We start from the raw sequence: 114,383 nt of genomic DNA, 5'->3' as shown, positions 1-114,383 counted from the left end.
ACTTCTCAATTAAATTTGCTATTTCCCAAATACGTGAAGAGTATTTACATTACAGATTAATTATACTTGGAGTGAAAACATTCTGAAAACTTTGTCACTAGGTAAGTATTCTCAGATAAATGTTGAAGTTAAATTTAAAACTCTTTTGTCCAGTTATACTTCATCATGTCCTACTGGGCAATGTTTTTCTGTTAAACATCTTTCTGAATTGGTTTTGCTCTGGTTCATTATTCTTAAACAATCTCTAGAGGCAGTTCATGGGATAACCATTTAGCATGTTTTTCCAAATAAAAATGCCTCCCTTAGAATCTGCTGTCGTAACAGTCAGGAGGCCTCCCAGCCCAGTTAGTGTCCAAGTAAGAAACAAAACATTGTACTTACAAGCTCATGAACTTAGAAAGTCATAAGCACAAATGAGATAAAGCTAATATGCTTATGCCATATATCTTAATTCAAATAGCTTCCCTAGAATAAATCTGCTCTTCCACAGGTCAGTGCAGAGATTTATGTGGCAAGCAGATGTTGAGATAAAGCACTTTTTTTCCTTGCTCTTCAGGTGAAGCAACTTGACCTCCTTTGCAGGACGCCACTTTCTACTCTTTGTGTAAAACAGGGAAGCCGCAAGTTTACTCTGAGTTTGCCATTTACAGAGGCTGGTTTGTAATGTAGCCTCATCTAAGCCCTCTGCACTCGAGGAATGAAAAGGTTGTAGCAACGGGGCATGATTTTTTCTCTTCAGTATGAAACAGTGTCTACTCAGCGAAAACGTTGTTTAACCCAAGCTACATTCATGATTTTTGTTTGTCCTGGAATCTGGACCCTTCAATCCATTGCAGATCTGTTTTTTTCAACATATAACGCCACTAATAGTGAGATACCTCTGTTCTCTGACCATGAGAACTTAATTATATGTACCATATAGCATCCTCCTTGCCTCAAAAATCTACGAGCTCTTCATCTCTATGTTAGCTTTCTTTGCATTATTGTCATTATAAAAATGGATATGTAGTTGAAAATGGGCCATGTAAAAAAAAAAACGACCTTCCAGAAATGCTGCCCCAAGACATAATCAGAACCCTTTATTATCTATATTTCACTGGGTTCAGTGGAGCTACAGCAATTTCAGTAATTCTTTTTATGGTAGTCAATGACCAGAAAATATTTCTGCATATCCAGTAATGCTTCATCACTCATTTTTTACAGACTATAACAGTTTATTTTTCAATTTATACTTCGGAGGTTGGTCTGAGGATGTTAGTGGTATTTCCACATATTCATATAAGCTCTTAGTTTCATATATGTATTGTCATGAATAATTGTCATCACCCGAGAGGGATGTAAAGCCTACCAAGTTCTTTTTTAAAAAATTGAAAAAACCTTATCTCACACCAGGGATTTCTTGGTTTTAAGCGTCTCCAATTAATTACTGTTGCCTAGTAGATTCATAAGCTATCCAATATTTCCTGGAGAGACAGAGAGGCAGAATTCTTTCAGACAAGCACATCCAGAAAATAACACTTGCTCACTACAGATAATGCTTCCCACTGATTGCGTTAACAGCTCATGTTTCTTACATCTTGAACAATTTCAGTCTTGCAAATATTTACAACTTGGTTTTATCCTCCCTTTTTTCCCCTCTCTCCCATGGTGTCATATGAGATCTGTGTATAATTGCATTTTTCAAATGTCCTGGATATAATTTGGAGCCAGGCTGTTTTCATGTGAAATTAATTTAATGGATTTTAAGTAAGAAGCTCTTACTCCATCTACTAAATGTGGTTTATGTTAGCTTCACCTTTCAAACTGCCTGAATGCATGAAGTCTCCTGAAAATTTACAATGTGTATACTATGATGTGACACTTAATATAGCTCATGCTATGCAAGTCTGATCCAGTTCCCATAGAAATAAATTAAAAACATGGTGTTGACTTCATGAAAATTTGATTTGACCCTAAAAGGGTAGGACTCTGCTTATACGAAGAGAAAGGAGAATATGGCATTTCTTCCCATGCTTAAAGTGAGAATGAAAATTCAAGAATGTCTTATTAAAGAGGAGAGAGATAAAGACATAATACCAGTGAAGTCAGCAGAGATAAACCGATAGCAAGGCTTTGAGATGAATCGGACCATTCTAACAAATGATGCGAAACCATAGTAGCTGTTACGGCCTCGGGTTAAAATCAAGACACAAAAATGTTTTGCATGCTGGAGACTCTACTGCATTTATGGATGTAAGAACATATATTCAGCTCAGCATTTTCATCTTTTTCATTTTATACTTGCATTTATGACCTCATCTAGGCTTCCTACCCTTGTTTTCTTAACAGTCATAAACCTGCTACACTCCTTGCTTAGGGACTTTGTGAGCTATTATGGACTCTGCTCGGAGAATATCTATTTCAATCCCTCTGAAGCACTGCAGCAGCACTATAAGCTGGCTTTTTGTTTAACTCATATGCTACAGCTTTTGCATTTTGCAAATTGAACTTCATGCAGGGATAAAGAGCTCCCTGAGAAAAACCTTGGGGACTTTTAGAAAGGTCTGGAGATATTGCTCTGCATACACTACATTGGAGAAAACAAGTGTTCCTGAAGTTCCTGGCACACTGTTCTTCCTCCCTTGGATCATCTAGATGGAAGCCAAGCAGCTGAAAAAAATTGAATTATTCTGTAATATTACGATTGTGTGGGACTGGGCATTTTGAGCTACCTGTAATTAGCCACAAAACCCTGATAGAAGCTGCTACCACTTGCTGAGCAGGAAATTATGTGGCACCTGTTTGTTTCATCCTTATCTACAACTGTCTGCAGCATTAATCTCTAATAGGATAATTACTGTCTATCTAGAGCCACCCTTTAACAAAGTTGGGCCTTGGATTGTGAATAATCATCAGCAATGAAATGCTGAAGCAGAAACTATTAAAGCTTCAAGTATTTTTATACCTACAAAAGACAGAGCAGTACACGTATCCAGAATCTCAATCTTTGAATATCATGCTCAAAGATAGTGAGCCACCATTAGAGAAAATGAAATTGTTGAGCCTACGGTCAGTTTATAGGCTTTTTCTAGTTAATTGATCTGGTTTTGCAAATGAAAAAGGGTATCAGACGTTAAGCCCAGCTACTTTTTACTGGGACAGCAGCATATTTTAAAAAGCAAAGTTAAGGTAACACAATGTTTTGTAATTAGGATCTGGAGTCAGATGCCACTTCCCACTGAATCCCCAGCACTAAACTGAGCCTTATTAATGTGAGATGTTTTGTGCTGGGGAGCATAATTGCCCTCAGGTCTGTCTGCCATCCACTGAAATAGTGTATTTACCATTTTTCTGCAGGTGAGAAAGCGAGAACCAAAATAACGATTCAAGCTCTCTACCAGGTTTTCCAGCTCTATATTGCCGGGAGGTTGTGGAGAGCAGCAGCGACCAGGAACAATTTGCTGCTGCCTGACCCTCAGCAGCCCAGTCTCAGCAAAACCCGAAGCAAAGGCAAATTGCTGCCAATTCTCCCACTTACACAAGGCCAGTGATGAATTTTGTGCCCACGGATGGGCCAGGATCCCCAGTAGTGCTTCCCAGCTGTGCTGTGTCTTTTTTCCTTCCAAGGGGAGAAGTTTGGCTGGCCTGATGCTGTTGACTCCACGCAGATCCCAGCATCTGCCACCCCTCTCTGGCAATGGACCGAAGACCTGAACCCCAAACGAACCGTGAAAGGATAGAGAGGGATAAGGTAAGTGTGAACATGAAACATTTGAAACCATATTCTCCTATCTGCAAATTCTCCATATATTTTGTTCAATGAAAAGGATTTCTCAATGGAAAGAGATAACAGTTGTTTATAAAAGTGGCAGTGATTGTTATCACTGTGAAAGAAGAGCAAATCTTGACATGAATAATGCCTTTCCACAAAACACTGCTCATAATAACCAATGTTTTCAGTCCCTGTTGTAATGCCTTGTTGTATGTTAAATACTACTGTCACATTAAAATACACATTTTGGATTTGAAATTTTACAGATACAGCTCCTCGCTACCTTGAGGAAAGATGTCAATGTCAAATAAAATTAACTCACCGGCAAAAAACATCTTGTCTTCTGTTATGGGTGGACTGCAAAGAAATCAGACATTTGTACAGAGGTAAACAGATTTGTAGTAGGGGTTATAATACCCTTCTGATGTGTTGCTATACATTATATTTCTGTCTGTGTTGTATTGTGCTCATCAGTTTTGTGCATCCAGTTTTGGTCACTGAACAGCTGAGGTTTATTAATAAGAAGTATTTTTAATATTTGCTGTGCTATGGCCAAATCAAATTTTGCATTTCAAATTGAATCAATGTATTTATTCCTTCATTAAACAACCTATTTTTCAGCTGGAGACACGTTTTGTATTTTGAAGTGTTAATATTTAAAACTAATATCTTCTTATGTTGAAGATACCAATTAAAACAAGGATCCATCTCAACTGGCCAAGTCGCTTCACATCCCTCTGAGATGTCAGCACTCATGACATGAGATCGACAACACTTGCCTCCTTCATGCAAGGTTTATTAGCTCTTTATAAAGTTTAAATGAACGCTATTGATCCTGCGATGTGAGGAAAATTGCGTTCTTCCTCCCAGCCAGCGTAAGATTCGTGTTTCGCAGTCAGAAGCTGGGGTGGTTGGGCTTGAGCCCATTGACCTACTGATTCCCTCAGACATTAAGGTGAAATAAGCAGCGTGTAGCTGAGCATTTAAACATCAAAACCTCTACTGTTCAGGGTAAATTGATGCCAGATTAAGTAGCTCCCATGAAATTTAGCTTTTGCACTGAACAGTGCACCCCATACGTGCGGCAGACCAGCTCTTCCTGAGTTTTGCTGTTGCAGATGACTTTCCTCAGTCTGTCACCACCCTGAAGGTGAAGGTTCTGCTACAGTGTGACGTTTTTAGGGCTTAACAGCTTTTTCTATTTTTATATTCATTCTCAGGAAGTATTTGCCTAAGACTTTACAAGCACGTTGTTCTCAGCGAAGCAGGTGTGTTTGTTTATTCTCAGATTGCTTTTGGACCTACAGACTTTTCTAGCATAACACTTACATCTGAATTACATTCCAGATTTCAAGCTTAAGCAGAACAAGCTAATTGCTAAGAGACTTCATGTACACAGAGCTATTAATTGCAATTAGAGTATAATACACAAGAAGGCTGGCAGATTAAATTTTATTATCTGGCCTCAATCAACACACATGGACTGGGGTTGTAACCTTTATTTCCCATCACATGACTTCTCTGTATATTCCTTGGTAGTCACGCTTGAAAGACACCAGTTATAATCTGCAAGCCCTATTAAATTTTCATAAATATTCAACTTTGGTGGCGATTTGCTGAGCGCCCTGTACTTCATGTTCTCTTTCACCTTGGAGGAATTTCCCTTGATAAACACTGATGAAAATGCAACCAAAGTTAATTGAGACAGTTTCCTTTTTTCATTCTGAGTGGAGCCACTCTCGGTTTCACTCCATTGGCACAAGCCAAGGATCAGTTGTCTCAGAGAAGGACTGCAAAGGTGCTTCCCACAAAACAGATATTTCTTACTCTATTTTAATAAGAAATAGTTAGGAGTACTTTTTTGAAAGCTACTTTTTAGAGGTTTAGTTTAAGAGCTGGGGTATCAGGAGCATCATCATGAAGTTTGGCAGCGTTTCATCTCTCCTAAACATAACTAACAGTGTTGATCTGTCTCTAGTCAAAGCCCACCCAATATTTAATGACAATACCAGCTTTGTTTGCTTAGAAATAACAGCACCACTTGCTGCATTCCTGAAGGTTTTTACCACATTGGATATTGACACTTCAAAACAGGAAGAAAACTGGAAAATATAAATGTATTCAGTAACGCTTAACTTTGTTAATGATGGCATTAAGTACACAGAATGTGTTCTGCAGACAGGCCTCCAGTTTATGTATTATTCCCTTGCTCGAAGCCATTCAAAGATTAGTGAGTATGTCAGCATCGGTTTATACAAAAGCAGCCTCCAGGGCCAAAATGTGACGTTTGTAACATTTGAAATTCTACAGTAAAAATGTCTTACACATATGAGTGTGTCACCTTATTCTTAGCGTAAGTTCAAAAGCCATATCACTATATTAAAAATTCCAAATGTTTTCTGTTCCCTCTGGTTTTACGGCAGATTTGTCATTGTGCTCCTAAAGATTCCTGGGCTTCAGCAATGTCAAAAATCTCGCTGCATAATTTTCCAGTTTTGTTCCCTTCCATTTGCCAGGTTGTATTCCTGTTCTCTTTTTTTTAGCTGTAGCTGCAGGAGCCAACCTGGCTGCCTTTAGGTTGCATGAGCAAGACCGTGCAGAGGTAATCAGACAAACGAACCTGCCGGGGAATGAAACAGGGTCACAAAGCATCGAGAAAATGTGTTCGTTCAGTTGTGTCCGATCTCATCTTTCAGCTCACTGGTCGCTGCAGGGCCAGCTCCACTGAGATCCACCTGCTACAATGTCCGGGCTCATCGTTTGTGGGTTACCTGCGATCAAACCAGAAGGAAAATCAGCACTGAGGCATTTCTGAGGGGAAAAAAAAAAAAAAGACAATTCCTTTTTTCTTTTTGTTACTGGAATTATATAACAAATGGATCCATTCCCTAGTGATTGCATTTTCAAAGGAAAGCCACAATTTTAGCACCCAAAGTTGTTTCTCTTGAACATTAAATCCTGAAAAGGAGGGGTTTGGAAGTATTTAAGCCTTGAAAGAAAGGAAAAGCTTCAAGTGTTTTTTAAAATATAAGCAGGCCTCTATATTTTTCACAGGCTAAACAGCAGCCTTTTTTTTGGAAAAGGTGCAGGGGTCTGTCTCTTTGCCCCAAAGGTCAGGAGATAAAGAAAATAGTGGGCCTTGCCAGTCTTGTTCATCATTTGGGGAGAATTCATGCTTCTCTAGACAGATATTATGCCACAATTAGGTGTATTGTGGTTAAATCACACAGAGATGCATACGGAGGCGCATGCAGCAATCAGTCCGTGGGGGTTTACTCTCCAGCCAGCCTGGGAAGTGAGATGTGAGCAGAACATTTATACCAATAAGCTTTTTTTTTATTTCCTGCAGGCTGTAAAGCTTCTACATTGCAAAGCAGACATGGCAAAGGAAGCAGAAACCATGTCTTGGGCAGCACATTTTCCCCGGTGAGCAGGTCTGCACCGGGGATTTTCTGCATCGGTGGCATGACACAAGAGTTGGGGGAGAATGGAAGTGGTAAAATCCTCATACTCAAGGGTGGGCATCGCGCTTCTGCGCCACGGCTGTGCCATTACTATTTGCTCTTGTCCTCGTTTCAGCTTGGATAATGCCCATTTTCCTCCTAGTAGCTGCATAGTGCTGTGTTTTGGATTTAAGAGGAGAAAATGTTGATAACACACTGCTGGTTTGGTTGCTGCCAAGCAATGTTTATACCAGGTCAAGGACTTTTCAGCCAGAAGGCTGAAGATGCGTAAGGAGCTGGGAGGGGGCACAGCCAGGACACCTGACCCAAACTGCCCAAAGGGACATTCCATACCATATATTTGGGAGGAAGTATATATTTGAGGGGAAGAAGAAGGAAGGGAGGATGTTTGGAGCGATGGTGTTTGTCTTCCCAAGTCACCAGTACACATGACAGACCCCTGTTCTCCTGGCAGTGGCTGAACACCCGCCTGCCATGGGGAGCAGTGAGTAAATTCTTTGTTTCCTTTGCTTTTATGCACAGCTTTTGCTTTACCTATTGAACTGTCTTTATCTCAGCCCACGAGCTGTATCACCTTTCCTCTTCCAAGTCTCTCCCCCATCCCACTGTGGGGGAATGAGCGAGCGGCTGCATGGTGTTTAGTTAAACCACGAGAACTGTTCAGATACACAAAACCGGCACAACATAACAATACAACTGGTACAATACAGTTGCTGAACTCAAAACCTCCTGAAGTCAGTGGAGTGACTCCCATAGATTTCAAGTGGATTTTGCTCAACCTCACAGGACCAGATTTTCCAAAGATATTGAGGTGCCTAATGGGATTTTCAAAAGTACCTTACCACATCAAGCATCTAGTCGCCCTGAGATTTAGGCACCTAATTTGCTTTTCATTAGATTTTCTTTTCAAAAATGTGATGTCTTGGCACCAACTGCATTTCTAGGAATATAAAAATCTCTGAAAATTGGACTTTTAGCAGAAGCACCAGCTCTGTAGTCGGGTGGATGTGGCTCTTTTGTGAGAGTCAGCCTCACGTGTTAATGACATGTCAATGCATGAGTCTGTCTGGCCAACATGTTTAAAAAGACCTGGCAATAACGATATCAAAAGTAACTCCTTGTCCTCTCCATCTCACTTTTTATGGAGGAAATAACACATATTAGTAATTATTAGTCATGATGGGGGGAAGGAAAATTTTAAATCCACTTTAAACTTTGGCCTTAGAAGTCTGAATTAAGCGATTTTCATCTCCTTTGGAGGTATTTTTTATTTTCCATAGTGGCTGAAAACTTCCTGTGCATCATATTTATTTCCTATTTATCTAATTTTTAAACACCTTCTTTAAAGCTCTATGTCCTATAGTCCCTCTTATTTTTCATGGAAATTTTTACCTTGCAAAAAAGAGGAGCAGACAGAGGTTGGGTAAAGGATACCACTTTATTTAACTTGGCCTCTGCATGGACCTATGGATTTGTTTGTGATTTGCAAGGTTTCTGCTTTCATGCAGGCAGAAAATGGTTGCTAAGCAGCAGCATTGCTTTTTAAAAGGCAGAGCATGTGGTTATTTGCAGGGTTATACCCAAGGAATGGAAAGGACGTAACCTAGACATACCTCCCACCTATCCATCTCTGTATAACTCATATAGGTGACCTGTGTGTGCAAATACATGGACATACAGAGATTAAAGAAATGGTCTTTTTCTTATATGTATTTCTGGGTGCAATTTGACTTAAAACCTAGTATCTGTCCTCTTAAATGAATTAATAATTCCCTAAACTGCGGTGGTGGTATGAACCTGGTCCACTGATTTTTTGACTTAAAAAAAGATCACTGTATTCTCTCTTCATAAAAACCTTGCATCAGGTTTGGGGTTTTTGGATTTCTCACCAGACATCAAACACAAAAGTGAAAAGTGTTGAAGCAAACCTGAGAGGTTCATAATATATACAAGAACTATGCAGTAATGTCCCAGCCTTTCTTCCACTGTCATGCCTCTGCCATTATTTTTACTAAAAATTATGCATTTGTTGAAATTTATGCGAGTGTGCGAGATGCACAAAACTGTGAAAGCATTTGGAGATTTCGCTCATTAATCCGTTGCTGGATTTTTACATTTGATCTTGAGCACAGCAATCAGGATGATGCACGCTGTCTTCTCAGCCCATAAAACAGACCAAAAGCCTCAGAGATGAGTGCGAATATGCAGGTTTCATATATTTATCAAATTAATATATGTGGATATCATCTAATTTTAAACATGCAAATGATGTGACTTCAGCAAACCCAGTCTAAACTGCTGTTAATCCATGGTTCCCACGTAGTACTAAGGACTGGTGTGCTTTTCATCTTCAGAGCGCTTTATACATTTTACCTAATTCTCAGTATTGTCCTTGAGAGGCAAGTTGAGTGCCTGGGTGCTGGTACAACACCTGCAAAGCCAGGCAAAGCACAGCAGTGGTGTTTTTAAACCTGTAAGGGCCAGTTAGATTGAGGTTTTCTAAATTCCTTGCTTCATGAGCCTTGCAGTAAAAAGGCAGGGCTGCAACCCATAAAACTAACTTGTAAAATTCGCCTGATCTGCCACAGATGACCAGGTGACTTGGGAGGAACCGCACGGTTTATCCACAGCTTGTTCTCTTTGTGTGTACGATGCCGTGGTCTGGCCGGGCTCTGTAGGCACCCAGGAGATATTAATCATAGAATCATAGGATTCTAAGAGCCTCATTTAAATTCCTCATAAACCTCCAGGGGTGGTGACTCCACCACTGCCCTGGGCAGCTGTTCCAATGCCCGACAGACCTTTCCGGGAACAATTTTTTCCTAATGTAATACTGTGATAACAAACGGGGTGACACACGTGTGCCATATCGCTCCATCTGGGGATCTCAGCAGGACTACACATGAGGACACGCTTTGATAACTGGCTTCAGACCACTGTACTCTCTTTTTCCTCCACCACTGCCTGCAACTTTGTGGCAAATCACACAGAATGAAACAACAGGAAGATGAATATTTTCAAGTGTAGCCACAAGAAATGGGGTAATTTTTCAAACAAGCTTCTGCCGTGCTGTCTTTCCCTGTTCTTTTTATAAAAACTAAGTGAACGGCCAAGAGAACTGCAGCTTCTTTGTGCCACCAGAGGAGTTTTGGGCATCAAACAAAGGCTGAGGCCACAGTCTTGTCCAAGTGTGATGCGATCCCAGACCCAGAAGAGGATGGAGGTGACATTGCTTCAGAAGAGCACATGGAGTTCCCTGGGGAGGTCCGTGCAGCTCAGGTCAGATCCCTGGCACAAAAGCTGGAGCAAAACAAAACAGTGTTCAAAAGCCAACGCTCTCACATTGGTGTGGCACAAAGACCAGGTTGTTATACCTCTGCAATATTGGAGCCAGAGGACAACGAAAAGCTGGTTTTAATCACCAGTGGTTGTCTTGTTAATCCAGACGGGATTAGACAAAATAATTCAATGGGAATTTCATTCTCACCCTGTACTCATGTTTATTATTTTTTCTGTATATCCACTTTAAAAGGTTTTGATACTTAACTATTTATGAACACACTCCTAGAAAAGCGGGAGCGTAGCCTAAACTTCTCATTTTTTCCTGCTGCTACTAACATTAATTTGCTTTTGCAAAGTGTTCCAGCAAAGAACATTTTAACCACTCTGATGCCTGACTTGGTCAGAGAAGGTCTGGACTGCCTGGTTGTCTAAAACAGCCCCAGCAGCTGTGTTTCACTATTGCTTAAATAAACAATTCTAATACCTCCAATCTGAATTTTAAATGTATGTAACCATACGTTACTTCTCCAATATTCTACAATATTGTGCAAATATCAGAGTTTAAAACAACTTTGCAACACAACCTTCGCAGCATATGACAACTTAATGTTTTGCCCAAACCTGCAGTTCTTGGGAGTAATTATTGCTGTTTCTCTTTGGTGTTGAAAAGCAAAACTGATATTAAAGTATATTTTTAAAAAGCCAGTGGGAAGTTAAAAAGAGAAGTCATGCACATGACTCATGGTCCTGGAAACAGCTGTGCTGCTTTTGGTGACAAAGGGCTGGTTTTATGCCTTATGTAACTTCGGGAAAATCAATATGCAGCAAATGTACTGAGCCAGAAAGGAATCTGACCCAAAGTTTTAAAAATAATACAAGCTGTCTCCTCTTTTGTCATTAAACAGGGTTTCTATGTTGCTCCAAATATCTTACTTTTTGTCATGTCCAGAGAAAAGGGTGAGCATCACCTGGGAACAGCAGAGATCAGAGCAGGTTCAAAGTTAATCACTGCTAAAATTAGAGTGTTAACAACATAAGGAGTATGTTGGTCAATTTAAAAAGTGCCAAAACTCCCAGTGGCACCCAGCCAAACCACAGGCATCTTCATGGGAGATAAAAATGCCCATATGGTACAAATGCATCTGTACAGCAGTTACGTTCCTCTGGATTTCAGTCACCAGAGATCTCTGTAAGAATTCTCAGACCCCTCATTTCCACACCTCCAAAGCACTAAGGAAACCAGAGCAGGAATGCTGGTTGTCTCTCTTGGGCACAAATTAAATTCAATAGCAAAAATGTTGGACCATGAGAGAGTAATCTCTTCCTTCAGCATGTATTTGAAAATGTTATTTTTGTGCCTGGCTGTGGTTTGTTTCTCAAGACCCCTGACAATGTTTTATCTTGTGTTCACTGTTACTCCATCGCTTCAGCGGACACTAATTCCAGAAGTTCAGCACACGCCGTTTAAAGAATTCACTTTCTTCAATCAAACTTTCAAATCTGCCTCTTATTTGTTTCAACATACGCACCCTGCTACTGGAAGATTTAGTGAATAACAATTCATCACACACCCACCGCCTTCATTGCTTTGTACTTATTTTGCCCCACTGATAATAAAAGAACTACAAGTAGCCACTTCATGGTATGGCACTGCTTGTCTTCCTAAATACCAAGCCAGTCATATCTAGGGATACAGGACTCAGAGTACTGCTGTCCTGACACCGTAGCCATTGCATGTTGGCTGCAGTAGCAAAAGTAGGTGTAAGAATTGCCAGCCAGCTTCCCATCCCCATGCAAACTCAATCTGTTGAATGATTCAGGTTGAAAAACAGAAAATAAAAGTTGTTTCTTAGCTTAGGTAATTTCATTCTCCCGTGCTACAGCATGTCCCAGCAAATAATTGCATCGGCGTGATAGGGAGTGATAAAAAAGCAATGGTGAACCCATAGGGCTTGCTCTTCCTAAACCTTTGTTTCTTCAGCTGGATTTGCAGAACTACAGCAACAGCGGTAACATGTAATGAAGTGAAACATGTTTGCCATATTTCTATTTTGTTAGAAAGAGATCTTCACAAGAAAACCCTCTCCTTTCTTCATTATGAATGGAATTACAGATGGTTGTAGAATACATCCCCTCTGCTCCTTTCTTTAACCCTAATTTGCAGAAGCCCATGACTCCACGTCTAACAGAGATTTGTGCTGCAGTGCTTGTCCTACCAAACCTCCCAAAGTTACTGCAGGTTTCGGATTCACTCCTGAAAAAAAAAACGTCATTCCAAGTTATCCAATGGGCTGTGCAATAATCTACATGATCTCCTCTGTTGTGCAGGAGAGTCTTTACGGCAGCAAGAAGGGAGAGGTGCGAGAGGTGATTTGCAGGCTAGAGCTGTGTCAGGGAATGTGAATAGAAACTGAAAATCCTGGTTGTGGATAATAAGGAGCTCAGTAATTCCTAAGGTAAGGAAGAGGAAAGACTGGCAAAGTCAAATGAATCAAGAGAGTTTGTGGGTGAAGATGTAATGAGTCTGAAGGTGGAAAAGGGTAAAGCAAAATCAGGTAAGCGATACAGCTGAAATGAAACCTGTCCCAAAGCATCAAATCTTATCTCCTACATTCTGGTTTTTGGTGTTTGTTTGTTTTTTATTCTGAAATTCAGAAGACCTGGAAAGTTTGAGAATGTTTCCTTCTTGTAATCCCTCCACCACACTTTTCACTCTGATCACGCCACTACCCATTCTTTCACCAAAAATACAGTTTCCCAGGCCTGACATTTCATTTTCCAAAGAGGGGACTAGGAAGCACAGGGAGATACTACAGCAATATCTATAGCTAGCCTGTTATTTTGGCCATCAGCCTTCTCTGATGACTTAATAAATCTTGAGTTTTGAATCTTAGCCAAATGATAATGCATGTTTCCAGATATTTCACACTGGCTTATTAATATTTATATGGTGGTTCTCTTCTAAATGGCTATATAGAAGAGAAAAAGAAGCATACATGCATGAGTCATGTATTATTCTTTGCATCACAACAGAACAATAGCTTTAGGGTGAAAGTGTTGACATAGGACTAGGGTGATCCAAACTGAACTCAAAATTTTCCTACATTCTTCCTTTGTAACTCAAACCAATGGCTTCACCTTTTTAAGCCTCAGTTTAAGAAACTGTGAAATGAGGTGTATAATGCGAGACTACAGCCATTAATCTCAGCGATGGGATCAGATATTCCAGTGGGGAAAGCTTTGAGTGACTATAGTAGAATCCCAAATAATGACAAGGCACAATCCTGATTCACTCATAAAAAGGGAATGAGTGCAAAACCAAACGGGATCCAGCTTTCACTTACAGATTTGAAACGTGTTTTCCTTCTTAACACTGTAGCAGTGACTCTATAAATAGATATGCCGGTTCCCCTTTCCTATCAAACACTTCAAATCACATTCATTTATAAGTGAAGGGAAAAGTTAGGGCATCCCATAAAAGTATCACAAGCAAAGCCACTGGTGATTGTTCGCTCTTGTGAAGAGTCTGTAATTTATCACCTTGGTTTTTGCCAAGTGACATAAAAGCAGACAATGAAAATTACTGACAAAAGGACATTCAAAAGACAGACAATAAATGAGCAAGAGAAAGCAAGAGAAATGAACAAGAGGCAAAAATTAAGAGATGAAGACAGATTATCAGTTAACTTCTTTTGGGGAAAAGCAAGATAATATTCTCCATTTCTTTTCAGAACCTCGAGTCTCAGCAACACAAAGTGAAAATGTTTTTTTGGACCAATATAAAATGCTCACCTGCTTTCTTCGCTCTAGTTACCACTAGAATTCACAAAACTTGAAACACACTATAGATTTCAGAGCAGCTGTCTGTTTTTTTTTGGTCTGTGTGTATTATCTGAACACTGCTTGTAGAAAACCACTCATACCTTTCCCTCTTTTTCCTAAATACAGATCATTCCTAGTGTTAGACACTTGCATGATAATTAAAAATATAAAGCCGTAAGTAAACTGTACTGTGATTACTTGAGTAATTTGGTTCACATCAACACACAGATCGGAGGAGTGAAGTAAATGTTACTAAGGTTCATTATTTCACACAGTTACCCAAGGGGCCACTTCTTGTTTCCCCAGAGTTCAAAGGTAAATATGGTTTTAATTACAATAGGAGTAGGAACTTGATGTTGATGGGTAGGGATGGCTGAAGAGCTTTGAAGCTGGAACAAAACACACACGGCTATGACACATTGGTAATTATCTTGGCACCATAACCATTTGTATATCAGCATGTAGCAAACTCCTCATCTTAGGTATGATAATAAAATAACTGAGTCCTTAATGTGAGGGGCAAAATACTGTATTCCATCTTAATAAAAACTAACTTCATTGTTTAAATTCCTTTCCTGAGTATCTTGCTATGTTAATATGCAACACATAAGCATAAACATATTTGTGTATATATATATATATATATTTAAAGAAATAAGCTGGTGGTATTCTGTCTAGATTCAAGAGTGGGGAAATTTACTCTTCTGTCAGTGTTGCTGGCTCTTGCACTTCTGTGATCTCAGGCAAATCAGACAGTCCTCTTCATGCAGTCCACTCACCTGTGAAAACAAGCAACAATGACATAGAACAAAGCATAAATATAAAATAGTTATCTCCTCCTATGCATTTCTACACTGCTGAATTCATTTACATATAGTTCTGAGGTCTTCAAACAGAAAGTGCTACAGAAATGCAAAGCATTGTGACTCATGAAATAAATCATTTCAACGCAAACCCTGCCGATGGTTCCAAGAGACATTTCCACCAACCCTACCGAAATTGTCCATAATCTGTGGCAGGCCAGTTGTAGCACTCACCAGTGTTTTTGGAAACCAGTCATACCAATAAAAGATAATTGGTTCCAGATGTTAAACAAATGAAAACAAAAAAAACACACCAAACCAAACCATGTTGAATGAACTCATAATATTGATGAAATCAAAATCAATGAGGATCTACGTGTAAGAGTCATTTTTTCAGACCCTGTCAAGCTGCACCATAATACAAAGCGAGAACTCAGTTATAATAAATTGCTGTGTTCTTTGGAATAAATTATGAGTTTTTAAGATTAATTCATTGTTCTACATAAAGAAACAATGTAGCTTGTCTTTGGCTTGTCCCTGTGCACATCTGAAAAACAACCTTAAAGGAGGTTTTCTCATTAACCTTCTGCCTTCCTGCTGGCATGGATACACAATGGGAAAAGTTTTCCTTTCACAGCACATAAAGGTTTTCCTACATTTTTCTTCTTCTTTTTTTTTTTTGACATTAAGTTAGTCATCCCATTATTGTGGCTAAAACATCAAGGTAGAGTCCAAGCAGTTTTAGAAATAATGCTACTCTTCTGCTTGTGCAGAGATTACAAATACACAGTCCAACTCTTAAACCAATTTCATTCTCTTTAGCTTTAGATGTTAGCATTAATTAAAAAACCAAATGAAACCAAACCAAAATAAAACAAAACTGACAGACACTGGGTTCTTCTGCAAAGGCTGAAAAGAAGAACTTTACTTGAAAAGCAACCACTGTAACAGGAGCTTTGGACCTACTGGTATGATTCTCATAATGGAAAAATTCTAAATTCTTTTTCTTTACATTCTGACTTTTCCTTAGGACCACGAGTGAAAGTTATGATGTAGGTTCAGCAGGCGAGAAAAAATAAAGAAGGAAAAGCAAATTGGAGCTACCAGACTGCAGCAGAGCCAACAAACATATTTTGTGAATGCATCACCAAGGACAAACAGTCCAAAGCTCAGAGCTCCATGCACGGCCAGGAGCTGGCAGAGAGCGTAAGGGTCATGAAGGCAAACAATTTAAGAGCAAACCGGTTTATAGCCTTTTATTGTAACACTCTGAACAGGGTGTTTCAGCCAAAGAAACAATGTCCTTATAGAAGCAATAAAGACATACAGGTGTATGGGAATAAGTCAGTGTTTTTATAGGGAACAAGTAGAATATATTTGTAAATATCACTGCCCAGCAACCATAAATTAATACAGCCAGAAAGCGTGGGAGAGCTCATTTAATTTTAACTGGGCTAAAGACGCAATAACAAAATTTCAAGTTCTACAGGAAAGCCACAAACTAGAGACTTTTTTTGAAGGCCGATTCCTGACCCAGTCCTTTGGAAGCTTTTGAGCATGTACAGTCCAAAGGACCAGCCTTGAAGCAAAGTCTCTGTAAGATGTCCCATCGCATTTGCTGGGGAACCAGATCTGAATATCGATTTTTGATTCGTTTGCTCGGGGAATGAAGACAGGACAGGTACTGCTTTGTGAACAGTTTAGATACACACATCCATACTTTCAAATTGGTGTTACATCTGAGTTAAATATCGGCACAACTGTCCCAGGCCAAGGAAAAATATCGTGTAAACACAGATAAAGGTAGTACCTCCATGCACAGAATGGGTCTGCTGATAGTTGCACCATGAGAATTGTCTTCAAAGAGCTATAATTTTTCAAAAACTGTGGCTATTTTCTCTATGCAAGGTACATTTGCAGCTGGGAGCTCTCATGATGCTTCATTCTCAAAGCTGCATTGTTGAGATGGCAGGACAGGTAGAAGAGGGTTTTTCAAGACATTAACTAGCAGCTCTGTCAGAAGCCATCACATGTTTCCTATGGACTTAATCCATTGGAATTAATTACATACACTTCTGTTTGCTTAATGGAACTGAGACAAGACCAGATTTATAACGTTGGTGTGGAAGACAGTCTCTGGTTTTCTGTCCAACACAAAGCGATTTGAAACCAGAGAAGGTCACTGTGGTGGAAGAATGGTGTCTCCTGAAACCAAGGAGGAAAGCTGTTTACATCACTTAAAGAAAACTGAACAGACACTCGATAGAGAGCCTGCCTTTAAAATGTAAGGCCACAGCTATTGAAATTAGGCCTTTTAATACTCTTATGTACTGCATCTAAATTGCCTACAATCTCTGCTCCTAAGAACAGGGCGAGAAAAGGAGAGGAACTGCCCTCCTCGGAACAGCTGCTACCAGCCAGCCAGATGGCAAACGACGCACCAGAATTTACAGGAAACAATCCAACACAGATCATTAATTCCAACGCAGCCTCTACACCCCAAACACCAATAAAACGTCACTGCTGAGGACTCTGAGAGCCAAGGCACCAACAAAACATGTTCTACACCAGGATTTCTGCAACTATAACAAACTACCAAAAATCCTTCCCAAACACAGCAACGAAAAGTTATGGAACAAGTAGACCGGTATATGTGATAATTATGGAGAATCTAAATCATATTTGGTTTCACAAAATGTCTTCTTTGTTCATAAAAACTATTTTCCTTTTAAAAGAAAACCACGGAGCAGATCACTGGCTGCTCGTGTACCTCGCGCAGGTGCTGCACTTTGCTGAGCTGTACTAATCTGTGTCCAAAGAGAAACGCTACGTGATGTTAGATTTAAAAATATATTGTAGGGTGGCTTATGCGCAAACACGTCTTATTCTTCTAGGAGTAACTTTTTTTTTTTTCTACAATTCCTCGATTTTTAATGCAGCAATCCAAGGCACATATTTTGCTCTCACCAAACGGAATATTTTCCCTTGTCAGGTGGTCTTCATGACTAAGCTTTGGTGGAAGTAGAGTTTAATATTATAACATTAGGCCCTTGTAATATCCAGAGATAACAAAAGCAGCCTTTCCTTTGGACATTGGATCTTTAGATTAGGCATTTGGAGGCACTTATAATAAGACAGGGACCAGCAGAAGAGCCACAGCACAGTCATGGACACCTACAAACCACATGATTTAGGAGTATCACCCCATTTTGAAGAAAAGCAAGAGGGCTTTCCATTCATTAATGAGGAAGACTCTGTCTTCCGTGGTGGGAGACAACAGGTGTGCAGAACATCCAGAGCCTCTAAAAGCATTACTTTTCTAATTTTTTAAAAAATTTTTAAATCCAGTGTTGTTAGAGAAGTGGTTTTGTTAAAGAAGTACTCTCTACATCTTAGGAACACTGTTACATGGAAGGATAGTTGTCAAACCATGAGATCAAAGACCCTAACAAACATCACCTCTGCTCTGATGGTTGCACTTGTGCTAACTAGTGATTCTGGCTCAGCTCCCAGTAACTCAGTCGTTCGCTATCAACTCAGTCACACTGTCATCTTTCAATTAAGTATTCTTCTTTAAAAATCCACTAAGATTTAGCAGAGGTCTCACTGGGAAGGACTGCAAAGTATCTAGCATATTGGACTACAGTTATTTGCATGCTGTAGAAGTCTTCTCCATCATCATAAGAAATACAGTCACATTTCAGCTGGAACAATGGTGTTTGAATCATAGAATGTCCTGAATTGGAAGGGACCCACAAGGATCATCGAGTCCAACTCCTGTCCCTGCATGTGACAACTTCACAGTTCACAGCATGTGTCTGAGGGCGCAAACTGATTTCATATTGATTACAAAGTGAGAAGCAAAAAAAAACAACAACAAGCAATTGTTTTCAGTGGGAGATGAGTTTGGGTGCTCAGAATGCAACTTGCCCAAAGCAGGTGTTGCCTGAGCTCCCAGCTAGCCACAGTATATTCACAAAATACCAAATGTGTTCCCCTGCCACAGCGACCTAAGCAAAAAGAACAGGGAAAACCCATCCGCTCACCCTGTGCTGTCGGGAGGATGCTCTGCATGCTCTTTGACGTCACCTGCTGTGGCTAATTATTAAAATTAATGGTGATTCACAAAGACATTTCCTTTCCAAAGAATACTGGAACAGCAGCTTGCATAATCCTGAGATCTACTTAATGAAGGAACATCCCCAGCACTATTTTATTTGATCATAGTTTCTATCGCTTGTCTTCACCTCCCCCTCCCTCCCGGCTTTACCACAAGTGCCTCTGATTAGCATGGCCTTAATAAGAAGCTTCATTCAAAAAGAAAGTAGGGAGGGAAGGCAGGCACTGAGGTGTGGCTGGTGACTTAAAAAAATGAAAGGAATATAAATGTGTCAGAGAGAGGCAAGAAGTTGTAAGGGTCCTGTTTGGCAAGAAGAGAAGCTGAAGAGAGGGCTCAGTGCTATCACATATATGATCTCCAGAGATGAAGGGATATGTATAGGTGAGGAATACACCTATGGCTTAACGCCTCCGCTCGCTTCTGCTGAGACCATTATTTTCAGTATTTTGAAGAGCTTTCTGCTTGAAACCTCAGAACTGTCCAACTCCAGTGTTTTGAAATATGCTTCTCCACCAAGATTCTGGAAGTGTCAGAGAAAAGGGTAAATGTTATCGTGCACCTCACATGCATTTGACAGCTGAGACGCTGAGGATGGATCTGTTAATAACATAATCTATAGGTTTCCTAGTTTCTTACCAAAGTGGCCTCCAAATCAGGAGAAAGAACAAGAGGAAGGAGTGTGGGGAAGCGTATTGCTGCCTTAGAATCACAGAGTCATTACAGTTGGAAGAGACCCTCAGGATCATTGAGTTGAACCATAACCAAACTCCAGCACTGCCCCATGTCCCTGAGAACCTCATCTAAGTGCCTTTTAAACCCCTGAAGGGATGGTGACCCCACCGCTGCCCCGGGCAGCCTGTTCCAATGCTCAACAGCCCTTGCAGGTGACTTTCCTGTTGTTTTGAACAGGGAAGGACCCTCAGGCTTCCTCCAGCTCCATGTTTTATTTTATTTTGCAGCAGCACTTGGGGCCCAGCCGTGAATTAGAAACCCTTTGCACTTTCTATCATGCAAACACATAACAAAGGCTCTAAACACCCCTCCTTTATCAGCTGGGATATTTTAAAACCACCTTGCCCAGCAAGATAGGATTGATTGTGGAAAGTGTGTGTGGAGGTGGTTTTAATCCAGATGGGAAAATACCTTTTCTGGAACAATCCAGGGGTTATGGCGCACAGGCTGCCAGGGAGCATTTGCAGCATTAAATATGATATTTTGTTGGTTAAGCAGTTAACGACACCTTGGACCACAGACCCGAGCGCTGAGAGGAAGTCATCGCTGAGGAGAAAAACCAACGCCACGTTGGAAAAAAATAAAACCATGGAACCAGGGAGGGCTTGTGGCCTAGAGCTACGTGTAAACGACCGCGGTAGCACTCACTTGTAGAATCGCGGCGGATCAGCCCCGGATTTCCCCGGCTCGGTCCCCCGAGCCCCGCCCGGGTTTCCCGTCCCCTCAGGCGGGCACCCCCGTTCGCAGCGCCCCCTGCCGGCCCGCCGCCTTCCCCCGCCCCGCTCTGTGGAGCGGAGGGAAGGCGCGGCCGGCACTCGTTTCTCGGCGGAGGGATGCCGCCCGCCCCCGCGGAGGCGGAGGGGTACGAGCCGAAGCGCCGCGCAGGAGGCGTGACGGGTTCTCCTCAGGCTGTTGGATTCAGTTCAGGCTGCTGTGGCGGATCTCTGAATTGTGTCCGCGCTTCCCTGCTCCCGCCGCGCCCTCCGCCGTTGCACCGCCTCGCCTGGCTCTCCCTGCGCTCTCCGCTCCGTCTTCCCGCCCGGCTGGGACTGCATCTCCGCGTCGGCTTCCCCCTCAGCCTGGAGGCTCCCAATATGAACAGCATCGTCTGCGCTGGGAGGCACCAGGTACGGCGGGGCCCAGTGGGATGTGGTGGCGGGGGGGCGGACAGCGGCCGGGGTTGCCGGGCCCTGCGCCTCCCCGGCCCCGCCGCTCTTTGTTCCCCGTTCGGCGCTGGGGCTGTGGCCGTGGCGCCCCGGCCTGCCCCCCGCTCTCCTGTCCCCTCGGCTGGAGGAACAGGATCCCGTGTGGCTCCGCGGCTCTTGGTTGCTCGTTTCTGCCAGATCTCCAAGTTGCCGGGCTCACCAAGGCGTAGTCGTGGCCATGGCCGGTTCCCTCTCGGTCGCCCGGGGATGTGGGGGCGCTGCCGGGAGTGTCCTCAGGCCCCGGCAATGAGGTGTTTCCCCCACGGGTGGGTGTTGTTCCAGGGGGACCTTTGCTAAAGCCTTTGTAGTTAAACGTGGGGAAAAGAGAAGCGCAAAAATCCCAGACTTTGTAGCCGCTTGGGGCTGAAAAAAGTGTTCTGACAGCTTCTTGCTGTCGTGACCCTCCCTGTCGTCTGTAGCAGCTCTAGAAAATAGGAGATAGATAATACAGCGAAACCAGGGGCTGTTGATGCTTCTGGAGAAAGGTGATGAGTGTGGATGACCAGGATAGGAGGTTTTTGGGGGGGTTTCCCCAATTTCCATCAGCCTCTTAGAATATTTCAGAGGTGCTTCAAGGTAGAAAATACCTTTTCCTCGACGTCTTCGCTGTTACTCCCAAGACTCCAAACTGAATTGGTTACAGTTTTATGTAGTGGAAGAACGTTGATGAAGTGAGAAGCAAGGCGTCCAGTTTATTTACAAAGAAGGACAGCAAGACTGAGCAGTGATAGACAAGTGGAAATTCAGCATCAAGCCACTCTCCATATTTGTTGTGGCTTATGAAGGGTTTTTGTTTTTAATTTTATTTCCAGTGATGGCTGTGTAGACATCACACGTACTCTCTTCCATTAGGGATCTACAGAATAAGGAACCAGGCAGGATGTGGCGCTTTGATGAGATTGGTTTAATTTTAGCAAGCGGATTTTGTAGCCTGACTCCTGGAGCACAGGACGCAACAGTGCGGGGATACTTTCCAGTTAGGAAACTGTAAATAGGTCTCATTTTGTTTTCCTCAGCTTGAGTTCTTAAGGAGCAGGAGATGGCAGGAAAGGGCAAAAACTGCCCAGGGTGGGGGTGGGAGACAACAACAACACACAAGCAAAAAACCCACCAGTTTGCTGGTTGTGGGACAAATGTTTGAAGAAGTGTGTTAGTAGAAAAAAGAAACGTGTGTGAAGGGGGGGAAAAAGGAAAAAACTTTCAAAGGTTAAAGATTTTAAGAGCACATGTGAGGCAGAAGAAGAAGCTGTAGATAAAGGCCATGACAACAACAAAAAAGGTATGACGTGGTGGAAAAGGAGAGGAAACACAGAATTGGTGTGGAAAGGGGATGTAAGGGCCAGTATGGCCTTGGAAGTGAGTAAATGGTGTGTTACAGCTGAGTTGTAGTTGCAAGAGCAGTAACATTCAAGCGTAAAAGCTGCTTCTCATAATTTTTTTAAGTCTACATACATAAATGTGTGTTTGAAAGAGCTCTCCAGGCTTGCTCTTGATAGAGGACAAACCAAGTAGTACATCTTCCTGGGCTGTGTGAAAAGGTTTTGGGAAGTGGTTCTTCCTTCCCCCATTGTGGGGGAAGCACAGCTGAGGTTGGTTTGCAGTGAAACAGAAAAACATTGTGTACAAGTCATATTTCTCAATAGACTAAATCTTTAGGGGAAGACAACTGAAAAGTAAATATGCAAAACAAAATTTATTTAAATTCTGTGACTCTTATTTTTAAATCACTGGTGGGTGTAAAGAAGTTAAAGGTGTTTAGTGGTGTAAAGTCTGTTAATACATGTCTTGGTCCATGATATTTTGCCCAAATGCAAACTCAGACATGAAAATGTCGTGTGTTTTTACCATAAATAAATGCTGCTGCATGAAAGAAGAATGTTGAGGGCGTCTGGTTTTATCCTCTGATAGAGGTAATGGACTCTGAGTAGTCATAGATGTGACCTACATTTCTGCTGAACTAGACTATGAACAGCCAGAAAGCACCAGCTGGTACTAAAGATGAGAGTTCTCAGGTGAGAGGAAAAATAAATACTACCTGTGTTGTTAGGTCACGGGCAAGGTGACTTCTTACCTGTCTTTTTGGTACCTGACCTGAGACCGCAGCTCGTGGCTCTGCAGCGGAGAGTCCCAGATCATGGGGTTTACATCTTGGAGAAATTCAACAGTGATCACTGTGCAGCAGGATTTTTCAATGCCGGAATCTTTTCTGCAGCGAACAACTGTTTAAAAAAAAGGGATGAACAGATCCTAAATTCTAAACACAATACACAATATAAAGTGTATTAATTATGACATTTATTTGATGTAGCTGTGCTAATCATATTCAATAGTATTTGCAAGATGCACGTAAGAGAATAGGGTAGTGAAGGATGAGAAGACTTGGTTTCATTATTATTTGGGTGAGTCTTCTGAAATGCATCTTTAAGTGTATGTACAGTGAAACAGATGAGTTTAAAAGGGGGAAATCTCTCTTGTGGAGTCAGTTATGTGCAGTGAATTCTTCTCTGAGTGTATTATCAGCCATGAATCTTTGGTGGTCCAGTGGTACACATAAGTAGCAATTCTAAAAGCCTGTGCATAACAGTAGGTGTTTAGGAAACACAATTATTAGAACACAGTTCTGTTTAAATCAAGCAACTGGGCAGACGTTTGAGTAGCGGCATTCCTCTGCATGGGAACGCACCACGTGAACATTCCGTGGCTTCTGGCCTCCCGTCATCCGCACCACCACACTTGCCGTGATCGACTCTGGACCGAGGGGGTGCCTCCAGGCTTTAATATTAAAACTGTGAACGCCATGCTTGGTTTTTAAAAAAAATCCTGGAAAATTGTACAAAAAGCTGCTGACAGTTCTTGGTGTGGTGAGCTAGAAGGGTGTATAAGCGGAGGGAGGGGGGAAGGTAATGAAAAGTTATTTAGATGCTTAAGAAAGGAATTTGTTTGCAGTACCTGTTTCCATGTAATATTTAAAACAGAAAATGCAACGTTCTTGGCTTTTCATAGAATTTTGGCTGATTTGGCTTTTGTTCTAGCAGTAGTATACCTAACCAAAAAATGCAGAATGTAATGAATATGCTTGTGCTATTTAATGCCACTTTGAGTAATATTATCCATGGTTCACACACAACGGTATTGAAACTTCGGGGCAGTAAAAAAGACATTCAAATTCCTAGGTATTCAGATTAGGCAATGCTATTAGATGCATAAAAGCAGAATGTGTGGTTTAGACCCCAAGCACAAAGGAAAGACAAAACCTGTGTGAGCGAGGTGGATAATCTGATGTGTGGTTTTCTACTCAGAATTGAGCGCGTTGGTGCAAGACTTTTCACCTGGCACTTTTAAAATCTGAAATGATGGCAGTCAGAATTCTCTGAGTGATAATTGCCTTGTACATTCATTTTGGAGAAGCGTAACTTCTGGTAGCTTCTTATAACTTCAGAGTTAATTAGTTGCAAAACTTGTGTTGAAATAATATCTCTGCATCTTTGAAAAACTGAATGTTTCAGATGAGGTGAATCTGTTTTTCAGAAGTGAAATGTTTTGTTTGCTTTAGAAACTGAAAGGGTTATACTAGTTGTACCAACAAGAGAAGTGTTGACTTCCAAATACTCAGTTAAATAATATTTGGTAAATAGAGCTTGGGATGCATTTCATAACTTGCCTGTGAGATTATAAAAAGACCGTATGTTTGATTTATGGAGTCAGCATAGGTGACTTTTTAATTTCTGACGAGCAGAAGCGAGCTGCACCTATTTTTAGGAAACCTGGTTGCCCATGTGGCATTTTATCTGTAGATACAAATATAGTTTTGGAACTGAAGTGATTGATGTTTTCCTGAGGTGGCATTAGGGTCATGGAAAGTTCCAGAACGGGTGTGTGTTTGCCTGTTCCCTCCCCACTGCTGTTCCTCCTCTTCTCCCCTCCCCAAAAAAGCCCGACATAAAGGCTCCCCTCACACACAGAGTCCCAGCAAAGCTGCCCCAGGGCTTGACCAGAACTTAACAGATTCTGTTCTCAGGGTAGCAAAGAGACTTTATTTTTTATCTAAGAAGGTTATCATCGAAATAGCCGTTTCTTGACTTCATCATTTTTGTGGAGGTACCGCAGACTGGAGAGATGCCCAGTCATTTCAGACGTGTCCTTAATCCATCTTCAGTCCCTTTCAGGCATTCAGTAGAAGAAGGATATAAGTAGATGAGTACAGGAAAAGCAAAAGGTAGGAGGCATGTGGATTGGTTTCTTTTTTTAGATTTAGTCATTTTTGTCGTGTTATGTGAGAGTTCTCCACTTGTGGAAGTGAGCAGTAATGATGAGGTACCGGAAGCACCAAAGGTTGGAGATGGTGAGGAATTGCCTAAAAATGGAATTCCGCTGTTCCACCTTTTTCTCTAGGCACTAATTCAGCCGCTTCCTTGTCTCTGGGGGTACAAAAATTGATGTGGTTGACCTCTCATTAGGCACGAGAATGTATTGGTGTCAGTATGGAATTTTTCAGGCTGTTTTATTTCTGTGAAGAAACACTTGTTTGATTGGGTCGGGAACTTTTAAGAGACTATTAAAGTTTGATCTGAAATACGGGGTAGCACTGTCTGGTGTCCTTACTTGAAATCTTCTCCTTTATTGCAGGTTATGATGCATGATTATCACAGAAGAAATTCATGTCTATAGCTCTTAAGGACTTTATTACATCATCTTCAAGCCTGATAGTTTTGGAATCCCTATTGCAGCTGCAAAGGCACGTCTGCTTTTGCATTTCAACAAACATCTTCCCTACCAGAAGATACTGAAACCCAAGTGCTCTGGTTTAACACAGTGATACCATTGGATTATTTTAAGATCTCCCAGTTCAAAATTGACAGGAATATATTTGGTAGGTAAGTTGATACTGTTAGCTACGTATACAAGTTGACAATTTTGATGAAATTCTGTGACTTTAAAACCTTGCTGTCCTTTTTTTTTTTTTTTAAATAAACTGCAGCAAGTGAAAGTCTATACAAATGGATAATAATCTCTGTAAGTAAGATTATTGTTGCCAGTTTAGGGTCAAATGCTTTCAGTAGTAAGGAAAATTAAAATAAACAGATTAACACTAGAATTATTTTGTGAGGGGCTTGCTGTTTGTATTACTGATTTTTGTTATCTGCTTTTTCTGTTTGGGGACTTCTCTCGTTCAGTCTGATCTTCAGAATTTTCTGAAACTTCAGACGGAAATATAAGTTGTTGCTGGTAATATTAGTAGCATCCCACATATTCTTTCTTCTCAAATTGATGAGGAAAGTAGACTTTTGCATATGTTAGCAGCTCAAACTCAGAAATTTGATATATATAGTTGTTTAATTATTATTTCAAATTCATTAGGTGACCTCAGGGTTGTATTTTATTATTCTTAATTAGCTTCCTATTTATAAAGTGAACTTTTCTTTAAAGTGCTTAGCTAAAAAAAGAATCAATTAAATTACCTATAAAAATAGTTTCCAAATTCAAATGTTGGTTTCCTCAATTTATTTTTCCAGTCTTGGTCCAGTGTACCTGGGATGGTCTGTTTGTATACGGGCAAGATCTTCAGGGGAAGCTCTTTTAGCTTCGTGGCAACTTAAAATAAATTGTCGTTGTTCAGAATGTATTTGATTCTGTTGATTTCTGGTGCTAATGTTCTTTCATGACTTCCAGCTACTCTAAAATATTGAATGAAGTCATTAATTTAGCCAGTTCAAAGGGTTTTTGTCCACATGTACTTACCAGCAGTAGTACTCTTCTAGGCTTTTTTTTTTGGGATGGATCTTTCTTTTTTTAATTCCCCATAAATGTTTGTTTGCAAACACTGTGTTGATAGACCTTCTGTACTGCAGCAAAATGTTGTCTCTCTCAACTTTACGCATTCTGTTTTCAGCCAGACCAACACCAAAATGATTCCTAATGGATATTTGATGTTTGAAGATGAAAACTTCATTGAGTCATCTGTTGCCAAACTAAATGCCTTACGTAAAAGTGGTCAGTTCTGCGATGTCCGTCTCCAGGTAACTGTTTTCTGTTGAGTATGATGGTTGAACATGCTGGGGCTTTTTGTTACACTGTGTAATGCCATGTGCCTCAGTGGTTGTGGGGCATGAGATTTTTAGAATCTGTTTTTTCTGAAAAATGCGTACATTTAAAAAGAAAAAAAGCCAGATATATTTTGGGAGAAGTGACGCTAACATTTTTTTTCAGCTGATGTAAATTGGAGACTATCGATTTGAAACATTGATTTGAACTGTGACATTCAGTTGGGTAGGCCTTTGTACTAGTGCAAATGTACTTCTAAAGAAGTCTTACCAGCATCTGGGTTTCTTACTTGTGTTTTAAATCAAGGTGTGCGGACACGAGATGCTGGCGCACCGAGCCGTGCTGGCGTGCTGCAGTCCCTACCTGTTCGAAATCTTCAACAGCGATAGCGATTCTCATGGAATTTCCCATGTTAAATTTGATGATCTCAACCCAGAAGCTGTGGAAGTTCTGCTGAATTACGCTTACACTGCTCAGTAAGTAGTCTGCATAGAAACTAGAGGGAGTAGATTTTAATTTAAAAAAAACAAATATTGATGACAAATTTCTGCCTTTACTAGGTTAAAAGCTGATAAGGAACTGGTGAAGGATGTGTACTCTGCAGCAAAGAAGCTGAAGATGGAGAGAGTTAAGCAGGTACAGTTCTGGGCTCTGCTTTCTCAGGTTGACAGTATTATGCTTTTTTTGTGTTAGTGAGACAAAAAAAATGAAGATTCTGTTGAAAAAGTGCTCAGCGGATAAGCTGCTTTTGATGTTCATTAGGACTGGATTGATTGGAGTGACAGCGGTATGTGTTGCTCCCAGTTGTGTTACCTTCGTGCTGGAGGGTTCTCTGAAGTTTAAGTTTTGTATTTGTGCACCTGTATCAGCAAAACAGCTTCTGAATCATCAGGTTTGTGGGAGCGGTGGTGTGTTTAGTCGCATTGGGAAACGTAATTAAACCTGTAAATCTGTGGCAGTTTGAAAAAAGAATAATCCGCATACTCCTGAACATAGATTTGGTAGAGCTTGACTTGAGAAGTATCTTCTCTTGCCACAAATGGGGATACCTTTGCCAGGGGAATTAGGATTCTTCACTTGGCTGTGGATCTGCAGTTTTGAACGGGCGTTAAATTGGAAAGCATGGGGTCAGTGTATTTGTGCATAGCTTTCAAATGTGTGTGGCTTTTAATACGCTCATATTCCAAGGGAAGGCAACATTTCATTTACAGCTCTGTCAGAGGGCTGACAACAGTCACTGTTCTGCAGTTAGAAAGCAGCTGCTGCTGTATGTTGAGGTGGATAATTGAAGCATAAAAATCTTGTCGACTTGTAAATTAAGACACAGCCTTTTTTCTTAAAAGGTTTGTGGTGATTATTTGCTCTCCAAGATGGACGTTCAGAGCTGCATCTCTTACCGGAACTTTGCAAGTTGTATGGGAGACTCGCGTTTGTTGAACAAGATTGATGGCTACATTCAGGAACATCTTTTACAGATTTCAGAACAGGAAGAATTTCTCAAACTCCCACGGTTAAAGGTTAGCTCAAGTTTGTGGCCTTTCTTCTGGTAGGTGGTAATGAAGGAGCAACTGTTAGGGGCTCCTTTTGGGGAGCAGGAAGATGCGGTGAAAATTCTGGATCTCTGTAATATTTATACTACTGTGGACCTTGACTGTAGAGAACACGTACTATAGTCCTTTCTAAGCGTCAAAAATAAGTTGTACTTAAAATGTGCTTCCTCGTTTCAGTGGCACAGGCTGAAAGGTCCTCCTAGGTGGTGTTTTCTAGCTCTGCGGTAGAGTGATGCTCATTGTGTAAAGTGCAGTATGCTACAAATACGAGGAGAGTAAATGATCTTTTCCTCTTCTAATTCAAGCTCGAAGTCATGCTGGAGGACAATGTTGGCCTACCCAGCAATGGCAAACTGTACACAAAGGTAATCAACTGGGTACAGCGCAGCATCTGGGAGAATGGAGACAGCCTGGAAGATCTCATGGAAGAGGTTAGTCTTTAAGAAAATGGGATTAAACATCTCCTTAAAAAAAATAAAAAGGTCGATGTGAAGGATGATCCCTTTTTCTTTTCTTTTTTATTTTTTTCACTTTTTTAACTATGACCCTAAAGAATTTAAATTTTACTGTAGGTACCCCTAAGCTGAGAAACAGGGGGGGTGTTCAGGTGAGCTGAATGAACTGTTCAGTCTGGTCTTGCGCTTTCCTTCTTCGCTCACTACGTGCTGTATAGTAACCTCAAAGTGGCGTGTACCTTGCTTTAGAATTGGGGAGGTGGTAACTGAAACTTGCCGTAGACTTCTTGATGTTTTCCTCTGCAGGTTTTGCTTGTAAATGCAAAGTAGGTAAAAGCTTCTAATGGTTGTTCCTCCCCGTTGGTTTATCTCCCCATAGGTTTATTAACAAAACTAGGATACCAAGGCTGAAGAACCAAGAAGAGCCCTCAAGTGTATTGACACGTACAGAAGCAGCAGTCCTGCCCCAGTTCTCCTAAGAAAATCCGCTGTGGGCAGAGAACGATGATGATGATTTAATGGTGTTTACTTACTCCTTTACAGGATACATTTTCTTTTAAGTTGTGTGTTATTAAATGGCTTTACTCATGAATACTAATACTTAGATGTAGCCTGGGCAGTTTTTAATGGCAAAATGAGCGGGGAATCTAAATTTTCAATTGGCTCGAGAAAATGGACTTTACAAAAACCCGTGAAACCTCAAAATTTTTCCAGTTTGTTACTACAAGCATGATACGTCTTCGGCAACACTTGTATAGGCAAAAGTCCGTGTTGATACTGTTGTGTATGCTCATTTCCTCCTGGGATAACTCATTTAAAGAGCTTTGATCATGTTGAAACCCAGATGCATTTCACTGAAACAGTTGCATCTGATGTGTAGTTGTGGACGGCAGTTTCCTCCAGAACTTAAATTTGTGTTGTCTGCCCTCGTTCCCGTACCTTTCTCTTAGAGCCCACTGTTGGCTTCTCTTTAACTTTTTTTGATGGAGATAAATATGTGTATTTTTCAAAGCAGAAAACTTGTTTGCGGGGCTAACGAAAATGCTTGCATGAGATTGTGAATTTGTGTAAATTCTGCAAATTAATGTGCCTCTCACTTGTCTAATGTTTCTGTGCTGGAAAAAAAAAAACAGCCGAAGTCCTTGGAAACCGAAGATTTCTCTCAAGCTGAGAAATAAGGAGCCTTCACCCAGTGTTCGAAGATTTGCCACCATGACATCTGCTTCCTTTTAGTTTTGTCGTTCCGCTAGATTGAGATGAGCTGACGAGAAGTATGCTGGCGACTGCCTTTTGTAATGTGCCTGTAGCTCGGGAGCAACGGAGCCGGTAGCCACCTGGGTGTTCTGTTGTTGTTTTTGCAGGTTCAAACGCTGTACTACTCAGCTGATCACAAGCTGCTTGATGGAAATCTGCTAGATGGACAGGCTGAGGTGTATGGCAGTGATGATGACCACATTCAGTTTGTGCAGGTACAACTTGCAGACAGTCTGAGGTAACCCCAGATAGACTGGAGCAGTTTACAGCACACCTGAACTCTCGGGTACTGGAGCAGAGAAAGCAGCTGTAGCTTTAATGGAGAAACACGTGGCGAGAAGGGATCCTTCTGGAGGTGACCATTTAGTCGCCACCTCTGGTTTTTTTTTTTTAGACTGAGCCTTTGCAAAGTGGAACGCTTTAGGTTTGACTTCAAAAGAACTCCTAGGCTGGTAGCAGAAGGAGGAGGTAGAAAAGCTGTAGCGAGTCAGCTGGGGCTTTGCAGAGATACTTGAGACACTAAGGAATCGCGGGCTGCCTGGCTTGCAGTGGAGAGTGGCGTCTGTTAAATTCTGGCACGGAAAAGGATTCCAGACATAAGTTCTAATCCTTCAGCTGCCAGCATCTGTTTTCTTTTGTTCAGCTGCACTGCTAATGTGCAAGAGAGATTTAAAAAGGCCGGAGTAGATCACTCCTGATCTAGACATAAGTGATGCTTTGACTGTGTGCAGATTGTGTGCTGTTTGAGATGACTTTTTAACATTTTCTTGCAGTTCTAGCCAGTTATATTTCTACTTGAAAATGCACAATGTAGCACAATGGAGGCTGCTGAAGAAGCAAAGAATAAAAAAGGGCTAATAGATGTAAATTATCAGTTGGCTTATAGAAATTAAGGGTGTTTAAATTCACCAAGTTAGAAGCAAAGATATTAAATATTTTAACTCCTAACAGTGGAATGTGCTGATACGGATGTATGTTTCTTGAAATGTTTATGTGAAACACTCTTCATCCCAAAGCATGGATTTTAGAGGGGAAAAGAGAGAAAAATGAAAAGCCAGCTAATTTTCCAGTTTCTTAATTATTTTTAGTAAGCCTTCACAGACTTCACCACCTTTGGATACCACTCCAGACCTGCACATTTTTAGAAACAAGGCCAGTAGTTGTGTGTAATTTCTGTGACTGTTGAGGCAATTTAAGGAAAGAGAATCTAAGCTCTTAATTGGATGAAGGTTCAGAAATTACAACAGTGCTATCCAGAAAGGAATTGGGTGTCGTGGGGAGCTGCGTACAGCAATCAGTTGTCCGTGTGAGGTTACTGATGAGTTAGACGATGTATTTCTGGAGATCAGACTCTGGGGAAATGTGCGAGCATCACAAACTTGGTACTGTGGTCCAGAACTTCTCTGTTAAACAGGATAGACAGAATGTTAACTTCTTGTGTTTGGTTCTTGAGATACAGAAAAAGCCTGAACAACTCAACTAACTGTGCAGTGTAGTCTGAAATGTGAAATTTGGGTTTTTTTCTTCATTGAGCAAAATAATGTAGGCTACAGGATAAATTTAATGGAAGAAGAAAAGCAAGCAGAAATGTCCTGTTAGGGGGAAGTATCAGGGGAGTAACATCCAAGAAACAGCTAATCAGAGCACAGGGGGGAACTGAGGCGAAATTAATTTGTCTTCAGGGAATGAAGAGAATAGTTAATTCACTTCCAAATAGCGTTATGTAATTAACTCCAGTGCCAGAAGCGGAGCTTGTGAGTGAGGTTTCTCTTTTGTGGATCAGTTCTCTCCCAAGGGATGCGGGTTTTTCGGAAATCCTGCTAGTAACGCGAGATCTCTTTGAGGGATGTGAAATCGTTTCTGGTCAGACAGCAGCAGGGTAAAGGTGCGGTCACAGGGTGAAGTGAGTTAACGAGGAGGTGCAGGGTGGGTTTTGGCCACTGTTGCTGAGTAGGCAGGATGTTCTCTGTCAAAAATGTAGCTGTGCTATAAATGACACTCTGCAGAGGTGGTAGAGAAGTGTTGAGTAGTTAGGTATGAGCTCAGAGAAGTGCATGTAGAAGGAGTGTAGTCTCTGGCTAGGTTTCTGTAGCTGCCTTTTGATTTTGCAGAAGAAGCCACCACGTGAGAATGATCACAAGCAGATCAGTAGCAGCTCCTCTGGAAGTCCTTCTCCAAATGCTACTGTTCAGAGTCCTAAGCATGAGTGGAAAATCATTGCTTCAGAGAGAACTTCGAGTGAGTAACCAGAGTGGGCTTTGTCTAAATGATGCGTCTGGTATCATGCACCTCCCACCTCTCCTGAGGGGTTTCCTTCAACATTTGTAAGAAATGCAGAAGTGCTTTTTCTTACTGATTATACAAATTGATTAATTTGATTGGCCCCAGTAATTTGTGGGATGTTTCTAATGTATCTGGGGCCAAAGCAGGATCACTTACATCTTGAGTCTGTATCAACAGGGCCATGCCAGATCCCACACTGTGTATAATCAAAGGGAATAGGCAGTCTGTAATTAATTAACAGAGCTATTTGCTGTGTGCGTTCGAGGAGACTATCCCCTAGTGTGTCTTTATATTGCTGTCTTAGGTCTTTTGAGCACTATATTAATCACAGAATCAAAGAGTGGTTGGGGTTGGAAGGACCTCTGGAGATCATCTAGTCCAACCATCATCTAAATGATCTAAAACTCCTATTTCTCAGTAACTAGGCTAACACTCGGAACCAATAACTAGAAAAAAAAATAATGAAGTTTTCACGCTGACAAGGGGAGCAGCAGAGTCAGGAGACCCTAGATGGCATTCACCTGAAATTTTATTCTCTTGGTGGTCTCTCCTGCCAACAGGTAACACCTACCTGTGTCTGGCCGTTCTGGACGGAGTGCTGTGCGTGATATTCCTGCATGGCCGCAACAGCCCTCAGAGCTCTCCCACCAGCACACCGCGGCTGCTCAAGAGCCTGAGCTTCGAGCCGCAGCCCAGCGACACCGTCGAGAAGCCCATGTCTCCCATGCAGTACGCGCGGTCCGGACTGGGCACCGCTGAACTTGACGGCAAGCTCATCGCCGCAGGTAAAAGAAATGATGATAATTCTTTGGCTTGCGCAGTTGGGGTGAGGGGGAAGGTGGTTTCAACTCTCTTCAATGTCAAAGCAGTCGGTGTTTGGAGATGTGACCTCCTCTAACCTTTGGCTTTCAGGTGGCTATAACAGAGAGGAGTGCTTGCGCACAGTGGAATGCTACGATCCGCAGAAGGACACCTGGACGTTCCTCGCGCCGATGAGAACGCCGAGAGCTCGGTTCCAGATGGCGGTTTTAATGGTGGGTGGTGGGGGTGGATGGGGTGGAATGTGAGGTTACGTCAATGCAGGTGGGACAAACATGTCAAACTTGACAAAATGGTAACAGGATTTGCTTAACCATTGTTAAGTGCTAATGGTTTGAGTTGTTGTGTACATAGATGTGAAGCAGGTACTTTATTTTTTCCATTTAGGGGCAGCTGTATGTTGTGGGTGGGTCGAACGGTCACTCGGATGACTTGAGCTGTGGAGAAATGTATGAGCCAGAAATAGATGACTGGACTCCGGTTCCGGAGCTGAGAACCAACCGCTGCAATGCAGGTAACATGTCTGCAGTTGATCACTGTTGTTTTAAAAATATATATATTAATTTATTAGCTTAGTTATTTTTCTTTTCTGTGTGAACAGGAGTATGTGCCCTGAATGGAAAACTGTACATTGTTGGTGGTTCAGATCCTTACGGCCAAAAGGGACTTAAGAACTGTGATGTGTTTGATCCCGTAACAAAATCTTGGACAAGCTGTGCTCCCCTTAATATCCGTAAGTGTGCTGTGTAGTTTGAGAGGGAGGGGGGGAAAGGGCAATGGCAAAACTGCAGGTTTAAAACCAAACCAAATTTTTAAAAAATGTAGATTTCGGTGTTTTGGTAGGGCTGTAACTGCTGGTGTTTGATTGTAGGGAGACACCAGTCAGCGGTGTGCGAGCTGGGGGGGTATTTATACATTATTGGAGGAGCTGAATCGTGGAACTGCCTGAACAGCGTGGAGCGTTACAATCCCGAGAACAACACGTGGACCCTGATAGCGCCCATGAACGTGGCTCGGCGGGGAGCTGGAGTGGCCGTTCGTGACGGTGGGTGCCTGCAGGCTTAAGCACTCACTTGTGCTCGCTGAACTGTTTGTGTTAAGCTACGCTGCAAGTGGAGTACAAAGCTGTGTTCCCGCTTGGGGAGGAGACAGCACAGTAAGAACATGGCTGTGCCTCCAATTTAATTAAAACTGTAACCAGCAAAACAAAAATGTCTTATTTTGGGGCACTGTGTATCTTCTAGAACTGCATCTATTTGAATTTGGACTTTGTGCTCACTGATTTAAGTTTTAGTCACCTCTAGCAATTGAGAGACCCAAAGCAGGTCAATTCTGTAAGTTTAGATCTTGACTAAGACAAAGATTTCTGGCAGAAAAACCCAAAGTTCCTTAGTTTTGCCATTGCAAATGGAGGCTGCGTTTGGCGACAGAGGCGAAACATTCCCTTTTGTTTGCATTTGACAGGAAAGCTCTTTGTTGGAGGAGGCTTCGATGGCTCCCACGCGGTGAGCTGCGTGGAGATGTACGACCCCGCCAAGAACGAGTGGAAGATGATGGCGAGTATGACCACTCCGAGGAGCAACGCCGGCATCACCACGGTGGCCAACACTATTTACGCAGTTGGGGGATTTGATGGCAACGAATTCTTGAACACGGTTGAAGTTTACAATCCCGAGTCAAACGAATGGAGCCCCTACACAAAAATTTCCAAGTTTTAAGTGAATTAAATTCCCCTTTTCAAACTAACAGGCTTAGTGATGTAATTGTGGTTGAGTAGAGGTACACATGTGAATAGGGGCGGGGAGGGTGTAGATGTTGCCAACAGCAACACAAAGCTTTTGCATATTGCATTATAACATGCTGTACATATTTGTTTTGGAAAGAATATTGAGATGAAGGGTTTTCTGTGTATTTTAGAAATTTGTTTTCAGTTTTGCTTTTTTGTTTTTTAAGATTTTGAAGATAATGCAAGAGAAACTAGACAGGGCATATCATTTCAGGAGCTTCCCCCGCTGTTTGTTTTGTCACTTTGCACATTAAATGACTTTTCCTGTAGGATGTTGTTCTTGGGGCAGGAAGCATCAAGTTTAGGGGGACGGTTATTTTTTTGATCAGGCCTTGTTTTCCTTCAGTAACTGGAACAATCTGTAACAAGAAGCCTTATTTAAATAGATATAATGGCTATTTTTTTTATTAAAAAAAGCTGACATGCCTGCCAGTACCTTATCTTTTATGATTGCCTTTTTATAACAGTTTTTATATACTCAGCAGAATATTTTATCTGTTGATGTGAAAATGGCAGATAAAATGGTGGTTGAAGCAAAGAACCAACCTTGGAGCTCATAGGGTCTAAGTGGGAGAACTGACTGAGCAGTGGCCGGGAGCGGCTGCTCCACTGTTACAACTCAGTGTGTAACACCTTTGTTAGCGCTGAATGGAGTTTGAACAAAAAAAAATTGGAAACGGGAATAATATTTTGGCTCCAACTATTTTGAGAAGGCAGCAGAGGGTGTTTTCTGTACAGCAGTTTTGTTAATCTAGGTGAGCAAATGTTTGTAAACCAATAACTTAAATGTGGGGGTTTTCTCCTGGTTTTTAAACGCTTGCCAGTTGGCAATGACAATGTATTCATCTGATTAGTAACTGTCTTCAGTTTATTTTTCTAATACTACAGCTGAACGTGTCATAGAACACAACTAACTTGATTTTGTATGTGTTCCTAGTACTATGTTTTAGTTCACTTTCTCTATTCTTACGGACAAAACGTTGGGTAGGACAACTCGGTGTCTAATGTGTAGTGCTTGCACATCTAACTCCTGGTGCCAAAACTCGCACTGACCGCTTGCTGCTGCTGCAAACACATTAAAGGTACCTTTGGGGAAATCCTTGCACCAACCGATGGCTCTGACGTGTCTTTTCTTTACCAAGACAGAAGTTTGCGATGTAAAAATAGACATTTCATACGCCTGTAGGTTTAAGACACAAAACTGAGTTTGTATGAGAAAATATGAAGTATTTGTGTGAGTCTGCCAAAAGTAGAGTGTGCTAAGCCAGACATTGTGCTTAAGTTGATCCAGCTTCCTTAGTTTATGAGTTGCCAACATAGGTGTAGTTGAGCATTATGGGATAACAGATGGAAAAATCCCTTTGGCTCCAACAGTAATTCTACCAACTCACCTGAGTTCCAAGCGTCTGGGGGCAAGAACTGCATTAAACTGTCATCCACAGTAATTAGGCAAAGTGAAAACCGAGCTACTCAGAGAAACAGCCACGTAGAATCAACTGCCATTTACTATAACAATGAATCTGACTTTAACAATAAAAGATTTTTTTACAAATAATACATCTAAAAGTCAATATCAAAATATAAACTGTTTAGAACTTTGCCTGTCGTCTCTCTGTACAAGTACATACACAGAAGAGGTAGCTGGAAAGGCCACAGCAGCACTGAAAATGGCTTCTACAAAGTTCCATGGAGTTAAAGTGGGTTGGGAAAGCAACAACTGGTACATTCAGCCAGAACCGAGGCACAGAGGGGAAACCGCTCCTGCCTCTGCAAGGGGAGGTGGCAAAGGGCAAGGAGGAGGAGTTTTCCCAAAGGAACTTTCTAGAGGCTCCTGCTGGATGAACCTCAAGTGGGTATTTTAACAAAAACATCCTTTTCTGCTGAGAAGAGGTACAGGACAAACACCCTGCATGGCAGTGGGGTCTTTTTTGCTTTGTGTGTTTAAAAATGAGCATCAATCCATTTCTTTCCCCATTCTATATCCTCTCTTCAGTATATAGTGCACTATGTAGGATCCATACATTGCACCTGCGCTTCAGTGCTTTGTGTCCATATCCCAGGCAGCTGATTCTGCAGCTGCTCTCCTCAGACCCCCAGTCTCACTTGGCACTTCTCAAGTCCCAGCAAAACAAACACCTTATGAGGATTTTCTTACACAAGCGTTAAAGGACGTAGCTCCTAACACAACATCTGGAATTCAGAACAGCAGCCCAGCACATCTGCTGGATACCCAACCAGCTGTATCACTCCAGAGCCCCTCGCTGGAGACCGACAACTCTATTACCTGCCCATTGGCAGAAATTCTCACATATAATGTACATATGGAACAACTAGTTCGGTTTTTCCTTCAACTCACGTATAAAACGGCACCATTGAGAAGAGAAAAGGCAGATGTTCGGTTTCTGGAGTGTGTCCCTCGCGCAGCCCCGAGGAGTCGGACGTCGTCTGGATGAGGACAAGGCAGGGGCGAGCTGGGCGGCTCCAAGGCTCGGTCCCGGTGTCACAGCCAGCCACGGCTCTTGGCCTCGGCATGTGCCGCCGTGTGACACTGCTCGACGGCACGTTCCAGCTGCGCCAGCTGGCAGCACCCGACCTCCAGCCGCTCCCTGCGGAGAGACGAGACGCAGGTTAGCGGGACACCACCAACCTACTTCACGGAACCTTCCCATATAGTCCCTTAAACCAAAACTCAAACGTATTCTAAGAGGCTTTAAAGCAGAAAATACTCAATATGTCTGAAAATTGAGATGTATTTGGATCTCCACAGCAAAATATCGGGTTTATGCCAGAGCTGGCCGAGCCTTACGTGTTCCCAGCTGCCTCCTGTGATGACATCTTGAAAAAGGGACAATCTAAGAGCCACACTGAACATCAGTCAACTCCAAATGGAGCCTTTGGATAGAAAACATTACTGTTTTTTTGTACTGAATGTGTCTAAGCTGCGTGTCAACTCCACGTTTCCTAAATATTTACCAAGTTCTATCCAGTTACAACATGGATGGAGACTTCTGGGATAATCCGAGCTCAACGTGCAGCTTGTCCTGTACCTCTCGCACTTGGCTTTAACAAACGCTGGCAAAAGGGCCAGATCCGGGATGTCATTCCCCACATCCACTTCCATCAAACTCATGTGTAGACACCAAACCACGGCTGGTCCTGCTGCACTTTTATTTGCTCGCACACTCTGACCACCTTCCCTGTGCAGTTTGCCTCTTTTCCAGCGGGAAAACTGTCAAAATACCCGCTCCTGTTTTTCTGTTTGAAGTTGGAATTCCATGGTAAAATTGGTTAAATGGTAAATAGTGAGGGGAAAAAAAAAAATCCTCATTTCTGTACTTAAGCTAGAGAATTTTCCCAACATATTTGCTATTGCTGTTGGGGAGGAAAAAAACAAGACAATAAAAATCAACCACAAGTGTATCAGCTGAATTCTACAAGTTTCAAAAACAACTTCATTCATATGTAAAAATCTATATTTTAAACAATTAGCACAGACTTTTATGATCTTGCTTGTACAAGCATGATGTGCAAGAGGTGCAAAGGTGATGTGTATAATCAAAAAGGCCATTTCCATAAAATCCAAAAAGCAGCAAAGGCTGGATTTTCCATGAACACCTTAAAGCAGCCAACCTGCAACTCAGCGAAAAGGCAGAGCTCCTTTTTACTTGTCATTGCATTATGCAGAGGCAGTTTTAATAAATAATCAGCATTGAAACGTCTCTTCTATCAGCTTTCTTGACAGAATGGGGATTTTTGAGTTCAAACCGTCTTTTATACATTTATTTACACGCAAAAAGCCCCTCTTGACTACAGCGGTTTATTATTTAGACTTTTGTTTCACCAGAGGAATTTAACCCTGATTACACAGCAAACACGCTGTAACTTGGCTTTTCCAAAAGATACTTGCCCAAAAGCCCATTTAAAGGTGCTCCTCAAAACAAGAGAACAAAAGCAAGAGAAGTCACACAAGTGCAGCCTTAAACATTAGCACAAAATCTCAGCTGAGATGCGAATATTTCAGGACTCTCCCCTTAATTAAAATTCTCCCTGTGTTATTCCAGTGGCCACTGAGTAACAGTTAAAGTGGTAACTAGGATGATACTACATGCGGACTTTTATACCCAAGAACAGTGCAACGGGTTAATTCAAATCTAATTACTGCAGTAACTAGAAATTATGTTCAACAGGTCAAGAGAGATCGTTTCTGCGCCCTCAAACCCACACTGCAGTGCAGATACAACCAGGTGCAAGAGCAAGAAGAGCAGCGTGAAAGTCCCACACAGCTTTCAAGTGATTTACTTCAACGCTCAGTGCTCCAATGTATTTTCTTAGTTCAGACAAGATCAGAGCCTTGCGAAACAAAGCCTGAGTAAGTCTTTCTACCACTTACCCCTTCCATCAAATTGTCATTTATTAAACGATATGAACTGTTCAAAACTTCATTCCAATTAAGATTCAGCAGGTGAGGATTTTGGGATTCTACACGGCGTCTCGGCATTTTTTTTAGGTAACTAATTGCCCTGACCTGGCAATTGGCACTTTCACATCATGGAACGTTTGAGAAATCACTATCAATCCAGGCAAAGCAAAGGTTTTTAGAATCATTTGCTTACTCAGATTAAAATAATCTTCAAGCCTTTTATGCAGCTGATGGAAGCAAGATTCATATCCTGGCACGTTCCAGCCATTTCATATCCATATAATGGGAACATCAAAGAAAATATTTACACTCATTTTCAGATTAATAGTTTCAAGGCCTTTAACTCAGCTGTGCAGCAGAACAACTGAACTATACAAAAGCTTCCTGGAGTGGAAATAGCCACTTTACCCACGTTTCTCACAGTAACGTGTTCCTTTCCAACAAGTACCTCATCACCAAAAGAGAATTTCAGCTCTAACCAAATTCATTGAAATGCAACCTCATGCTCTAACCCCCACTCACCTTCCTTCTGCCCCTCCTACAGTGACAATTTTTATTTCTCCAAAGGATTTCTCTGATGGTACTTTGGTTAGTATTGTCTCAAAATATTGTCTCAAAAGCCATCTGGTGTGGGCAGTAATTAGCTTACCGATAGATCTCTTGTGAAACGCACTCGTAAAGCTCCTCAGCAGTGAATTTGATACTGCTGTTGATCTGAAACAAAAGAACAAAGCGTTAATGTAGCAATTTACCAAGTATCGCGTTCCGATTAAAATTAGCCAGCTGGTATAACAGATCTGGTTAATATATTAGCAAATGGGCTCTTAAGTTGAGACAGTACATAAAAAATCATGCTATAGATTCAAATATTACAAATTAACAATCATTATTGTATATAATGGGAGTGATAGGTGTCACATTCAAGCTCCATTTTCTAATAATTTCTGTACAAATATAAAAGACCTTAATCCATTATTCCTGCCCTCCCAATTCACCCTACGGTTCTATAGCAAATGAAGTTCTGACTCGTGTTAATTCCATAAACAGAGTCTATATGTAGAGGCTCAAAACCCAAGTATTTTTTCATGTATAGAGAGGACTGCAATCTGAAATATGTCATATACTAAATGGAAAAATACCTCTATTCTCCTGCAAATATTCATTGCAGCACAAATGAGTTAAAACTTCATCAATAACTGGTAATTTCAATTTCTCTTGTTTTTTCCTGTGAACTGCAGCCAATATTCTCCACAGAACCACCTAATCCAATGTACTCGCTCGCTTCTTAAAATGATATTTGGGTGCCTTCGGCCTCAGGGTTTTTTACTCCCCACAGGGAATCATTCACAACATGAGCCCTCAGAAAACTCAAACACCGGTAGAGATTCAAATAACTTTGGGTAGACACCAACCAAAAAAATACATATTTTTATGTCCAACATCTAATGATAAAGAGCAATTCTTCAAAATTCCAGCTCAGTGGAAACACGGTGACGAGACAGTTAACTTCATAACTACTTTAAATAAGAAACAGTAACTGAAGCGTGTTTGACAAAACATTAAAGAAAACTTCATACCTCGTTGCTTATGAGGAAGTTATAGAGGGTCCAAATATCTTGGAAACTACTGGTTGGGGCCAAAATTCTGAAAGAGAAAAGTTTGGGGGTTTTTTGGTTTTAAACAAATATAAAAGGATTCTATGGATGAGTTACAATACTCAGAAGTGCTTCATTAAAACCAATATATATCTAATTCCTTTAACCAAAAAGAAAATTCTGATCTTTGAAGAATTTTCCCTTTCACCCCCCCTTTTCCACTCCTCTAAAAGAATTAAATGAGCTTATTCTTGCTGTACGGACTTTCTGCAAAGGTTTTTCCCTAATTAAAATTTCAACTGTCGTTTTTTTGAGCAATTTCTCTATATAGAGGAGGAGAAGAGCAGCAATAATTAAAAGCCATTTGTTTCCCATAAGCAGAGCCCGTTGGATGAACACGGAGCAGCAGCAGCGAAGCAACACACCAGCTAAAGCTTTAACTTGTTCCCTCCGCTGTTCGAATTTACAGTTCAAACGCTACAATTTCCACACCGTTTTTGCTACTTCTCCTAATAACCAATTCCCACCCAATACTGAGAAACGAAAACAGGGTTTGACAGCCGAAGGAAGGTATTTTATGATCCATTAGGGAAGCGATTATCTCAAAAATTAATTATCCTTATCTATTTAAGCAGGTATAATTTAGCTATTCCTCAGTGTAACCTAATCTGCATTCACTAGGAAAATACGGAACCCTCTGAAACGTTAGAAGATGTACATTAAATCTACATTAAAAACCCCGTAACACTTCACATATATTAACAAATACTCATAAAATTCTGCCTCACGTGAAGTTTTAAGTATGTAAATAATGATTAAGAAAATGACTAGATTTGGTAAAAAAGAAAATCTTCCTTTTGGGAAGGTCTATTTACTTTCCCATGGGAAAGCGCCCAAATCCTCCCCTCCTCCTCCATGCAAGCTGTAAGCCTTTATACATGAATTAATTACAAAGTGGAAAAGAAAACTGAGAGAATAAGTTTAAAAACCCCGTTAAATTAAGACACTGTATTTTAGACAAGGTGGAAGACTGCACCACACCACAGGATTTATCATCACCAGCGAGCCCGCTGCTTATTTTCATCATGATTGTCCATCGGAATGATCGCTGTAACAAAAACTAGCCACACATTCTTTCCTCCTTCGTAAGAAGACGCACGCAGAATCTTGGTTGCCTTAAAGCAAAGCGCTTAACCTGCCAACTGAAAAAAAACAAACAAAAAATAGGACCAATTGGCTCGTTTTTCCTAAAAATCCCTCCAAGCGAGAGAGCTGTCACCGGCTTTGACAGCGGCAATTTGGCAAACGCCCCTGGAAACGCCGGGAATTTTGGCAGCTCGGAGCCCATCGCAGCCGCGATTCCCACCGAAGATTTGGCTATTAACGTCACAATATTGCCACACAATATCTCGGGGCAAAATCATGGTATTTTTCTTGCTGTGCCAGGGATGTGTATGGAAGGATGTATAAGTAAGGCAGCTGCCGCGGGGAACCCAGCCAGGTATGCTTTCTATAGGAAGGACGGAGCAGGGGGAAAGGACCGCTGGTGAGAGAAGGAAGAGCTGGAATAATTATGGGCTTCTCGATTCCGTGGAAGAAAAACATATGTACAAGCTACATAAAGGTGAAGGAAGAGCCTGAGAGCAAAGTGGGAGGTGGGATCATTAAATCGGTGCTGTTGTTCCCTTTGACACAGAGATGAGGTTCTTAGGGATGCGGGTTAGTGCCAGGGTTGGGTTAATGGTTGGACTCAATGACCTTAAGGTCTTTTCCAATTTAAGTGATGCTGTGATTATAGACGGTGTCTCCGCACGGCTGCTGCTGTCCCCGGTTCCAGCTTCCAAGCCAAGAAGCGACTGGAAAAGTTCAACTTGCACTCCACTGTTCTCAGGAAGGCCACACTTAAAGAAAACCGGCTTGAAAGTCATTTTCAAAGCACTATTAGACTGTAATTCCCAGGTCATTTTTAGAGCCCCGGTTTTGCAAAGACCTTTATTTGTGCTGTGAGTGTGATTCAGCCAACGCACCACCCACATTCCCTTTCCTTTCACAAACCAAACGCCACAAAAGCACCAGCATCGCACATAGATTGTATTTGATCTTTTCTCATTGAAGAGAGCACTTTTCAATGATTACTAGAGAAAAGAAACAATTTATTAAAATCTCTGAGCCTTGACACTACTCAGGATGCCACAGACTTAAAAATAGTCCAGTGATGCTTCCCAGTCTATGCACTCAAACCCTCACCACTCATCACATTCATTTCTTCATATATCAAATTGAAAAATCATTTCCGTGCTGCTGACCCCAGTGTGCTAACAAACTGCTAACACCATCAGTTTAGCTCACTGTGCGTTACCAGACCTCAGGTGGATGGACAAACCGGCCATGCTTCCAGTTCTTTGGTAAAAAAAGAAACTAAAACGTAGGTAAATAAGCATATGAGCAACTTAACATTAAATCCTGTAACTTATTTTATGGAGTTTGCTTGGATTATTACAGCAATTGCTTCTGAGTTTATAAGGTGAAAGGAGAAGTCTGATATTTGGCTCAAAGCTTTACAGTATCGTCAAATAAAAGACATTTGTTGTTTTCAAGGAGGAACCATTGCTACTCATGGAGTACTGAAAAGAAGCTGGGGAGAGAAGAGCTTGTACAGTAACTTCCCCCACAAATTCTTACCAGGTCAGCATTCATAAAACATGTTTATTGCTGCTTTCAACTAACAAGGAATTGGAATACAGCTCCAATCTTGAAATAGATTTTTCTGTAGAAAATTCCAACACATTCCTGTCTGCAGGGCATTGATTTCACACCACCGCTACGGTCATTTGATGTTTCTTTCATGTCCTGTAGCCACCATTCTGTATTACGGGAAGTAGAGATTTTACAAGATGTACAGTGGGAACCCGAACACATTTGTGTGCACATTGACTCTGCGTCTTTTATTTTACTAAATCAAGTTGATCTCATTTTCATCAAAGCTTCTCAGTGACAAAAAGTCTGCCTCGGCTATAGAACTGTCTAGAGAACACCCTCTGAATTAATGATACATGAAGCAAATGGGCTCTTATGCAAAACTCATCTACCGAGAACCTGAACCTCAATATTGTGACCTCTGCAATATTAACCACTTTTTATTTGATCCCAACACGACATGAAACATATTCAAAAGCAGAGGGTGGAAATCCACTGAGTCACTTTGCCTTTCCGGCCATGCAAAACCAAACCACAAACAGCCCCAACATCACGTGCTTCAACTCTTAATTAATCCAAATGTCATGTTCTGAGCAATGTATTGATCAAGCTAAAAGCTACAGTAGCCTTGTGCGCAGTTTTCTGGAAATATTCGGTACGTGAGGAAAGTGTCAGACTAATGATTTATATCTTTTAAGCAATAGGGCTTCCCAAACTATGAACATTGCTTTAGGCTGACACTGCTCTGATGCCCAACGCATGCACAGGGTGGAAGATATAATAATCAAGAATGGAAGTGGACAGGAAAACAGCTCACGGTCTGGTTCCTCGCTTATGCATAGGGAAGACCTGGGAAATAATGAAAGCCTATTTGGAAAGGATTGGAAAATTAACTTCTCAAATAGAAGAAAAATTAACTAATGAACAAACAACCACCACCCCACAAAGCAATGTGGCAGTGAAAGCAGCTCGGTGCGCCAGCTGCTCACAAACATGGAAAAACTGAGCAATGACAAGTGAAGGATGTGGATAAATTCGTGCCCGACTCTGTGGTAATCGCTCTCAAATCTGGCCAAATTCCTGTAGCTCGGCGTTTGTCACACTGAGCCATTCCTCTTTACCAGCTCCATGTAACAGCTCATGGCGTCAGACCGATAAGACTGTCATACAGCGTTAATTCAATAAATCCGTGCGGTTCATCAAAAAGGCGTATGACTGAACTGCAAAAAAGTCAACGCGACCCATTAAAAGCCCCATTTAACCTCATTGCCAGAAGATCGGGGAAATAAAATAGATGACAAATGGAAAAACAAAGCTTCTAAGTGGCTTATTAACCACCGCTCATTACACAGCACTGCAATAAGGGGCTCAAACTGCTGTTACAATGATCTACACACGGCAGAGTTTTGTTCGACACCAACCTATTGAGAAATCAAGGGGATTATTCCCAAAATCAATTCAAGTTCATGCTAGGTTCCATTGCGGAAGCAGTTCGGATGCCAAATCCTAGGCCCGCTTTGTCCAGATGCCTGTTCTCCAGCTTTGCAAGGTCAGAAAGGCTTTTACAACATTAACTCCTTTATTCCCATTTTTCTGTTTTCTAGACTGCTCTAAAGGCAACGAGGCTTAAACAGCTGCCACAGCAACTTCTCCGCCCTGCGCCTTTTTAAGCAGTGGCCAGTTTCAGCGGTATTTAAGAGAGGCAGAGGTCTTGAAACTTAATTCCGTACAGTTCTCATTAAATTAGGCAGAAGGGTAAAGGACACACGTGGGCGCCGGCAGCAGAAAAAGCTGTAGGTAAATTCCAATGTAACAGGAGATGGCAAAGAATCCATGCAGGAAATGGTACAACTAGGAGAAAATGGTGCCAATCTGACTGCGTGTGGTCAAAACACTCCACTAAGTTAATCCAAAAACATTCAATTCAGTCATCAGTTCCAATACACAAACGCTTTGTTGCACTACTGAGAAGATCTTTAATGTTATACTTTTAATTTACAAATGTTTACAGAGTCCTCATCTAAATCAGTGCTTTCCAAACACTTCATCATTGCAAATTGGACAGAAATGCCGTTTAGGTAATATAAGTAGAATTCAGGCCACTTACTGCAGTAAGAGATAAATAAGAGATAAATATTTTTACAGCCAATATGATATTAGTATAAATATCTAAGGATTATATCTAAGAATATATGCTGTAAATTGTGAGTGATTTTGAAGTTGGCAGATGAACAACAAAATATTTCCCAGAGAACAGATGAAAAAAAAAATTAAACTAGAAATAATTATGTCAACTCAAAGATGAAACTTTTTCTTTTCTGTTAACTAGGATTTCTTATCTAAAAGTAACTTGGGTAGGAAACATGAGGCCAGGTAAAATTCCCTGAGGGTGCATAAGAACCCTATAATCAGAATTTCAATGGGTTAAAAGAGAAACATACAGAAAGCAGAGAGAAGTTATGATGTAACCAAAGTACAGAGTCAAATGTATCTCAATTATCTATAGCCCCCCCGGCGATACCCTGCAAGGCATTCTGCACTTCTTAGAGTTAACTATCTGTGCTAAGTACTGAAACCTCTCTCAAAGATGGACCCAAACATCTTCCAGCAGAATCGGTGGAAGAATTTCGACAAGCGATGAGAGATTTCGCACAACCTTGACTTGTAGAAATAGTTCTCTTGCCTCAAAGAGCTACTAAGAAACCAAGAAATTATTTGAAAGCTAATTATTTTAAAGATTTTATTTAAGAGATCTTAAATTAGGGCCCCTAATTAACTAGTTCCAAATAGTACCCAGCCCAAATAATACGACATAAATACAAACTGCCACTAAAACCAGTCAGAAATGTTATTCAATCCAAAAGTATTTAAAAACATGCCATGGTTTTAAAGTTTGACTTGAAATATATATATTTGTTCATGCCTAGTCAATGTGATATACATCAACATATATTATACCCATGGAATAGCTCTTTTTTCCCCTCCCTGTTTTAATATCTGTATTTGTCATAACCATGTTCTGCTCATCAAGTCTGAGCAGCTGTAGCAGTGCCAGCACTGTAGTATTTTCATTGTTATGAGGAAGCGTATCACTACACATATTCATCACAAGAAGTGTAATTGCGTTCTTCTAATTGTCTTGAACAATCTGAAAATCGGAACTTTTAATGCAATGGAACTTTTAGCGTAACTTATTTGTAAAACTTCAGAACTTCCACACGACAGTTGCTCTGTTCTTTGTTCTGGACAGCAAGGAACAGAAGGAACATAGAGAACACTTGTATTTTATCACTAAAAGCCGTATTACCTCCAAATATTCAAGCTAGGATTTTTTGCTACTTTTTCTCCAGGTGCCTTCTCTGCCATCACACCATTGAATTAAGTCTAAGCCACTGAAAGGAATTGTTTCCAAAAAATCAAGAAAAATTAATATACTCTGAGTTCAGGTTTCAAAAGGCTGAGCGACCTGGGCAAAACGAGCCTCTCTCTTGCTTTTGAAAACTTCAGAGACTTTTTGTTTTAATACACGGTAATATAGGTAAACATACAATGACGCATAAATACTGACCCTCTAGAAAACCTACTCAGAAGCCTGAAAGTAACTTCAATACCTACACTCAAGACTGAAACAGATGGTGACACGCTGGTCTCTCTGAATTCATTGCTCCATGATGCCTCCTACTGCATGACAAACTCAGGGCAGGCATTGGGAAACAACCCTGCAAGGAAATTACTCCTCTCCGAGCACCATCCCGGTTGCATAAATAAAGTTCAGCGGTAGAAAATTTTGAGGTATGAAAGGAATTTTTAAAGCCATTTCATAAATGTTATTGAGTGTCACGGTAAGCACGTGGAACAGAAAACAGCCTCTTCTTTTCAAACAAAATCAAATGACAGAATCCCGTTTACCTTTGCTTCAGATATTTTCATGGCTCTAATTAAGAAAGTACATCTTTTATAAAACAGATTTTTCTGATATATTGTTAGACCTTTGTATTTTTACAGAGCTCTCCCATAAGGGGAAATACAGTAGGTAAACAGCCTTCACTGAAAGACATTTTTAAAATGTCTGTTGTTACAGCCACACAAAGTGTTACCAAACACCTCTGCAACACAAATCACCTTGAATCACCCATATTCCCATTAAATGTCATCACCACATATATAAACTGACAACCACAGGACTTTTTGTAAGGACTTTGGGACCGCAATGAAAAGAACCAAGTTTAGCAGTAACCTGTTTTATTAAAGCAATTTCTTCAGAGAAAAACCTGACATTGCCGCTACTAAAGCCTAATCTCAATTGGGAATACTAAAGCAATCAGCAATGAAAATTAATCAATTACCACCAAGCTGCTCTAGCTCACATCTCTACCCATATTTTTCTGTTTCTGCTTTCATACTATTTAGACCATTTATCTTTGAAAGACAACAATTATTTGAATAGATTTGTCCCACTATTCGTGTGCTGGACAGAAAAAAAATCAGGCCTATAACTACTGTTGCAGGATGGTCTTTCATGCTCATGTGAACACACCACTTCACATGAGTGTACCTTGAAGCTTGTTTGGGACCTACAGAATAGATGTATTTCTGAAACACTTTAATTCAGGAATTATTCTTTTGACCATGATAAAAAAATAGGCAATGAAAACTTATTTGGGAGTGGCAACAAGTGAAGCAAATGTTTGCATGTTTTTACCGTAATTACTATATATATATATATATATGTAAAAATAAATACTCTAGCAGTTACAGGTGAAAATGAGCTCAAGTCCCAAGTGACAGATTTTTGAAGTGCTTTGACAGGTCAGACCTCACACTTCACAACCATACTCGGCAGGACCGTTGTGATAACTGTAGCATAACGACTGTGACCCATCAGAAGAGATTGTAATGAACCTCGATAAGGACTGATAATGCAAGTTTAAAAGCTCACTACTATGGTAAAATGATAAAAAAACCCCACTTCTCAGAAAAAAAGCATATGGTTATTAGATGATCTCTAACAAAGCTGTAAAAGCCTGTGGCAGAAATGGAATTTAACTCAACACTTACCTAAAAAATAGACTGTTAATGTACAGGGATGCATCTATTTCACAGTTTTCTAACCTATCTGCATTGTTACTATGCAAAAGGGAATAGAGTGACTATCAGCAAGTTTGCTGGTGACACCAAGCTGGGAGGAGTGGGTGACACTGGAAGCTGTGCTGCCATCCAGAGACCTGGACAGGCTGGAGAGCTGGGCAGAGAAAAATTTAATGCAATATAACAAGGGCAAGTGTAGAGTCTTGAATCTGGGCAGGAACAACCCCAGGTTCCAGTATAAGTTGGGGAATGACCTATTAGAGAACAGCATAGGGGAAAGGGACCTGGGGGTCCTGGGGACAGCAGGATGACCATGAGCCAGCACTGGGCCCTTGTGGCCAGGAAGCCAATGGTACCTGGGGTGGGTTAGAAGGGGGTGGTCAGTAGGTCAGAGAGGTTCTCCTGCCCCTCTGCTCTGCCCTGGGGAGACCACACCTGGAATCTTGTGTCCAGTTGTGGCCCCTCAGTTCCAGCAGGACAGGGAACTGCTGCAGAGAGTCCAGCGCAGCCACCAAGATGCTGAAGGGAGTGGAGCATCTCCCGTGTGAGGAAAGGCTGAGGGAGCTGGGGCTCTGGAGCTGGACAAGAGGACACTGAGGGGGGACTCATTCATGAGGATCAATATGGAAAGGGGGAGTGTCAGGAGGATGGAGCCAGGCTCTTCTCGGTGACAACCAGTGACAGGACAAGGGGCAATGGGTACAAACTGGAACACAAAAGGTTCCACTTCAATATGAGAAGAAACTTCTTTCCAGTGAGGGTGGCAGAGCCTGGCCCAGGCTGCCCAGGGAGGTTGTGGAGTCTCCTTCTCTGCAGACATTCCAACCCGCCTGGACACCTTCCTGTGTAACCTCATCTGGCTGTTCCTGCTCCATGGGGGGATTGCACTGGATGAGTTTTCCAGGTCCCTTCCAACCCCTGACATTCTGGAATTCTGTGAAAAGAAGGGTGCGAAGTGCTGTGTTTTCCCAAATCAAATTATTCTGGCCACTTGGAATCACAGCCTGTCACGCTTGAGGATGCTCACGACGCTTACTGGCACTTTAACCACAATTACAAACATGTTCCTAAAAACACTCGTTAAAGCAAATGGGAAACTGAGGAATGCCACAATCATGACCATTTAAAGTATTCTTCCTCTGGCTGTTGCTGTCAGTGAATAAACTTCATTGCTATAAAAAAAAAAGGACTAAGCTAACACTACACAGGAGATATCTTATTCTTTCCAAAGAATAATTTTTATTATTCTGTACTCTTTAAAAAAAGAAGGAACACAGAAGGAACATTATCTTTCCTAAACTCATGAGTCCAGCTGATTTATTGACACTGTTACTGCTTCAATATAGGTTTTGACTCATAAAGAACACTCTAGAATCAGTAACAGTGAAGTCCCAAAACTTTATGTCCTTCACTAAATCAGAAATTTGTCCCAGTTCTCGTGGGCCTCGCATTTGAAAAAACAAACGTTCTGAATTATTCAAAGCTCTTGCCATCGGAGCTAAGGTATTAGCTCATCATGTCATCACTGCAGTGACACTTAGAGTCCCAAGACATAAAAGAGAAAACCCACTGCGAGAGATATGTGTGTCTGCAAGCATTTCTAATGCTCTTCCTACCAGAAATGGTTCTAGGTAGCCTCAATACCAAGATTTTTACTAAAAATCATGTAACTAAGCAACACATAATAAATTGCAGTTTGGCATCAAGAGATTTCAGTGGGTTTTATGACTTCATGTGACTGTTACTATCACTATCTTAAATGCTTACCTACTAATTCCTTCACGGATATCATTCACAGCTGCCAAGAGTTTCTGCAGACCTAAAAAAGCTTCTTCAAACGAAGACTTTGCAGTCACAGTTATTGCGTTCGGGTCCAACTTCTGGAAAATTTCAATACTGATATTCAAAAGAAAAAGAGACATTGAAAAGCAATCAATAAAAATCCTCAAAATTCACAGAAACCCATTACCTACTGTACACATTATACTTCGACTATTAAACAAAAACCAACATACCACAACAACACAAGGTCAAATGTAAATCTGTACTAAAACCATGTTATTCAAAATAGTCTTAGAATAAACATCAGAAAGAGCATCCCCTACAATTATACTTATGTTTAAAATTTTCCTCGGTGACTGTATTCTTTAACAGTATTTATCATTAATCTTGAGAATGACAGAGTCTCTTCATGCACGGCCTGAGTAAGCCTCTCTTAGAAGAGCATTCTTAGCTTAAAGAAACAAAGCATTAGTTTTTATCATATGTTAGTTATAATATAGTGCTTTCCAGCAATTTTCCAAGCAGCTTCATTTTCCAGATTTACTGGAAGGAGCTCGACATTTTCCCTGCAATGGTTGCGCTTGGACCATGCACTGCAGTGCACCCATGAAGAATTAGCCCTAGTAGGATTTTCTTGACATGAACAAAAAGAATGTGAAGTGAGCTTTGATTCCAAGATTGTATCTTCTTTTCACAGCATGGGCCTTGGCAGGTAGTGAGAACCAACAGTCCAGCTGGATTTTCATTATAAAATGCTACATTTGAAAGAGCATCTCCTCAATGTCTCTATGAAATCTTCACAATCCCAGCAAGAAAACTTAAGATTGTTCTCTGGTTCAGATCCTCAGCTGACTTGAACACCACACCAAGTCAACTTGAAAACAGCTTCAATTCAGATTAATTTGCACTGGTGCAAACCAGAAGTTGCTGGTGCAGCTCTATAGTACATTCAAATGCCTGTGCAGAAGTCATATTGGCAGAGTTGTTATTACTGTTTATTAGGCCCTTTATTACCGTTTATTAAGTCCTTAACAGATCACCAAAAATAGAGTTCCTTTCTGCTTGACATAACTCAGAGTCTCTTTTTTCAAAAGATTTCAGGCCAAGACTACAAAAAGGAAACACAGTATCTATTCAGATTCTGTGATAGCATCCAAAAGTATGGCATCTCAGTCATCTTCCAGCAGACTTTTCAAAACTAATCAAAATAAAAACAATGGTAAAACAACCAGACAGAGGGAGGTTTAATTTCATACAATTTTGAGATGATATGAGAAAGGAAATTCATCACTAGATTCTACATGTGGATTTTACAGAGTGAAGGAGTTTGCATAACAAGAAAACTTGTATTTCAAATTGATTAAAAAGTAAACAATTTTGCATAGTATAGCTCCACAGGATTTGGAATGAAAATACCCACAAAAAAACTTAAAACTTGAGTGCCTCTTTTTTATAGATAAAGATGAGATCTGTGGCTCTTACAGTTTTCAACATAGTTCTCTAAGACAACTTATTTCAGCCACTGTCCAGAAAAAGAGAAGCAGACTGAAGAGATCACTGACTGCACCCATGTAACAATCTGCATGCTCCTAACTTCTCTGTGTGACAAGTTGCGTGGGTTTTTTGTCAACTTTGAGTAATTACTAACAGCTTCTTCTCTAAACTAGGAGGAAAAAATGGCATTTCTAAAGTGCATTTGGAAATTACATAAGGTTATGGAGAAGTTTGGAATTTCTTTAGCTTTCCATACCTGTACAAGTTCATTGTATTCCACACACCTTCAAGGACTGACCAGATTTCCTGGTGCCTGTTTTCTTGAGTCACATGAAAGCTCGGATGTAACTTTTTTTCTTCTTCACGATTTTGAAGGTTGGGTGTCACGGCTTCCATTTTTTCACATGCAGCATTTTCTGAAACGACCATGATGTCTTCTGACAAATCTTGCTCACAGCCTGACCTCACCTTATAAAACAGTTCAGCAAACAAATAATGAATGTGTTTGGTTCCCAACTTCAGAAAACTTGAACACTTCAACATCAAGGCAGATATTTGCTACATGAAAATAAAAGCTACATTTTGAAAATACCCTTAGCAACAACATCTCCTGCAATATTTTTTTTTAATTATGGGAATAATTGAGAAATCTAAGCGAGATTTGCGATATGAACATGGAGAAACTAAAGCTCCCTGTACCTCTGTAAGCATTTGGTGCAGCTTATTCACTTCAGCGTAAGCCTGGGGAAGAACTCCGTCATAGTCTGACCTTGAACTGAAAGCATGGAACAATTTTTTGGATTCCTGGAGCAAGAGAGCTGCTGTTGAGGAGTCAACTGTTTTACCTGATATTTAGAAATTAATACAGAAAATAGAAAAAAAAAAATGTTAGGCGTTATCAGTTGTAGGAGGCAAATTGAATACACAAATATATGGAATAATTGAAGCACATAAAAAGCCTTGGAAAAGGTTGAGAAGCATTAAATGAAACAGTCTCAAGAGAAACATGTGTGAGGTTAAGACTTCTCACTTAATCAAGTCTTCCAAATTTAGCCCAGGATCTGGCAAGAGGATCAGCTGGCGTATCTGAAATAATTCTGTAGAACAGCAATAGCCCAAAAGAGAGATATCTGTTAAACTCAAGTTCTTAAAAACATCTTTAAATAAATGAAAGGGCTGGGGATTTTTTTGTTGGCTTTTTTTTTTTTTTTGCAAACAAACCTCCCTGCCTTCCTCTATTACATTAATTTGTCTTAACTCCCCTGTAATTTATTTGGCAAATGCAGATCATTTTGCCACACATAACATAGCGGAAAAGGATGGAGAAAGATTATTTGTTTTTTAAAAACAACTCTGAGACTTTGGTGACCATGAATATATCTAATATTAATTTAAATGCTTTTCCCCTGATTTTTGCAGGTGCGTAGAGATGTGTGAAATAAAGTCTTACGTGCCTGATAGCAACCAGACATTTGCTTTTACTGTCTTTGTATTAAAAAATAGGGGGGAAAGAAAAGGCAGAATAATACTGAAGTTAAAAAAGAAAATAATTCAGAAATCATTTTTTGTGATTTTTTTCAGGTGATATTTAGAGCCCTCAGAACCAGAGCCTGGACAGACTTGATCGTGGCACAAGCTTTATTTGTTTTTTTTTTTTTTTAATGTAATTCATATATCATTGATTTCAGTTCAATTCTGGTTTTAAGGCTACAAAACCAGTGTTGGGATTTTGTCACCCATCTGGGCAATAAACTGTGGACCAATACAAAAGTAGATAAGACTGACCAAGGCTCCACTTAGATAACCTTAAGTGAACAAAAAAAGCAGAAGAGAACATGTCACTATTTGACCACACAGAGCACGCGCCTTTTCAAAGTATCTACTTCTCTAAGTACTAAAACCAGAAGAGTGTAGTTTCTTACAAGTTTATAGTTTACGTTCTCAGAGATTCTTACCTGTACAAAGGTGTTTATAGAGGCACTCAACGGTTGAAAGTAAATTCCTTGGCACAACATAACCAAAAACAGCCATCCAGTGTTTTTTGTAACACTTCAGCAAGTTTGCTAGTGTCCATGGTGGCTTCAGATACAGTATCTGAAAGATAATACACTATACATTCAAATATAGACATATATAGACATATTCCAACGCATTTCACAACTGCTCTGTTCTTCAAAAATGTTATGATTTATGCTTGCTGAAGTAGAATTTCAATCATTCCTCAGAAATAAGGTTATATACAGATCTAACAAGTTCATCTATAAATAAAACGTTTGATTCAACAGCATCATGGGTTAAGTAGAGATGCTCACATAGAATTGTTCAGTGTACAATAACAATCTTTCAATGTTTTTGTGATTTTTGGTTCCCTTTTTTCTCAAACACACCAAATACTCTCGAGCTATCTCTTAAAGTTATTTAATGTGTTACTTGTGCACAAATCCAGAACAACAGTAAATTCACCATTGATTCTCTAGTATTGTTAAAGTAAAAATAAACACATTTCTCCTAACTGTGAGGACATATACATGAAATAGCATATGCATTTTGTAATAAAATTTAAATTTATTACCACCAAGTGAAACCAGAGCTTGAAAATATGTTAACAGAAATTAATGAAGTTCGAAGTGCCTCAAAGCTTATCAGCTAATTGAAATTGTCTTGTGGAACAACAGTCATCTTGTGCAGATTTATTTTTTTAAAGCCACAGAAGCTTGTCTGCAATAAATTCAAACTTCTAACTGGCCCCTACCAGCTATGAAATGGAATTTAAACCAAAGCACAGATAACTTGAAAGTGCCTTGTACACGAGTATTTATTTTCTGTTAACAATACTTCTGAAAGAGTGAGTGTTTGGAGCTTCTCATTAACACCCTTGTAATTCTATATCTGCACTGTAACCAGCTGAGCTGTGAACAATTTTATCCACATGCTATCTAAAACCAGCTGCCCTGAAGGGGAAGAAGCGCCTGCAACAACAGTGCCTCAATATTATATCAAACGTGATGGAAACATTTCTGCAAGGACATATTTACAATGCAGTGATTTAACCATACTAGAGAAGCCGAAATAGAAAATTAATGCAACTAATACAAAGAGTTCCCAAAATTCACACTGAACAGCCGGCACTTCTGTTAACTTTTTATTAAAACACTAGTCCAATACTGCACAGTCATTACTGGTCAAATAGAATAATCTTGTTATAAAAAGAAATAGTCAATTTGAACACTGAACTGAACTGTTTCTGAACTGTTTCTGAACTGTTAGATTAGAGAATTAGGTGAGTTAGCTGTTTGGCTTAGCACAGGTACTAATACCATTAAAATACCAAGGACACTTAAACCTCTTAATACTTGAAATATCAAGCAAGATGACAAAAGAAATCACCTCCATCCATAGGTTTCCAAATGCGATTTTCATTTCAGTCTCCAAAATACAAGATAAAGCTTCTCCTAAGATCTTTTCAAGGTCTGGAAGCATATTTGGGAATCGCGCAGTAAGACTAGCGTCACCTCTTTCTGTTTTCTCCAATTCTGCATCTGTCAAACCAATGATAACAACAGGTACTTAGTGCAAATGTTTCTGTATCTAATTTATGTTGATAGCACACAAATAACTTGTTCCCATAAATAAAGACAGACGGCACTCACACTTTATGTTATGCTACATTTAATTACATTTCAAGTATTTCTAGTTATACTCACTTGTACTGTGGGTATTATTAATTATTAGTAATTAATCATTCATTTGTGATCTTACTCCACATTTCTTTTTTTCCTTAAATAACTTAGATTATGTACAGCCAGTGGGGTTATCAGCAAATATAAGAAGATCACTTCTTAATACTGTAAGCTATATTTATAGCTTTGGAAAAACGAACAGGCAACCCAAGGATCAAGTTCTACTCTTTGGGATGCAAGGAAAAGTATTAGCATAGTATGTATGGGTGCGATCGCAGCACACTGAATATTACAACTGCTAAAAACAGGACCCAAACTAAATCATCTGGAAAAAAATAGTTTCAGTCATAAGAAGTTAGATTATTATAAACATAGAATGCTCATGTTGTGGTTCTTCTATAAAAAAAAATAGTCATATTTTAATTTCCTAGAACTCTAAAAGACAGATGTTTTAATAAGGGTCTCAAACTGTCAGAAAGCCATCGATCTTTGAAAACAAAAAATCTGCCCCCCCCCCCCCCATTCCTAAGGATTAAAAGTATCTGAAAAATGAAGTTAGAGTAGAAACTATGTAGAAACCATACTCCCACTCCTCAGTTGTTACGTGTCTCAAAAGCCACCAAGTATCCGTGCACATTAAACAAACGTACCACACTTTGCCGGTTGCAGCTCAGCACAGTTCTGGTGCCTGTTCACGTTCAGATTGCGCAGAGCAGTAACCAAGTCAGCTTTGCAGAATGCCTTGACCTCACTCACAATGGCTTTATTACATAAATTTTTATCATCCCTAGGAGAAGAGAATTCATTGTTGACATAAAACCGACATTATTGCATAGCAAGTAATAAAACCAACGCAAGGAAAACCTTGTCTTCAGTAAGCTTATCTTGTGAGCTTCATTATATACGAAGCTTTCTTTCTCAAGAAATTAGAAACAGTTCAAAAAAATGAAGCACAAAATTAACTAAAGCAGCTATTCTGAAACAAATAGAAACATACTGAAAAATGCTTCAGGTTCCAGTTTTGCTTTAAGAAAAAATGGATATAAATACTACAGCAATGAAACCTAGCTGCTATGACCTTGGAACACAAACAAGGCAATGATCTAAGACAGTAATATCTGATCCGACTGTACAATTAATCCTTGTTTTCATTACCTGTTTTTAGTGTTTTACTGGCCAAATAATTGTCGAGTTATACATTGCTCTAGAAGAACTACTAGAAGGATGCAGTATAAAGTTGGACCTAGTACTTTCTCAAAATTTTCCATTGCTTACAATGATAAAGGATAAAGGGATTTTTGGATGAAAAGCACTTCTGAGGTCACTTCCTGTTCTTTCCTCAGAGAAGCCCCAAATCACTATTAGTAGTCCTACCAACAGCGTGACCAAAATAGTATTTTCACAGCAACCCAACCCACACACACCACCTTACACAAAACAACGGTATCTGGGCTCTTAACACCACGCTTCTTGCACCTACACGGGTTTCAGCGAAGACCAAAGCTGTTCGCAGTCCCTGTCGAGGAATATCGGCCCTTTAAAAACCAGCTTCGTGTGACTTGTGTCAAATCCAGAATCAATACATAAAACTCAGCTGTTATCCTCACAGAACAAGAGCATCGCCCATCACCCTTCCCAAACCAGAAGCAAGTTTATCTTTGCTCTTTTTAAGATCAATTTCTGACAATGTTTATCACTGTTCTCAATCAGGTGAGCAGATACAAAGCATCTAACTGAACCTCAATAATTAATACCACTTTTCTATTTTGTAACTCCAGTAATATTTTTATCAGAAATCAGAACAACATCTGAGAATGCTGTGCTTTGAAAAGTTTTAAAATTGAATATTGAGTAAATTTAATTCTACTTCAGGCCTCAAATACATTGTCCTGGTTTTGTTAAAAACAAGTTTCTCTTTCAGTGAATTTGCCTGTCAGCTAAAGCTTCATATTAGCTGCATGTTCCTGGAGAACCAGATCCATGTTTTGGTAAATATAGCAATGGAATGTGAAGTTATGATAACAAATGGATGCTCGAGAGGGGCAACAAGAAACAGGTGCCCAAGAAACTGACCAATTGTGTATAACATTCCATTCACATGAATACTTCATATCAAAGTGGGAGATCACAAGGATCTCGTCCCTTTTGCTTATGGCCGACATTAGGAGAGGACCTTGAGAGTCGTCCCTGCGAACTGAGGCCAGTGACAGACTGAATCCAGCTCCGGTTGGCTGCAGAGTCCAGTCCAGGACTTCGGGTGCCGGCTCTGCAGTTGCTGAGACTTTCAAGATTGGTTTTGTATATTTTGTATTATTTTCTCTATTCTTATTAGTAGCATTAGTAAAACATTTTTAATTTTTCCAACTCTGTTCCCCTTGTCCTTTCCCTCCCAATCACCTGTCCTTAGTGGGAAGGGGGGAGAGGGAGGGGCTGAAGGAAAAAGGGGGAGGAGAAGGGGTTAACAATACATCTGCCACAGTTTTATTGTCACCCTGCAATCAAAACCCTTGACATACATGAAGGTGATTTAAGTCCACAATCTTTGTGTTTTATTATATCCTTCCGCTCTAGCTTTTAAGAGGGTGATTGCTCTTCAAAAAGCTTACTTCAGAAACAGTAAGTTTCATTTGACGATCCAATTGGAAAACAGTGTATTTGGCATGAGACAATCTGAAGCCTCATAAGAGACCCAAAACCATGCAGGAACTCACGTGCAGAGTACGACGACAGCTTGAGGAAAGAGGTTCTGATACTGCAGACAACACTGTAAAACGCGATCATCATTGTTCTCGTCACTCAGGCCATCTGCAAATTGAGTGAAGAGAGCACTGACATCTTCAGAAAGAACTCAATGTAAGAAATACTTCAGTGTAGTCATGGTACTGTTTTTCAGTTTAACACTCCCCAAGCAAGGACACAAATTGTAACCTAAGCACAAATGTGAGCCTTGAATTCTTTGATACTACTCCACGGTTTTGCCAGAAAACGTCAAGTGAGCCACACAAATTTCACTATGTCAGATTTTGTGATGACCAAGTCAAAAGCAAAAGCACACAACATCTCCTTAGCTCATAAGCAAAAGTAGTAACTAGATAAATTTTCATTAAGTCCCTCACAGAGAAACAATTGACAAAACAGCAAGCAAAGCACTAATGTGAATAAAGTATTTGCACACTAAAGCCTGGAGGCTGCTGCAAGCTATTAGCTAATTTTAATTAGCAAACTGCAGAGTAAAGACTGTATTAAACTCAAACTTTAGTGCAAATGTTCACACTAAGTGTACTGCAAAGATTAAGTACCCAAAGCAAATTGATTGCACATGTATTACATATTTTTTGAGAAGCGAGCTGCATGGATTGCCCCCATAATTTTGCATCTTGGTTTTTGAGACACATGTAGATGAACTGGACTGCAGGGATAGCTTTGTCCCGCACATGCTGCAACATTTTCCCCTTCTTCAAGTTGTCCAACTCTTGTAGAACCACCCAGGGAATTATTAACGCAAGTCTGTTAACCCCTGCAAGGAAGAAAAAGAATTAAAAGTCATGCAAATTATTACATTTAACTTTAAAGTCAATATCATAATTACATAAGCTTCCATGTATCTTTTTTGCCAGTAGTTTTCATATTCCGTGCTCAAGAGTATCTGATATTAAAAAATAAACAACTGAAAAAGGCCAAGTTCCCTGTTTCTAATCTAATCTTAAACTGGCACTACACTGGTTATATGTAAAAGCGCCAAAATTAGACAAATAAAAGGAATAAACAATTTTAATCAATTGAATACTCAGACAGCAGTGTGTAGCAGTGTCGTAAAATATATTTGCAGCAATTAATGTCGTGTCGCACACTGAGTGTAAGATGTTAAAGCAAACGGTAACAGCAGCTGAAAGAACAGGCTGAAAATGCCTGAATGACCACAACGGTCACTGTACAAAACCAATTGTCAAAGAAAAGGGGTGATGAGTGGTGCTGATTGCCAACCAGAGTTCCTAAGCAAGGAACAGGAAGCATGAACATTGAACTATGGTTTTATTTGGATGTAGGTATGGTTTGAACTTTAAAACTATTATATATGATATACACAGCAAATCAGAAACTTAATGACTGTTCTGTACAGTCAATTTTGGAAAAAATACATTATGTCCACCTATTTTGTGATAAACAGATGCAGAATGAGCAATCTTCTGAACCTTTTGCATAACAGGCCTAGTGTAGGACCAGAAATTGACAGCTGCAATATTCTAAAAAAGGCATTTGAGACTGCAGCTCCCAGTATTACACAATGCAGCACAGTTCCTAACATGGGAAAGAGAGATACAGTCTGGCACACTCTTGAAAATTGCTCAGGCCCTTATTAAAGTTATTTTCTAGGTGGCCAGAATAAGTGGTCTCACTAGCTGAAAGAATCAAAGGACCCTAAATACTCCAATAGATTCCAAATGTCTACCAACAACTGACATGCATGATCCTAATCCTGCTAACATGAAATCACTAAAAGCCGCACAACAAACATCAAAGCCAAACATCAAAGCCAGGGTTTGCAAGTGGAATTCCTGATAAATTGCTCACACATCTCATGAATTCTGTGACTTTTACCAAGACATAAATAATGCACTGAGTGACTGCTTATCAGATTTTAAGTGTTTTTAGATTTCTAGGAAAAAAAATGCCAAAAAGAGTAGAAAACACCATTGCCACTAGTATCAAATTAAATGCTTAAAAGTAGGTTCTTAGAGTATGTAAGATTTATTTACCTCTAAGAACTCATACACATTCCTGGAATGTCGACCATGATGCTCTATAGGTACATAGGTATAAGAGGCAGGCTGTTTGCGTTCACAGAAGCAGCCTCGATATGAAACCTGCTGCCTTTTTAAGCCCAAGTTTGTTTTTCTTCAAGTAGCCTGGAGTTTTTACAACATCTGTTTTTTTCTTAAAATGTCTTATTGATCATCACATATTCACGTACCTGGTATGTCCTCAGATTTCAGGGATCTGACAAACTCAAGGTGACTAATCATTATATTTGTGTCAATCACCACTAATATGTTCAGGCCCGAAGTAGAAGCCTCTGGGGGAGAAAAAAAATCACAACAAAAAAACAGTTGTGAAAAAATCAGTTGTGTACTCTCTACTCAGAGCATTAATCAACTGTAATAACAAGGTGTGTGTAGATACCAAAGAACATCAAATCCTGACATACCAGCAGAAGTATTTAAATCCTGCTCTGGAAGATCTATCTCCATACTGGTAAGCTCTCCACAAGTCTGTACGACAGGCAGCGCCATCCTCTTTTGAACACGAGCAACATGCAAATCTTCAGCTATCTGCATCTACGACGAAAAAAAAATGCATTATATCAATTGTAAGCAATCCGTTATGAATTATTCCCAAAAAATATACTTTTATATTAATGCTGTTGTGTTAAAACAAACTAAAAATGAAACAAGAAACTTTTTAAGTTGGTGCAGAAAATGTAAAGCTGTAAGAACCTTCTGCACACCCTCCACTATAAGAAGTCCAGAAAAGTTGTCCAAAATACAGCCTAGAAGGAAGATTTGTTTTATGTCCTTTCTACCTGGTACCCAAAAACCTTGTTCTGTTTTTTGCTATGTGGACTGTCAGTTTCCTGACAGGTTTTTCTTTAAAAAAAAAAAAAGTCTCTTTTCCAACTTACAAGTTAGAGGGTGGAAAATGAGATATCTAGAGGATGTAGGCAGCTATGAAGGCTCCTACATTGAGGCAGGTAACAGAAACACAATATTTCCGTCTCAGAAAGATCCTGATTAGTGACACTTTAGCAAGTTTGTTCAGTATTTGAAAAATAAATGCTCCACATTTTTAGAAGTGTAGATCATAAGCCAACAAGGCAAAATACTAGGAAAAGTGACAATTGTCCAGCGACGCAAACTCAGTGCCATGAATTTTTAATACAACTTGGAAGTGCATGACTAACCTCTTGGTCTGCTTCTGGATTCTGACTGCCTTGAAGGGCTGGAAAGACTTCAAAGTTCTGTAGGAAGAATTTTAAAAATCATCCCAATACCACAAAATATCACGAAAGACTGAGGAACAAGTGACCCCATGTCAAGAGTTTTGGAATATAGCTCTTCAGTGTTAAACAAGTACATCACTAACCTTTTGGGTAGACTTCATGTCCTCATTGTCTTGGTAGGAGTCAGATGTGCACGGGACCTCAAAAGTCTAGAAACAAATAGGAATGGAAGCAGGACAGTTATCAGTCTTTTAGAGAACACTGAATGTTCGCAAGTAAAATGAATAGGTACCAAACATAATTCATCATGAATATAAAAAAAATATCTACAGTATCATTTCAAAAGGGCTTAGAAGGATGGCTTTCATTTAAAACAAACATAGTGGCTTACACAGTGAGCCTATTATTCCAGTCTCTTGTGGGTTTGTCATTATGTGATTCTTGCTTTGGGCTTCCCAGTACAAGATATATGTGAAGTTAATGGAGTGAGCTGAGCAAATGGTCACTAAGATGATTAAAGGAGTTGCGAGTTTGTCATACAAAAGGCTGAAAGAGCTGGGATAGTTTGGCCTGAAGAAGGGGGAATCTTATCAATATTTATAAATATCTGATGGAAGAATGTAAAGAAGATGGAACCAGACTCCAGAAAAAGTTGAGATGCAGAGCCAAACACAAGCCAGAACTTGGAAACAAACCCATCACAGCCAAACATGAAGTTCTGCAGGAAATGTAGAAACTTACTTCAACATCTGCAAGTTCTCCTGGCACCACTTTGTCAGCAATAAGCACCTGTTTGGCAGGCGCTATTTTCATTGGTTCCGGTTATTCATTCAGAAAATGATATGACAATATGAGTTCAAAAAAATTTCTGTTGATTTATACCTAAATTGAAGTATTGCGCACCCCCAGCAGCAAAGTAATACTATGAAAGCATTTGTGCAGACACAGTACTAACACGCAAGGCCTTTATTCTTCTAGTTTGTTTAACGATTTGGCAGAGAAACACTTTAACATGGTTTACACTGCGTTCAAGGAAAATCTATCAGGCTAACTAAGAAATCGTGTTATAACTTTGTAAGAAGACAGTCTGCTCACACAAAAACTGCCTGCCATTCAGAAAGTAGCCTGAAAGATCTACTAGCACAATGCAAAGAGTTCTCATTACCTGTTTAAAACATGACGCTGTGGCTTCAAAGTCCCCTTCTTCAGTTCCTGAAGCAGCAGCAGCTTTACCAGAACCATCATCCTGTTTTTTCCGTTTACTGAAGTCCCATCGTTCCAGTGTTTCAGTTGAAGCACGTGACGGTGTGCGTTTACTCACATGCCGTTTTTTCATAGAAAACTCCTTACGTTCTTCTTCATACTCTTCTTCCCAAGTTCTAGATAACATATTTGACTTCTTAGTGGAAGACCTATGGTCATCCACAGTCCTTGTAGAGGTGTCATATGGCTTTTTGGGAATTCTGACATCTTCACTCCGTTTTTTTGATCCATCTGCCTTTTTATGTGGTACATGTGAATCACACGCAGACAACTTAAATTTTTCCAACATCGTTTGTTCTGCTTTTAACTTTAGTTTGCAGAGTTCGGCTTTCTCTGTCTTTTTCTTCATCGCCTTCGCCCTCTGAAGTGCAAAGCTATGCCAGAGTCTTTTTCCTTCTGTTTCATCAAAACGACTTTTGTTATGACCTTCCCTACTAGAAGTCACTACATCAGGAGTGTGTGTACTTTTTCCATGTTTAATTTCTTTGGCTTTAAATTGTATCACTATTTTCTTTTGCTTTTCAGTTTGGATGAAAGAATTGTCTGTGGTTTTGCTTCTGTTTGGAGATTTTCTTTGGGATCTTCCATCAGTACTGTGAGAAATATTAGAACTTTGGTCTCGCTTCTTCTCTTGCACGTCTTTCTCTATTTTGAACCTATAGAAATATTACCAAAAAAAGTAATGTAATCTACTTCAGTTAATGTAATAGAAAAACAACAACAACAAACCAACAAAAACCCCAAAAAATAACCACAAAAAAAAGCCTGCACTTGATTTAGGCAGCTACAGCTAACTATGAGTACTAGTTTGCTATGTTCTTAAATATGAACTTGCAGCAACATCCATCCTTTAAAACAGTTTGATACAGTGGTTTTAGTATTTACATTTTTACCAGTTGCACAGCTATTTTAACTTACAAAACTGAGAAAAGCTTTTTCTGCATTCACTGTCAGTCTAGTTTCATCTTATTAGAGAGTATTTTTCCGGACCCTGTCTTCTCAACTATCTCAAACTGCTTGGCTTAGACAGCATCCACTCATTAATGCAACGCCAACACTTCATCAGTTAAAGTATTTTATTTGGTAACAAGTCAAACAAATTTCTTAAATTTAATTTAACACAATCACAAACTTTTTTTCTTCAGTATTTTACCTCTGAAACTCTGTATCGCCTTTCACAGTCCGGTTATAAGATTTCGTGTCTTCAGAGTTCTAAAAGAAGAAAAAAAAAATCTAAGTGATTTTTTCCTTATAGAGGAAACTGCAGTTAAAATCTTCATAGGATGGAACAAGCTATTATCTCATACTAGATTCACTATGATTTTAAGTTAATCTTGAAAAAAGCAGCCACACACCTTGCTATGACCTAATGTTTAGATTTTGTTACATTTAAGAACAACACACAGGAAAAAACAAAGTGGCACAGAGTCCTGGTTGTAAATATAGAAAGCTCAACTAATTAAGCACATTGAGGATTCATGTGTTTCATATACTCTACAAGTAAATTGGTGTGTAAAATACCTATTTTTGTATATTTGTAACAATTCTTAGGGAGAAGAAAGTTACCTGAAGACTGCTTCCAACTACCCCCTAGGTAAGGCCAAAGAAGAGGTTATTTCTATGGGAGGCTTTTGTGCAGAAGAGATGTGTTGTTAATTCTCATCAGGTTTACTGATTAGTAGAGTGTGAAACCACAGTTACATAGGCCTGCTTAAGAGTAAAGATAGTCCCCAAACAAAGAATTTGAACAGACCCTGTTTAGAAAGCAGCTATATCACTGCCTGGCATACCTATATTGCAATTTGTATTGTGTTAATGTTGCGGAATAACTAGAAGGTGACTTCAATCAGGTCAGAACGAAAAGCAGTTTAATATTGCAGCTATGGGAGAGAACACGGAGCAGCAAAATGAGACTCTGCTGATGCAAATTCTGCGCAACGAGGCAGGTAAATTTCTATATACCTTTGAGTTATGGGACTCAGTTTTCCCAAAACTACAGCAGGGTGTAGGAAATTACAACAGGGAATGGTAGCATATGGATTACTTCAGATAAGGAAGCTCTAGGCAGTACTGCCTTTTACAAATAAGTTACTCCTTCAGTAACTGGGTCATGCTGACTCTCTGAGGCCATTAGGTCACTGCCACAGAGATTTCCCTAATAAGAGAGGCCTGCAAAGGCCTAGGAGGCCTTAGCTATTCTACTTCCCCAATAGGGAAAAATAAAAGGGCTGCAGAAACCAGTGGAGTCCTAACGAATTAAGGAAATCTGGAGAACTTCTGCCTGTTGTTGGTTCTGGAGTTGTAAAAGCAGCAAACCCAATGAAATTATGACTTAGGAGGCAGTTAAAGGCTCCTGCCACTGAGAATCGTACCAGTGCAGCTTGGTGCGGGAAGAGCTGTTCGACTTGCATGATCATAATCTAATAGGAATCAAAGTGTTTTATTGGTTTATTAACAACTGAATTAACTGGCAAACAGTGAACTACACACTCAGGATCAATACTAGCAATAAAACAGGAAAACTATAATCATAGACTACTACAAAATGATATCTTAAGAGGTAATACTAAGGCATTATCAGTTTGGGGTAAATATCCTCTTGGAGCAGACCGCTTTAGGTGTTCTGTTCACAACTCCACAGCTATCATATCATCTGGCATTATCTGGGCAACATTATCAAGAAGCAGCAGTGCTTTTAGTCCCCCAGACAGCTCTGTTTAAACCTATTCTAATTCATACTGTGACAAATGTCCTTTTGCTTACAGAATTATATGCCAAAATATTAAAAGCCAGCAAGCATCGAGTTTTCTCTAACATGTGGCCATGCTTATACCACATAAAAAGCCCCAAAGCCCTGACACAATCTAAGTTACTTAGATGTCTTACTCTCACCTGTATGAGCTGAAGATACCTCTTTATCCATTCTGTGATCACACTGAAGAAACACTTGCTACTATTCAGAGATTTCCTTATCTTTTTGCTATTAATAGTTTGGGTTTTCACTGCTGCTTGCACTGGTCAACGTCTGCAATATTTAATTCTGTCCCACAGAGATGGAAATCACGCAACAGTTAAAACTCTATTATTTAAATAGGTATAGGCATTAGCAATACAGCTATAGTATGAGGGTTTAAGCCATGTTTTTACCTTTCGTATTGAAGAACTAAAAAAACCCCACCTTAGAACAAGTTAATGTTAAAAGACATATTGAATAATAATACGGAATTCAGGAGAAAAATAGTTACAAGTATTTGTCTTAGAACAATTTTTTCCTCATGAGCAAAAGGCTCCTCATGTGCATAATTCAGTTTCTGTTGCCAAGATATCATGCTCATTTATAAACACTTCCAAACTTTTTTTTTTAACACATTTATGACAAGACAGTTAAAAGCTCTCTTATTTCATATATGCCTTACAAAATCCAAGTGAAAAAATCTAGCAAACTTAAGTATGGATTTATTAAGCTACTGATTTATTAGATATGCATTATGCCACTGGTGGCAAATAACTTCCCAAAAAGTTATACAAACAATTAAAAAAAAAAAAATGGGAAGCTACATACAAGCATGACCAGAAAGATTATCATCCCTGTAGCAACTGCATTTTACAAGTGGTCCCATGAAAACTTAATCACTAAACACAAATACGTAGCAGAGTATACTAAGAATCTCCATCTGATTTTGGTCACTGACTTACACCTTAATGGTTAAGATGAAATACATGAGAGTTGCTTGCTCAAATAAGCACAATTTGTGATTAATCAGAAAATTAAGATCTGTGATCCAAGACACAGAATAATCCAGGAAAACAGTAGTCATTTTGATAGCAGTTTTAAGGTCAATGTCCTCTACCAGGAAGATATGTTAAAACAAAAAAGTCTCACATTTTCTGATACCCACACTACCCATAGCCTCTGGAGAAAAACCTAAGCTAGTTACTAGGCTAGAACTTGCAGTCATCTGAACAATTCAACCATCCCGCTGTTCTTAATGACACCATCTTCGAATTTGATTAATCCTTGTATCACAAGCCTGCTAGATAATCCATGCCTTTTTCTTGAATGTGGAGGTTTGAATTAAAGTAATAGTAATATTAATAATACAGCTGTTCCTACTTTGTCATCCCGGCCATCCAAACAGTCTTCCTTCCCAGTTAACTTCTTCAGTTTCTTTTTAGACATCTTGAAATCCTACGAAAAACAGTACTGCAATTATTATTTTTTTCAAGTTTTGTTTTCCAGCTGGTATAAAAATAATTTTAACTGGGTAGAGAAAATAAATAACTAAAAATCACTCCAATACTCCTTTTCAGATTACAGCACCACAGTGGATTTTAAATGTTATTTATGTTGTACCAGCAAACAAAGACTAAGAGGGACAAACATTTTTTAATGGCTACTCATACAAACGTCGAGTTTTAGGCTATAGAATTCATCACTTCCACTGAGGGAAGGTAATAAACACGGCGATATTTCCCAACAGCTACACCACCCCCCCACACAAACTGGCCCTTAGAGCTAAACAAACAAGAAGAGATTTCAGGGGGCTGTAAAAAACCTTCACCAGAAGCTCCCAGAGCTCCAGAGGTGAATGTCTGGAGTCCAGATCACCCGCCTGAGCAGGTGAGGCACAGCAACAGCTCGGCCATTCCACAGGAAAGGCGGAGTTGAGCAAACACACAGCTCTTCAAGCAGCCGGGGCGGAGTGACCGCGGGAACGGCTGTGACTGAGGGGGCAGGAGCCTCCTGCCCCAACCCCACGCGTGAGAAAACGTGGGCTGAGCCCCCAGGTCCTCCAGCGCAGCCCCCAGACTCCCCTCGACCCCGCCCAGCAGCTGCCAACACATCCCCTCCCTCCTTAACCCCCGGCAGCAGGACAACAAGGGCCCCACCTCACCGCCGCGCTGAAGCCGACGCGGGCAGCGGCTCCACGGCCCCACCGCGGACGCTCCTCAGGGGCACCCCGAGCGCGGCCCCGCTCCCGGGCCAGGGGCTTCCCAGTCAGGCGCTGCCCGCCCCGAAAACCGCCCGGGCCCCGGCTCCTCCCCGCTGTGGGGACACCCGGGAGCCTCACTGGGGACAGCCCTCAGCTCACCCGAGGCGCTCTGGGAAATGTAGGCGGCGCGGAACCGCCTCCCTCCCGCCCTACGTGCGGGGCCGCCGCCGCCTGGCCCCCCCACCGCGCCCGCCTCGCTCCCACATAAGAGGCGTGTGGGCCCCACGGCTTGTCTTTCTGTCCGCGTTTCCCGGCTGCCTGTAGAGAAGATGGCAGCGGAGGCGGCTGCGGAGGCCTCGCTAGTGCCGCTGTCCCCCGAGCAGAGGCAGCCGGGGCGGGAGGACGATGCTGAGGAGAAGCCCGAAGGCGGCGATGACGAGACCGCGGCGCTCAGTGAGGGCCGGGCGCGGGGAGGCCGCGGGCGGGTGGTGTGGAGGCACCGGGCGGTGTGGCGGGCACCGGCTCCTCCGGGGGGAGCGCCGAGCAGATGCGGCGGGCGGGGAGGTGGGGACAAGCGCCCTGAGGGAACCGGTGGCTTGAACTCGTACAGCCGGGCGGCCCGAGCAGCCTTGGCGCCTCTCCCGACCCGCGCTGTGAGACCGGCGGGGTGAGGTAGGCTCAGCTTGCCCCGTTTGTGTGGGGCCACACGTGTTCCCGAGGCTGAGCCTCTGCCGGCTTAGAAACAGCGAAGTGGGGCTTGTGTCTCCTCTTTTCTCCCTTTGCATCTAATAGGAGATTTTTGTGGTTGCTAAAGGTATTTTTTTAATCTCAAATCGCGGTCTCACAAGGTCCTGTTACACACCTGGGGGCGGTGGGAGCCATGCGGCCCCTGCCCCATGGATTTTCTCCTCATTTTTTTTCTCTCAAATGTGTTTAAATTGGCTGTTCTGCCGCCCCTGCCCCCTGAGTTTTCTCCTCGCCTTTTTTTTTTTTTTCTGCCAAATGTGTTTAAATGGGTTTTCCAGCCGCGCCAAATGTGGCACTGATGTTATTTGCTGCTGTAATCTTACGGTTGAAGCAAACTGACCCTTAAAAAGTATATTTTAGGCTCTTTGAAGCCTTATTATGTTTGTGCATGATCAGTGATTCCTCATGAGTATTTTAAAAATCCTGCAATCTTGCTTTGATAGCTTTTGATAATGATTTAATGTGAAAGTTTACCGTTCATCCTATATGTATACAAGCTCTATGTACATATATATGCATAATTTTTTTTCAACCATTTTAACCTGTAGACTTGTTGTGAAGATGCAGATAATCCAGCTCGGGTGGATTTTGGTCACCGCTGTGCTCTCACTATGCGTTTTTATAAGTGTTACCAGTTTTTCCTCACAGCACATAGAGTTATAATTAATCATTATTCTTCTTATGGATCTCATACTAAAAATCCTTTCACTTTTTAATTTTCTTTCTGCTGATAAAGTTTGTAGAAACTATGACCAGGCATCTTGCAACACTTTAATTGAGGAGTAGGTGGAAAATATTAATACAAATTTTCAGCTTAAATATGTGAGAAATACAGCAATGCTCTCTGAGTAGCAATGCTGGTGTTGATGTATTTTGAAGTAGGTAGAAAATTGTTAGAATTGTCTTTCCAAACAATTCCTCCAGCCCCCTGCCTTCAGGTATTACTTCAATTTCCTCTTTATTTCTTTATAACAGCAAAGATTTGTATCCAGCTGCAATATTTAAAAGAAAACAAACAAAAATACCCCAGGGGAATTGTAAGAATTGCTGTAGGATCCTTCCAGCCCTTGTTTTATCTGCAGTTAGTGGCCAGGAGTAGATGGCAGAACACGGCAACTATGTATTAATGCACCCTCCAGAAATGCCTTGACACACAAAAAAATGAATAGTTTGTCACCCCCTGTTTTCTTGAGCTTGGGTTTGTGTTTAAAATGCCATAGTGGATTTCTCTTCTGTAAAATTCTGACTTGGGCACTTGTAGACCTGCACCATCCTTGCATGGAGCTCTGCAGCTTTCTTGTGTAAACCAATGTTCTTCTGCTCTGACTTTCCAGCTCTGACATCTCTGGTTGGTGCATCCCAGTTTCTGTGCTGGAATAGACAGTGAGTGGTTGACTTCAGTGCTCTCTCTGCATCTTGTGGTTTTATAGACATCTGTTGGATCCAGGCTGAGAAGTCAGAGCCTGCTCTGTTGCTTCCCAATAGCTAAGAAGTGGTGCCATAGCTTTTTTTTTAAAAAAAACTTGCCTGGTTCTACCTTTATAGCTTGAGGGTTCAGGGGCAATACCGTTTGCTATATGTGGCTTTCCCAGTAGTGTTAATTGGTGGGGAGAATGACCCACTGCTTCTGAGGATTCACACCTCTTCCTTTCACCAAAACTGGATTTTAAGATGCTAAGGTGGTGGTCCTGACTGGTGATGCTCAGCTCAGAGTCCATCCATCCATTCATCTGTGAAATCAAGATGAGGGTGTTTTTCCAAGTCCACCACTTGACTATTTTTTGTCTTCTTAAGTACTTTTGGAATTCCTTCAGGTGGCCCATCTCTGCACTACCTCAGATAAGTCATTCATCTGGAATTCTTCAGGTGGCCTATCTCTGTACTACCTCAGATAAGCCATTCATTTGCAAAATACTCATGGCACCAGCACTTAACCCTCATCATGCCTCCTGAGGATAGCGGATTCCTTTCCTCTTTTTTTAAGATGTTCAATTACTCACAAATGGTTCTAAACTTTTAATTTACAATTTTCTTAGCTGTCAGTATGTTGTTATGAGTATTTGGACCCCCTCCTTGCCTGCTTTGTCTTGCTAGCACTGCATTTTGTCAGAAAATGAAGTGTAAATATTATTTTGTTAACTTCAGACATCTGATGATACAGATGGACAAATAGTTTTGTCTGTCCAGGATGGCATTACTTCACAGTGGTTTCCAAGGATGAGCAATAATTAATCTCATATTATTCTCAAACATACAATTTTTTTTCTCCTTTGCACTGGTAGTTATTTTAGCCTGTAAGAAACACCAAATTATTGGAAACAAATGAACATATTTGTATAATTCAGTTGTATCAACAACACTTTCACTGTTTTGTTTGATTTTTGTGAAGATGGTGTAGAGTTCTCTGGAGAAGTGAAAAGCAACAACCTGGATGTGAAAGTTAAGTCAGAACTGGAAGCGGAAGAAAAAGGAATGGAACAAGAATCCACGAGGGAATCTGATAGCACCATTTTGGATGTATCATCAGACTATCCCAGAGGTTGGTTAATAACGTCTAAGAATATTTATTGCATGCTCAAGGAAAGGAGGAGAAAAGGTAGAAATAGGGGGAAAGGTAAAGGGACATCTGGTTCTGATGCAAAGAGCACCACAGAGAGCAGAGGAAATCTCTTGCTAGAAACTGCTTTAAAACTCACCTCTCTATCCTGAGCCTGTGGATCAATGAGTATCATTGTTTCACATAAGAAAACCTGAAGACTCCTCTTGTAAAAACATTGTAGAGGTTTAAAATCGCTACAGACTCAGTATTGCTATAAACTGGAATGTTCTGTGTGCTGAAATCAATAAAAGTGACTTATTATATAAACTAATTCTCTTGCTTTTAGCAATTTCTCCACTGTTCCCATTGACTGATAAGTTGAAAAGTCAGGTGGTAAATTTAAAGATTTAACATTCTCTTAAGGGGGGGGAAAAGTTGGTAGAATGTGATGTATCCCAGCTGTACAGTGAATAATTGTTACTTACAATTGGCACACTTCTAGCTGATACTAGTTTTTTCAGAGAGTTCATAGGATGTTTTTAAACCGCTTTGTGCCTGATTCGCTCTAACTACCAATGCCAAGCAGTAAAATCAGGAGCAAATGTGACTTGCTCTTTTCAGCTTTTTTTCAGATGAAGTTCTTTCCAGTTTGAGGAATCTGCTGTCTGTCAGCAATAGATTTGAAATGACGGATAGAAAAATAGCAGTAAACTGATTTATTAACTAAGAATGTCTAACTTCTAAATATCTCTGCTTTTTAGAGAAACATATTTCAATTCAAAGACATCTTGCTGATCTAGAGAAATTAGCTGATCTGAAAGAAGGTGAGTTTACCGTGGCAGTATCCCAGAACACAGATCAGCACGTTACAGGTATTTACTTTTTCTTTCAGGTTTTATTTTTAAAACACCATATATATTTAATATGCTTGAAGACTAGGGGTTTGACAAATAAATACCTTTATGATTTGTTCCCCTTCTTGTTGTTGTGCTTCTTTCATTAAATTTAAGGCCTTAATGATTCCTTTTCATCTTTTTCTTCTCTATTGTAGCATTTCTAATGTTGGCAGCGTGCATGGATCAGCAAAATGTTAATTCTAGCTATCTATCAGCAGTTTAGTCTCATTTTTATTTTACTTTAAGTGCTGTGCTAACAGGGAAGCTAATTGTTAGTGTTTAAATTTGAAATAAATGTTTTCTGTAGAGAGTTTGTTCCATTTTTAATGAGAAGATAGATCATAGGTATCTCAGAATTCTGGTACTTTTAGCTGTTGCTGATTTAGATGTAAATCCATGGTAGTGGTAAGAAACTCATTGTTCCTTTGCTTGTTCTCAATAGTATTTTTCTTGTGCCATGGATGTAGCATTCCTCTGCCACATCTGTTACTGGACTGACTTGTATTTATTACCATCGCCTCGTGTATTTGATACTCGGTAAATCATAAGTCAATAAAAGAGGCTGGTCAGCATTAGAGATTTATCTGGGGAGCTGTAGGCTGCCTCTTCTGGCTTCAGTGACATGGGACTGCATGGATGTAGTAATCAACTCATTAAAAAAGTCATTAAAAAGGAATTTTGCTGCTGTGCACGCCTAAGATATGTCATTATTATTATAGATCCCCATGTTGTGTGGCTTGTTTAAAAATTCACTGTGTACTGTTCAAACACATCGAAGCTTTTCTGCTAAATTCTGCATGAAAGGTTATTTGCCATTCAGGAGTTTACGACCCAGCAGCAGATGTATGTGTGCTCTGATACATAATTCCTGTGTACAGCTCTACAGCATCTCACAATAGCTAGTTTTTATTTTATCTAAAAGATTCAGGATATGGAAAGACAGATTTCCTGTTCTAACCGATTCAGTTGGATTTTTTTTCTAAATGTTGCCAGTCTCAACATCTATAAAATTGTTACTCTGCAATACTCTTCAGAAGTTCCATTAGCCATATGTTGCTTGAGTAAAAAAAATACTAGAAAACAAAACCCGAGGTTGTAGAAGTTAATGATCTTTAAAGTTATAGTGGTTCTTGTCTGTATTTTATATTCTCTGTCTATATTCTGTGGAGTAGAAAGAGGCAATCCACAAATGTGATGTTTTTGTGCACCTGAAATAGAATATAACTTGGTGACTTCATCTCTAACTCCCATTGATAGCACCTTCATTCTTTTTTTCTCTTGATATGCATCTCTGTTAACATGAGTATTTGCTGCATTTCATATGTTTCTCATACTTTTTGTTTATTTGTATTTTCAGATGAAAAGAAGCCTTGTCCATTGTGTCCCGAGGAGAAATTAAAAGCTTGTTACGGTCCTAAGCTCCATCGTCACCTTCAGAATTTGCACTGGAAAGTTTCTGTTGAATTTGAAGGTAATTACAATCATATTTGAATAGTAAATACTAGAAGTATGTTGTAGGACATTATTCTTTGTGTCATCTTTTTAAATTTCTCTTGATTTAAGGATCTTGTTACCAGCTCTTAATTAGAACCACATTTTGACATAATGACTCTTGAACTGGGATGTAAAATGTAAACGTAAAATAGCTCTGTATTCTTTTAAAGGCCAAAATAGTTACAGTTGTGCATTTTCTAATTAAAAAAAAAAAAAACAATTGCTTGGCATGCCATGAAAATGACAATAAAAGTTAAAATATGTATATAATGAAAGTTACTTCAATAAAAGCTTGAGGTGTGTTATTAACAATCAGACACACAAGTATGGTCACTTATCTGGTTTTTAACAAACTCTGTGATCTGCTTGTAAGATGCATTAAAATCCCTATGGGAAGTTGAAGAAGGAAAAGACAGTGAGCAGCATGTGTTTTTGAAGAACCAGAAATAAGAGTTTGCAGGAAATAAAACAACTAATCAGAATATGGACAAGATGAAGGTTGATTTAAAAATGATCCAACTGGAGTTCTGGCTTTGTGTGTACTAGCAGATGTCCTTTGTGTTTGTGGTTTGTTTGGGGGGTGGTTTTGTTTTTCTGTAAACCATGAAACATATGGGTTCTTCACATGAGTCTTTTAGCCAGGTAACAATACTTTTGTGATATACTCAAAGTATTTTTGAACGTTATATACCATATAGCCTGAAGACTCACTGTAGCTTCTCACAGATTTATTAAAATGAATTGCCTGTATGTAATTTTTTCTGATTTTTAAAAATGTATAATGTATAATTAGCTGATTAATTTCTCTCTGCAGAAGGTGAGTTTGTGAAATAAGTGGTAACGTTTTCTTGTGGCAGTATCTGGGAATCTTCAATGAGACCATGTGATGAAAATGCAGAACACTTTGAATCAGAGTATGAGGTGTAGGACACATGCATTCTGTTGACTTACTGTGCCGTGATGTGACAATAATTTGTTTTCCAGGGTACAGAATGTGCATCTGCCACTTACCTTGCCATCCAGTAAAACCAAACCTTGTTGGAGAGCAGGTAAAAAATGCTGTTAGCCTGGGAAATGGGTATTTTGGGAGGAACTTCTGCGATCTACTTAATTTCAAAATACATCTTGCTATCCGGTGTAAGTTTATCAGTCCAGAATGTATTTGAGGTGCTGGATGTGTCTCTGCTCCTCCCCTGCATGTGGAGTACGTAGAGCATTGTCGAAGGGTGGCTCTGGGGGTATCATTTAACAGTCTCTGGCTGTAAAATCAAAGTATTTTGTATGCGCTAGTGGTAACAGATGACTTCTTCATCTGCCTATATTCAGCTGTTGCTCAGCTTTGATTGTGTTTATTCTGAAACTACACATGTTGTATTTTGCAGACACTTTCAAAGATGGGAGCCCATTACCACTGTATCATCTGCTCAGCAACTATCACGCGAAGAACTGACATGATAAGTCACATTAATCGTCATGTGAATAAAGGAGAAACTGAGTCAAGGTTTATTACAGGTGTGTTCTTCTGTAAAACGTTCACTCTTCTTATACTGTCTAGCATGTGGAGTAACTATAATAAATGAGTGAGAGAGATGAGAAAAATACTGGAACAGATTTAGCTTTACTATTGTAAAATCTGCCCTTAATATTTCAGAACAGTTTTTCCTCAAAGGTGTAGCGGCCTTGCGATATAACCTCTGCATTGACTAGCTATTCTTATTGATACATAATATTCCCTTCACAATTAGTTAAATGTTGCAAATGTAGGCTTCTCTCTCTCCAAAAGAATGGAGGACCTGGAAGCCACGTAACAAAAATCTGTGTAGAGAGTTTAATGCCTATGTATTTGGCTGTGTGTGTGTTTGTAAATCAGTCTTGAGGAAATCTCTGCAAAATAAAAATCCTTTGTCTTTTATCCAAACTGCATCAGTGTGGATACACCAAACAAGGTGGTGGGAAGCATTTTAAATAATTGGAATGCCAACTCTTTATTTTTGCGAATTGTCTGTTCTCTATAGCTGTCAAGTAAAAGGCACATTATTGATTAGCTGATATGCAAAACTTTTTTCCTTTTCCTGCACCTTAGACTATTGATGTTGAAAATTGATCTGATTTATTTTGTCTCTGTGTAGATATATGGATTTTTACCTATATATAATGTAATAAAGGTGAGACTGGGAGCTATGAGGGTCACACTTTCTGTTGCCCGTAAGCAGGTTGGGAGTGGTAGTTCAGTATCTTGGAGTCAGTTTACATGTCTAAGAACTGATAGTAGTACCCTCCATACCATAGACTATACTTTCAACTTCATTCCATAAATTTAATTTTTATTATTTATGTATTAATTCAATTACTTTTTATTATATGTATTAAAATAGTGAAATTAATTTAGTTTTTATTAATTTAATTTTGAACATTAATTTAATATGAACTTTCAATTCCATAACTTTAACCTTTAACAGAGGTTGTGAAATACGTGTATCTCTGTATGGTTCCCTTAAGAACTGTTAGTAAAGAATGGCCTATTTGACACTTTTTAAACAAAATGTTTGTGGCTACTTGTCCTCATGGGCAGAGGAGAAATTCAGAACATTTTTCACGCTTAATTGTTGAAATTGTCCCTCTGCTTGTGCTATCTATACACGTTTCATGAAGCTGTTTGATAATTTACAGAGATTAGATCAAGGATTTTGAGGGCTTTTTGCAGTTCACTGATACACGTTCAGGACTATGTCATTAGCGTTTAAATTAATTAGCAATGTATTATGTTAGAACATGCAAAGCAAACGTGCTCAGGCTCAGGGGCTCACTTTCTGAAATTTCTAAGTACGTAGGAGCCCAACTGAGAAACAAATCTGATGTTTTATGGGAGAAAATTATAGTAGAGCTTGATCCTTATCTGCTACTTGTAGGACTAGAAGATAAATCGTCTGCTTATTTACTCCCACATACTTGTTAACTGATCCGTGTGCTAGTTAGATTACAGCATTACCCAGACTTCTTGCTATATGGGAGCAAATTTTTAATTTAGTTTATCAAATGTGCTAATGCTATTTTCAGTTGTCAATAACTCTTTCCTTCCCCCACAACTGCTTTCTTTTAGTTCCTGCTCCCAAGTCTTCTGAAGTGCTGAAGGAGTTGGCCACAGATGTGCAGGTTCTTCCCAACTACTCCACACCTCAGAAAACAGATTCCTATTTTAATCCTAAAATGAAACTCAACCGGTAAGAGAACAGGGAGTGGGAAGATGCACCACAGCGCTGCTGAGTTTGTAGTGAAAAATACTTGTGTGTTTTGAAAAGCAAACCCTGAGAAACTTTAGTTCAGAGGGCAGGAGAAATAGTTTTCATTAGAAAATGTGTCTCTACCACATCTGAAAAGTGTGAGTGTTGACACCAAGGCATGGGACTGGGCTTCAGCCCCTGCTGACCCCTCCTGGTCTCAGTGCTGTTAATATTTGAGCTGAGTTTAAAGTTAGCTCAGATATACCTGTGACAGCTGAGATGCGACTCCGGGGGAGGCCATTGCAACCAAGGTCATGGCCATGTCTCAAAGAACAAGTGGAATTTCATTGCTCTACAGTAATTTATGATGTTTTTCAACATGGAGCCATTAGTAGCGTAGTGTTTTTCCATGTAAAACATAGTTTGGCTTAAATGTTCTAGTATTATGTTCAAGGGAAATAACTAAAGAAAAAGAAGGAAAAAATGTTTTCTCAACTTACCATGACCGTTCCTTTTTATTTTCAAGGCAATTGATATTCTGCGCACTAGCCGTTCTAGCTGAGGAACGTAAACCGATAGAATGTTTGGATGCTTTTGGTGCCACTGGTAAAGTCGATTACTTTACTCTTTTGGTTAATATCCAGTAGTATGAAGCTCCAAAAATGAGTAGGAACTGACATGATATATTCAAAAAAAGTGAGGTACACAATAATTTTCTTCCTTAGGTAGCCAGCCATTGGCTTCCATACAAAAAATGCCATAAAGAGCGCGGTATTAGGTGTTTTAAAGACTGTAAATAATGTTAAGTCAAAGTTTAGCGGTCTCCTTAAAATTATTTGCTTTAATGTCCATCATTTAATGGTATCTTCCTGAACTTGTGGCAAGGTCACAGATCTTGTGTGAGTCTGGTTGTGGAATTTGGCTGTAAAATCAGCCTGTGGTTTAAAAATGGTGATGAATCCAAGCGTCTTTAGCAGGACCATCTCTTAAATGATTACAAAATTCTGAATGTGAACTAAATGTAATTATATCAGTGTCTGTTTAGCCTTCTGGAACAAAAACCCAAAGAGATCTGGATTGCTGCCTCTTAATTGAGAACAGTAACTGCTCAGCTTTTTTGCATAAAAATTCTTGATTGTGAATTAATCCCCGTTCTGAATGAGGCCACATTCCACAAGCACATCCTGTCCTGCACTTCTGCTATGTCATCATGGGCTGCACAACAAAAGCTACATTTGGAGGCAGCCTAAAAATATTAATGTTTTAACTACTTAATTATTATCAAATAATACTTTGTTTTTGCCAGCTTTTGCAGTAGCTGTTCTAAGGTTACACTTCTGTCTTTCCATAGGTATCATGGGATTACAGTGGGCAAAGCATCTCAGGAGTGCTGTGAAAGTTACGATTAATGATTGTAATGAAAATTCCGTGATGATGATTCGGGAAAACTGCCACTTAAACAAAATGAAGGTGAAACTTGACTCTATGGAGGAAGACAATGGTGAAGCTATGGCAGATGGAGAAGAAAATACTGACACCATTGAAGTGACAAGAATGGATGCCAATGTTATAATGCATTTGAGAGCATTTGATTTTATGTAAGTTTTGAATGTTTCTGTTAATGTTTTCCTGGTTTGATAATGACACACCACACCCATCTCCCAGTGTATGGTTATTTAGGGAAAATATTAAGTCCTTCTGACATACAGAATGGTCTATAATAGTACATGAAAATTTTAAGCCAGATTCTTCCTATATTTTTTGAGAAAGAGAAGTGTCAAATTAGTCTTTTTTTAATTGGAACTTCTAATTTAAAATTCATACCTTTGCATGTCATTGTGCAGAACTTCATTGCACCTCCTGTTTTAATCCATTTTGCAGTGCGTTCATATTCAACTAGACTCATTCTTCCAAGTTGGGTTTATAGATGCATACTTTTCAAAACCTATACAGACATCAAAATAAGTGATTGGATTCTCTTTTTTTGATTGATTAATGTCTATATATAAGCTTGTAGGTATTCAGGCTGAAAATGAGTATTAATTTAGTACATAAACTGGAATGCATTCTTGGTTTGGGAATTGCCCTTTGTTTTAAGGCTGAAGGTGAGCCTCAGGCCAATATTCTTGTAGCTTAAACGAGTCACTGGGTCAGGACACAAAAAAAACCACTATCTGGCTTTGTGATGATGTGTATTTTCCAGCATAGTGCTTCCCTAGTTCTTTCAATTTGATACTTTAAAGTTCCAGAGTATTTAATGAGAGGTGTACTGTAAATATTAGTCCTGTTTTCTCTTTTTGTTTTAAATATGACCGTAAGTGAGGCTTATAAAATAGTGTTTTCTGCAGTTTAAGGCTAAACCGTTGAGCATCTATAGATATTCAGTGATGCTTCGTTTCCTTTCAGCCATTTGGACCCCTTTGGAACTTCTGTGAATTACCTGGATTCTGCCTTCAGAAATGTGAGAAACCTCGGGATTGTGTCACTGACGTCCACAGACACCAGTTCTCTGTACGCAAAGGCCCAGCACGTTGCCCTGCGTCATTATGGGTGTAATATTGTCCGAACAGAGTACTACAAGGAACTGGGAGCCAGAATGATAATTGCTGCTGTGACAAGGTACTGGGAAAACAAATTTGCTCAAATTCTGCTTCTAGCTGCTTCTGTAGGTTGTGCACGTTCGGTTTCCAGAATTCCTTAATTCTTGATACAAAATGAATGTTTCATATTTGTGTGCTGCTATGGGATAAGGTGATTTTTAAACTAAAAGACTGAGCGAGGAGAAAAGGCATAAATAGGGTGGGGAACTGGGACAGTGGGGAGGGCTTTTTGGTGATGGGGAGGGATGGTAATGTAAAAATACCCAGACTTGCCTATTTGCACACTGTTATTCCTCCATCAATTTTATGGTCATTTTAGTGCTGCGTAGGACTTTGTAAATATGATTTAAATTGCTTGAGTGGCTTCTAGCTGAGCATTGGAGTTAGATTTGCTTTGGTGGAAGCTGATGTTCACTTTAGATCCTCATGCTTGAGGTTAAATATACATGTGATTACTAATTTGTGAAATCAGTCATTTGCGTATCAATATTCTCAGTAAAAGGTAAAATAAGATATTCTCAGCCTTATAGGAAGCAGAGAAAACCAGCTATTTAAGAAATGAGGTTTTGTCCTGATCGCTTTCTCAGATCTTTAGAATCTCTAGAAAGTGGATGAGCTCAAGAATCTTTCAGCAGGTTCAGGTATCTGTGGCAGTTTGAGTCTGCCGAATTGAGTACAATTTGGTTTTGTTTTTCCTTCACAGAGCTGCAGCTCGCTGTAACAAAGCCATTGAAGTTTTACTCGCAGTGGCTCTAGAACATTTTGTTCTAGTAGTGGTCAGAGTTTTAAGGGGACCATCCACCGCGGATGATTCAGTAAAGAAAATAAGATACCTCATCCATTGCCAGTGGTGCGAAGAGAGAATTTTTCAGAAACAGGGTAGTATGGCAGAAGGTAAATGGCTTTTCATTTGCACTTTCTGGAAGGTCTGATTTCTGTATGTCTGGTTCGTGTTTGTTTAGGCCTTGCTTATATTGGCACTCCCTTAGTAAAGTAATAATTACCTAGATGAGGTGGAGAAGGTACCGTGTTTTATGGTAGTGGGTTAGATGAGTTGGCTGCATGAATTTTTTCTGTAAATATACTGGATTTGTTTCTCAACACCAACTAGCTGAAGCTGCTGGAATGCCTGGTAAATATGGGGCTGTATTTTGAGCAAAGGCGCAAAGAGTGGGACAGTCTTTGCTACCATTTGGTTCCACCACACAGTTACAGCTGGATAGATTTAAGTGTCAGATAAAATGCAGTGTACTAAACAGTATCACTTTCCCTCTGACAAGGATATATTCTCCCTGCCCTTGGGCAGAACTTGCACACGTCTGATGGAAATCTCTCAGCAGGTGTGGTAGGAAAGACACGCATAATTTTAACACTTAGTGGTAAATCAAGGCAGCCTCCAGGTTAAAAGCTGACTGTGGGCTGTCTCTCAACACAAGTTAGTAGAAAAAAAATAAGCTAAGAGGTAGCTACTAGCCAGGTGGTAGTTTGAATGAAGATAAAAGGAAAAAGCTTGTTTCAAAGTTACAGGTTCTTGGATATCTGACTATTAACTGGTGGTGTCTTTGACTGTCCTGCTCAAAGTCAGGTGCAGGAGTGTGCAATGGGCTTGTTATTTAAAAGATTATTAAAAAACCTTGGATAAAGTTTTAAGAACAGAAATGAGTAACTGGTAAGTATAGTGTTACAGCAGAGATTTTCATTAGTGTCACGGTTTAACCCCAGCTGGTAACTCTACCCCATGCAGCCACTTTTCACCCCGAGTGGGATGGGGGAGAGAATCGGAAGAGTAAAAGTGATACAGCTCGTGGGTTGAGATAAAGACAGTTCAATAGGTAAAGCAAAAGCTGTGCACAAAAGCAAAGGAAACAAGGAATTCATTCACCCCTTCCCATGGCAGGCAGGTGTTCAGATAGCTCCAGGAGAGCTGGGCTCCATCTAACCTCTTGGTGACTTGAGAAGACAAAACACCATGACTCCAAACATCCCCCTCTTCCTTCTTCCTCCAAAATATACACTGAGCATGATGGTGGATGGTATGGAATGTCTCTTTGGGCGGTCCATGTCAGCTGTCCTGGCACTGTGCGCCTGGCACTGCGTGAGAAGTTGGAAAAGTCCTTGACTACCTAACAACAACCAGACCATCAGCATCTTATCAACATTCTTCCCCTGCTAAATCCAAAACACAGCACTACACAGCTACTAGGAGGAAAATTAACTATTATCCCAGCTGAAACCAGTAAAATTAGTAAATGAATTGTTTACTTAATGCCTTTGTGTTGATGTCATCTCTCTTCAGTAGAGCAGGCTTTGCTGGCTATTTCAAAACAACTTCTAAATCCTGTTTTTCTGTTGTAGAAAACCCATATCAGCAGCTGCCTTGTGATTGTCACAGCAGTATGCCCGGGAAGACAGCGGTTGTTCTTGGTCCTCTCTGGTAAGTACAGAACACAACGTGGACCTCTGGAGGTCAGATGCTCAGTCGCATAATAAAAACGCAAGGCTGCTGGATATTCTACTGCTGCAAAAGGAGGTAGAGCAACTGGCAGGAGTTCAGAAAACGTTTGATCAATTTGAATTTAGTAGGGTATTCAGTTTTTGCTCTTGTTCATAGTGTTCAGTCTGGTCAATAAATGAAAAACTGCCTTTAAATTTCATATTTGCTGCAATTTAGGTAATACATCCTGCACAGGGGAGCCTGGCTGTGTGTTCCTCTAGTTGCCAAATGTTAAGCAACTCTCTATTATTCTATACTTGTGGAGAACTTATTTAATAAATCCTCACATGTGCTGATGGTAGTAAATGCTACACTGCTCAATAGTTAATACTTAGAATTTTCTCTTGTGAGAAAGACAAATAAATCTTTGTCTTTTAACCATGTCAAAGCAGCATGAAAATGGTTCACAAGTGACAGTGCTTTTCTTGTGGGGTCTAAATGACTTTCTCAACATAGTAGGGCAGAAATAAAATTACCATTCTTGAGATCTTGATATTCTTTTTTTTAACACCAGACAAGTGCTGCTGTCATTGCAAACCGATTTGCTAGTGCCAAGTTGTGAACAGAGTCAGCCTGATGCAGCGCTTCAGTGTAATGTAATTGCTGATCAGTTTGGGCAAGGGATTTACGGAGCAAATTTTTTTGCTTTTGTTAAGAAGTCTTAATGTTTCACTTGTGTTTTGTAGGTCAGGGTCCATCTTCAACAGCGGGTTCCTCAGAAGAATGCTGGTTGAGGCTGTGCAGCATGGTCTGGATGAAGCTCAGCCACTTCTGAAGACGTTAGTTTGCGAAGCAGAGTGTACAACTTCAAAACTTTCTACCCATAGCCCTTCTGATGAGAACAAACAAGGTAAGAACCACGGCAGACGTGTCACAAAAAGGACCGGCGGCTTGTGGGCGATTTAGGAAGATTCTGCTCTTTAAAAACTTAAGTGTGTCCATAAAACAGAATGCAGGGTGGGACAACAAACAAACATAATGCGGTAGGTGAAGTGCCATGAAATCCAGCGTGTTCCCTGAGCGAGCTGGAAATACGCAGTGGCTGCTGTTTCTTTGGTGTGTCCCAATCCTGACTCGAGAGGGTGTGCTGTAAGAAGAGAGGACTTCAGTTGTTGTGCTCTGCATATTCTGCAGGCACCGCAAATCAGTGGGCCCAGAAAAATGCCTTTCGGGATGGGAATGCTGTTCTGCTCATTAAATAAAATAGTATTTTTGAATATCGCCTCTGAATTCCAAGTTAGTATGTGAAAGTTTTCCTTCCTGCACTTCTTTAGGCCAGAATGTGGTTTTATTTCTTCCTGTTTTGCCATTTTCCTGTCTCACAGTACAATTAATTTTGACTCTTGTGTTCTAGAAGAATGTGGCGTATATATTAAAACAGCAAATACTTGTGCAGAATCCTACTTGATACATGGTAAGTCAATCATTTTGGTGCAGCTGAAGCAGTTTCAAATTAAACTGTAGTTTAAGTGATGGCTAAACCAACCTAGTAGTCACAGATTTGGGGTTTTTTTAATATCTAACAATCATAGCACGTTAAATAAATTCAGCCTGGATTTTAGCCCTGCAAAATTCTAGCTTATAAAATCCGACACAAAGGTGTAGCTGCTACGTGGCTGTTTGTGTGTACTGTCTTTTGCTTCACTGACATTTTTCGTGGTCTTGCTGAGTATTCACTGGTTTCACTGGCATTTTTTGTGGCTCAGGAAAAAGAAAAAGTGATGAAGTGTTTCGAAATGCAGCCAAGCGCCAAAAATCTGAGAACAGTGCTGAGCACCCTGCATTTTACTACAATATCCACAGACACAGTATTAGAGGAATGAACATGCCAAAGTAAGGTTTTTGTTTAAGCTCCAGTCTTATATTACTGTGACAACTGATGACTTGTATTGAATCAGCCTTATTAGCATTAATGCCTTTTTTTTTCCCAGGTTAAATAAGTTTTTAAACTATCTCTCTGAAGCGGGATACAGAGTCAGCAGAACCCACTTTGATCCCATGGGAGTTCGCACGAACGCGCCCTTGGCGCAGTTTAAGACCGTCCTGATGAAGTACAGCACCCCCACGTACACGGGGGGCCAGGCGGAGGGTCCCGGCCACCGACCGGGTGACATCCAGCAAGGAGAACAGGCTCACAGCAAGGCAGACGGCAAGGTGGACGATGCCGAGTTTCTGGAAGACGACAAATCTGCGGTCGCCGCTGCCTTGTTGACAAAAGACTGTCCCGCTCCCTGCGCGGCTGATTAACACAAACCGGCCTGTTTGCAGAGCGGGATGTTACGGACTGCGAGCGCACCCTGGTTCAGTAAGCCAGTACTTCTCACCAAACTGGATTTAGAAAACTTGAGCTGCCTGCTATTTTAATTTGAAAAAGACACTTTAGAATTGTTCAGTGTGTGTGGTCAAGGTACTGCTGCTGCGGGAAGGTCTCAGAGGGAGTTTCTTGTGTCCACTTTGGTGCTGAGGCTTGGTGGCTGCTCCCGAGCCCTTGGTAATGCCTTATGGCCAGCACAGAACCCAGCAGGGTGGATGGGGCTGAATGTCTTCAGCATTTCTCAACAGGAGGTTAATACAAAAAACAGTATTCCTGAAATGAATCATTCCTAACACCTGACTGGCTACAGTTCAGTTAAGATGATAAAATAAGACAGGATAAAATCCAGAAAACCCTTCCTTGGTGTGCTGCTTGCTCCAGATGGCACATGTAATTTGGCGTTCGGTTCTGTTTTCATAGTCCTACCTACAAGCAAGGACCTAACTCAAGTGAGAGCAGAAAGAAGTGGTTCCACGACTGTTCCTGAAACTCCAGTTTATCCAAACCTTAGTGAGTTGCGTTTGTCACCCTTGGTAGGCGTTTGTGTGGAGATGACATTTGGTTGGGTACCTAAAAAAGGAGCAGTGACAAGACACCCTAAGTTCCAGGTGACGTTTTGCTATGAATCTGTCATTAAAGTCTTAGTTGTTTAAAAGATCTCTTCTGTGAACGAGCAAAGAGGTGCTGCGGTGGGAGTTGGGTCTGGTTCCTTAAATACATGGCAGCATTCCAGTCAAATCAACTTGACTTTGTCCTTTCTTTTCCCCAAACCTTGTTCCAACAGCTCTGTATATATGACTTGAATTGGGAACAACTCTCACAAATGAAGGAGTTGCTGCAGTTTTTCAGAAGTTTGCTGTTCAGCCTGGCCCCAGGTGTTCAGTTTATCTATGAGCAGAACATGAGGGGTTATTATTGTGATTTATCTCTCTCTGAAACTTCATGGTAAGATTATTGCTTTTCATTGAGTGCTAACCAAGAGGAACGTGACCAGTACACTCCCGATCATGCACAACTTCCTAAGCTCCCCTTGGGCCAGAATTAAGTTATTGCCTCTTAGACCATCTTCAATTCAGGACTGAGGAGTTCCTTTCATTCTGTCCTCATTAAAAATTAAGAGGAGACCACTAAAGGTATAATATTTGCACTTCAGCAGTGATACAACATGAAACTAAGTTTCCTTTGAAAATTTAGTGCTTCTAGTTCTTTTCTAAAGGTAACTTGGTATCAAATTAGAAATTAAAATGAAGAAGGAAAAGTTAGTGTTCCTTAGTTGTTCTGAACAAAATTTTTAATAATTTTTTGATGCAGAGAGCCTGTTGGAAGGCTCTGCTGGCAGCTAACACAGCTCACTTTAGTTGTTACTGCAAGTGGGATAAAAATCACTCCAAGTTGGCTAATTGGAGCAAAAGAGAGCATTCCATTTAGAACAAAATAAGCTGAAAAGGAAGTTTAACTGAAGCCGGTTGGAGGAAGGATTGCCAATCGCTTTTACAGCTCCCCCCTCAGTAACAGAAGGTATTGTGCATATTTTCTAAGTCAAAGCAACTCTTCCTGTGTACAAGGAGGGGCTGAAAAATGGAGGTTGGGCTTGTCCATATAATTTGGGTTTTTTTTCCCATTATACAATCAGGGACAAGGAGTTTTGCCTGGTGTGAGTGACCAGAAGGGGGATTTGTAGCTCAGGCCTGTGAGAATTCTCATTCTGTTCAATAGTTGTCTTGGTTGTTCATTGGGTCACATCAGTCCTGCAATAATTAATTAACAGAACACTAGTGCTGGTTCAAGGCAGCTCTTTGGGGGCTTCTGCTTGTTATTTCCTGAGTCTGCTAGAAGGGTTACATCCTTCTGCTTAACAGTTGTAATATAATAACTGTAGAAATAAAGCAAAGAACAGGACTTCACTTTTTAATAACGTACCTCAACCCAAGTGAGTTGTTGGAGTTAACCTACGCTCCTTCCTGTTGAAGCTGCTTAATGTACAATTAAATGCAACTGGAGTTGCTGGGTTTAACCCAAATGCTGTGAAAATTTTTTCATCCTGTTCCTCAGGCTCCAGGATCTGAGAGCAGCACCTGTGGCAGCTGATGTCTTCTGTCTGCCTCTGGCTTTCCAAAACTGGCCACAGGGTTTCTTTTCTGGATTAGCAGAGGAAGCAGCACTGGAATTCCCAACAGCTTGTTAAAACACTTTTGCTTTTATTGTCAATTCAAGAGTTTCAGTGTCACTTCAGTTGGATACTAGAGCTATTAGGCTTACCCGTACCTAACACGTTATGTACTTAAAAAATAACATGGCTTTAAAAGGCGGAAGAGTAAAGTCATTTTGAAAACAAAATAGTTTATAGCACTAGAGAGTCACAGTGCAATCGATGGTTTAATCAAACAACTACATTATATATATATATAATAATATTTAAAGAACATAAATATTCAGTAAATTCACTACAACATGAAAATAAAAGCTTCACATTCTCCCACACTTCTTAAAGAACTTGGGGACAAAGTGACAGACAGACTCCTAGACAGACCGCTCGGCGTCACAAACACCTCTCGAAGGGACTGGACGTCCCCTGGGCAATCACACCGGGAAGGGATGCTGCGACTAAGCTAGAAGGTTTCCCCATCAATTTTAAAGCATTTATAATCACCACTCCCCCACCCCCCAGATTATATTTAGTGGACATGCACTACTAGTCTATACAATGCACCATTTCACCAGAAAGTCATGAATTGCCTTAAAAACTGCCCCCACTGCATTCTGGGGCCTGAAAACTGCAGTTTCATGTCACAGAAAAACCCAAGTCTTTCCAGTAAGAGAAAATAACTAAATTACTCAAAGAAAACAGCGGAGTTTTCACATCAGGATCAAGCTGATCTTCAACAGCAACCGGAGTGGATACGTTTATTTACAAGTGCCAGGCTGGAAAGATGGACGTGACAGAAGGACGATTCCTTCCTAAGAGCATCCCCGAGCATCTGAACACTTCTGTACCAAAACCAGTCTAACTACGGGCAAGACAAAGCAGCAGCAACACCATCTGCTGGAAAGTGTATTGTAATATTTCTCACCTATCATAGCAACTTCTTTTGCTTCAGGTGCCGACAGCAGCTGCGGGACCGGACAAAACCACCTGCTGCCAAGTCCGTCAAACTTGAACCTAAAGTTAAGACACTAAATGGTAAACTTCGTCAAGTACTAAAATTGTCTTCCAAAGTGCTAAGCCACGTTTGTTAAAGCTATGGCAAAAAAATAAAAAAGGAAAGAAACTAAATCTATGAGCAGCTTCTGGTTGGAGTCCTCCCTCCTCAAACTGGAACCCGGATAAGCTCCCAGCTGGGCTGGCACAAATTCCATCAAGCAAAGCGTTTGGACGTTGCATTATGTCCATGCGCTGGAATTTTGGGGGATTTGCTTTTAAAGAAGTTTTTTGGGGGGTTCTTTACAGAACATTGCAATACATTCACAATAAAAATCTGTTATTATAGGAAATAGAGCAGGGATATAAAATGTCCAGAACGATGAAGGTTGCGAGGACAGGATATGAGCGCAGCCGGGAAGCTGCAGCGCGCAGCAAGGCTGGCGTGTTCTACACAGGGTTATGGGTTTGGGATGTTAAAAGGTTTCCGAGTGAAATATTTGTTGAAAAGCAAACCAGTCTCACGAATCACCTTGCGCTGAAGCATTCAGCCCAGTAAACAGGAAGGTTTTAAAGTGTCCGTTTTCTCACTACGGCTCTATTTGTTCACAAGAAAATGACTCATAAATCTTCTCTAGGGAATCAACCTCAAGCTGCAAGACTCGGAAATCAATCCTCCACCAGTTTTTAATACGGATAACCATCGGCAAACGACAACACTGAACACAGCCCTTGGCATGTGTGACTACTGAACAGACCGACTTGGCCACCCAATGCTCAGTACTTCCCAGAGGCCACTGTGACTGTGTCGTATGGACGAGAAATCCAGATTTACCTGGACAAAATGAAGACATTCCAAACTGGAACACTCGTTCTCATGCATTAGGAACAAAAAAGCATGTCAACCACTGGAATGCACTGGAGAAGGTCATTTAGTCTCCTAGGGGAAAAAGCAAAACCCCAAAACAAAGACTAAATTAAATACAACCCAGAATACTGTCTAACCATATTAATAAGTATACTGAGAGAGCCTGAAGGCATCACATGTGCTGTCCATGAAGATAAGGGTGGTGCCTTCTTTTCATATTAAAGTTGTAGCTATAAAAGAGTTAGTCCCGTCTCTGTTTTCCAGCACAGCTTATTTATGTTCCTTTGTGGGTGCATAGTACAGTTCCATAGGTTTGTTCACTTTCCAGTACTTCTCGCTGACGAGTTCCAAGGAAAACGAGCCGTTCAGTACCTAGAACAGCAAAACAGAAATGAGAGAAATATAAAGCATCTGCCTTTTATCCACAAGACTTATTTCATTCAGGTGTAAGATCAGGCTTGGAGTTCAATCCGATTGCGACGCTGCCACCTGGTATCTGTATATTCCGAATTCAGCAGCTGAACGGAGGGATCTGCCCCCAGTGCACCCACAGCGGCTCACAGGGGAATATTCGAAGCCCACATAGAAAAGGAGAAACGTCACTGCACGCCAGACGCTTCTGGTGCAAGAGCTACCCACTCTTCAGACAATTCTCTCAGATGAAGTAATAATTTTCCTCTTCAGTTGTAACTGTAAAATTGCACCATAAGGTTGTTGCTGGCATTGCTGGATTTTTCCCAAGTAATTTATGTGCCTGTTTTTCTACTAACCGAGTTTTTGCTCTATGTGTTTTCCCGCAGAGGAACTGATCTGCTGCTAAATGCACAACCTGGTGCTGTGAATTTTACCCCTAAAGCCAACTCAGGAAAAGTCCAGCTGCATGTATTTCAATCAGACCTGTATCAAAGACGTATCAAAGCTCAGTTTTGCACTGCTCACCGTGAACTGCCCGTTGGCAGTAGCGATGTAAATGGTATATTGCTTCTCGCTGGCCGTGTCCAGGTTCATCTGGTTGGATTCTCCTTTGCTACGAAGCTCCTCCAAAGCCAACCTCACCGCCAGGTACTTGGACAAGTGATCAACGGTGGCATTGCCCGAGGTCTTGATGTATCTGCAGCAACAACAGCGATAAGACATTTGAGTTGTACGTATGGTGAAAAGCCATCTGGAACGCCCTTAAATATTAAGCATCAAGTGTGAAAAGGCCTGGAAAAGTTCACAAAGGAGAATATTAATTGCTTTTCCCCAAGACATGCAAGCAGCTTATCGAAGTATAGCGTTCTAAAGTGTCCTTTCATCTTTTTGACACTTGTCCCACAGGCCCTCCTGCTCTTGGGAGAGAGAAGATAGCGATGCCCTGTCATCTGCTCAAAATGAAAAACCCAATGTCAAGGGCTTTTCAGAGCTACTCACGGCTGCTGAAATCTTCTGAGCATAGATACAGCCTCAAGTGCCTGGACAGACAGCCGCACGGTGGGACAGCTGCCCACACAACACTCTGCGCCTCGTCACTCTTCCGTACTGTCTCACTATCTGTTTTCGCTTCAATTATTCACCTGAGAATTAAAGGCTGACGCAAATGCCTCTCCCAGAAGCTTGGTTTTCTCTTTGCCTTTCAGAACGAACCCCGGAATTCCTTTGCAATTCCAAACCAAAAAGAAAAGCTGGCTGAAACTTTAAATATATTTGTAGGCGCTACAGGGAGATGTCTCGAAAGCCAGGAGGAGACGAGAGGGAACTCCACAAGACTCCTTGTTGCTGCAATCCAAAATTTCCAGTCAGTGCTTGGACTGGATCATGAAAAAGCCAGGAAAAGCTTCCAGCCTATAAATCCCTTTGACACAAAGCTGCTCTAAAAACTGCTGACACTTATGCAAGCTTTGTTTACTCCTAAAGAATCTTCTTATAAGTAGAAAGGGGTTGATATTATACCATTATCTTGGGAACTACTGGAAACTGCAATGCTAGAAACCCTTAACAACATCTTTATTTGTGATTAAATCAAAGCAGATTGTTACTGCAACAGAGTATTTTTTATCACAGTTGAGCATCGACCTGACTTGCAATGGAAAGGGGGAAAGTGTGCATGTGGTTGAACAGGATGTGGTACGACCGATGTAAATGGATTGTCCAAGAAGTGACAGAAAACAAAAGCACCAGAAAAATAAGAGCAGAATATCCAGATAGGACATGAAGAGCCATAAGCGGGCGTTTACCTCGTCTGCGCGCTGTCGTCGTTCTCCATCAGGGTGGGGTGAGGCCTGAAGACCAACTCGATTTCACTCGCCCCGTCCATGACGGGGTCTATGGCCACGGTTGTGTTGTTATTGTCCAGTTCTAGCCCTGAATCGTCCGACGTTTTGGTTCTTTTATTGCTGGGTCCTGCCTCCTGGTTGCTGTGCGTTGAGGCGTTGCTGCAGTGCGAGCTGTCGCCGTTGTCCTCCGCGCCGCTGCCGTTCTCAATCTGCTGCTTCTTGCCCCTCTGTAACCTGAGCAGAAAGAAACGGGTAGAAATCAGCTAATCCACACTCAGGATTCCCCAGCGTACAGGCCCGCGGGGTTGGTACAACGCTCCCAGTCTCTGCCGTGCCAGAAGTTAGACCTGGGCACACACAAGCACTAAACGTTTCAGAGATTTTAAAATTTAAATTAAAAAATTCTATCTTTCTGAAAAAAAGATACTCATAGACAAGACTACAGACTTTTTCCTATCCCTCAAACACCTTTAAGGTAATTTTTAACTTCATACAGTTATTTTTCAGACTTTTATTTTCATCTAAATGTGAAGCCACCTGTGATGAAAAATATAAATCACACCATGTTTCACCACAACACAAAGTCTGGGGCCTCTTTCCCAGCTGACTCTCTTAGGTCACCCTTAGAATTTAAACTCCCCATATTCCAACCTTGTGAATTAAGTCGTGACTAAAACCTAAATTCTGGCATTACGTACGTTGATTTGCACGTAAGGGGAATACATCGGTACAGGATTCGCCGTGTTGCAGTTTACTATCAAAGAGAAGGTTACACGTGGCCAAATGAGATGGGTTACATACCTGTTCATGGCCTGAATCTTTAATCCTTCCTCGATGCTGTGACTCAGCGCTTGCTGGTTGTTGTGTTTGCTGATCCTTGCCAGCACTCGCTCCTGGTGAGCTTCGTATTCATCGCGGCTGGGATAAATTTTACTGATGAGAGCATCGAAATTGGGATCCGGTCTCAGGGATCTTTTTGAAACGAGCTTTTTACGACACGTGGGACATTCTTTGTTGCTGGATATGAACAAAAAGGGAGAAAACAGTTACAGCTCTCCAGCAATAACCAAAGTCTGCCCTAATGCTGCAATTCTTGGTCAAAGCGCTCACCAAGACTCAATATTGAGAGTACATCTGGAATGAGGCTTCTGTCTTTTGACAGATCAGGTAGTTCCAGACATTGGAACAAAAACCCCAAGCGTATCTCCCTGCTTCTTTTTAACATATGTTTAAGGAAACTGTATTTAGACTGAAGAGTTCAGGAGTTCCACTCTGCAACCCAGTTCTTCCCTTAACCCTCTGGCTGGATTCTCACCTAGAAAAAGATGCACATCTAGTGGAAATGACATTAAGGCATTGTATTTCTGGCACTCAGAGGAGAAAACGAAGATTAAGGAACCTATTCTGTAGTTCAAGCACTAATTCCTGGCAAAATTAAACCCGGAAACTTGTCCTTCCTACCATTTTGTTGTCTTTGAACTGCAATGTCAGGTTCACACACTTATTTTCCTGTGAGAGGCGTCAATGGCTGCAACACCGGTGTCTTTACTCCTGATGGTTTTGTTGCTGCCCTCTAATGTATTTTTGCTAATTACTCGTCCGATTTACACAGGCACAGCAAATAAGGTGTGACCTCTGTACAGAGGTAATTGCCTTTATCAGAAATAGATCCCTCATTGACTTAACTGCTGTTGGTGACCTCAGAGTTCTATCGCTTTGGGGAAAAGGTGAACTTGTAATTGAAGAATATGAGAAAAATTATTTATGCTTTAGGTTGTTTCAGTCTCAAAGTCTGGAAAGCTTTGTCTAGAGTAAAATCCTTTTTCCCTGTAGTAACGATTCCGTACCCGCTCCTGAGGGCTGTGATGATACAATCGGCGCAGAAGCGATGCAAACATTCTTTTGTCGTCATGGTGTTTTTTAACATATCCAGGCAGATGGGACACATGAGCTCGCTGTGCAGGCTCCTGGGTGACACCACGATCTCCAAGCCATCAGTGATTGCTTCCTAGCGTTAATTAAGGTAAAGAGTTCTTTAATGTATCACAGTATCACAGTATCACAGTATGTTAGGGATTGGAAGGGACCTCAAAAGATCACCCAGTCCAATCCCCCTGCTGGAGCAGGAACGCCCAGGTGAGGTTGCACAGGAACATGTCCAGGCGGGTTTTGAATGTCTGCAGAGAAGGAGACTCCACAACCTCCCTGGGCAGCCTGGGCCAGTGCTCTGTCACCCTTACTGAGAAGAAGTTTTTTCTCAAATTTAAGTGGAACCTCTTGTGTTCCAGCTTGATCCCATTACCCCTTGTCCTATCATTGTTTGCCACCAAGAAGAGCCTGGCTCCATCCTCTTGGCACTCACCCTTTATATATTTATAAACATTAATAAGGTCACCCCTCAGTCTCCTCTTCTCCAAACTAAAGAGCCCCAGCTCCCTCAGCCTTTCTTCATAAGGGAGGTGCTCCACTCCCTTAATCATCTTTGTTGCCCTAATGGAATTTAGACTGCATGGTTCACTGTGCTTTTAAGGAGAAACACGGTAAAAAGGCAGAATGCACATACACAACCACATCAAATACACTGCTAAAGGAAGGAAAAAAGAAATAAACATCAAAACGGCTTATTTTTCTAATATTATAAGACAGGTTTTTATTTGGGAAGACTTTTTTAAAGAGTATCCTTTAAAAGAGGCAGTTAACAATCCTAAAGGGAAAAGAAAACATTAAACATCAAGCTTTGAGTTCTAGAAAGCATTAAAAAAGCTGTGCCATGAAGGCCTTGAGCCCAGCTTACCTGCGGCGTTCTTTGCAACTCGTACAAACTGAGCTCCCATGTTTTGCTTAGAGGCTGCGTCCCGTTGGTCTGCACGGCTTGAGACATGCCTGGGGAGAAAAAGAGAGAGAAACTGCATATTCCGGCATCCAGCTCCCTCGCCAAGGGCTCCTGGGGCCAGCGGGGTGTCCCCGGGTCACAGAGACACACAGGCCCTGTGCCACCAATGGGGACAACGTTTGTTTGTCCCACACACTGATAATCCCACGCTCTGTGCCGCTACAGAGAAACTAAATGAGTCGGTGAGCCGTGAACGCTTTGCAAACATCAATTAAGGTTGTTAAACAGAAGCAACATGAAACTCAAGGCCAGAAAACTTGGGCTGTGTGGTGCGAGAGCTGCAAGTGCCACCTGATGTGGAAAATGTCCATCAACGTCCACTCGGGAACGTGCATGTGGGTCAAGCCGGGTCCGCTTTAACTAAATCATACACAGATTATGAGGGTTTTGCTCATTTTTTGTGTCAGCAGTGGCAGACAAGCGTTCTTGGAAATGGAAATAACCGCTCCACAACCAGAATTTGCTTGCAGGTAAAAGCACACATCACCTTTTCATTTAAAAAACAACACACAAACGTAAATCAAACCAACCCACCCTCCCACCCAAAAAAAAGACCATGCAAAGAAACTGTGATGTTTTCCCATCAAAATTGTGGGATTGTTGGATGTGATGGGGCAAAACTACCACACGTGGTCACTGCAGACATGTGAAAGAATGGTCAAAACATCAGAAGAAAATGATGTTTCTGAGCAGAAAATATATGCACACTGGAGGAGAGGGGACAGACCTCCCCATCTCCCCAGAAATAGCTGCCTTGAAGCAGGAAAACTTATGCCAGAGTGTATGTAACCACAGAAGAGGCAAGATATTTCTATAGATACAGATATTTCTACTGGGTGGAAAAAGCAGAAGTGCTTTTTTCCTTTCTTGTAACGCTTATTTTTTTAATTGAGGTTTGTATTTCCAGACCTTCAAAACCGCAGCCAAATGCAGATTCTATTGATATCTACCAGGTACATCATAATCCAGCTTCCAATCCATCAAATTCCACGTGAAAAGGGTCACCCTCTCCGGAGAGCGACGTTACTTTCTAAGCGTTAATTAATTGTTGAGGGAAAAGCAAGAGAAACAGTGCAGCAAAGATTATTAGATCTACTTTTATCCAGGCACTGAAATTAGAGTTTTCTCCTGAAAAAAGGAAGGGGGTGAAAAAAAGCCTGACATGAAGTGGCCACGTCCACTATTATGTCTAAGAAGTAATAAAGGTCCAAAAAGGCGTCAAAAGAAAAAGATGACAGACCATCACCTCTGATTTTGACTATATAGATATTGTGCCTTAACGATACAGATGACTTGTCACAAGAGACGTGTTTCTCTGTGTGGATCAGAAAAGCAATTTAAGTTATCCAGAGGTACGGATTTAATTATGGTATTACATGACAGATTGCAAAGCAGCAATGTTGAAAAAGTGTACAAGTGGCAAAGAAAGGACATAGTACTTCTCTGTGTTCTGGTTTCCACAACTATTTAAGGTAATTCTAGGTGTACAGAAAGTCAAGTCGTTCGGGTAAGACCCTCGGCTCGGCAGCGATAGCACTTTCAAATTTGAAAGAGGACAAACACTGGCCTGGAAGCTGGAGAGATCCACGTAGTCCACTCGATGGCCTTCTCTGCTATTTCTGAAGGCAAAATTTGAGGAACAGTAGAAACATGCTCAATTCAAACATGCCGAAAAGCCCCTTCCAACCCTGAAGAATCAACCACAAAAAAATCACATTACACTGCATGGAGTTTTTAATCTGGTTGATGATCAATGAATAAGCTTCCTTGTTTTTTTCCCTGTTCCCCTACAATTTCCAGATGTATATTTGGGTCTGAAAAATGCAGGTGGATGCGGCTTCTTTTCCTGAGCACGTTACTGGACATCAGGTTGTATTACATTTCTTCACGCTGCTGAAACCTAATACGGCAACATCAGCAGCTGGTGTTGGTATCAAAGGTCAAACTCAACCATCAGGAGGGGCATTTTGACCTAAAATTGCACTGATCTAACAGGCACCACGTACCAACTCAGCAGTCTCAAAATCATAACCAGTCTCTTCAGATGTTCTCATCAATGGCTGATCTCCATTCGCTCGGGGAACAGAGGGCAGAAGAACCTCTAGAGTTGGCCAACACTCAAGTCAAGCCTTATGACCAAGCAGGAGGAGATCGCACCAGCCCCTTGCTCTCAGGTTCAACAGCAAAGAGTTGGGCAGCTCTACTGACATCTGAATGGCTGATTCTTTCCAAAGCTACAAAATTAGGAAAAGTCTTTAATAAGCCCAAGAAATATTTTTGTTTTCTGTTGTTGATGCTTTGTTCAGAGCAGAAAATATAGAAGCAGAAAGTTTCTGGATGAAGGGAACGACATCCTTTTATTAACTACTGCTGGCAAGGGGAGAGAAGACAGAGTATAAATATAAAACCTTACATTTATTCTTCAGTCTGGAAATTCATTCCACTGAAATCTCACGTTCTTAAAATCAGTTGGACCATCACTGACGTATTTCACTACCCCTCTGCACCCCTTGCAGCATTTTTTTGTAAGTCTTAAATATCCATTCTCTCATGCTTGTTTTTCCAACTCAAGATACAAAGTGGATTTCATCACAACAATATCTACTCGAGTTTTCAGCTGTTCAACACCTCAGATCTTTTCCACTTTATAAATGAAGAAGATGGGATCTCTTCTTTGCAGGTCACACGTGCTAACGTTGGGAACAACGCAAAGTCAGGTACCCCCGTTTTGAAAAACTTCTAATACACCACAACTTTAGACTTTTAATCCTTTTTTACCTTTCTGGCCTTGTCTCTGCCCTCTGGATATAAGGAACCAGTGACATGACACCAGGGTGATATAATGGGGAGAAGCCACATTCCTATCAGCTCTTGGAGCCACAACTAGTTGTGATTTATGCTATAGCCAGAGCGAAACTCTTGTCAAAAAACACAAACCAAACCAAAAACCAAGCCTAACTAATTTTATAAGGATCCCTACAATCCTTCAGACTGACTCAGTCTTCGAGGACAGTAAAATTTAAGCACAAACTTGGTAACTGTAGAGTACACACAGCTGTCGCTATCAATGCAAGGACCGGCGGATAGAGCCACAAGAACAAACGACAGAGCTGAGAGCCAGAAACGTTACGAATCTCTCCAGGTTTGATTCCTCCTCACTCCCTGAAAATAAAGAGAAACAGGCTAACATTTACTATTTAGTCATAAAACTTGCTGAGTTGCTGCGTGTTGTTTAGAGAAGAAAACTGGCAGATGAAAAGTGGGAGATTGTTAAAAATGATCAGAAGGTGTAAATTTGTATTTCTTTGTACCCAGGATGTTTCTCAGTTCTCCACGTTGCCAGAACACTAAAATCAAAAGAAAAGAAAACGCACCTGTGCTGTTCTTAAGAGTTTTCATTGATTTTTATACAAGGCAGCTTTACCCACAAGTTGAATAGCTCCCTAACTAGAGCCGGTAGACGAGCCTGCCGGCTTCACTAAAATACACCGCATCGCTTCATCTGAAACACTTGCTATTTAAGCCCGATTTCCTCAAAAAAAGGGGCTTACACAACCTTGCTCTTTGTGCTCATCCATCTGTAGACGATTTTCTTAAATACATATATATATATTAGAAAAAGAAAATTGAAGACTAACAGCTGGGGTTTAAAAACATAACAACAAAATAAGTCTTGTTCCTGAAGCGCTGGAAAAGAGGCAGTTATAGGAAAAATAATGGTACGGAAGAGCCGATCAGAAAAGAGCCTCTGATCTCCTGCCTGCTCGCTGACTGGGGAATTGATGCTGGAAAGTCCTTTCAACGCACTTTACAAGCTTTTATACTGAAATATACTTAAATATTTGCTAAAATATCGTGATGAGTCATGGTAGGTTGGGTATTCGGGTATCCCAGTCCTGAAACTGGCCAGTGGAAATAAAATCCAACAGGACCAGCAGGCTCCGGACCGCTCGGAACTGTGTGACACTGCTCCTGCTCTTCTCCACTTCACCTTCCCAGAGATTTACCACCCCTAAATTAGCCTTATTTCTCAAAATTTGTCATTGGTGACAGTTTAAACAGTTCCTTAGGTCTAGCTTTGAACTAACCATGATGGTGGCCCTGCTTTAACCAGGGAGCGGGGGACTTGCTGCCAGATGACATCCAGAGAGCCCTCACAACCTGAATTACTCTCCAAAACGCTTTGCAGGGCCTATTTTAGCCCAGGCAAAGAGACCAGAGGGTGGAATGGTACCCAGCAGCTGGAAGAGAGAACCCCCAAAGCCAGCTCAGCTCTGGCCATACCGTACGAGCTGCTATTTAACACTAACCAGTCTACTGAGCTCTGATACTTCCCTCAAAAACGCTTTTAAGGAAAAAAAAAGCATCAGGCTCTTCAAAAAATAAAATACGTGCATAGTATTGAACCCTTAGAAATCAATTCATTTTTGTTCCAAGTGTTAAAAGGTAAATATTTAGACTTAAAACAGTAGGAGAGTTAGAGCTCTGTTTGGTACGCCAAGTTCAACAGCACCTTCAACCATTTCCATTTTTACTTTCCAAAGGATTAGTTCTTTTAAAAACAGGTATCATGGTGCAGTTACTCTGGAAGCTTAACAGGATTAGAGTTCTACATTTTACTCTCTCCAATACTGTAAATAGTATTAGGGACAAATTGAATGTTTTGACAAAGTATTCCATTCAATAATTCATTTCAATTTACTCCATTAAAGCAGTCTGAAATTGAAGGTTTTGCTGCTTTTACTTCCTGGCTAAGAGCTTGATTTAGAAAAAAAAATCTGGATAGACACTATTTGAAGGAATTAATCTTCCCTGTAGTTCATATTTTATGTTCAATTGTAATTTAGGGCAACTAGGACTAGATTACAATCTAATACTTCTACTATTCACTCTTTTCTGAAGTTTTATTCCTCTCCGGATCTCTGAATCCCTGGAATGCAGCCAAATCAGGTCTGGCCTGGAGCTCATTTTATTCCCAGCTCTGCAATGAACCGCTCAATGATTCTGAACAAGGATGTCACCGCGTTTGTCCGTGCCCCCCGCATCCTCCTCTGCTCCTTTATTGTCACCACGCTCCAAATCATCTCTCAGCAAGTTTATATCGCACTCGCTATCATCAGGATACAACTGATCTCAAAAGGGGATAAGCCAGAGAGAGGAAGGTCTTACTAAAGTGGGTTTATTCCATTCAGCTTTCAGACCTTGTCCTGTCAAGTTCATTGAACTATCAAGTTCAATGTCACAACATCCCTTACAAGGAAGGTTTTCCACTTCTTTATATTTGCAAATTGACTTCAGTATTATATTAGCCATGTGTACAGTTGTCTTCTCTTGACACAACCAGTCCGGATCTGTGCTAACAACAAATTCCAGCTCACTGATCCATGGTCAGAGTTGCCATCAAACACAGCGTCTCTGTAGTGCAGCTCACCTCCAACGTGCAAGGTTTGAGTTGTCAGGCTCGCAGACATCTGAGAGATATGATCTGGCGTCCATCATCATTTCTGATAGTCATTAAAACCAGATTTAAACTCTTTAGGAGCTTGTGCTGTGGACAAGTACCACAAGCCAGACTTCAAGCAACAACTGCTTAAGCTACCAAGAAGAAAACAAGAAGGTGTTGGCCATGACAAAAGGCACACGGGCGGACAAAAGAAACTGCTGAGCATTGAGCGGTAAAATTCACAAGGGAAACTATTGCCATGCTGAAAGCATCAAGCCACAATGAGAGGATCACTAATGAAAGGTCACTTCAGGGAGGTGGTGGGATCTCCACCCTTGGGGACAGTCACACTCGACTGGTGTCACCAACAACCTCATCTAACTGGCCCTGCGCACCAGGAGGTTGTACTGCATGATCTCTACAGGTCTCTTCCAACCCAAATTATTCTAATTATGAGGGTATCTCACTATTGGACAAATTTATACTTAGTTTTGCTGTATAGAAAGTGACACAGCCAAGAAAAGCCAACAGCAACGGCTACTAACGGGGCAATAAAGCACGGCCATAAAAAGCTGAAGAAACCTGAGCAGGACATTCTCCTACTCCCCATGTCTTTTACAGCCTCTGTGGCTCAATATGAACATCCTCCTCACCCACAAAAGAAACATCAGTAGGTTTTTGGGGACTGCAGTGACCAGTAGCTTTAAACAAAGCAGAATCCATTTGTTTGAACTGCATGAAAACAGCAACAAGGGAATTGAGCCTTTAGGTGCGCAGGATGTTAGAGAAAATATCCAGCTTAAGCTGGGAGTTTCCTCCATAAACACATGATATAACCAACCACATGTTGGAAGAAAAAGAACACTCCCCTTATATATCTTCTGGGAACCTGTGGAATCAGGAGTAAAATTCACAACTAGGTATTTCTGTCTAAACTGGAAAATTAACATATAAGCCCCAAAATACCACACAAATGTTTTCGGATCATATAGTTTCTCTCTTCTGTACATAAATTGGTAAGCAAAAATGCCTTGGGTATTGACCATCTACTGAAGCTCTCGAGAGCTGAAGGTATCTGCCCAAATTTAACACCTGTGGCTGTTAGAAAAGAGCTGTAAGTGGTGATGGATTAATGCAAATTCATGAGGATCAGATACAGATTACAAAACAAATATTATCAAGTGAATAGTTTCAGCTGATATCCCAGAACACTTAGAAGTACATTAATGAGCCAATTTCAAAATTATTACCAAATACTTTATCAGTTAATACTCTATCGTAATGTCAGAGAGCTCCTTTGTAAATGCCTACTGCATTTAAAAGGGAGTTGTTAGCAATGCTTACACAAAGCCAGTGTTTAAAATACTTTTGCACACATTAACTAAAATGCTACCATCTGCAAAGCACAATCAAAGTCAATTAAAAGACTATTAAAGATGCCGAATTAATACGAACTATGAAACTGAGACTTCAAATAGCAATTACATGCTCCAGAAGTCAAATCTGATAACAAATAATGAGTATTTACACCGTGCTTTCCACCCTCAAGGTATATCAGCTTGCGAACAAACACGTCCTTGGACTGTATTTGTGGGATAGACACAATGAATTAGAAAAAAGTGAGGGAGGAGACACAGCTACGAGTTGTTGTTACTCTCTATCTCTGTGAAAGAGATGAAACCAGCTCACCAGCAACTCCAGGGGCAAGAGCCTTGCTGGAAAATAGGACACAAATCTGATTCTTGTGGGATCTCGAACTGTTGCTGGGTTTCATTCTTCAAGAGCAAACCTGGAAAACCTGTGTTTGAGCTAAACCAAAGAAACAGAAACGAACTCTGAATAAAAATGTATGAAAATAAAGACTGGCTGGGACTACCCCGAGGCCACACATGGCCATAAACAATCATGTATATTAATGCAAGCAGTCTGACTGTGGTGCACGGTATGGTTGATGTTTAATGTGACGAAACATCTCAAAGCAGGTCTGCCCTGCTCCAGGACACTCTAATTTCAATTATCAGTGTGCATCACGCCATCCTTCAAGTGTAAGCGATGGACACAAAGTGATAACCACCCTGACAATACCATTTGAGCAACGTCCAGTTCCCTGCCATCCTGTTCTCCTGCTTTTATTTACAGAATGAAGAGATTACCATTCAAATGTTTTGATCAATTACATCATGGCCGAGAAAACAATTTAACTATAATTAAACCAGAAAGCCAATATTAAAATTAAACACAAATTTTACTGTCAGATGAGTACATGCAACTCCCACTGAATGTTGGATAAGTGATCGGCTGGCACAACAAAATTACTAATACAATAAAATTATTTGTGTGTACATGAGTGCCAGATGTTCCCCACACTCAAAGTTGTGCCAAGTTCCCCATTTAAAATATAAAACCAGGCTGTTCTGTAAGAAAAAAGGACATGTTCTCCTTTTCTTTATAGTATTATGTCACCAGAATGTATATTAGGAGAAGCCATACATATGCATTTCTCCAGGCTCACTGGAAAGCACATCAGCTGTAAAATACCTTGTCAAATTCTCTCATTTGCCACTAAAAACCGAGCCTAGATTTCTCAAGATGGGAAGCTCCCTGAGACCCACTGTAAAGGTCACTCTAGAAAGATTCATATTTTCTTCCTCTTATCCCATTACTTTCAGTAATGAAGTTTTTCATCTAGAAGAGACTTGACTACATCAGAAGCTATTTTACGAACCTCCACACTGGAAGTACATCAAGACTAGGGAAGCTGCGTTTATTCCCAAAGAAAGTGTTACAAAGCTCTTCATTTTCAGATGTTCAAACTGAGGAATCCAAAGTTTGTCAGCCTATGCAGAGCAGTTAACAAAGAGGATCAATCTCATTTCTGCCCCAGAGCACTACCAGAAAAAAAAAGAGGAGGAAAAAACAGTATAATTAATTCAAGACCACAGACTCAAAATGTCCTAAAGCAGCCAGTAAAACCCAGGAATGCAGAGAAACCTGAGGCACCGGCGCAGCTGAACGGCATCGGCAGTCGGTAACACTTGAGATGTTTTCCCGATGTGATTGTCCCTCTCAATCACACAGTTTTCAGTTTTGCTGATAACTAGTCCCAAACTCCAGTTTTCCCACAACCTGCCCCATAAACTTAAAAGGCATTTATTTTCAATGCGAAAAATAAATAAATCCTTTGAAAGCCAAGTAACGCCACCTGATGCCATTACCGTGAAACCTCCAGCAGGCTCCCGCTCAGATAACGTCTGACAAGAGAGGGGGAAATAAAACTTCTATTGGCATTTCTGAAACACAGCAGCTTGCTAGCACAAGGTTTTTTACAGTTTCTACACTGTATTTATCCTCCTGAGGAAGAAAGTGGTTTTGCCTGGTGCAAAGACAGGTGATCTTCCAGTTAATTGCCACTCACCATTAACTGGACCAGAGATTAATTGATCCCTGGCAGCGTTTCCAGTCTGGCCATCAAGCTGCTCATCCTGGCCTTCCAAAACATTAGTGACCTCCTACAAACCATCTGCTACACACATGTACACCTATAGAAAAATGCAATGAATCTAACGCTAATAGAAGCGACCAGCGAGAGAGAATCCTCCCATTTCAGATGTGAAGAGCATTAAAAAAAAGGATAGTATCAAATTAAACTTTTGATCATACTCAAGGGTATCACAGTGTTAAGAACAGTCACGTACTCTTGGACATGACAGATGTATGTGATCTTAGAAGTAAAGTATAATGGCATATAAGCACTATATGTCTGTGTACATTGCCCTTATACAGCTGACACTCAAACTCGAGTTTATTTTAACAAGTTCCATATTCCCAGCAAGGGGCATCAGGTTTTTTGACGCTGCCTCCTGGACCACTCTGTCACTGTCAATAACCTCGGTCCTTAGCGTCCAACAATCCCATATCATACCCTCCTGGACATCTCCTGAGCTGCAAAAACTGGAATATGCAACATGATCACAAACATCGCCCACTGTTCTAATGCAACACGTAGTTAAGATCAATCATTAAAGCTAAAAAAAACTGGTACTTGCCCTTTCACAGCACCTGGATCTTGTCCAAAGTTGAGCACTAAAATGTGATACAACAGTAGCACCTTCTGCCAGGACTGAAAACAAAACTGATAGAGGAAAAGCATCTTTTCACTCCTCACATGAGCCAATAAACCAGACAAGCGCTTGACCTAAAATCTGCCAAAGACCTTTGCCAACAAGTTATAAAAAATGGAAAACAGCCATTACCAAGCCATAATTCAGCCCTATGAAGTAACAATATTAAATGGAATTCTGTAGGTAAGTGAGCAGAATTGCCATTTTCTGTGTTATTGGTTAAGTTTTATGCAAAGTTTCTCAGATTATGAAGCACGGTACTGTAGTTCTTAGCAAAGCTCTCAAGCTCTTAGAGTTAAATCAACCTTAGACTCCAGAATTAATAACCAGCTGTGACAGAGAAAGACAAAAATGCCTTTCTAAAATCCTGCCTAAAATGCACTTCAGTACTGTATCAGATCGGAGGGATAAAAGACTGAAAACTCTTGGGAGCAAACAAAAGTAAACCTTCAAACTCCAGAAAAGTTTAATCTGTTACAGCAACTAAATACATACGAACAGCTCAGGAATGACACTTGTTGCCTTAGGATATTTTTAATCAGACTGTTTTTTTTCTTTGTTAAATTCTTTGCCACAAAATTCCTTCCTCATGTCCGGCCCCAATCTCTCTCCTTTAGTTTGAACCATCACCCCTTGTCCTGTCACAACAGGCTCTGCTAAAATGTCTGTCCCCATCTTTCCCTTTTAAGTCTGGAAAGGCCGCAATAAGGTCTCCCCAGAGCTTCTCTTCTCCAGGCTGAACAACCCTAAGGTTGTTGGGATCCAAGGTGCTTTTAAGTAAATTTTAAGAAACATCGTAGAAGCTCAAGCCCCAACGTACTGTAAATCAGGCGTACTGCTCGCCCTGGCCTACTGGGATCACATCGAGCAAGCCACTTTGTTATCCTTCAGCATACAAGTACTATCCATCACACCTACTAACAGAAACGGCAGCACGCAGTAATATTCTAATGAGTTTATATTGTGGGAGAAATTCTGAGAATATCAAATCAAGAAATACGCTTGTTTTTTTTTCAGTTTGTCCAGAGCTATGTTAGATAGCCACAAAAATTTCTCATCCACTTACCAGTGATCACAGAGAAATCAGCCACAACCAGTTTTCTTAATGAGAATGCAAGACAGCTTGGTTATTAATAAGAGAAAATAAACTCCCCCACAACACTTGAGAGACAAAAAGAAAGATTCAAGTAATCTTACGTATGATTGACTTAATACCTAAAATAAATATACAGAAACAAATTTGTTAATTTGGCACCCAGACAGCTTTCCTCTAAAGCCGGGTGACAGCTAACATGGATTTGTGTTTTATAGACTCTCTCTCAAATGAAACTGTACACTTGGTAAACAGTACTACAGGAGCAATACTTACACAGTTTAGACTCTGTAATCAGCCAAAACGGTTTCATTTTACCCCTGAGTGGTAAAGAGTAAAGAATGGATGAGGTTTTTAATTAGTTAGCAGACCACTGCTGCTAACTCCCAGGTGTTCACAAGAGAGCTGCACAACCCATAAGTTGAGGGGAGGCAGAAATGGATAATTCCTCAAATATTTCTCCACTGCAACAAGTCTAAGCAGCTCCGTAACACCGAACGCTGCTCATTCCTCAGAAAATTAAGAATTTAAGGTCGGCTTCAAAGGCCAGTTATTTTCACCATCAAGCAGGACCAAGGTCAGGCTCACCTACACCCCTGCTCCAATCTCTTTTCTGTTTGCATCATTATTAAACTGCTGATTTAGTCATTAAAAAGAGGCTAAGGGTATTTAAGCAAAACCAAAAAAAGCGGAAGGAATCCCTTTACTCTGCTACTTCTTTCATGCATGTTTTTCGAACTGGTGCTTCAGTAACAGTAGATCCAGTGCTCCTTCTAAGAAAACACCCGAGCACTTGCAGACTTATGACTTGTTTCTGAAGCTCCTTTTTCCCCATGGCTTCTTTCCCCCATTGTATTATTTTTATTAAGCAAGGGAAAGAGAAACAGTTAAAGAAAGCGGAATAAATTCACATATCCCAACATCTATTTCATATAAGACTGATGGCTTTCCTATAGGTGCCAACCGTATTTCTATCTAATTGACAGCACAGCCCTGAAAACACCAGAATTCTGCTCTAATCACCCAAGATGCCCAACCAAGTCTCTATACTCAACATATTACCATGCACCACACTTAAGAAACAAAGTGTCATTGATAAAGGGAGCACCCCACGCAATTTATTTCACTGGCACTTGCACATTATTTCAAGTTTAAGCCATGACAGGCAGAGCTTTTCCTGGCAACTGCAGCAGGGCTGGTGTTTCAAAGCTTTGAAGCCAAAGGTCAAAATTTTAGCCACTGAAGAAGTTAAAAAATCTGCGTTCTGCTACTATTACAAAGCTGAATGCTGAAAATAATAAGGCATTTATTAAACATCGTAAATAACAATTCCAGGGCCAATAAGGTCTAAAGATGGTCTGAACTTATTTAAGCGTCATCACTGAAGTGTACCATAACCACATCTGTCCAGTGAAAATGCCTCCCCATCTCCAAATATCTGACAAAGCTAATCCTTCAAACCAACACATCTTTTAATGCAAAATATACTCCTTATCAATATCTGCTGCTGTCAAAGTGAGAACCTCTGTCTTGGCTGACAGCTCTGAGCTCGACATGATATATAAAAATGTCAAATTATCTCATTACAAAAGTTCTTAATGAAAACATACATGAATAGAAATGAGAGTACCTCTGCGGGGAACTCCTATGACAAATCGAGTCTTTGTCACTGAATGAATGACATATTTGATTAAAGAATTTTCCCCAAGCAAAAGTAATGTTACCCGTGCACCAGTCACGTTTTTTCAAATGTAAGCTATTTCCTCTAATCCTTAACAGCCTGCGTGAAATGCATAGTTATTACACAGAGCTATAACCACCTCCAAACAGGAGTGGATTATCATTTATCCTACTGGAAATCATATTTCTCCGCCGGACTTCTATGGAATGAGGCACCTGATCCAATTATTTCCCATAGAAGAGTGTCTGAAAAACAAACAGCTTAATAAAAATCTCAGCAATATTGCTCAGTGTCCATTTTACATATACACTATGCTATGGGGCGGGATCCAAGAAAAGCAAATTATTTTGAAGAGCCAGCTATGACAGACTGTAGAAGTTGGCAAGAAAAAGGTTCTAAATTCCTATGGGAAGCAGCGAGAGCGAGTGTGAAGGGAGGAGACGCATCTTCAGCCGCCAACAGTGTCTTTCTGCACTTGATGCCCGGTCGGGAGCGATGACATTGTCAGCACAGCAGCCGGTTTATCAGCATCACGCCTCGCAAACGCCGTTCGGTGACACGGTGACACGGCTTGGGGAGAAACAAAAGGCGGGGAACGCAGGGCAATAAATCATACTGAATATCCTACGTTAAGCCGGGGAAATTTATTAAACCAGCAGTAACGGGTTATGACTGTTCACCAGCTCTCCCTCCTCCAGGGAGGCATCTGGCTGTGTGGTGTTACGGAATGCGGCGGACGGTACCTCTGCCTGCAGCCTCCAGAGTAGAGATACACAGACACGTAGAGATATAGAGATATATATATTTCCCTCAGGGCTTGCGGAGCTCCCCGCGGCCCCGCACCACGGGGGAGCGGCCCCGTCCCACGGCCCCGGCCTGTCAGGGGCTGGGGGCGGCCCCTCCTCCGCCTCAGGTCCGGCACCAGACACCCCCCGCGGCACCCACTCCGGCCGGAGGCTCCTCGCCCTGCGCTGCCTCCCCTGCCCCTCCGGACGGACAGACCCGACGGGAACGGCCGCGGCCGCCCGGGCCCCCGCGCCGCGCTCACCGGGCTCTCCCCTTAGGCCGCCGCGCCGCTCGCTCCCGTCGCCCTCTCCCGCCGGCGGTGCCGCCGCAGCCCCAGCAGCACAATATGGCGAGCGGCAGCCTCCGCAATGGAGCTCGGGAAATGAGAGGGGAGTTACATATTCATGGCCGGGGCTGGGCAGGGGGAGCGCGGATGGATGGGGCTGCCGAGACCGGGCCGCCCAGCGCCCTCCTCCATCCCTCCGTTCCCCGCCCCGCCGCCTGTCAGCGCTCCCGCTGCCTCTCCACACCGCCCGGCGATGCGGCAGCGAGCGCGGGGGGGCTCCCAACTCCCTACAGCCGCCCCGATACCTCAGCCCGCGGCCCCTGGAGAGAGCAGTGTAGGGGAAAGGGGCCTGGGGTCCTGGGGACAGCAGGGTGACCATGAGCCAGCACTGGGCCCTTGTGGCCAGGAAGCCAATGGGACCTGGGGTGGGTTAGAAGGGGGTGGTCAGTAGGTCAGAGAGGTTCTCCTGCCCCTCTGCTCTGCCCTGGGGAGACCACACCTGGAACATTGTGTCCAGTTGTGGCCCCTCAGTTCCAGCAGGACAGGGAACTGCTGGAGAGAGTCCAGCGCAGCCACCAAGATGCTGAAGGGAGTGGAGCATCTCCCGTGTGAGGAAAGGCTGAGGGAGCTGGGGCTCTGGAGCTGGACAAGAGGAGACTGAGGGGGGACTCATTCATGGGGATCAATATGGAAAGGGGGAGTGTCAGGAGGATGGAGCCAGGCTCTTCTGGTGACAAACAGTGATAGGACGAGGGGTAATGGGTGCAAACTGGAACACAGGAGGTTCCACTTAAATATGAGAAGAAACTTGTTCCCGGTGAGGGTGGCAGAGCCTGGCCCAGGCTGCCCAGGGGGGTTGTGGAGTCTCCTTCTCTGCAGACATTCCAACCCGCCTGGACACCTTCCTGTGTAACCTCATCTGGGTGTTCCTGCTCCATGGGGGGATTGCACTGGATGAGCTTTCCAGGTCCCTTCCAACCCCTGACATTCTGTGATTCTGTGATTCTGTGGGGGTGGCCATGCTCCCTGAGGTGACGCCGCGCTGGACGGTCGGTGCTGTCTTGTATTTTCCACTCCAAACCGCCGAGGAGCCTCCCCAACCCCACTGCCTGTGTGGAGCCGGTGGTGCTGGTACCTCCATGAGGCGGGATGGCGGTGGCCAGGCTGACCCTGGGCAGTGCCTGTGCCTCATCGCCAGGTGAAGCAATGGGGCGAGGCTGTTAAATTGTCTTTGCGCAAGAGCGGGTCCGCCATTCTCAGGATCAAGCAGGCCAAACTGATGGCCTCTGTCTGGCCTTTGCTGGGCTTTTCTCCCTGAACGTGACCTCCAAGCTCTGTGGCTCTTCACCGCTTCTCATTCCTGGCCGCCTTTCCGAAGAGAGGGACGTGCCCGCTGTTCAGAGGCCGTGAGACGAAGCCCGATGTCAAGATGCGCTGTGCCATCTTTACATTCCGCAAACAGGGGCCAGGAACTGAAGCAAGACCTGATTGTGCTCATCTTTCAGACAGCACAATTCACATCAGACGTTTTTCAAACATCTTTAATCTCTGGGGCCATCGTGCTAAATAAGCATTTGTCTCCTGGTATCCACATTTTAGCGTTTGTTATGTTATTATAGTTTTTTTATGAGCTTTGGGTCTCTGGCAGTGCCTTTATTGGTCTTGTGATTAACTGTTTTATACAGCAGTTCACTTAGTGTAATTAAATCTGGTGTGAGTTAAAAGTGAACAGAGATCACCTTGTGAGGTGTAAATTGGAATTACTACTTCAGTCTTTAATGACACAGCAACATCATTTGAGATGATTCAATATGGAGTATTTGGAGCAATTCTATATGGAGTATTTGAAGTTTTACTAGAGTTTTACGCTTAATATTCTCATAATTTGAATATTAACAAAGTCCTGCTTGGGACTTTTTCCCCCTTTGAAAAGCTTCACATTTTCTAAAGAAATTTTAGCTTGTGTCAGGTTATTCCCGGTCATTCTAACTTACTATTTTTATGTGGTAGTTTTCACTCCTCCACACTCCTTGTGACCTGCACCGCAGCCTATATAATTAAATCCTCACAAGAGCTTGATAAGGTGTTCAGCAATAACATCTCTGTTTTCTAAGTGAGATCAAACGTCTCAGCTAAATCTCAGAGGGAGTCACCTGGGGACAGGATTTAACAGTCCTTTTTTGTTCTTGATTTTTTTTTTAAGAATTATTTTTCTTAAGTGGATTGCGTTGAGCTCTCTAAATGTTAATGTTCAAAGCTGGTACAGAACAGAAAAATAGATTCTGGTAAGTTCCACTCTTTAGAATGAAACTAGTCAGAATTAATGACTGACATTTTCTTGATGTTTCAGTTGTTCTTCAGTGCCAAAGATAGGAAGATTTCGTCTCTCAAGCTATTTGCTGTACCAAAAAGTGTCCTTTGGTGAAAATTGCTTCACTTATTGTCTGCAGTGCTGTGGTGAGTGAAGAAGTTCCTATGTTTGTGTACCACTGTTAGTTACTGAGAATACGGAGCCAGGATTTGCTCAGTGTTGCATGGGAGTGAGGTGAGAGGTGCAATAAACTGAAACGAGAAGGATTTGGGGTGACTGCAGGGAAAAGCTGTTCCCCACGAGGACGCTCAGCACAGTTTGCTTAGAGAGGTTGTGCCGTCTCCATCCTTGGAGGTTTCTAAGACCCAGCTGGTCCAAGCCCTGAGCAGCCTGGTCTGGCCCCAGAGCTGACCTGCTTTGTGCAAGAGCTTGGACTGGGACCTTCTGAGGTCACCTCCAGCCCAAGTTATCCCATCGTCCTGTGATTCTGCACTCATAGGAAGCCTGGGATATGGATAATATTGCATTTCAAACCTTTGCGTTGGTGAGAATTTTTTTCTTTGCATCTTTCTCTGCAGCAGGTTGAAAAAACAGTGCAGCATGACAGCTGAACAAGCTGTCATCAGCTCCTGGTTTCCGCTGTTCCTGCTGTAATGGAAACATTTATTCTGCTCCTGGCAGCAGCAAAATAATAGTAAAGAAAATCACTCCAGTCAACTGAGACATGCTGTTTCCATGCCCCCCTTCCAGGTAAAATATTTATTACCTGTTAAAGTGATTGAAGGTCACGCATTCACTGCCTTTTAGAAACCGATATATAGACGGAAGAAAAAGGAAAATAAAGTACTCCCATTTTAAAAGTCTGGAGGCAGGGAACTGTAAATAACACAGAAAAAGTAGCAGAAGGCAGGAGGAAATGTCAGTCTTGGTGTGCTACTCTGCTGTAGTCCATTAGAGTAAAGAAAGATGAGTCTATAAATAAGTGATAGCAAGAGAAAAATCAATGGGTAGTGGAGTGCTAAGGTGAGGTAAAGTAACTGGTGGTGCCCGGACATCAGTACAATACTTGATCCTTTTTCCCATGCTGGCTGCCCCTGTCAAACATAGCAAGAGGGATCTCTGAGGCATTTACACTTTGTGCAGGTTACATGGTACGGTACAAAGCGGCTTTCCTTAGGATTGGAGCAGATACAAGCGAGGCAGGAAGAAAGGACACAGAGATTGTTCCTCTAAACCAACACTGGCCCAGAACGGACATTTTAGCTACATTTTAGATTATTTAAAAATAAAGCAGAGGCAAGCAAACTGCATGATCTAGAATGAAAAAATGTTCAATGTTATGTATGGGAGAGGAGGGAAATTAAACAGGATTGCTCAGCTGTAGCTGGGTTCACTAGGCCCACAGTAATCAGTGACAGAGGGTATTTTTTGTGCCAAGGCAGAAATTGTGTCACTATATGCAGCATTCAAACTGACATCCCAAAGATAATTTTAAGGAGTGATTTCGGATATATTTGCTAACGGTGTAGTAGGTTCTGCTCAGCAGTAATAAACATCTGGAGACATAGGTTTATTATCTGTTTCCATAGGCAGTCATGCATTTGGGATGTTTGTTTATAGATGTGATGAAGGTAATTCAATGTGTGTCAGAAACAGTCAGCACTGCCATAATCTGTATCAATTTCCTGGACTGATCGGTAAAATAATACCCTGGAAATGTATTTTCAGAACTTTGAAAAGACTGTGATTTTATTTTGAGACTTGTAGACAAAAAGAAGTGGGGAGGAGAAAACCATGGTATATTAACTACTCACAGAGGCAATGTGAATACATGGGAATTGTAGCAGAATCCGTGTTACTCAAGGGTCAAAGCGCACAAATCAGGGATTCTATCAGCTTTATTCCCTTGGAAAAGAAGTTTTGTGTGAGACGCTACAGGATCTTCAGTATTCATGCCCCACCATCATTAAGTTCTTGCTTTCAAAAAAGGCGCTGGAAACCAGTATGTAGCCAGCATTTGGACAACAAATACTAACTCAAGAGGGAAAGTTAGTGCTAATAACAGCAGTTTGTAAGTCCTAAAAGAGCTGGGAGTAGCAGAGATGGGACTACATAGTAATGTAGTAGATCTCGTTTAGGAAGGGTTGAAAACTTGTTTTCCCCTCCAATGTATCCTGAAAATGTTGCTGTATCTGGCTCTAATGTAACCTTAATTAACTGATGACTGCAACACACTTCTTAGGCAGTGTGCAGAACGGCAACTGATTTTGAGTGAGCAGGGACGTAAAATCTTTCACCAGCTTTGATGGAAAGAGCATCAGGTCAAGTTCTCTGATGCAGGTTGCTTGTAAGAAGGCAAAGATGAGAAAGCGCAGGGAAAAACATGTCTCAACTCTGCTTCTGAAAGTGATCACGTCAGCAAGTAAAAGCAGAGGTCAGAGTTAGCCAAGAACTCCGGGAGCAGCTGCAAGACAATGTCACCTACTTCAGAAAATGAAGTTTCAGGCAGTGACCAAAGGATTTTGCCTGTTTAAAAAGTGAGAGATAGTTCAAACCAGCAGTACCCCGAATTACAGAAATGGCTATGCCAATGAAAGGTTCGTATAGGAAATTCAGATTGTTAAACCTTTTAGAAAGCAAAAACCCCAGCTCACTTAAAATTAACCAAAAAAAAAGTATTTACAAATTCTATAGCCTTAGGGTTTGTGCTCGAAAATACAATGTTTTCAGAATATTCATACTGTGAGAAGACATGTCTCCTTAGGTCGTGAAATATCTTGAAGGTACATTAAGACATTTGACTGAAATAACAAAGCTGGATAATTAGAGGTATAATTTGTAAAGACATGCTTAATTTGGACTTCTGGAGTGGGGCAGCATGCACTTAATGGCTGGTGTTAATTGTGATTTTGATATCTAGGACAGCATATTAACAGGTGTTAGAACAGGGAGACAAAGAATGTAATTATTTAATCAGGTAATGAGACAGCTTATTAAAATATTTTCATGGGGTGGGAACTTTATTTTCAGCATTTCCTTTATCCCTTTAATATGGTAAGAGAAGAGAATTAATTCCATTTATCTAAAACATATTGTTTAGCCACAATAAAACCAAAGGTAATATTTGTTTCTTCTTGTGTGCACTGCCAAGAAAATGAGAACTGAAGAGACAGAAGCGTTTGTCTGCCCAAAGAAGTAACTTTCTGACAGTATTTACAGCTGTTCCGGTACCCTGACATAGGTGTGACTTTACCGGTGCTGCTTTACGTCCTGGTGTAGGTCCTTGCACATGGAGCCAGCAGTCTGGGCCTACTTTCTTGTCCCCTAAGCTGTAATTTCAGAGTACGTGGAAGTTTTTGGCTTGAATTCACCAGTGATTTCATCTCTGAGAACAGAATATTCCTCTTGTCCAGCTTACATGCTAACATGTGGTTTCCTTGTCGGGCGTTGTGCGTTATGACCTGTTCCATGTAGCTAATGGATATTCAAAATTCAGGCTGTAGAAGATAAATTGTTAAAGGATACCATTCAATTCTCAGAAATCAAGGGCTGGAAGATAGAGAAGTCATCACTTGTTAAAAGCGACTAAGATGGATGTTGCTCCTCTTGAATACTAAGTCAAATGAGTCTGCTAATTAGGAATATGCCTAGAAACAGAAGCAGAAAAGGAATTCTCTGTAGTAACTGCTCTGAGACTTAATGCTTCTCGCCTGGGAGAACTTTTCACTTTCCCACTGAGCATTTTTGTTCCCTTTTGAGGGAGATTAGAGTACGTGTGTGGCTGGCAAACTGGCTGACCTTCTATTCTCTCCGAGCCATGTGCAATGATTCCTAATCCTTTCTTCCCTTCTCTGGGGACAAAGTCCCACCATCCCATAACACGGGTGTCACAGCCAGGGGCTACAGACAGTTTCGTGTGCTACCCATGGCTTCTGCAATTGGGCAGTTGTTTCAAAATAATTACAAATGAATCATTGTAAATCTGCTTTAAAGACTGTTAACGTTTCTCTGTTGCATTTGCTAAAGGAGGATGACTTTTTGAAATGCTTTAGTGAAACAGAAGCTGGTCCTGTCATCACCTCTCTCAGTAAATAAGATGCGATCCAGGCTAGGTGTCAAGCTGCAGCTGAGTTTCCTGTAACTCCTTTTTTACTACTTTCTTTACCTTTTGCATTATAATAAGTGGATTGAGGGGAAAGATAATTTGTTAGTGCTTTTGTTTGGTTGGTTTTTTACCTTCTTTTTTCCTCAAAATAGCTGAGGACATTTTGCACATATGTTCAGAAGGATCTGAGTAGTCTCAGGATAAAGAAGAATGCAGAACGCTTCAGCTCCAGCGCCTAACAGAGGTGATTTGAACAGAAATAGGGACATACTAAAACCATTTTTACAACTTCAGCAAACGTTTGTAACGTCCTGACCTCTGCAGTAAGGAAGTAAGTGTGATTAACACCTATGAAATGTGATTTCCCATAGGGGAAATTCTGTACACAATGTTTTCAATATTTTTTTTTTAAATTATTTAAAAAATAACTATGTATGCATTAAAAATACAAGGTCAAAGGCCTCTCTGAAGCACGGAAGGTGGCAGCATTTGGGGGAATAGCTCTGCAGATGGAGACTAGCCCATAATGAAACTGTCTCTTGCATTGATGAACTTTTCCTTTGTGGTGTAGATGGAAACCCCGAATTTTTCACTGAGTGTTTCTACGTTGAAGGCCTAACCTGTAGCTGGTTAATACAGCTATTGATACCTAACTAGGTGCAAGTAACAGCATTTTCACAACAGCTGCAAGGATGATATTTGAGATAACTATCTGGTGCCCTCTTGTGGAGTTTATCACATCAGACCGTAGCAGAACGAATGCTCTGTCTTCACAGCA

At 41.0% G+C, this 114,383-nt stretch overlaps 4 protein-coding genes across 10 annotated transcripts; 2 read left to right on the top strand and 2 right to left on the bottom strand.

Annotated features, from left to right (window-relative positions):
• Window positions 1–20,844: 20,844 nt before the first annotated feature.
• IVNS1ABP (influenza virus NS1A binding protein) lies at window positions 20,845–36,477 on the top strand. 4 transcript variants are annotated; one of them, XM_082052618.1, is made up of 15 exons: window positions 20,845–21,101; window positions 25,806–26,053; window positions 27,070–27,196; window positions 27,528–27,697; window positions 27,782–27,857; window positions 28,565–28,738; window positions 29,077–29,202; window positions 30,588–30,695; window positions 32,592–32,718; window positions 33,324–33,548; window positions 33,676–33,797; window positions 33,970–34,096; window positions 34,184–34,315; window positions 34,454–34,627; window positions 35,047–36,477. In XM_082052618.1, exons 3-15 carry the CDS (start codon window positions 27,086–27,088, stop codon window positions 35,298–35,300), a joined length of 1,926 nt encoding a protein of 641 aa, XP_081908744.1. In that variant the 5' UTR covers window positions 20,845–21,101; window positions 25,806–26,053; window positions 27,070–27,085; the 3' UTR covers window positions 35,301–36,477. The 4 variants fall into 4 exon arrangements, with proteins under 4 accessions (XP_081908744.1, XP_081908745.1, XP_081908742.1 ...); XM_082052619.1 differs by lacking the exon at window positions 20,845–21,101 and adding an exon at window positions 23,888–24,040 and having other exon boundaries at window positions 25,806–26,049; XM_082052616.1 differs by lacking the exon at window positions 20,845–21,101 and adding an exon at window positions 23,888–24,040.
• Window positions 36,478–36,855: 378 nt separating this feature from the next.
• Window positions 36,856–68,378, bottom strand: SWT1 (SWT1 RNA endoribonuclease homolog). Of its 3 annotated transcripts, none has more exons than XM_082052613.1 (19): window positions 68,281–68,378; window positions 67,500–67,574; window positions 64,539–64,597; window positions 63,288–64,041; window positions 62,266–62,331; window positions 62,084–62,140; window positions 61,331–61,460; window positions 61,097–61,198; window positions 59,453–59,641; window positions 58,836–58,929; window positions 56,775–56,911; window positions 55,832–55,983; window positions 54,400–54,538; window positions 53,144–53,289; window positions 52,701–52,912; window positions 50,936–51,064; window positions 41,366–41,432; window positions 40,438–40,502; window positions 36,856–37,974 (listed from the first exon to the last, which is right to left on the bottom strand). In XM_082052613.1, exons 2-19 carry the CDS (start codon window positions 67,563–67,565, stop codon window positions 37,869–37,871), a joined length of 2,670 nt encoding a protein of 889 aa, XP_081908739.1. In that variant the 5' UTR covers window positions 67,566–67,574; window positions 68,281–68,378; the 3' UTR covers window positions 36,856–37,868. The 3 variants fall into 3 exon arrangements, with proteins under 3 accessions (XP_081908739.1, XP_081908741.1, XP_081908740.1); XM_082052615.1 differs by having other exon boundaries at window positions 68,324–68,359; XM_082052614.1 differs by having other exon boundaries at window positions 68,276–68,307.
• Window positions 68,379–68,524: 146 nt separating this feature from the next.
• Window positions 68,525–86,098, top strand: TRMT1L (tRNA methyltransferase 1L). Of its 2 annotated transcripts, none has more exons than XM_082054000.1 (16): window positions 68,525–68,772; window positions 71,456–71,605; window positions 72,367–72,429; window positions 73,859–73,972; window positions 74,980–75,044; window positions 75,378–75,507; window positions 77,096–77,216; window positions 77,743–77,822; window positions 78,568–78,814; window positions 79,623–79,835; window positions 80,520–80,710; window positions 82,172–82,250; window positions 82,997–83,160; window positions 83,665–83,724; window positions 84,017–84,143; window positions 84,242–86,098. In XM_082054000.1, the coding sequence occupies exons 1-16, from the start codon at window positions 68,649–68,651 to the stop codon at window positions 84,555–84,557; spliced, it is 2,244 nt and encodes a 747-aa protein (XP_081910126.1). In that variant the 5' UTR covers window positions 68,525–68,648; the 3' UTR covers window positions 84,558–86,098. The 2 variants fall into 2 exon arrangements, with proteins under 2 accessions (XP_081910126.1, XP_081910125.1); XM_082053999.1 differs by having other exon boundaries at window positions 72,367–72,477.
• A 40-nt stretch (window positions 86,099–86,138) lies between these two features.
• RNF2 (ring finger protein 2) lies at window positions 86,139–107,286 on the bottom strand. The gene is made up of 7 exons (XM_082052799.1): window positions 107,166–107,286; window positions 93,681–93,769; window positions 92,734–92,894; window positions 91,688–91,903; window positions 90,848–91,120; window positions 89,571–89,742; window positions 86,139–89,003 (listed from the first exon to the last, which is right to left on the bottom strand). The coding sequence occupies exons 2-7, from the start codon at window positions 93,765–93,767 to the stop codon at window positions 88,902–88,904; spliced, it is 1,011 nt and encodes a 336-aa protein (XP_081908925.1). The 5' UTR covers window positions 93,768–93,769; window positions 107,166–107,286; the 3' UTR covers window positions 86,139–88,901.
• Window positions 107,287–114,383: the final 7,097 nt, after the last annotated feature.

This window comes from Streptopelia decaocto (assembly GCF_964273445.1).
Source record: "Streptopelia decaocto genome assembly, chromosome: 5".
In the NCBI taxonomy this organism is placed as follows: Eukaryota; Metazoa; Chordata; class Aves; order Columbiformes; family Columbidae; genus Streptopelia; species Streptopelia decaocto.
Note: the sequence above shows the minus strand (reverse complement) of the source record. Positions and strands in the feature narration are given on the sequence as shown.

Bases quoted from the DNA above. Each gene is read 5' to 3' on its own strand.
- TRMT1L (XM_082053999.1), top strand. From the start codon at position 68,649: ATGGCAGCGGAGGCGGCTGCGGAGGCCTCGCTAGTGCCGCTGTCCCCC. The intron at 68,773-71,455 runs GTGAGGGCCGGG...ATTTTTGTGAAG, and splicing joins TGACGAGACCGCGGCGCTCA to ATGGTGTAGAGTTCTCTGGA. The intron at 75,508-77,095 runs GTGTGTTCTTCT...GCTTTCTTTTAG, and splicing joins TGAGTCAAGGTTTATTACAG to TTCCTGCTCCCAAGTCTTCT.
- IVNS1ABP (XM_082052618.1), top strand. From the start codon at position 27,086: ATGATTCCTAATGGATATTTGATGTTTGAAGATGAAAACTTCATTGAG. The intron at 29,203-30,587 runs GTTAGTCTTTAA...TTGTTTTTGCAG, and splicing joins TGGAAGATCTCATGGAAGAG to GTTCAAACGCTGTACTACTC. The intron at 30,696-32,591 runs GTACAACTTGCA...TTGATTTTGCAG, and splicing joins ACCACATTCAGTTTGTGCAG to AAGAAGCCACCACGTGAGAA.
- SWT1 (XM_082052613.1), bottom strand. From the start codon at position 67,565: ATGTCTAAAAAGAAACTGAAGAAGTTAACTGGGAAGGAAGACTGTTTG. The intron at 58,930-59,452 runs GTAATACATGTG...CTCAATTTGCAG, and splicing joins GCTCGCTTCTCAAAAAATAT to ATGGCCTGAGTGACGAGAAC. The intron at 52,913-53,143 runs GTACAGGGAGCT...CTGTTTTATAAG, and splicing joins TGCACCAAATGCTTACAGAG to GTGAGGTCAGGCTGTGAGCA.
- RNF2 (XM_082052799.1), bottom strand. From the start codon at position 93,767: ATGTCTCAAGCCGTGCAGACCAACGGGACGCAGCCTCTAAGCAAAACA. The intron at 91,904-92,733 runs GTACGGAATCGT...GTTCATATCCAG, and splicing joins ATCACAGCCCTCAGGAGCGG to CAACAAAGAATGTCCCACGT. The intron at 91,121-91,687 runs GTATGTAACCCA...CTTTCTGCTCAG, and splicing joins AAGATTCAGGCCATGAACAG to GTTACAGAGGGGCAAGAAGC.